General features: G+C 39.9%; 3 protein-coding genes and 2 pseudogenes across 4 annotated transcripts in view; 1 reads left to right on the plus strand and 4 right to left on the minus strand.

Moving 5' to 3' along the window:
• Nucleotides 1–8,896, plus strand: part of MGST3 (microsomal glutathione S-transferase 3) — a 21,485-nt gene extending 12,589 nt beyond the window's left edge. Inside the window, exons 2-6 of the mRNA XM_045546604.1 lie at nt 4,436–4,559; nt 5,611–5,684; nt 6,268–6,325; nt 7,833–7,905; nt 8,643–8,896. Coding sequence (XP_045402560.1) covers nt 4,443–4,559; nt 5,611–5,684; nt 6,268–6,325; nt 7,833–7,905; nt 8,643–8,779 — 459 coding nt within the window. The 5' untranslated portion in view covers nt 4,436–4,442 and the 3' untranslated portion in view covers nt 8,780–8,896. The remainder of the gene's footprint in view (nt 1–4,435; nt 4,560–5,610; nt 5,685–6,267; nt 6,326–7,832; nt 7,906–8,642) is intronic.
• Nucleotides 8,897–15,738: 6,842 nt separating this feature from the next.
• On the minus strand, nt 15,739–42,839 carry ALDH9A1 (aldehyde dehydrogenase 9 family member A1). 2 transcript variants are annotated; one of them, XM_045546605.1, is made up of 11 exons: nt 42,585–42,839; nt 40,417–40,562; nt 32,909–33,038; nt 32,110–32,244; nt 30,922–31,118; nt 30,124–30,264; nt 26,404–26,592; nt 26,054–26,141; nt 22,617–22,758; nt 19,666–19,778; nt 15,739–17,839 (listed from the first exon to the last, which is right to left on the minus strand). In XM_045546605.1, exons 1-11 carry the CDS (start codon nt 42,763–42,765, stop codon nt 17,745–17,747), a joined length of 1,557 nt encoding a protein of 518 aa, XP_045402561.1. In that variant the 5' UTR covers nt 42,766–42,839; the 3' UTR covers nt 15,739–17,744. The 2 variants fall into 2 exon arrangements, 1 of the variants encoding a protein (XP_045402561.1); XR_006734013.1 differs by lacking the exons at nt 15,739–17,839; nt 19,666–19,778 and having other exon boundaries at nt 22,671–22,758; nt 25,778–26,141; nt 42,585–42,809.
• Nucleotides 42,840–71,283: 28,444 nt separating this feature from the next.
• TMCO1 (transmembrane and coiled-coil domains 1) lies at nt 71,284–104,895 on the minus strand. Its single transcript, XM_045546606.1, has 7 exons — nt 104,656–104,895; nt 104,166–104,243; nt 98,843–98,902; nt 93,707–93,753; nt 92,813–92,880; nt 86,887–87,031; nt 71,284–71,855 (listed from the first exon to the last, which is right to left on the minus strand). The coding sequence occupies exons 1-7, from the start codon at nt 104,723–104,725 to the stop codon at nt 71,757–71,759; spliced, it is 567 nt and encodes a 188-aa protein (XP_045402562.1). The 5' UTR covers nt 104,726–104,895; the 3' UTR covers nt 71,284–71,756.
• LOC123634929 lies at nt 74,890–75,754 on the minus strand (annotated as a pseudogene).
• Nucleotides 104,896–111,533: 6,638 nt separating the features above from the next.
• On the minus strand, nt 111,534–111,658 carry LOC123636288 (annotated as a pseudogene).
• Between the last annotated feature and the right edge of the window lie 11,572 nt (nt 111,659–123,230).

The raw sequence follows: 123,230 nt of genomic DNA on the forward strand, positions 1-123,230 counted from the left end.
TACCTGTTTTGGAAGATCAGCTCAGGAAGGACTTTTGAACTGTGTGCTATGTGTCTGACACCGTGTGGAAAACAAAGTTTAGAGCAAAGTTCTCACTCTCACAAACCTTATCTTGATGGGTCCACGAAAGGGTTGCTGGAGACACAGAGCAGGATATAATCAATAAAATGTGGTGTAGAGTTCAAATTGAGTGCTCGTGCCAGAGAGCGGCTACATGCCAGCTATCAGCTCCTTCAGCCTGACCTTGAAAGCTATCGGCTACCCCTGGGGCTGGCACAACCCAGGGTGCGGCTGTGGCTGCCTGGGTGTGATCCCTGTAGACTGAGCTGCCATTCCTTCCCAGTGCACACCCACACACACAAAGGCCACTCTCAAAGGCCTTCTATCTCTTGTGCTGGATGGGTGAGAAATGCATTAGACGATTTTGTACTTATACAAACCTTGATGGTAGAGCCTACTACACACCTAGGCTGTGTGGGGTAGCCTGTTGCTGCTAGGCTACAAACCTTACAACATGTTACTGTACTGAATACAGTAGGCAACTGTAACACAATGGTAAGTATTTGTGTATCTAAACATGTCTAAACAAGTTATGGTAAAAATACAGTATGAAAGATCTTAAAAATGGTACACCTTTATAGGACACTTTTCATGACTGGAGCTTACAGGCCTGGAAGTTGCCCTGGGTGAGTCAGTGAGTGGTGATTGAATAAGAAAGCCTCAGAAAATAAGGGCTTAGCAAATGATAAAGTTTTTTTAAATTAAGCTGATTCTTTCCTTAAGGGACAAGGAAAGAATGTCACATTTTTCACTCCCTATTGGATTTAGCAGCTATGATGATAGGTTTTCTCTGTGTTCTGAACTCCTCTTTCCCTAAGTAATTAATACAGCCAGTTTCTTCCATGGTTTCAACAGATACTTTTGGAGGAAGCAAAGGAAACTCAAATTGGTTGGGTGCATCCCTTATACCAGACACTGTGCCAGACGGTGGACATTAGCTCAGGGGTGCGTGGCAGCCACCTGGAGTTGCAGCCTGAATCATTTATTCCGCAAGCATCTGTGAGCATGCACCCTGCTTGGCACGGAAGATGCCAGACAGACAGGGTCCCTCCCTCGTGGGAGCTTAGCAGCTGTTACAATTGGCTGCTCTTTCCGTTTTAAGTACAGGCTGTTCCGGCGTATGAAGCAGGACTCCTCACTTGGTAGGAGTGGAGGGAGGTGTCAGGGAGGGTTATCCTCCCAGGCAGCTTTCCAGTCACTGCGTCCCCACCTGCTGCAGGGAGAGCAGGCACGCTGTTGCCCTGGGCCCTCCCACTGTCCCTGTGACTGATTGTGTGTCCTCTGCAAACCACCCTCTAGAGTCAGTCTCTGGGTCCCTCTTACTGTGAATTTCCCCTTCGAAGGTCCTTAGTGTTCTGGCTCTGCTTGTGCCGGTCCAGATTCGTACTCAGTACATAGCACCTTAACAAAGCACCAGGAGGGTAACTTCCACTAAGGTGTGAAGGCCTAACAGGTTTAACCTTGTAGACTGCACGTATACTTTAAAAGAGGAGCTCAGTAGTAAATATCAATTTCTAATTGTAGATTCTAATTGTGGAGTATAGATCAGTTGCTTTCCAGAGTGTTTCTGGCCTGCAACAGAGACATCTGCTCAAGAGGCACTTCTCTGTCCTGCCAGCTCCCAACCGCAGCCCCTAACAAATCAGAAACACAGATCAATAATGAAGCTACCAAGTTCTAATGTGTTGCCTGGGCTAGCTGGAGTGTTTGTAAGAGGAATTCTTTTTTTTTTTTTTTTGAGACAGGGTCTCACTCTGTTGCCCAGGCTGGAGTGCAGTAGCCTCATTGTAGCTCACTGGACCCTCAAACTCCTGGGCTCAAGTAATCCTGCCTCAGCCTCCTGAGTAGCTGGGACTACAGGCCCATACCATCACACCTAGCTAATTTTTCTATTTTTTTGTAAAGATGAGGGCTTGCTGTGTTGCTCAGGCTGGTCTTGAACTCCTGGCTTCAAGTGATCCTCCCACCTTGGCCTCCCAGAGTGCTAGGATTACAGGCGTGAACCACTGTGCCCGACCTGTTTTGGGAAAGAATTCTAAAGCCTGCTTTGTTCTTAGCTCTGCCTTCATCCCCTTGAGCCTTCATTTCCTTTTCTGTAAAATGGAGCTAATAGAATTTTTGTGAAGTATAAAAGGGAGCTGAAAAGTGCTGCAGCAAGACAAGGCCGTCCGCACCCAGCCAGGGAGCCCACGGTCCCGTCCAAAGGTTAGGGTCTTGGCTGGCAACTTTGGCCTAATGCAAACATGCTTCATTTTACTGTCCTTGAACAGGCAACTCTAACAGAGTTAGAGGCAGCTGCATTTTAAGTGGCCTGTTTGGCCCAAATGTGGGTTAAATCAAGGATAAATAAATCAAGGATAGGCTAGAAAGCTCAGTCATTTTTATTTTAAAGAGGTGTTCAGAATTCACACTAAATTTTTGTTTTAATAACTACTGTAGCTTCCTCCTCATGCTGATTTTCTAAATATAGGAAGAGAGTGAGGGCAGGGAAGCTTGGAGGGCAGCCAAAGACTCTGCTCTCTGCGGCTACACGGACAGGCGGGGCAGAACTGCTGACCGGGGCAGTTCCGTGCTGAGCCAGGGGCCAGCCCTCCCCAGTGTGTGTCCCCTCCCCCCTGAGTAGGGCCATGGGTGCACTCAGAGCAGCTGGGGGTGGCGAACTTAGAGGGGGAAAACTGATGAAAATTATTGTGAAAGCTGGTGGGAAGGGGGAGCTTTTAGGATTTAGGCCCCAAATGTTATTTTTCTGAGCTAAGAGAAACTTACTTTTAAGGAGCTGAGCTGCTTGCCCATCCCAAATTGCATTTTGAGAAAGGCGCTCTGATACCCCGTTAGTTTGGCTCTAAATATTCAAGTGGGACTGAAAGGGGACGTTGGAACTAAGTGAATCTGAATCTGAATCCCAGCTCTGATACTTTGTGGTATAGACCTTGGGGACAGTGCGTAACCTCCGGGCATTCTTTGGAAATAGGGATGTGACCATCTTGTTGGTTGGTCTGTAAAGATGACTAGGCACATTTTGGAGCAGGGTAACCCTCCGAGGTTTACCGGAGGACTGGAGCCAGACAGTTACCAGGGATGGTAATTTTAACGCTGAAAGCAGAACACGCACTGCAGCTGCTGACGTGCAGTGACCTTCACATGACAGGCGGTCTGTGAGAGGCCTCTCGAAGCATCGTAGCTGCTCCTTCGGGTCCTGCCGTGCCCTGACCCTGCTTCCCTCTGCTGGTCAAAGCTCAGAGGTCAGAGGGCGGCACTGTGGTGCTCGTGATCTCACTGGGCCTCCCCCCCACCCCCCCAAGTGTGGCTCCCTTTGATGCCTGGTCTCTTTGCTTCCTTCCCTCCTCTCCCCTCCTGGGGGTCAGGACGGTAGCTTAAACAGCAGAAATTACCGAATTCTTGAAAATGAGCAGGGATTAGCTTTTTCTCCAAACATGTCATTATGAAAATTTTCAAACCTACACAAAAGTTGAACGAATTGTACATTGAACATCCATATTGCTACCACCTAGCATCTGTGATTAACATTTTGCTATATTTGCATATATCATTTCTGGGGGGAGAGATGCATAAGATCTATATATTTGGATCAAAATAAGTCCTAGGTATCAGAACACTTCATGGGGCTAATTTCGAAGTGATGATTTGATGAGCAACCTGAGTTCCCAGGCGCTGCCCAAAGCGTCCTAAGGCCGGGAGCCACGCTCCGCTTTCAGAGCACTCAAGCAGGGCCCGGCCCTACCTGGCTGAGATTTCTGCAGCTGTTCCAGCACATGCCCAGGACCAAAGGGAGGCCCTAAGGTTCCTGCTTTTATAGCGTCCCCCGTGTCTCAGGCAGGAAACTTGGAATCACTGTGTATATGCTGTTTGGGATCCTGTTTCTTTCTCTTTCCTCTCCCCTACCTCTTCTTCCTCCTCCTCCTCTATGTTTCCCTCCTCCCACCCTCCCTCTCTTTCTTTCTCCATGTAACAATGTATACTTTAGCACTTTGCCATGTTAAATATTTTTTCAAAAATGTGATTTTTAGGGGCCAGATCGCTCTACAGCAACGACTCCTGCAATGGTGTAGATAAATCTCATAAATACAATGTTGATCAAAATAACTCAGGCACAAAAGAGGAAATACAATATATGATTACATACTTTTCTGTGTGTATCCTGCATACTCAAGTCATTTTTAAATTCTGTTGCATGATACATGGTAATATTTCTAAGGACCTCTTAGAAACATCAGACTGACTCACACCTCTTTTTGATCTGCATGTGTGTGTTTGATCTGTTTGTAATAAAGCGTCACGTTCCCTGAGACCTCGTACCACGTGATGCCCGCAGTCCTGGGGACAGTGTCCCAGTGTGGTGTTCTTCCTTCCACAGAGCCAAGATGACCGTCCTCTCCAAGGAATACGGCTTCGTGCTTCTCACCGGTGCCGCCAGCTTTGTCATGGTGGGTCACCTCGCCATCAATGTCGCCAAGGCCCGCAAGAAGTACAAGGTGGAGGTAAGTGGGAACACAAACTGGTGCTTTTGTAGGCTTGTCCGGGGGCTTATCCGAGAACCTTTCAGTCGGGGAGGGAGAGGTGAGGAGCTAGTGGGGGGAGGTGGCAGTCTCAGGACTGTGTCTATTAGAAATTCGGCTCCTTTCTGGAAGGGGAGAGGCAAGGACTATGGGCCCCTGCTGGGGAGTAGTTTCCATCTGGTCTGACTTCATCTCTTCCGTAGAAAGACTAGGTATGCCGGGATTAGAACAGCGTGTTTTTGGCCGGAGCTATTTGCTGGGAAGCTTTGCTACTGTATTTTCTACAGAGGATTAAATGGTAACATTGTTTCCTGGTGTGCCACTTTAAAAATGATGTCTTAAGGTGATTTTCCTGTTTTCCAAGTAGAAAAGAAGTATGTGGTGCTGAGGTTAGCCTGGACTTAGACATAGGAAAGTGGTCTATTAAATACTTCCTTCAGTTCTAGCTGATCTAGAAGGGATAATGACTAAAGTTGTCCCTGGTGAGCAATTTTAAATGTCTATTTCTGTTTAGCAACTTATAATTAAACTCCCTCACTAGAGAGAGCTTCTTTTAAGTTTTCATATCTAGTTTCTTCCTTTTTTTTTTTTTTTCTTCCTTCTAATGGATGCTTCCATTAAAATTCTCACACAGTCAATTTCTGTTCTTCCATTAGGGAAATCTTAAAAGAATGTGGTATTTGATGACCCTTGGGAAAGAGCTGTTTCCCTACGGTGTCTTTGTGATACATCTGAAACCTACCATTGATACATAACATCAATGAAAAGCCCTGAGTTTGGCACAAGCTGCCTCTACCTTGTGCAACTACAACACAGACAGACACTCTTATTACTGGATATTTTCTAGAAACACTGAATCTGCTTCTGAGAATTGAGACCTTTGTCAACTGTAAATATTTAAGCAGAAATAGAATGATCATCTGTTAAGAGTATTAAGTGATACTTTGGGATATACTATTTTTAAGGTTAATTTTAATTTTCAAAACTGAATGCCAGTCTTGATCATTTAATCAACATGCCCCTTGTTTGACAGTACCCTACCATGTACAGCACAGACCCTGAAAATGGACACATCTTCAACTGCATTCAGCGAGCCCACCAGAATACGTGAGTGTCTGCCCTGCCGGGCACCAAAGACATCTGCAGAGTGGGTGTTTGCTGTCCAACACCTCGTCCCTTAGTGCTCTCTATTTCCTGAGTAATAGTGATGTTGACAACTTATGAACCTCATTAAAAATTATGTATGGGAACAGGTTGAATATTAACCAAACTTACGAGTTGATAGAATGGTGGGATTTCTGGATAATCTTTCTAAAAATATCTTTAATGTTGCATTACCCTCTACAGTGTTTGAAGCATGTCCCATTTAAACTAATGTTGAATCTCCCAGCCCTGGGGAGTGAAGAAGTTTTGAATTCTGTAAGGAAATCCACTGTAATTCACCAAGATCTTCCTCTTCAGTTTGTTAGATGTGAGGTCCTTTCACTCAGCATGTTCTGAGCTACCTCTAATCCCGTGCAAAGCAGAAGAAGGTGGATATTAGTGACCAGGTCTTCTCCCTCCACCGATATTTATTTTTGCTCTCAAGTTTCTAACTTGGCAAGTGAGAATGTAAAGGAAGGACTCTTAGTTCTACATAGGCATACTTAAATGGGGCACTTTTTAAAAAGTTTCTTTCTGTCTGTTCCAGGTTGGAAGTGTATCCCGCATTCTTATTTTTTCTAGCTGTTGGAGGGGTTTACCACCCGGTAAGTTTTTCCACAGTGTTCGTCTATTTGGATTTAGTTCACTGAGCTATCATCAGGGAAGGAAGAAGGAAATAAACATTTAATGAACATCGGTGTCTAAGCACCATGTATTTAACAGGATTTTATTCAATTATTTCTTACAAAGTTCTTTAAAGTAGCTGGGATTTCCCTCCTCCCCCCTTTTTTTTTTTGCAGATAAGGAAAAGTCTCTTGGATACTATTTAACCTTCACAAGGTCAAATAGGTACAGAGTAGAAGAATCAGAATTTGAACCCAGGTCTGTCTGATGCTAAAGGTTTCATATCCATGAGAGTTTTAATTTGCCATATTCATTCATTCATGCAACAGACATGTCCGCACCACCTAGGGTTCCAACAGTGGACGGGACAGGCAAGGACACCTGGTTTCCTAGCGCTTACCTTTTAGTTGGGGTCACAGATAAAGGCAACATGGGTAAAGCACGTAGTGCGTTAGAAGCTGGTGAGTGCTTGGCAGAAAACAGCAGGGAAGGTGCAAAGGGAGCGTGGAGCGGGGACAGTTCTGAATGGGCTCGCCCGGGAGGAGGGCCTTGCCTGGGAGGTGACAGGTAAGCAGAGGAGGTGAGAGAACAGGTGCTGGGCAGAAGCAGCCAGGAGCGAGCAGGTGCCTGCCGGTCTGTGTGGTGAGCAGTGGGAAGGCCACTGCTCCTGTTGATATTTAACTTTACCCCAAATCAGCTCCAGCAAACCCCTGACGCAGTAGCCTACCCAGCGTAGCACTGCTAAACAGGACAGGCACTGGGAAAGGTGGCCTCGCACACTCTCTCCTCTGTTCGCCCCTTGCTCCTGTGGCCCGAAGGGGTTACCCCAGCATGGTGCCCAGCAGGAAGGATTTTTCACCTTACATGAGCTTTGACTCTCTCAAGGGTGTTGGGAACAGGGAGACTTTTCCCTGCAAGACCCCACATTCTGGGGCTCACAACTTGACACACTGTCCCGCTCTGTCCCGTGGAGCCCACCCTCGGTGCAGGCTGCAGTGCCGCCTGCTCCCAGCCCTGCCGGCGGGGACCTCACCGGAGAGGGAGATGCTACGTGCCCAGCAGCTGGAGTTGCTAGTCAGTCTCGTGCTCCGAGGCCCATTGGAGCCAGTGGGGCTCTTCCTCTGGCCGTGCCTGGGGGACAGTTTCCTCTTCTGGCTCACCCGGAGACCCCAGGCCTGCCTGTCCTCCTCTGTGCTCCACCACAAGTTCCCCAGGATGCCCGGGCGAGCCCGGGGCTCCCCCGTCCCACTTCTCTAGGGAGCCAGTACTCTTCTCACGGCTGCACGAGCTGCTCACAGAAGAACCACGGATCTTCGATTTCCTTGACTGAAACAAATAACTTAATTCTACCTAATTTTGGTGGGGAGTAGTTTAGCAAATCCATGAAATTGTTACCTTTTGCTAACATGCTGTGTAATCAACCCTAGGTGTTAACGAAGGTTTGCCTGTTTCTTTCATGCAAATACTAACGGAGCCCTTTTATCTTAGCGCATAGTTTCTGGCTTGGGCTTGGCCTGGATTGTCGGACGAGTTCTTTATGCTTACGGCTATTACACGGGAGGTAAGTACATACCGACATCTGCCAAGGAAACACACTTAAAATTCAAATCTTATGCTACTAGATTTTTCTTCCTGGGGCTTTAAGAAAAGGGGAAATAGCTTGATATTTAGGTGAAAGATCTGTTATCTTCTTTTTTTTTTTAACTAACATTTGAATAGTAATAAAACTCATTTTCATTAAACATTTTCTTTGTGCCAATTGCTATTCTAAGAACTTTGCATATGCTATTTAACCTCACAACAATTCTGTGATATCCCATTTTATAGATGAGGAAACCGAGGCATAGAAACATTAATGGTCTAGGTCATACACCTACTAAGTATAAACTAGTAAACCAGGGTTCAAACTCACAGTCTGACGCCAGAGCCTAATTGCTACTGCAAATTGGTGTACCTGAGAAAGAAGGAAAAAAAGACATTTTTGGCTATATTTGCTTCTTTGAAAAAGAGGGAAATACTGCTAAAGATCCTGGAGCAAAGCCAATGTAGTTATTATCCTATAATTTTCTAAGGTCCAACCAATACTACTGGGACACATTAGTTAGTGTCCCTTACTGACAGCTTTAGTATCTGAAGTTGTCAGTCAGTACGTGACTTCAGGCTAAGAGTTGGTTAACCTCACGAAGTCAGGTTGTCGAATGTACAACCCCTGATGCCATGATGGAATAGCTCATGAATGTTGACAGCGTCATAATTCTGGACCGTTCCTGGTAACTCCTGCTCTTTCTTACTTTTCAGAACCCCGCAAGCGGAATCGAGGAGCCCTCGGGTCCATCGCTCTCATGGGCTTGATGGGCACGACCGTGTGCTCTGCCTTCCAGCATCTTGGTTGGGTCAAAACTGGCCTGCGTGGTGGGTCCAAACCCTGCCATTAAAGAATTATAGGGGTTTAAAAACTCTAATTCATTTTGAAAGACTTACCTTTATTTCCAGTTACATTTTTTTTTTCTAAACGTAATAAAGACTTATCTGGCATCAGCCTCATACCTAAACCACCTGATTCTTATCATTTATTTCTTTTTGGGTCTCCGTCTAAAATCAGTAGCCTGTTCCTGCTAGGTAAGAGAGGAGGCACAAATATTAAGCACCTCCCCTCACCCTGCCAGGGGATGCTTATGTAGTATGTGAAGACGAGAAAGTGTCTGATTGTGGTAATATGTTCATGATCTTGCCACAGTGGTAAAAAAATTAAGCAAAATCTTTTAGCTCTCGTTAGGATATAATAGTATCACTTGCAACTAATACTTAGGATAACTGTAAGCATTTTTTTAAAAACTCTCCATTAGAGATTGTTTCTGTTGCTTAAAAACTGAATAGACTAAATTTAGGAAGATGAAACTTAACATTTGGATACAAAGATTTGATTGTATATATAAAAATGAGGAAGACTTAGAAGGTTTTAGTTGATTTTGAAAACAGTGCAAGTTGGCAGAGTGAGATAGTAGCTCCAAAAACTAATGTGGGCCAGGTGCAGTGGCTCACACCTGTAATCCTAGCACTTTAGGAGGCCAAAGTGGGAGGGTTGCTTGAGGCCAGGGGTTCAAGAGCAGCCTGAGCAAGAGTGAGGCCCCGATTCTACAAAATATGGAAAAATTAGCCGGGTGTGGTGGTGCACACCTATAGTTCCAGCTGCTCGGGAGGCTGAGGCAGGAGGATCATTTGAGCCCAGGAGTTTGAGGTTGCTGTGAGCTATGGTGATGCCACTGTACTCTAGCTGGGGTGACAGAGTGAGACTCTGTCTCAAAAAAACAAAAACTAAACAAAAAAAAAAACCCCTAATGTGGCCATAAACTGCCTTAACAGAAATACAGTGACTAGACCTGTGCTGTATGATATGGTGGCCACTGGCCCCATGCGACGATTTAAATTTTAATTAATACAAATTAAATAAAACCAAAAAAGTCAGTTCCTTGGTTGCACTGGCCACATTTCAAGTGCTCAATAGCCTATGAGGATGAGAGATAGGATTTGAATCCAGGCCTGACTAAACTCCATGCATTTTCCACTGTACCACTCTGTCGCGTAAGCCTAAAGATGAAGCATGTGAGGACAGAGTGCTATTATGGCCAGCCACGAAAGATGGTCATCCGTGGCCAAGTGGCCTGGAGCTCTCGGGGCACTGGACTAGATCAGCGTGCACTCCGGTGTTAGTTTAGGAGAAATTTTCACGAGTGGAGAGAAAAGCATGGAAAATGAGGACAGTTTCCATAAAACTTTACACCTGGTATTCTTTTTTACATTAAAATGTTCCTTTATGAAATGATTGTGATTTTGAACGGTAGGGGCTTTTTTGGTCCTGACTTGAAAAAAATGGTATGATGAAGAATTTATAATAAGCTAGGTTTTTCTTTTTTTTTTTTTTCTTCTGAGACAGAGTCTCACTCTGTTGCCCGGGCTAGAGTGAGTGCCGTGGCGTCAGCCTAGCTCACAGGAACCTCAAACTCCTGGGCTCAAGCGATCCTCCTGCCTCAGCCTCCCGAGTAGCTGGGACTACAGGCATGTGCCACCATGCCTGGCTAATTTTTTTCTATATTTGTAGTTGTCCAGTTAATTTCTTTCTATTTTTTTAGTAGAGATGGGGGGGGGTCTCACTCTTGCTCAGGCTGGTCTCGAACTCCTGACCTCGAGCGATCTTCCCGCCTCAGCCTCCCAGAGGGCTAGGATTAACAGTCATGAGCCACCACGCCCGGCCTTGTTTTTTGCTTTATAAGAAATGCACCTAAAGAGGCTGGAGAACTTGCTGCGGTCTCCTTCCTCATTGCCCAGGTAACAGGCAGCAGTGAAGCAGGCCAGGGCAGACCTGCAGAGGAAGCTGGCTCCCCACCTTTGTTTGAAGTCTTAACATACTTTTCAAAGGACAGACGCTCCCCACCTTTTAATAGTTTGACTCACAATTTTTCAACTTCACAACAGTGTGAAAGCAATGCACACTAGGTGGAAACTGTACTTTGAGTACCTATTCTGTTTTTCACTTTCAGTATTCAATAAATTACATGAGATATCCAATGCTTTATTATAAAATAGGCTTTGTGTTAGGACAGTGATTCTGCTCAACTGTAGGCTAGTGTAAGTGTTCTGAGCACATTTCAGGTAGGCTAGGCTGCGCTATGATGCTTAGTAAGTTGGGTGTATTAAATGCATTTTCAATTTACGATGGGTTTATCAGGATGTGGCCCCACGGTAAGTCGAGGAGCATCTCTAATATGATCCATATTTGTCATTTTGCTATGGCACACTGGGCTCAGATGGAGTTTTATAAGGAACCCCAGTATGTAACGGGTGCCATGGTGGAAGGGCAGAACCCAGAGCTCCGTCTTTTCAACCCCCTAGTTCCCACTAACAGCACTTCCAGGGGACCCTGGGCCTTGGCTGCATCCCGTTGGAAGATGGCTGCTGTAGAGACTAACACTCTGGCAAGCGAGTTTCTGTTAAATTCTCTTATCTTGTGGAGAAAAAACTGGCATAAATACTGCTACCATTAGCTACTACTCTATTGGCAGTGTACGTTCCAAAGAGTTGATTTACTTCTATAGGGAAACACATTCAGAGTTTTGTTATAGGTGGAAATTAGAGAACCCTACAAGCCAATAAATACCTAATTGATCCACACTGAACCTTAAGTATCCCCAGCTGCAGGTAACCATGTGCCCTTGGGCAAGGTTATCAGCCTCCCTAAGCCTCAGCGTGCCCAGCTGCAAGTTGGGGATAATGAAAGTACTTGCATGACGTTTGTGAGGATCAAATGATAACATGTGCACAGTGCCTACCACGGGCTCTTGTCACCAAAGCCTGGGCTCAGGCGCTATCACAAGCTGTGGTTGGAAGCACGGGAGCCACCTGCTGGTGTGACTCATTTGACAAAAGTCAGCAACCGGGTTATCTTTATGTTCTCAGGACCCCACAGTTGGCCCCACTTCCCATTTCGTACCTAACAGCACTTGCCTCCAAAGATGCTCCCCTTACTCACAAACGGAGAGGCTCTCAATTCCTTCCCTCTTAAGCAACACTGTCCAGTAGAACTTTCTGACACGATGGAAATATTCCCCATCTGCATTGCCCAACAAGGTAACCCCTGCCCTCATGTGGCTATTAAATACGTGAAATGTGGCTACAGCAACTGATGGCTGAGTGTTTAATTTTAATTAATTTAAATTTAAGTAGCTACATATGGCTTGGGCTGGCGTACCCAGATAGCACGGCTGTTAAAGCAGAGGTTCTCAACCGTGGCTGCCCATTAAATTCACCTGGGGACCTCTTGGGACTCCAGGTGCCTGGATCAATTAAATTAGAATCTTAGTACTATCGAAGGTGTCTTTGGGCACCTTTAATAGTTGAAACTTGAAAACCATTGCTCCAAAAGCAGCGCTTGGCAGACTCTCGTATTCATGATCACCTGAGAATCTTGTTAAAATGCAGATTCAAATTCACAGGTCTGAGGTGGGAACTGAGAGTCTGCATTTTTTTTTTTTCTTCTGTTTTGAGACAGGGTCTCTCTCTGTTGCCCAGGCTGGAGTGCAGTGACCTGGGCTCAAGTGATCCTCCTGCCTCGGCCTCCCAAAGTGCTGGGATTACAGGTGTGAGGCACCGTGCCCAGCCCCTGCATCTCTAACATGCAGATGCTGCTGGTCCCTGGACCACACGGAGAAGCAAGGCTCGAACTCAGCTTTTCTACTCACTTATTCAAACCTTGAGCACTTCCTGTGAGCCCAGTGACACGGTATTTCTTGCTTACTGGTTTACATTCTAGTTGGGGAAGATATAATTACCATGCAAACAATTTCGAATAGCAGTAAATACTCTGAAGTAAATAAAATAGGGTAGTGAGACAAGGGGTGTATACGGTTACTTTAGCTTTAAGGAGACTGAAAGGGGAAGATGTGGGGAAAACATGCTCTGAGAGGAAGAGGGAACAGCAGGTGTGAGGTCCCTGAGGCAAGAGTAAGCATAGCCGAGTAATCAACAGGTGAACGGGGAGAGTAATCAGAGAGTGATATACAATGAAATCGATGGCCCGGGCGCAGTGGCACATGCCCCTAATCCTCGCTGCTCGGGAGGGCGAGCCAGGAGTTCGAGGCTGCAGTGTGCTATGATCACACCTGTGAATAGCCACTGCACTCTACAAGGTGTCGCCGTATGTAAGGAAATAGGAAATTGTAGCTAAATGTACCTTTACCTACAAAATATTCATTACAAAAGTTTTCCTTTGCATGGAAACTACAAAGGAAAAAATTTGTAAAAAAGTTTCCTATTTTCCCTATGGATGGAGACTTTTGGGACAACCTCTAGTCTGTCACAGTAAGGAGTTTGGATCTTATACTAACTGCAATTTTGTTTTGTTTTGTTTTGTTGAGACAGGGTCTCACTCTTGCCTGGGCTAGAGTACAGTGGCGTCATCACAGCTCACAGCAACCTCAAACTCCTGGGCTCATGCAATCCTCTCGCCTCAGCCCCCTAGTAGCTGGGACTACAGGTGCATGTCACCACACCCAGCTAATTTTTTAATATTTTGTAGAGAGGGGGGTCTTGCTCTTGCTCAGGCTGGTCACAAACTCCTGGACTCGAGTGATCTTCCCACCTCGGCCTCCCAGAGTGCTAGGATTACAGGCATGAGCGGTGCCCAGCCTACTAACTGCAGCTAAAAGCCATAGTAGGGTCTAAAGTAAGAAGAGTGATGTAGTCTGATTTACTTTGAAAAGATGGCTCGTTACTGATCTGATTTTTTGATAGTTCTTCACAGCATCATGTAACTGCCGAGTGGTCTCCTTAATTCCCTTCGCCAACTTATTACACCTCAGACCCTGAAACAAAGGACAGGCCTTTAGGCGTAAGAAAAACCAAGGATTCATCTTTACTGCAGAGGAGCGCCCAATCAGACCTAGGCATTTCAGAGAAGTTGGGGTGCAGACCCTCACTCTGTAAAAAGCAGGCAAGGTCTCAGGGGTGCTCCCGCCCTAGAAGTTTTTGACGGATGGCTCAGAGGGGTGGGGTTAGGAAACTTTAACCAACTTTCATTCTGCCACATTCTTCCCTCAGGCAGCAATAGGCTCTCTGGTGTGAGAAATAAAGTGCAGCAGAGAAGGGGCTCAGTGGCTACCTTTTATACATAAAAGACCTGCCCGAGTCAGGGACTGCTTCTCCACGGGGTCACTAAAAAGCAAAGTCAGAGATCAGGATTCTGAGCTACTGCAAAGAAGCAAACCAACAGGAGACTTCTTTGCATTTTTCTTCTTCTTTCTTACATTAAAACAATTCCAAACCAGGTGTGCTGGTCCACATCTGTAGTCCCAACTACTTGGAAGGCTGAGGCTAGAGGATCACTTGAGCCCAGGAGTTCATGGCCAAGCCTGAACAACATAGCGACAGAAAAAAAAAATCCCCAGAAACTTCTATCAGTATGTTTAGCACAGGAATATATCAAAGAAATCATAAATGCATATAAAAGAATACGAGTTGGGGACCCATTTACATGCAGCCTCATCAGGAGCCAAGTATAGCAGTTATTCCCTTTAAGAAAATCCTAGGAAAAATGTGCACCCAGGCATTAACAGCAGTTACTTCTAGGTGATAAAATCAGATGGGGAAGGGAGCGAGAAAGGTACCTTCTGCTCCTTAATTCTCAAAAGTATACCAAAATAGTGGTGGAGAAAAAAGGAAGACCCCAGGAAAATTTAACTCAATGACACAACTTCCAAATCAGAGGAAGGCCTTGGCCTCTCGATTAAGTCAATGTTTCTCTAAGTATGTTCTGTGATATTATTACTCTCATTAAGATGCTTCACTGATTTTTTTTTTTTCAGGTAAAAAAAATTTTGTTCAAATCTTTGTTCAGGTAAATTTGAGAAACACAATAGCTAACGACATCCTGGAACATGCTTCGGACCATGCTGGGTGTGGTTGGAATAATGCCGGCACCCCCCCCCATGTCCAAGTCCTAATTCCCAGGACCTGTGCATGTTCCCTTATTTGGCAACAAAAGAGACTTTGCAGACATGACTGAGTTAAGGAACTTGAGACGGGAAGTTATCGTGGACTATGAGTGGGCTCTGAATGCAATCACCAGTGTCCTTATGAGCGTGTGACAGAGGGAAATCTGACTACACAGAAAGCACGAAAGCAATGGGGGCAGAGGGAGATTTGAAGATGCTAAGCTGCTGGCTTTAAAGATAGAGGAGGGCGCTATGAGCCAAGGAATGCAGCTCTAGAAACTGAAAAAGGCCAAGGAAAGGATTCTCTCCCAGAGCCTCTGGAGGGAGTGTGGCCCTGACAACTCCTTGCTTTTGGCCAAGTGAAATCATTTTGGACTTCTGACCTTCAGAGCTGTAAGATGATGAATTTGTCTTGTTTTAAGCCGTGAAATTGCTGATAGTTCGTTACAGCAGGCATAGGAAACTAATACACTGGGTTAAGTTCTAGGAACCAGGGAAGGGTAGGCAGAAATTGACGGCCCACACCTGCTTTGAACCTGCTCTTCAACTTGTAGACTTGCTGAATGTGGAAAAACTCACACTGTGTGTTTCCTCTGCTCTCACACAACAATCAAGAGTTCTGTGACCATTAAATGTGGGAAGGTTTCTCCCTACACACCAAGCAAGTTGTCAGTTCTGCAGTGACACCAGCTGATTGTCCTCCAGTTCAATTCTGACTCTATCTATTAATACCTGGAGAGAGCGTCAGATGCCATGGGCTGAGGGCTCTGCCCCACAAGCCTCCCCCTCCCCCACCACTCGTTAAGTTTGGGCCTCTGAAACTTAGGACCAACAGGCTTCAAGTTGGGGTTCCCGTGATCCCCTCTTTGGGTTTAATTTGCTAGAGTGGCTCATGGAATTCAGGCAAATACGTTTACTGGTTTATTACAAAGGGTATTTTAAAGGATACAAATAAACAGCCAGAGGAAGGGATACACAGGGTGAGGTCCCAAGCACAGGAGCTTCTGTCCCCATGGAGTCAGGGAGGCCACCCTCCCAGCACATGGATGAGTTCTTGTTCACCTTCTTGTAAGCTTCATGCGTTCAGCAATCCAGAAGCCCCCAAACCCTGTCCTCTTGGGCCTTGTACAGAGACGTCGCTGATAGGCACGATTAACCATGAAGGACCATGGTGGATGTGACTAGACAAAGGGTATGATCTAATACAAACAGACTGAGTGGGGAAACCCAGCAAGGCCCGTCTGTTCAGATTCTTTTTGGCCCCTCTGTGCAGCGTCCCTTCCTCCAGGGGTATGGGGCCTTAACACTCTCTGGAATGAGTGTATCAGGACCATAACCAGAAAGGTGGGCGAAGATTGGAGTCCTGCCTTGGGCAGGTGAAAGGAAGGTAGAAGGTCCAAGAGAGAGATTCTGTTTTCTGAGGCCTAAAGCACCCCAACCTTATAACAAAGACTGTAACAAGGGTGATGGCCGTTATGAGCCAGGAACTGTGGATGAAAACCAATGTATGTACATCATCACACTTGCGTAGGACCAAGACTCCAAACCTCAGTTTCTTCATTTGAACATCAGGGATAATACCAACCTTAGGCTTAGCGTGAGTACTAAATGAAAAGGAATGTAGGAGCACGGTGAGTACTCAAATGTCGGTTTCCTTTCCCCTGCTGTTTTCTCTTTAGAAGGACGATCAGAAACCTGCCTTCTCCCAGGCGGTGCCCGCTGGTAGGTTGCACAAGGCCCCCCTGAGACACGGGGTAGGAGACGTCTGTTGCCTGGTTCAGGACCACGTGTGTCTTCTATGCAAGTGAACACCAAGAAAGGCTGATTCAATCGTTCTCATGCTCTGAAACTATAGTATTTGCCCATCATGATACATAATTAGACTCAGGCCCAGCAACGATTGTCCCTTACCTCTGACTACTAAATTAGCTATTATTTATAAACTATTCCCCTGAAAGAGAAGGGGCAGAGTGAGGCATCACTGTAGCAATCTGCACAGTCACACTGATCTGACAGCTCTCCAAAGACAGCACTGCTTATCGAGGTGGGGACAAACATGGGGCTTAAATGCTTACGTGAGCTATAAAAAGCTCATTACAGCAACTAAACCTGCCCTTTGGACTCACTACAAAGATCAAATCCCTCTGCCCGTGCTTTTAACTTTAGCCCTCCTCTGTCCTACTATAACCTTCAGGCGTGTTTAGTTTCAAAACGTGAATGTCAAAGAAAGCGAAAGTAGTTTTAAAAGTGATGTGGCTGAATTTCACTGTACTACATTGGCACACAAATAACTGGTACATTTAAAAGGTAACTCTTCTGGTGTAGGAGAGCCGGCTGTGGTTCAAGAACCCGAGACAGGTTTTCTCTGTCACAGCATCAAATGGAAACAAAAGTGCCGACTACAGCACGTCGACATCGCACAGAATTTGACCTATTATCTAATCCCTTCCCTGTCCTGGTTGTCAGTTTTCGTAATGGAATGACAAGGGGACATGGCTCTAAAAATGTCAATGAGCAGAAATCATGTCTACTGATTCTACCAGGAACCTATGACGGAACAAGTTCTCTAAAATAAGCCAGAGCATTAGCACGGTCAGTGGGCCAAAGGTGTGGAAAACATACAATCCTGGTCCTGCTCCCTTTCTCTGGAAGTGTTATTGGCTCTTCAAGACTGCACAGAAATTTGCTTTGAAGAAAATCACAACTTTCTTGATGAGTATCTAGAAGGCACTCAGGCACATTTTCAATTAGGAAAGTGATTGAGAGAAGAAGAATAACCCTGAACCACCCACGCTCTTATCCGGAATGACCCAACTCCTGGATTTCACATGGGATCAGCGGCCGAGCCTCTGCCAAGCGGGTGGATCCTCATTATTCCACAGCCTGGCACGGCTGCGGGTGTCACTGCGGGTTTTCAAAAAGCAGATTCCACGTCTCCCATCTCCACACACACGGTCTTTAGTTGTGAATAGTATTCAATCGTCACACGGCCGTTCTCTCTGCCAAATCCTGAAAGGAAGACAAGGGATCAGCATGAGCCATGACTGCGGGTCCGGGAAGTCTCAGTGACCTCCCAGACGGCAGGGCTTAGGGCTGCGGGAGAGCACTGCCCCAGACGTCTGCAGTGACGTCCTCAGCCCATAGGAGCTGTGGAGCTAGGCACGGGGAAAAGACCCTCTGGCCAGCCTTTGGGGACAGGGACAGGGAAATACACAGTCTCATTTCTTACCAAGAGGAACCTAACTTGAGGCATCTGCTATTCTGGGTTCAGGTCTGAAAATGTTCAGATTTCCGACCATGTGTTAAAGCCGTCTCTCCAGCAACCAACCTGACACCTTTGAAAGTTGGTGCTAATTTAAAACTTAACTCTACATAATAGGTTTATTAACTATTTCTTATATTAAATCTGTAGGAGTGACCTAGTATTTACACCCTCCCCATCATGGGAGCAAAGGGGATACCTTATGTCGCCTCTGGTTACTCCGAGTCCAAGGCACTGCCCAACTGCTGGCAGGTGAGGTTACTGTGCCAGGAGGACAGCGTCCCCCACTAGACCTGGGTAGGCTCTGCCTTCTAGGGGCGAGGCCCAGGCCGCCAAAGACGCACGTTTCCAGGGCCACCACTCAGAAGGTAACATACGCAAGGGTCCTGGCAAGACCTAGCTCTGCCTCTCGGTCCTTTCAAATCCTCGAAGTGCACAACCAAGGCGAGGCTGCCAGGCCAGGCGCTGCCCTGCAGGTCTGGCCATCTCTCTCTCTCTCAGCCCATACAGACAGGTAGGCCCGGTCCGAAGGGAAGGGAAGGCCGACTCTGAAGGCCCCCCGAAGGCCTATGGTGCGGATTCCCGGCACTGAAGTGACTAATAAAACAGTGCGTTTGCGTCTGCGTGTACAGCTCCTCTGCGTACCCCACAGGGCAAAGATGATTAGTGAGTACGATTAGGGAATGCAAGGGTAATACCAACCTAAATACCAAACAAGACTGATGAATTAACACCCATCACCTCATCAGCATTCATCAGAGTTTATATATTCACTAACACTGCAATGGCTGTAAACAACTGCCATAGAGACTAGAGGTCAGATTCTTAGAATGGTGCCTCTATGAAATCCAAACCAGTTTGCAGTCTAGAAGATCAGTGTGGGAAGTTAATGAATGTTTACAGGCAACAAACTCAAAGAAAGAACCTCAAAGTTATAGCTGTATTCCTGATGCTTCAAACCTAATGCGCGAGCAGTGGCTTTGGGAAAACATTCCCATATGCTATCAAGTGTAATGATCATGACTGTAAGTGACTGTTAAATGATATAAATTAAAATATTTTGTTAATTTGGCATAATAAAGAAAACTAATATAAGCTTTCTGAGATATTACTTTATTTTTTTGTTTTGTTTTGTTTTGAGACAGAGTCTCACTTTGCTGCCCGGGCTAGAGTGCCCATGGGGTCAGCCTAGCTCACAGCAACCTCAAACTCCTGGGCTCAAGTGATCCTCCCGCCTCAGCCTCCCGAGTAGCTGGGACTACAGGCATGTACCACCATGCCCGGCTAGTTTTTTCTATATATATTTTTAGCTGTCCAGATAATTTCTTTCTATTTTTAGTAGAGATGGGGTCTCGCTCTTGCTCAGGTTGGTCTCGAACTCCTGAGCTCCAGCGATCCTCCCGCCTTGGCCTCCCAGAGTGCTGGGATTACAGGCGTGAGCCACCGCGCCCAGCCTGAGATATTACTTTAGAGACACTTTACCTAAACTGTATCTAAAAACTCCACAGTGGATGACAAATTATGACAGTATCCCTAGAGACCTGGTTTGCTCTCACACTTCCCAGCTCCTCACCTGACTTCTTATATCCCCCAAAGGGCAACTCCACGGGACTGACGTTGTAGTTGTTAATGAAGCACATTCCAGCCTGAAGCTCAGCCACCACCCTGTGAGCCCGCTGGAGGTCCCTGCAAAGGAAAGAATGTGTTGGTTATTCATGGTTATTCATGGTTCCTCATGCTACCACTTTAACAGGAAAAATGAGACGGCCAGTTCTGGGGGTCTCAATCTTACTAAATTCTTATTTCCCAAAATGTTTTAAAATCTTTTGTCATCCAGGCAAAACAGACATAGATTGGGTTTCATAGTCTCATCCAAAAGGCATCTACACAATAAGTTGCAGCAACAAAGGTGCCAAAACAATTCAATGGGGGAAAAAAACAGTTTTTCCAACAAATAGGGCTGGAACAAATGGAGAGCTATGTACAAAAAGATAAAGGGGGATCCCTTTCTTACACCACACACAAAAATCAACTCAAATGGATCACAGACCCAAAGTGTCACAGTGAAAACTATAAAACTCTTTGAAGAAAACATAGGAATAAATCTTCATGATCTTGGATTACACAAAGACTTCTTAGATATGACACTAAAAGATAAAAAACAGAATAATTGGACTTGTTCAAAATTTTAAATTTTGTGCTGCAAATAATACTATCAAGAAAGTGAAAAGAAAACCCACAGAAATGCAAATCAAAACTACAATGAAGGCCAGGCTTGGTGCCTCACGCCTGTAATCCTAGTACTTTGAGAGGCAGAGATGGGAGTATCGCTTGAGGTCAGGAGTTCAAGACCAGCTTGAGCAACATAGCAAGACCCTGTCTCTACAAAAAATAGAAAAATTAGCTGAGCGTGGTGGCATGCACCTGTAATCCCAGCTACTCAAGAGGCAAATGCAGGAGGATGGTTTGAGCCCAGGAGTTTTAAGGTTGCTGTGAACCATGATGATGCCACTGCACTCTAGCCTGGCAACAAAGTGGGACCTTGTCTCAAAACAACAACAAAAAAAAACAACAAAAAAAACCCAACAACAACCTACAATAAGATACCATGTCACATCCACGAGGATGGTTAAAATCAACAGGACTGACAGTAACAAGGGCTGGCAAGGATGTGGAGAAATTGGAACCTTTATACATTGTTGGTGGGGATATATTTAATAAAATGGTGCTACCACTTTGTAAAGCAGTCTAGCAGTTCCTCAAAATGTTAAACATAAAGTGACCATGTGACCCAGCAACTTCACCACTAGATATATACCCAACAGAAATGAAAATATATGTCTACACAAAGACTCATATATGTATATTCATAGCAGCATTATTCATAATAGTCAAAAAGTGGAAATGACCCAAATATCCATCAACAGATGAATGGATAAACAAAAAGTAGTATATATAGTAGTGCAGTGGCTCACACCTGTAGTCCTAGCACTCTGGGAGGCCGAAGCGGGAGGATCACTTCAGCTCAGGAGTTCAAGACCAGCCTGAGCAAGAGTGAGACCCCGTCTCTATTAAAAATATAAAAAATTAGCTGGGCATGGTGGCGCATGCCTGTAGATCCAGCTATTTGGGAGGCTGAGGCAGGAGGATCGCTTGAGCCCCGATGTTTGAGGTTGCTGTGAGCTAGGCTGACGCCACGGCACTCTAGCCTGGGTGACAGAGCAAGACTCTGTCTCAAAAAAAAAAAAAAAAAAAAAGTGGTATATATCCATACAATAGAATATTATTCGGGAATAAAGTACTGATACGTGCTACAACATAAATGAACCTTGAAAACATTATGCTAAGTGAAAGGACACATAGTATATGATTTCATTTATATAAAATGTTCAGAATAGACAAATCCATGGAGACAGAAAGTAGATTAGTGGTGCCCAGGGGCCGGGGCGGGAGTCGGAATGGAGAGTGACAGTTAATGTGCAGTTTCTTCTTAGGATGATGAAATGTCCTAAAAATAGATTACTGTGATGGTTGCACGATATTGTAAATATACTAATAACCACTGAATTGTACAATTTAAATGAGTGAATCGTATAGTGTGTGAATTATCCCAGTAAAGCTATTAAAAAAAAAAAGCATATTGGAGTTATCCTCCTTTGTCATTGGACTTTGTCTGCATTGGGTGGCAAAGCAAAGTAAGAGCACTTAACCTACTCTATCCCCACATCAAAAAGCAGCTCTTCAATCTCGTCTTCAGAGCTCAATGAGAAGAGAACACCAGGTTGTCAGGGTAGACTCTGACCTTCCTTCCCAGGTTCCTGACCACCAAGCTACAAAAAAATTTAACTTTGCACATCACCCAAGAAACAGCAGAATCCTAAGTGTAAGAAGCAGCCTTAGAAAACTGCCTGCTACTGCTAAAGACTAATCAAAATTTGTATAAAACCAAGCAATCTGCAATCGTTTTCAAAGACCTTGCCTTCCCAAATCATTTTTACTTCTACTAGTAGCTGTTAAAATTTATGCACAGAGATATCAATCACAACATTACTTACAATAGTTAAAACTGGAAACAACATACTAAACACCCAACAACAGAAAAATGCCTACATGGGTCTCAATGCATTCCAATTAGGAACTACTACAAAGCTATTAAAAATCATGTTTTTAAGAATACTGCACACTAGTTATATGCTTACAGGTTTCTAAATTTCTTGACACGTATGTTTTCAATAGACACCTAACTCAGCGCTTTACACAGATCAAACCTTAAGTATTTATTCAATGAATGAATGAAAAAGGACAGAATTTTCATCAACAGTTTATAGCACAATTTAATCTCAATAGCAGGTTTCTCCGGCCATTCAGGGCAAACTACAAGGATGCTTTGGCATCTTCAAACTCAACCTGCAGCAAACAGGCTCCCATGAGGGCGAACTCCAGCAAGGGAGGAAGATCAACACATATCTAAGCAGACGCTGCAGCCCCTTCCTCCAAACTGCTCTGGGATGTCCCCCCATGTACCTGGTAAAGACGCCAGCCGCTAGTCCAAAAGTGGTGTCATTGGCTCTTTCCAGAACCTCAGCTTCGGTGTCAAATGATAAAATGGACATGACAGGCCCAAAGATCTCTTCCTTCACACAGGCCATGTCATCTCTGCAATCAGCTGCAAGCATTAAAATGAAACCAAACGTCAGTGAAGAGATTATTATTCCTGACGCTTGATAATGTCTTCTTATCCAAAGTAAACAGGAAAATGTTATACACAGCTCAAAAAAATTCAGTGTGACACTGACAGTATGAATATAATTGAAACATCATTTCTTTGTGGCAATTTAACATGTATTAAAGAGTCATAGCTTTTGTGCAATTCTAAATCCATTTTTTAAAATTCATCATAAGGAAATAGCTAATGAGGTGAATAAAGATTTATAAGGATATTCATCCAACATTATTTATACTAGTGAAACTGGGAGCAAAAAATTAAACATCCAAAACAGATGAAATGGTCACATGAAATATACACATCCTAGTGATGAATTATTTATTTTTTAGAGATGGGGTCTTGCTATGTTGCCCAGGCTATCAAGCTCCTAGGCTCAAGTGATCCTCCCACCTCAGCCTGTCAAGTAATGTTTTTGAAGAAAATTTAATATGTAAATGTTCATGATAAAACATTCACTGATAATGATACAAAAGTGTATATGATATTGTCCCAATTTCTGTTAAAATGTTACATATATGTTTTCTTATAGTTTTTAATATTTTTTAATGACTGTGATACAATTAGAATTATAAATGATGTTATAAAAAAGAAAATCCAATATAGAAACATGAACTTAGAAATAAATAATTAAGGCTACTCACTTTATACTTTAAAGCTTCATTCCCTAAAATGATTTAATTCATACTTGACATGTTTAAATATGCCTATCTAAAGGTCTTCTAGCCAGACATCCAACACTGAACCCTCGGGACTCCCGAGTGGAGGTGTGCATTCACCTGCACTGTACCTGAAGGACAGTCACCACGACAGTCACTGCGTGGCGTGAGAAATGTTGCCTGCAAAGTTGTGTTTACATGGAAATGATGTTGGGCAGAAAAGAGCTTGAGAGCCTTGCTATAAACACCAGCTTTTTTTTTTAACCAAAGTCTAAAACCAACTATTCACATATCTACAAATATGGCAGTTCTAAAATCTCTTAAGAGATGGATTAGAGTTTGTGCACACAAAGAACAGCATGCTGATCACTTGTGGGTTGCATTGTACTTTGGAAACACCTAAACTATCTTCAAAGACGCAGTAAGCAATACTTAGGTGTGTTTAAGGATAGTTTATTATGTTCTGATTCTTTGAAAACTAGTAACCTACATATAATTTTTGGGAGGAAATCATTAGCCAGAATAATTACTCAAGACAATTTATCACCCAGTAGTCCCAGAAAATATTTTATTATCTTATGTAGATTGACAATACAATACGGGTCTATGTGCAGTGAGTTCTATGTTGGAAAGTCAAAAGAGATGAAATGAAAGTATGAAGTAGTAGATGACATATAAGAAAAGGAAAGGTTCCTGCCTGAAACATATCACATACTATATATGTCAGTCCCCAAACTGTTTTTTGTTTGTTTTTGTTTTCCAAACTCCTGGGCTCAAGGGATTCTCCTGTCTCAGCCTCCCAAGTACCCGGGACTACAGGCCCCAAATCTTAAGTAAATAAATTTAATAAGTTACACTCTGGAATCAGTCCCAAATTTTAATGTGCATAAAAATGAACTGTGAGCTTATTAAAATGCAGATCTCTAAGCCCCAACCTGAGAGTTACATTCAGGGATTAGGGGCAGGGACCAGGAACCTGCCTTTCGAACAAGTTTTCCAAGCAATATTGCAGTGGACCACAAACTGGCTTTCAGAATCACTAGAATAAAGTTAAGATAGTCAGGTCCCTCTTCTTTGCCTAGGTTCACAGCTTGTTTAAAAATAACTTTTTTTCTTCCAGGCGTGGTAGCTCATGCCTGTAATCTCAGTAATTTGGGAGGTGCGAGGACTGTTTGAGGCTAAGAGTTCAAGACCGACCTGGACAACATAGCAAGACCCCATCTCTACAAAAAATAGAAAAATTAGCTGGGTGTGGTAGCAGGCACCTGTGGTCCCAGCTACTCGGGAGGCTGGCAAGAGGATCACTTGAGCCCAGGAGTTGGAAGCTGCAGTGAATTATTCTGACACCGCTGCACTCTAGCCTGGGCAACAAGCAAGACTCTGTCTTAAAAAAAAAAACAAAGAAACGAAACTTTTTTTCTAATTGTCAAATACAAGTTCTCTGTAGTAAGTCTGTAATATTCAGAAATGCACACAGTATGATAAAAATCACCTTTAACCCTAGCATCCAAAGAAATGTATTATTAATATTAGGATGCACACTCCATTCCTTCTTTTTCCCATGCACATATTTGATTTTTAATAGATTTGGGATAATACCATATACACTATTATATAAGCAATATTTTTATTTAATATATTATAAGCTTTTCCTATTCATTAAATATTCATTTAATAACTGCAAGGTAATCCACGGCGTGGACATTAGGTTCTCAGCTTTTAAGCATCAGTGGATCTGTAGGCAAGGCTTGAAGGTTAAACTGCATCAAATAGCAAGTGTTAAAAACTAATACCACTATCAACCTCAGAAACAAAAATTAGCTTAGTTTATCTTCAAGATAAAAGTTAAGGAATTATACATGATTCAACATATGTAATTTTTTAAAGCCTACAAAACTATTTTTATAGGGCATATTAACATACATTGTAAAGTGATAGACAAAAGCATGAGAATGATAAAAATAAAATTTGTAACAGTGCTTAGCTCTGAGCTAGGAGGGAATTACTGATAGATGGGTGTGAGTCGGACGACCACATATACTTGATTGTCCAAACTAAGAGACTTTTTAAGACTGAAAGTGCTAAAAATTATGAAATTACATTGTTTTGAAAACATTACTATGTTATCTAATAAATTGGTCTTATTATATTAAAGACTAATAGTTCTAATGAAAAAAATTCTTCATTTTCTTGAGGAATTAAATTCATTACTCAGCCCCCTGTGCACTTAACCCTCTTGCTGCAGGACACACATGTGCGGCTGCAAAAAAAATAAGTAAAATTTTAAAAAATGCATTACTTACTTCTTTATCAAACACGCATTTTCATTGTTTTCAGTTCCTTACTTCCAGAACGACAGGTGTTGTCCCAGGTAAACTAATACATATGGTTGCCCTAGAGGAGGGGCACATAAAAGGCTTCGAAGGGAATAAAGTACTTCTACTTCTTAAACCTGGGTAGTAGGATCACATAGTTTGCCAACCCTTGCTTTACGTCATATACATATTTTATAAATATTCATGTCTATCCTTTCAATATTTAATTCAAGTCACTTAAAAGCAAACAAGGGGAGGACATACTTAATACACAAGGTCGCATGTAATATCCATCCTTTAATTTGGGATCGTCAGGTACATAGATATCTCCACCACATAACACTTTAGCACCCTGCCAAAAAGAAAAAAAAAAAAAAAAAAAAAAACCTACATATTTTGTATCAAACATACAACCCCAAGAACATTCCTAAAATGCCAAGTGACTCCTGAACAAATGCACCTTAGTCTCCCCACTGCAAGTACAAAAAGTACAAAGCAGAACATTGCTAGGGGCACTGACAGATGAATATTAACATACAAAAGGGCACACGGCAAGTACTTTAGGAGTAACACAGCCCTCCCCCAATCCCACTCCCCCAGTACTTATTTCTTACCTGCTCCTTTGCCAGTTTAACAAACCCAAGAACTCGCTCCAGGTGTGGTCGGTTGATGAGTGGACCCATCCTTGTATCTTCCAGAAGAGGATCCCCAATTTTTATTTTCTGGGTCTGTTTCACCACTTCCTCTGTAAATTTATCAAGAATTTCTTTTTGCACAAATACTCTTGTGCCATTACAGCAAACCTAAAAGATAGACACAAGACATAAATTTATATGTGTGTAAGGGGAAAAAAGGCTGTGTGTAAGGGAAAAAGATAAATAATCTAATAGCTTTAAACTTAAAAGAGGCACTACACATTTTTTTAAAGGACAGTTCCACTTCTGAAAATTGTCCCCATACTGAATAGAAAGGATCACACACGTAATTGTAGACATACTACCCCCCACTTACAATCTGACCTTTGAGATAAAAGTTAGTTCTTATTGCTGGTTTAAATTTTCTTAAGGCCATTACTGGATCTGCATGACCCACAGGACTGTTCCTACTTCCTCAGCTGCACAATCTGACTGTATATTTTAAGAATGGGAGGTGAGAGTGGTGGGAACTGAAGAGTAAAAATAGATTAATAACTGTAGTCTTAAACTTAATTTTTCAATTGAGCATTTAAATCAATGTCTCTAAAAATACAAATAATCACTATTTAGACCCTCCTAAAGACATGAACATAAACACCGTTCAAATGCTGTAAGAACAATAAAATAGAAAAGAAAGTCCAAAAATAGATCCAAGTGCTCATGGAAATTTAGTTTATGACAAAGGTGAAATCTCAAACCCCTGGGACACAGATGGACTAAATGGTGCTAGAACAAATGGTTAGCCATGTGGAAAAGATAAAATAAGATACATATCTCACATCATTCACAAAAGTAAACTCCAAATGTGTCAGAAATCAAAATATAAAATATGAAACTATACAATAACTAGGAGAAAATACAGATCATTCCTCTGTAACCTAAGTATAAGAAAAGGTTTGCTAACTATTATACAAAATCTAGATACAATGAAAGAAAAAAACAATAAATTTGACTACATAAAAATAAAAATCTTTTGCAGGGCAAATATGCTAAACTAAGCCAAGACAATTGAAAAACTGGAAGAAAATATTTCCAACATTTATTTCAGATAAAAGGCTAATATCACTAATATTTAAAGAACTCTTAAAAATTAAGGGAAAATCAAATCTCATAGTACAATACACCAAAAAATGTGAATTTTACTGGATGTAAATAGGAAAAAAAGATGTTCAATCTCATTCATAATTAGAGACTTGAAATTAAAACTACCCGGAAATGCTGTTTGTCACCTGCCTAGTGAAAATTTAATACACTGTACATCAATGTTCACAGCAGCATTATTCAGAATAGGAAAAGAAGTGAAAACACCCAAGTGTCCATAAACAATGTATAAACAAAATGTGGTATATGTGTGTATATATGTATAGTACACACACACACACACCATGGAATATTACTCAGCTTTAAAAAGGGAAGAAATTCTGACACATGCTACAACATGGATGAACTCTGAAGACATTACACTAAGTGAAACAACCTAAACATAAGCAAATATTAAATATTATATGATTCCACTTATAAGGGGCACGTAAAATAGTCAAATTCATAGAGTTAGAAAGTAGAATAGTGGTCCCAGAGCATGAGGAGAGAAAGAAATAGGGAGTTATTATTTAATGGGTACAGGGTTTCAGTGTGGGGTGAAGAAAAAGTTCTAGCGATAGACAATGGTGACGGCTGCACAGCAATGTGAATTGTACTGAGTACCACTGAACTGGATACTTAAAAGCGGTTAAAATGGGAAATTCTATGTCATGTATGTTTTACCACACATACACAAATAATCACCGTATATAAGGAACTCACACAACTCAGTATTAAAAAAAACCTGATTAAAAAATGGGCAAAAGGCCTGAATAGACAGTTTCCCAAAGACATACAAATGGCCAAGAGATACATGAAAAGATGCTCAACATCATTAATCATCAGGAAAATACAAATTAAAGTCACAATGAGATATCATCTCACACCTGTTAGGACAACTACTATCACAAAGATAAAGGTAAGTGTAGGCAAGGATGTGGAGAAAAGGGAATCCTTGTATGTTGCCAGTGGGAATATAAATTAGCACAGCCATTATGAAAAACAATATGGAGGCACCTCAAAAAATTAAAAATGGAACTATAATATGGGCTGGGCACAGTGGCTCACGCTTGTAATCCTAGCACTCTGGGAGGCCAAGGCGGGAGGATTACTCCATGTCAGGAGTTAGAGACCAGCCTCAGCAAGAGTGACACCCAATCTCTACTAAAAATAGAAAGAAATTAGCTGGGCAACTAAAAAAAATAGAAAAATTAGCTCGTGCCTGTAGTCCCAGCTACTCGGGAGGCTGAGGCAGGAGGATCGCTTGAGCCCAGGAGTTTGAGGTTGCTGTGAGCTAGGCTGATGCCACGGCACTCACTCTAGCCCGGGCAACAAAGCGAGACTCTGTCTCAAAAAAAAAAAAAAAAAAAAGGCCGGGCGCGGTGGCTTACACCTATAATCCTAGCCCTCTGGGAGGCCAAGGCGGGTGGATTGCTCGAGGTCAGGAGTTCGAGACCAGCCTGAGCGAGACCCCGTCTCTACTAAAAATAGAAATAAATTATCTGGACAACTAAAAATATATAAAGAAAAAATTAGCCGGGCATGGTGGTGCATGCCTGTAGTCCCAGCTACTCGGGAGGCTGAGGGAGGAGGATCGCTTGGGCCCAGGAGTTTGAGGTTGCTGTGAGCTGGGCTGATGCCACGGCACTCACTCTAGCCAGGGCAACAAAGCGAGGCTCTGTCTCCAAAAAAAAAAAAAAAAAAAAGAATCATCAGCAGACGATAAAACTATTTTGGGTGAAAGTTCGATGAGGAACTGGATAGTCTCAAAATACCTTCTACAAGATACTTATTAACCACACAGGAAAACAACAGTGACTTTACAGCGAAGACTCGCTTTAAGCAAATGATCAAAGTTAAACCACCACGGAGAAGGATACAACATCATGTTTGTGGTAATTTTTTTTTTTTTGCCAAAAATGCACAATATGCATCTGACAGGAAGTATCAGATAGACCCAAAATAAGGAATATTCTACAAAATAAATGGCCTGTACGCTTCAAAAATGTCAAGATCCAGAAAGATACAAATAACTAGAGAACTGTTCCTTTTTAAAGGAGATTAAAGACAAGACAACTAAAGGCAATGCATTATCACTGACTGGATCCTGGACCAGGAAAAAAAATGCTTATCTTCTTTTGCTAAGAGGACATTGGTCAAGCAAATGGCAAAATTTGAATAAGGGCTCTATCTACATTAATAGTACTATATCAATGTTAATTTTTTTATTTTAGTCAAGTGTATTGCGCTTATCTTAAAAGCACACACTTGTTTCTAGGAACATTGGAGTATTTAAAGGTTAGGGGCCTTGTGTTTAAAACTTACTCTTAAAAGTTCAGAAAAACTTAGTAATATGCATATGTATGTACAGACAAAGAGAATGAGAAAGTAAATGTGTTAAAATGTTAATATTTGAGAAATCTGGCTCAAGGGTACATGAGAATTCTTTGCACTATTTGTGCAACCGTGAGTCTGAAAGTATTTCAAAATAAAAAGCTTTAACACACGCTGCTGGATGAAGGGGTGGAGATTCCTCCTTTCGCAGGGTCAGGTGCGTACCTCGCCTTGGGTGAGGAAGTTGGCCATGAGTGCCCCCTTCACAGCATTGCCCATGTCACAGTCTGCGAAGATGATGAGTGGAGACTTGCCTCCAAGTTCCAGTGTAACAGGTTTGATTCCTTTAGCCGACATCTCCATGATCTTACAGAACAAGAACAAAGCATTCAGAAGAAGTTTAACACAAATTGGATTGTGAGCTAGGTCCACAAAACCCCGACCCTACAAAGTCATCTTGAACTGTGTGTGACCTGCGGCCTTACTCTTGTCAACGCACTTTGCCCTCCATCTATTAAAATACTCTCGTCCAGAAGACTGAAGAGGACCCGCAGATCTGCACCTGACATTCTGAAGAGGGAATTCATTTTAAAAATACTGTCAATTCACAGGATTATCATAGCCAGAAATTCCTCTGTAACTGTGTTTAAGGCTGACAGAGCTCAGAGCACAAATTAAGGTTAAAATAATGAATCTGAAATAACCTGAGAAAATACCCTTCTTTCGTACAAGAAATTAAGTCACCGAACAACACAAGTGGCAGCCCAGGCCCCTGCCCACTCAAACCCATCACCTCCTCAGGCAGGAGACGCTAACTTCCACCCCCTGGACTAACAGGAATCACACCAGGTGTGCTCTCCTCCCCCTTCACACTTTTATAGGAAACCTCAGACCTTTGTCTAGTAAAATCTCCTACCCCGTTCCCTATACAAGCTGGGTAAAATCGGAAGGAAAGACTCCAAAATGCACCCAGGGTAGGACTGGCTTGGCCACATCCAGACGCAGCACTGGTTCCATCCTCACCTTCGTGCCGGTGGGCACGCTCCCTGTGAAGGAGACCTTGGCCACATCGTGATGCAGACACAGGAACCGGCCTGTGGCAGCCCCTCCCTGCACCACATTGAAGAGCCCGGGAGGCACACCAGCCTCCGTGTAGACCTCCGCCAGCAGCAACGCAGAAACAGGTGTGAAGGGAGAAGGTTTGAAGACCATGGCGTTCCCTGCATAAAGCCAAGACACAAACACAAAAACACTTTTTAAGCTGGAGATCCTCTGAGGACGGGACCAGAGGACGATTCAAGAATGATTTCGATTACGTCCTGTTCTCCCATCACATGCTAGATCAAAAATGTTATTAATAAGTAAACGTATCTTATCCTTTCCACCTTGGTTTCTCTCATTAAACAGACCCCAAACCATAAACCTGCCCAGTCTCAAATGGTAATACCTTACACTCACATACCTAGGCCTTTTCACGTATATTATCTCATTTAACACTTGTAACAGCAGTATGGAGTACGACTAGCCCCATTTTATAAACATTTAAATTGAAGGCCAGAAAGCTTCATTTGATGAGAGTCCCCAAAGCTAATGACTTGATTCTAAGACCATCAGTCCTCTCTCACAGCTGTCTCTCAAACAGAAATGTGCTAGAACAAGAATGTGCAATGGTAGCAGGACAGAAGCTGCATTTCAATATAATGTCCTAACAGTAATGCTTTTTTAACGTGTAAGTCTTCTTTTCCCCCAGATTCTTCCCTTAAATAGTATACTAAAACTGTTTCTAAGTCAATCACCCAAAGCTCCTCTAATGGAAGCCTTGTTTATCATTTCTCTTAAGACACAAATGAAGAAGGGAGTTCACCTTCTGCTTCCTAAATGAAGTCAAACTCCTATGTAAAAATTCTTGTCCAAAAAGGAAGAGAACTTATGAGTAACACAAATCTAATTCAATTTTACAGGAAAAATTAACTTTCCTTCCATATGCAAAAATCAATTAGATAAATAAAAAACGGAAATACCTAGGCCTGATCTGTGTGTAGGACCCAGTCTGGGAGCTCTCTGAGGGGAAGGACGGGGCAGGAATACAGCACGCCCTGGGAGGCTCTGAATGCTCCAGAGCAGCAGGCCCTTCTGACTGCAAGGGTGTGTTTGTGGAGGCGGAGGGGGAGAGAATGGTGGCTCAGGAGGGGAGGAGTAATTCATCCTTACCGCAAGCTAGAGCTGGCGCTGACTTCCAGCAGGCGATCTGAAAGGGGTAGTTCCAGGCCCCTATTCCCACGCACACCCCCAGTGGTTCCCTTCTGGTATAACCAAAGGAGCCACCTGGCAGCTGAATATGCTCACCTGCGGGAAAACAGAGGCAGAGGCGTAAGGCAGAATGCTGGTCTGCGCTCCCAGGATTCCCCAACGCCTGTGCCAGCCCCGCCAGCCTCCACTCTCCCAGCACGGCGGGCTCCCCTCTCCCTCCCTGTGTCTGTTCCAGTCGTTCTTACACCGGCTTCTGCATATTCTCTCCACAGAGAGAACCCTGCCTATCCTTCAAGCACATGTTCATCCAACTTGATTTAATTCTCCAAAAATTTACTGAACCTCTACTAGGCAACTCAGATGAAATGAAATGGAAAGGAGAGCAAGACTCAGCAGCAGGGGAAGATTCTGAGGACCCTAAAACTTCAGACTCCTGGCTCCCCACAGCCCCCCTGGGCCCTGCCAACCACCAATATCAATTGTTGTAAACTTTTTGCTGACTAGGAAAAACTGGCAAATACCGAACCAGTTTGGCAGCAACTCGGTCTGAAGCTCAGGTGCTTACACGCATTATCAAGAAGGGAGGGAGTATTATCTCCAGTTTAGATAAGGAAAGATAAAGTGGAAAGTGGTGAAGTGCAAAGTGGAAAGTGATGAAGCCAGGACTTTAACCCAAGTCTGTCTCAATTCCAACAGCTTTGCCCTTCACCACTGGGCTCTGCTCCTGTCAGCTGGTCACAGCGGCCGGGCGAGGACGTACCAGCCATGGAGCCAGCCAAGCCTGCATAGTACTCCAGGCACTGCCAGGAGGTGTCAACGTCCAGGCGGGCCTCAAAGACGGACTTGCCATTGTTGATGGTCTCCATGGTGGCAATTTCATCCCTCCGTTCCTTGGGGTAAAACAGGAGACTAGATTTAAGACACATTATGATATGTCTTGATAATAGTCAACGCTTAAATAGAATGCATCGGTTGATTTTTAAAAATAGAAACGGCCTGCACTTTAAATGAAAATAAAGAAATGGCAATGTTACATTTGAAATAAAGATAAAAGCTTACGCTCAATAGCAGCACTGTTCTTCCCCACAAGTTAACTGACAAAGATTTAAGATCACAACTCATTTCAAGATCAGTTAGTAAAAGAACATTTTGAGAAATGAATGTTATATGTACACATGTACAAATATGTATATGTTTATGCATATATAATAAGAAAGAATAGTCCTTAGGGAAATTATAAAAAAATATCCTAACACGCAATTGCATTGAAGAGGTTATAACACACATTACTTTAATTCACTCAAAGAAATGCAGCATGTTCTTTTCTGTTTTTCTTTTGAGACAGGGCCTTAGTCTGTCACCCAAGCTGGAGTGCAGTGGGCATCATCATAACTCACGGCAACCTCCAACTCCTGGGTTTAACCAATTCTCCTGCCTCAGCCTCCCGAGTAGCTGGGACTACAGGCATGCGCCACCACACCCAGCTAAGTTTTTTATTTTTTGTAGAGATGAAGTCCCGCTATTGCCCAGGCTGGTTTCAAACTCCTGACCTCAAGGGATCTTCCCCACTTGGGCTCCCAAAGTGCTAGGATTATAGGTGTGAGCCACTACGCCCAGCCCTTTTATCTAATACTTTCTAATACTCAGCACTCATCAATACTGTTTTCAAATACTGTTTCTAGTTCTGGCCTCTACAACTTACTGAGGATAAAAAGATTCTAGAGGCTGGTCTGATGGTATTGGGTTAGCAGAACTCATTAACATTAGTGTCACCAAAGTTGATTTACACCCCCCACTGCTAAATGGACTGGCTTAAAAAAAAAAAAAAAAGAAAGATTCTAGAGATGGTCCAGGGATGAGCGTAAAGGTTTAGGAAATTAGACCAAAAAAGGAAAGACAAATAATGCTTTTCTTTGGCCTAAAGAAGATAAAAGAATTAAGTATGTAAGAAATATCAGTAGGTATTATGGATCCAATTTAAAGTAAACAATAGGATAAATATCAAAATGTATATAAAAAATGGATCAAGTAATTGATAAGAGGGAGCATTCTCTTACTGAAACTGATAGGCAGTAAGGCTGACCAGAAGCAAAATGGAATGCAACTGAAACTAACACAAACATCTACCCACAGTACAAAGCTCAAGAGATGGAAGCAGGAACATGGAATCAATATGAAATACGGGGAAGGACCGTGTGACGGTAGAGCCTGGACATGTATTTCTATAAAGACCAGAGGTATCAAGTGTTTTGGTTCATTCATTTTCACATTCATTACTAGGAAAAAGAATATTGATCCTCTTTGCGTTCAAGAGCTTACTTCTAACAGGGGAAGTTAGTAAATTCTAAATAAATATTGCAATTTCTGAATAGACATGTTCCTTCAAAACAGATAATTTTTTCACATTCAAACATGGTCTACATTAAACTCTCTTAACCAGTAATTCACCTTTTCCTTCCCTGATCCTATACTCACCAAAACAAGCGTTTAACAATTGACTTGTTTCCTAGTATACTAATACTAGAAAGAGGGTACAGAGAGGACCACAAGCATTAAGTCTTAAACTGGGTATAAATTATTCCCCACTCTTGAATTTGTAGAGTATGATTAAGATGAAGCAGTTTTCCAAAGGTATAATCAACTATGAGTAGCTTAAATTCTGTTTCCAGAATGCAAAAGGGAAACTAGAGAGCAAGAAAGTACTAGCTCATTAATCAGCTGAATAAAGTGATTAATCAGTACAGAACATTTCAGATACATAAAGAGGTACTACACTGGCAACAGTGAAGCACTTCTGTTTCCACTTTAGGATAAGAGTGAACAAACAGGAAGTAATCTATGACTATCACTGCTAAGCTTCGGAATGTTTACTAACAGAGTAGAAAGTTTTACTCTCAAGATTTTTTCTTTTTTAAAACAATGGATAAGCAAGTAGCTCTGGGGACTGTTTCAAGGTTTCAATTCTCAGAGGAAATTCAATTTTCTAGCTGGCCTTGGGAAATTTTTCCTGTCTTATTTTATTATTCTCCATCCTATAAAAAAGGTTATGTACTGAAGATCATCATGAGATCTTCTGATATACCATGCAATGATCATCAAGAAATGTCCCTTACAAAAATTACCAAGGAAGCAAGTGCAGTGTTGCGCGTCTGTAACCCCAGCTACTCGGGAGGCTGAGATGGGAGGATCACTTCAGCCCAAGAGTTTGAGACCAGCGTGGGCAACACAGCAAGACTCTGACTCAAAAAAAGAAAAAATTACCAGGGAGTCCAAATGGCTCTTTACTGAGAGGTAACATCGGTTTAGGGGAAATGGGATTCCTTTATCCTCCTGAAGCAAAGAGGACAGAAGGAGAAGGGGAAAACAGCACAAATTTTCTTCCTGCTACTATTGCAGGAACCACCACAAGTTAAAACTTTCCACCATAACAACATACTGCCATAAGTGCTTCTCGGGAAACGCATGCTTCGTGTCTAACCCTGTTCATCCTCTGTCCTACCCTGCTTCACAACAGGACTAGACCAGGGGCCCACTGGGATGAAGGGGCAGGTCCCTCGTCTTTCCCTTTCACCTCAAACCCCTCAGCAGGCCTTAAAGTCTAGCTTCTATGAGAGCCACTCCAGGAGACATAATGCATTAAAATCCTAACAAGCCTTGAGCCTCTCTTTCCTTCAACGGGTAGGGTGAGTACAAAAGTCACAAGCTTTGCAGTCCAACAGACTAGCTCTAACCCTTGATAGTTATACGACCTCAGACAAGCTATTTAACCTTTCTGAGTGTACTGTCTCATTTGTCAAATAGGTAAAATAACAGCTATGGTTTAAGATGTTTTGGATAGTTAAATACAATTATGTATAAACAGCACCTTGCACAGAAGGAAAAAAGGGATGAAGGCAAGGATGAATTATAGCACAGCCCATTAAATGCTAAGGATGTAAGTACAAGAGGCAAGAAAAACAAAGGAATAGCATCAAACTCCGCGTCACAGCACGGGCAGAAGTACGGGTGTGACAGTGCACGCATGGCCAAGGAGGAAGGGCCAGCAGGGCAGGGGAGCTGGGGTTACAGCGCGTGAACAGAGAAAATGAGGCTGGCCTGAGGGCCACGTTACGGAGGGGCCACTGGCAGTTTTACCCCAGCGGGTACCACGGTCAAATGTGCGCTTGCAGGAGGGCCACGCTGGGGCCAACGTGCAAGACAAATGGACCAGGGCCCAGGCTGGAGGCAAGCAGATAATCTACACACACAATCTTTATTTAAACAGTGTTGTCATCATTTTAAACAACATCCTCCCTCTCCTTTTAAGCCAAATGATCGTTACTTTCATAAGGAGACTCCAACTGAAAAATGGTCGGGTCCCACAGACAAGATCTTTATAATCTGTTAAAAGTACCAGAGGATTCGAAGTAAAAATGAGAACATATGACTAATAAACATATGGAAAAAACGTTCATTTCCACTGGGAATCAGTGGGCTTCCAGCCAAGAGGGAGTAACAGGAACCAGATTTACTCTGCCACCTTAAATCACTAAAAATACCAGATAAAACACACGAACAGTAATTTTCAGACATCAGACATCAGGCGGCTCAGGGCAGTGACCCGAGAGAGGGAAACCGATGAGGTGAGCCCTACAGCTGTGCAGCTCACCACCTGGAGAGAGCTTCCAGGCCACAGAGCAGGGAGGAGAAGCCCTGAGTTTCTCCTCAGGGTTGGGGCTGGCAGATACCCTGAGTTAAGGAGACAGGCTGGGAATTCAGGGAACACGCAGTGGCTACAGGCTTCACAGCTAAGTATGGAAGAGAAGACAGCTGCACAGAAAGAAAACCTCAGAAATCTGCAGAGAGTCTCTTGTGAGTACCAGTGTGAGGAAACTACCCAAGGCTGGGAAAAGAACTACCAAAGAAGAAAAGGTGAAAAAAATACCCAGAACTCACACAGGGCTGGGTATCGTTCATGTTCCCACCAGCCACGGTGAGCAAAACGTCACTGATGCACAGAGCACAGAGTTAAGCAGTCAGAGAGCATTCAGAAATGGGGCAAAATTAGCTGATCTAAAGCAAGGCTTGCAAGGTTCAAAACTGATTCCAAGTAACTTCTCTGCACCCTAGAACAAAACTCAAGGGTATTTTTTAAAGTACAAGAATATTTATCACCCAACAACATAATATGCTCTAATGATTCACTAGAGATCAAATACCTAGTGATTGAAAATTACCAGGCATGCAAATAGTAGGAAAAAAACCAACATTTAACCAGGAGGCAAAACTCATCAATAGAAACAGATCCAGAAACAACAGATGATAGAATTAGCAGACAAGGACATTAAGTTACTAAAACTATACTCCATATGTTCAAGAAGGCACAAGAAAACAGGAGCATGTTAAGGACAGACATGGAGCACATCCCAAAAAAGACCCAAATTAAACTTCTAGAGATGAAAAATACACTGGGTGAGATTAACAGCAGATTAGACAATACAAAAGATTGGTGAACTTGAGTCATAATAATACAAATGATTTGAAATAAAACACACACACAAGGGGCGGGAGAAAGGGCTGAGGGGGAAAAAAACCACATACACACACAAACTAGGGGAAAAATGAACTGAGCATCCGCGACTTGTGGAATAGCTTCTAGCAGCCAAAAATATTTGTAGTTCAAGGTGAAGAAGAAGAGATAGAAGAAGGGGCAGAAAAAATATCTGGAGAAGTGATAGCCAAAATTTTTCCAAATTTAATGAAATTATAAATTTACAGATTCAAGAAAATCAATAAACCCAAGCAAAAGAAATAAGAAAACTGCATCCACGGCCAGGCGCGGTGGCTCACACCTGTAATCCTAGCACTCTGGGAGGCCAAGGCAGCCATTTGAGCTCAGGAGTTTGAGACCAGCCTGAGCAAGAGCAAGACCCCGTCGCTACTAAAAAAATAGACATTAGAAATTAGCTGGACAACTAAAAATATATGGAAAAAATCAGCTGGGCATGGTGGCGCATGCCTGTAGTCCCAGCTACTCGGGAGGCTGAGGCAGGAGGATCGCTTGAGCCCAGGAGTTTGAGGTTGCTGTGAGCTAGGCTGACGCCACGGCACTCTAGCCCAGGCAACAGAGCGAGACTCTGTCTCAAAAAAAAAAAAAAAAAGCACCCAAAGACATAATCAAATTGCTTAAAACCAGTGATAAAGAAGAAAAATCTTAAAACAGCCAGTGTGTGGGAAAAACACTATACAGAGAAGAACAAAAAAATAAGAATAACAACAAATTTCTCTGCAGAAACAATGTAAACCGGAAGACAGTGGAGCAACAACTTTAAGGTACTGAAAGAAAAAGCTGTCAACTTAGAATTCTTTCAAAAATGAAAGCAAAATAAAGACTTTTTTGAAGAAACAAAATCTGAAAGAATACCAGCAGACCTGCACTAATACGAAATGCTAAAGAAATTCCTTCAAGCTAAAGAAAAATGACAGAAAATAGAAATCTGGGTCTATACAAACAAATGAAGAGCACCAGAAATGGTAAATATAAAACATTTTTACCTTATTTTAAAAATCTTTTAAAAAGATAATTGACTGTTTATAATTTAAAAATGGAAGGAGCAAATAATTGCAGATTGATTAACCAGAAAAATCACTACAAGAAATAACTGAGAGCTAATATAATTGCAGGTTGTGGTAAGGGATTTTATCACTTATGAAATCATTTTGGGTAAATGCAGATCCAGAGTATAGTTATCAGACCAGAGCTCTAAAGAAAGGTAGTAATATCTTTTTGATGAATAAAATACATAGGTATCAAAGGCAATGGGAGGAAGACAGGAAAGGAAAAAGAAAAGAAAGTTAATATCAGATTAGATTTCAGATCAAAACATATTAGATATTATTCGGGATTAATAAAAGTCATCTCATAACAATAAAGGAACTAATTCTTAACAACCCTACATGCTCGTGCATTAGGAAAAAATGAAGGAGAAGTTAAAATAATAAATTATGAGTTTTGTGTTATCATCTTTGGTCTATCAAATTAAAAATAAATTTTTAACAATAGGGAAAAATGCTTTGTTGGGAAAGTCTCTATGAATGTTTTGATATTTCTGCACAGTCCAGGTTTTCTGAGCAAAGAATACCGGGAAGCTGACTGAACAGCAAAAGCCTTGGAAAGCAGAAATGGTGTCTCCCTGAAGATACAGACCTCCGGAGAGATTTGGAATTGTTAAAACTCTCTAATTCCTGTCCCTGGAAACACCTGCTTACATTCCAGGGTAATAAACATCTTCCCTCTCAACCCTGGAGAGGGTTAACAAGCAGTCTTTCCTCTCTCTCCAGAGGAAAGGATGGCTTGATGTGCCAGCAGCCCCGATCTGAGTCTCACAATTTTAGAATTCCTCTCCCGTGGTGCAACCCACCGCATGCACAGCGCAATGCCTGGCTCTTCCCACCTCGCCCAGTGGAGATGGGAGCTCAGAAACCTAGTGCTAAGGTGTTGGTCTGGCTGCTGCACTTGGCTGTGTACATAAGCCATCTTTTTCTGTGATTCAAAAAGCCCCATGCCTCTTTTCAGAATATGTACATATATACACACATATATGGAGTACGGATATATACATATACAGAATATATACATGTGTATATACGTACATATTCCACCCTCGCAAGTAGAGTAACCCTCAGATCCTTAACAGTTTCTGACTTAACATACATATGACAAAAAGTCACCATAGTCCTACCACTCAAAAGATATCCATGATTCATATTTTGATTCATATATTCTTCTGAATTTTCTAAATTTCTGTAATGAGCATCTAGTACTTTTTATTTTTAAGACTATAAAAAGTTTAATTTTTTTTTTTAAAAAAGGGAACATATATGAATCTATGAAATATTCCTAGGCAATTAAGGTAACAAAACCATATCTGAAACTTTATCTGAAAACAAATCTGAAAGAGAAAGGTAGACTTGAGAGTCATCAAAGGACTGAGTAAAACGGAAATAAGTACACAAACATGATTTAAAAAACAATAGAGGAGTACATTACAACTCAAAACAAAGACAGAAAAGAAAACCTGCCAAGGGAGATGTCCAAGCGGCAATCCAGGTGGGAATCATTGAATGAAAGCTTGTTTTATATACCAAGGTGAGCATGTGGAAATGGTTTCCTATTTCATAAAAACGTTATAACCTAACATTGCATCAAAGTCTAACTGCAAATCATCACCAAGAATCCTCAGAGCAATGTATGAGGAGTTTTCTGGAAGAGAGTAAATTACAACCTACCCTTATTATCCTGGCAGCCTCCAAAAGGATTCGGCAACGCTCCATGCCAGATTTTTGACTCCATATTTTAAAGGCAGCCTTTGCATTTTCAACAGCCAAATTTACTTCCTTTTCTCCTGAACATGTGAAAGTAGCTATCACACGGCCTACAAAGAAGGGAAAAGTCAGTGTTATTTCAAATTATTGCCACACATTTAAATAAAATATTATGCGTCAACATTCTTTTCCATATCCCATTCCTGTTTTTAAGTATGGTTTAGATTTAGTGACCACCTCTACAGACTTCTTAACTATATTTTGTGCTCACTAACCCCTTTTAAGAGTCTGATAAAAACTGCAGACCTCCCTCCAGAAAAATGTACTTAACCACATCACAGAATTAGAGATCACGTCCCCTAAACTCACCATTGATTAAGGGTTAAGAATCATTGCCCTCCACTATAGCTTGATTTACTAATATTAACGCCCTATAAATCATTTTGCAACATTCTATAACATTGTCCCAGAATCTCAGGGGTCTTGCAAAATCAAATTGGAAAGTAATCAGTCTACTGGGTTATGAACTGATTTTAATATAGAATAAATCCCTTGTCTATGTTCTATGTAGCGTATATCATACTACTGATACTTGGCAAATACAGTTAATAAGCAATAATATCAGGATAAGATAACCCCAAAAGAAAATTTTTTTCTCAAATAAAAAAATCTAGGCTCTCCTTTTTTTACTCCAACTTTAAATTGCATGTCCCTATTTTGGGGCAAAATATGAAACAGTCAATTTTTCCAGACCCATATCCCAAGAATTGTGCTGATGCTACCAACAAGAATTCTTTTAAGTATGCCAAGTCAACAGTTCCTTTTCACAAGAACTCCTGGGATTATGCTTTTTCCAGAGAGATTTCACAAATCTGCAATTTCTCTTACACTTGAATAGCCAGTTAGTTGGTAAAGGCAATGACTGAAGATCAAATACATTGTAGGTAATTAAAATAAAGAGCAATTTTTCTTCCTTTTGTATCAACATTGGGGGAGGGCTGAGTTGTTTCTTCATATGCAAAAGAGAGCTGTGATGATGTCTATGGCCCCTTTCAGTTCTGACAAGTCATTGCTCTGTGGTTTTAGTGTGGATGGTCAATCCTAAATTCTCCAGTCACTTGCAATCCAGTTTTATTGCTCTGGCTGCATTCTACAAAAAATATTTACATTTTCCTCCCCACAAATATTGCATAAAACCCAGCAAAATAAACACAAGAGAAAACCAAAGCAAAAGGCAAAAAACAAACAAAAATCCTCTTCCTCCTTAGCTTGGTGATCTTTGCAGTTCCCAGAATAAATCCAGTGCCTAGCACAGTGCTTGACACACATTAGGCCCTAGATTAAAAAGTCTGGATTAAGCAAGATGAAAAAATTGTGGAGATCTCATATACAGTATGGTGCCTATATACTACTGCACTATATATTTATATATATAATTATATAGTATACATATAATGCTGTATTGTATACCTGAAATTTGCTAAGAGAGTAAATCCTAAGTGTTCTACCAAAAAAAGTGGTAACTATGCAGACGTTGTGTTAAGTAGCCTGATTGTGGTAATCATTTCGCAATGTATACATATATTAAACCATCACGTTTTACATCTTAAATATATACAATTTTTACTTGTCAATTACGTTTCATTAACCCCGGGGGGGGGGGGGTGAGTACTGGATAAAGGTGGGGCTTTTTCCTTTCCCAACTGTGATTCTTGTACGGAAAACACTAGAAGATGGCGACAAAGTCCTCATTCTTGCTTATTTCCCCCCAGCGTTCTTCTGGAAGTCCTCTCCCGGGCACACAGTTGAAGACATTACGTAACAGTCCCAACTTTAAAAATTAACAAACACAGGCACAACCTCCCGCGCCGGGACTTCGCGGACTCCGCTCCGGCCGCTGCGAAGCTACGCACGACGCCCCCGCGCCGCGCACCGGCTCCTCCTTCGCCTGCCCTCCCGTCCCTGCCCAGACACGCCCGCGTCTCCGGAGTCGCGAGCTGCCTGCTCCCACGCTCTGTGCAGTGACTCGGCCGTCACCGTCCGTGCTCAGCAAGCCCCTGCTGAACCCGCGAGCCCACGGCTGGCGGGGAAGTCCGCGCCCCGCCCTCCCGCCGCCCTCTCCGCGCGGTTACCGGTCGCGGGCTCGAACGCCTTCTCCGTGCCGGAGGCGTCCACCGGCTCCGCACGGGCCCCGCCGCGGTAATTGAGCGGCTGCGACACGACGAAGGTGCCAGTGCTCATGGCGGCGACAGGGGCGGCCCAAAGGGTGCGGAGGAACGCAGACAGTGCGACCCCGCCGGCTCTGGGGAACATGGGGGCGCGCGCGGCTCCGGGGCGGAGGTTCGAGGGCCGCGTGGGAAGGCGGGGCCGGCGGGGAGGGGCGGGGCCGCGCGGGAGAGCGGGGCCGGCGGGTTCCAGGCCTCGGAGAAGGCGGGGCCGCGTGGGAAGGCCGGGTCGCGTGGGAAGGCGGGGCCGGCGGGGAGGTGAGGGGCGGGGCCGCGTGGGAAGGCGGGGCCGGCGGGGAGGTGAGGGGCGGGGCCGCGTGGGAAGGCGGGGCCGGCGGGGAGGGACGGGGCCGCGTGGGGAGGCGGGGCCGCGTGGGGAGGCGGGGCCGCGTGGGGAGGCGGGGCCGCGTGGGGAGGCGGGGCCGCGTGGGGAGGCGGGGCCGCGTGGGGAGGCGGGGCCGCGTGGGGAGGCGGGGCCGCGTGGGGAGGCGGGGCCGCGTGGGGAGGCGGGGCCGCGTGGGGAGGCGGGGGGAGGCGGGGCCGCGTGGGGAGGCGGGGCGCACTGCGACCCGGGTGTAGAAGCCACAAAGCAACGTTGGGGCTTCCGGGAAGCGGGTCTAGGAGATTCCGGGGGCGGCTACTCGGTTTCCCTCGCGGTCCAAGTCAGGCCCTCCGCCTAGCCGGGGTGGAGCCACATAGCAGTGTCCCCTCTCCCCTCCCTCCCCCACCCCCACCATCTCCGAGGGGCGCAGGGAGGGCGAAAGGGCTTCCTTTGTCCTGGGGGTGTTTGCGAGATGCTCTGCAAGCGTTTTCCTGTGGGTCGCTGCACGTTATCGTCCTAGGACCCCGTTCTGACCCTCACCGCCTGCGGAAGGCGGAGGATGGGAGTGCCCAGAATTTTACTTCGGTGGTTACTTCGCTGTGCAGGCACCGTTTATCTGTATAATAATACTTTTCAAAGGGTTACTGTAAAAACCAAGGGGCGGAGCCGCGGGGAAGGACTGGGAAGGAGACAGACATTGTGACGAGAAACTGCTTTTTAAATTCTAAAAGTGCAATATAAATGCTATGAATGACAAACCGGGGGCATACGTACAGACACGTGGCGCAAAAGCCACCACGGGGGCGCGGGGGCGGCCTTCCGCGAGACCGTCTGCCGCCGGGAGGCGCCCCCAGGTCCCGGCCGGGGGTCGTACACAAGGGCCGGCTTGCCCCTGCGCTTAGTAGACTCCGGCGCGTCTCCAGGAGAGACTGAGGAACGGAAATTAATTGGCAATTTGGACGTTTCCTCTGGGCTTGTTTCTCTTCTAGGGGCTGCAGTCTTAATGTTTTTCCCTTTACCTACCAGCACAGCAGCAAAATATTAGTGTTAGGTTTGTTCCAGGTGGGAACTCGAAAAGTAAGTGCGGGACAGAATGCGGTTAATGGAAAACCAAGGTTTGTGGATCAGTAGCCGCAGGGGCCTGGAGAGTCCCAGGAGGTTGTAAGCAGCCAGCATTCTTATCCCCTCCCTTATCTCTACAGGATGAGGCTGATCCAGGGGTCCCAGAAATTGGTGGTTTGAAAAAAAAAATTTATTGCAGCAGCTGTTCTGGCCCAGGTACTCACTCCCGGCTAAGAAACCCTCTATAAAACTCAAGGCTTTCCCTTCCCTCAGTGTGGATGCTCTTTGGCCTCTGCCCATCTGCACCCAGATGCCCAAAATAAACGGCATTTTGCTACACATGAGACTTCGTCTCTGGGTCTCTGTCGCTGCCTCTCTCTCTCTCCCTCCCTCTCTCTTCCTGACCTAACAATTAGGACGTGTGGTTTCCAGGTTTAGGGTAAATGTAAACTATTCTGGTCCATTTTTCCTGCCCTCTATACCAATTTGTTAACCCTTTCAATGCTACTGAGATGTGTAGGTACTGGTCCTCAAATTGTTACAGCAAGTGTTACAGCAAGTGTACAGCACATGGTCCTGAGCACAAACCGAGCAGCACACGGAGATTTGGAGAATCAAGGTTTATTCGCCATTCGCCGGCAGGCTCAGAGGGGTCTCGCCACCAAATTCTGAGCCCTGTCTACCTGATTTTTCCCACTTTTATTAAGTTGGGGTGGTCCGAGGGATGGGGTCTCGGGTGGCTAAGGTAATAGATTAGTTGATGCGCCAGGTAATATGTTAGCATTATGTTGATCAGCCAGGTAGTAAGTTAGTATTATGCTGACAGGCCAGGTAATAAATTAGTTGATGGGCCAGGTAATAGGTTAGTATTATGCTGATGCGGGTCTTCCATGAGGGGTGGGGGTCTCAGGTGGCTGATGGGGGGTTTCCTTATCAACAAGTTCAGGATGAAAATTCAAAGAGACAAAGAGGGCCACAGGGTGTGGAAGGAATGCAAAGAAGCAGTGCCCCTTAGACGGATGTGTGCTGGAGGGCAGACGTGGGGGTAGAAAGATATAGAGAAGGAATAGAATCATTCCAGAAGGGGGAGGAGAGCTAAGGATAAACTTACAATCTGCTTACAGTCAAGCCTGGGTGTAAGTAAAGCCCGGTCGTCTCCGCATTTCCTGTCACAGACAGCTGTAGGTAGGGAAGAGAAGCAACTGCATTCCCCTCCCCCTCTCCAGGCCTCCCAAAGGAGGGAGTCCTTGGGAACCGGTACTGTGACCCAGGGTCCTTCACTTCCCTGTGCCCACGTCATCAGCTGCCAGCTCTGGCTTAGTTCCACCATGAGTAATACTCGATTCTTGCATACAACCTCCAGAATAAAAGAAAAGAGCTTTAGGGAGTAGCCAGGTCTTAGTCTGTGTAAGGTTTTAAGACCCGAGTCCACGGGAGGGGCGGCCCAGCTGAAAGTCAAAGTACCCTCCCGGGTTTCGGCACCAAATGTAAGGTTTTTAGGATTGGCCAAAGCCAGAGAAAGAAAGACAAGCAGAGTTGAAAGGGATAAGTAAAGAGGCTTTATTGGGGCGCTCCTGGGTGGGGGTAACGAGTCCCAAGAGAGGGACCCGTGCGAGCTTCACAGGACCACGGAGTGGGACCAGAGAAGTCGCCCTGCCCAGAAGTCTGGGTGGGCTTATATACAATTTTTTTTAGGGCTAGGGGATTGGAGTTTTTCTGGAGGGAAGGTTTTGGCGGGAAGAGTGAGGAATTTCTTTGTTCAGCTTTAGGGCGGGTATTGAGGAATAGGAGGGGCTTCTTCTTTTTCATTAGGGAAGGGAGGGGTGCCCACCACCAGCCTTACAGTCTGTCCTCTAGAACTATATATTAAAAATACACACATGCACACACATTTTTATTTCCTGAACAATGTGTCTTTCACTCTTATAATTCCTTCAGTGAGGAGCCAGAAAACCATCCACACAAAAAGAGAGAGGAAAAAAATATTCAAAATCCTGTTCCAGTCCATTTTAATGCGGCCTTTCTCTTACAATGGTTCACAGATTGAATTCCATTGTAAGCCTGAGTGTCGTCACATTCTTCATATATAGAGTATAATTTTCTCACTGAAAAAACTAACAGGTTTCATGATCCAGGCAGCGTGACATTAGGATTAGGACCTTAAGGAGTATTTGCTGAACAAACAAATGAACAGTAATTCAAGTCAGAGGTTTTACAAACCTGGACTTTGAAATCACCACGCTGATAAGGATGTCCCCTGAAGCTAGTTAGGTATCTCTACTTGGAGAATCCAATCTTTTTCATTTGCAACAGTTTTTTCAGGATATAATAGTCATTGTCAAAAATAGGTTTAATTTACAAATTCCAGATAATATGAAACACAGTATGTGAAAGTGGTATAAAACTTGGAAAGCATTATGCAATCATTATAATACTAATGTTCATAGTTTGCAGTGCCTTCCTGTTTTTTCCAATGAAATTCAGGGCCTTGACTTGGAATTTGTTCTTGGAGCTAATAGCTGGAAACTGAAGACTACTATCCTTACAGTACATTTAGAACCTGTTTTTTGCATGTTTGTTTGTTTTATTATTTTTAAATATTAAGGGGTATAAGTGTTTCTGTTATGTATCTTGTCTAATGCTTAACTCAGGGCTTTTTGTGTGCCCATCACCAGAATAGTGTTCGTTGTACCCAACAGGTAAGTTTTTATCCCACACCTACCTACCCCCCAGAACCTGTTATCTAAGAGAGCAGAGTTACATAGGAATTATTCCAACTCTTTTAAATGTATAAGATATATCAGTGGTTGTGTCGGTAGTTTTTGGGGGGTGGGGAGGGGAGTTGAGACAGAGTCTCACTCTGTTGCCCGGGCTAGAGTGCCGTGGCATCAGCCTAGCTCACAGCAACCTCAAACTCCTGGGCTCAAACGATCCTCCTGCCTCAGTCTCCCGAGTAGCTGAGACTATAGGTGTGCACCACAAATCCTGGCTAATTTTTTCTATTTTTAGTAGAGACGGGTGTAAGGCTGGTGGCGGGCACCCCTCCCCTCTCTAATGGAAAAAGAAGAAGCCCACGAGACCTGTCAAGGACAATGCCTGCAAGGCCCAGCTAAGTTAAAGGATGACCACACCTGGATGGTTACCCTGAGTTTCGGTTCCTGGAGTCCACACATACCACCAGCCCCTCCTATTTCTCAATACTCGCCCTAAAACTAACTGCAACAGAAAATTCCTTGCTCTCCCCACCATAAATCTTCCTCCCAACGAAACCCCTACCCCCAGCCCTAAAAACATATATAAACCCACTCAGACTTCTGGGCGGGGTGACTTCTCTGGTCCCACTCCATGAGACTGTGAGGCTCACCCGGGTCCCTCTCTTGGGACTCGTTACCCCCACCCGGGAGCGCTCCAATAAAGCCTCTTTACTTATCCCTTTCAACTCTGCTCGTCTTTCTTTCTCTGGTGCCGGCCAATCCAAAAAACCTTACAACGGGATCTTGCTCTTGCTCAGGCTGGTCTCCAACTCTTGAGTTCAATCGATCCTCCTGCCTCGGCCTCCCAGAATGCTAGGATTACTGGTGTGAGCCTCCATGCCCAGCCTGTGTCAATGTTTTTTCTAGAACCTAGTGGAAATTTGATTATTAATATTTGCATGTATATAATATGTAGTTAAAGACAAACTTTAAAAACTTAAACAAGGACCTCTATGTACTATTTTTTGTAACTTCTTGAGAGTCTATAGTATTCAAAATAAGTAGTTTGAAAAATTAAACAAGGAGCTGAGCATGGTGGCTCACACCTGTAATCCCAATTACTCAGGATACCAAGTAGGGAGGATGGCTTAAGCCCAGGAATTTGAGACCAGCCTGGGCAACATAGCAAGACCCCATCTCTAAAAGGAAAGAAAGGAAAAGAAAAACTAAACAAGGAACACATGCTCATTATATAAAAATACTAAAAGTAGAGATTTTTTAAAAGAAAATGAAAATAATTATTTCACCACCCAGAAATAATGTTAATAGCTAACACCTACTGGATACTGTCTTAGTCCATTTGGGCTGCTATAACAAAATTCCTTAGATTGAGTAATTTATAAACAACAGAAATTAATTCCCTGCAGTTCCAGATGCTAGGAAGTCCAAGGTCACAGTGCCATCGGATTTGGTATGTAGGGGCAAAAGGAAAGCTTCCCCTTTGCCCTTTAATGGTTCACTGAAAATCAACTGACAAAAGGTAGATTAATAGGAGAAAAGGCATATAAATTTATCTGATCATAATTTTATGTGACTTGGGAGCCTGCATCATGAAGACCAAAGATACAGGGGAAACTGTACATTTTTATGTTTAGGTTTAACAAAGTTTGGACAGCTGTGTAGACATGATTGCTCTAACGTTAATGGACTTAGTGGGGAAACGCAGCAAGATCTGTCTTTCTAGATTTTTCTTGGCCTTTCTGTGCAGGATTCGTTCCTTCTGAGTGTGGGGCAGGGTCCTCTGTGGAATGGGGTCTTATGACCTATAATCAAACAAGATAGGTCAGATAACTTCTTTATCTGGCCAATTTTTACACACAAAGGAAGGGGTAAGTTAGAATAATATTTTTGGGTTTTATGGCTGGCTTTGGGGAAGGGGGGTTCTGGTTTCTATGAGGCATCTTGGGGAAGAGGGATTTTAGTTTCGATGGCTAGCCTAGGGGAGAAGGGGGGTCAGAGATAGAAGGGCAGGAGAAGGACAGAGAAAAACGTTAGCTTCCGAGGTTGCTTCTGAGGCCTTCATTTTGCGATATCGCTTTCTGAGCCCCGGTAGGTGTCTGATGAGGGCTTGCCCTGCTTCATGAAGGCACCATCTTGCTGTGTCCTCACATGGCAGAAGGGGACAAGGGAGCCCCCTCACACTTCACACTTGCTTTATAAGGTCACTACTCCCATTCATGACAGCTCTGCCCTCATGACTTAATCACCTCCTAAAGGCTCCACCTAGTGGTACTGTCACATTGGGGATTAAGTTTCAACATATGAATTTGGGAGGGACACCTTCACACACAGCACTAACTACATTATGTTTTACATTCTATTATCTCATTTATTCCTCAAAAGGACACTATGGGTGCTACGGTCTGAATGTGTCTTCTCCAAAATTCATGTGCTGGAAACTTAATCCAGCAACACTGCTAGGAGGTGGGGCCTTTGGGGAGATGTTTAGGTCAAGAGGGCTTCACCCTCACAAGTGGATTAATGCCATCGTAAGAGGGCTTGACAGAAGGAATTCATTTCCTTTTTGGCCTTCTGCCTTCTGCCCCGTGAGGATGCAGTAAGAAGGTCCTCATCAGATCAGATGCCAGAGCCCTAATCCTGGACTTCCCAGCCCCCAGAACTGTAAGAAAATAAATTTCTGTGCTTTATAAATCTCAGCTATTTGTTTGTAGCAGCACAAAACTAAGACAATGAGGCAGGCACTATTATCCTCATTTTATGTTGAGGAAACTGAGGTTTGACAAGACTGAGTCATTTGCCAGAGGTTAGACAGTAAGACACGGAGCTTAATGGAGTTAAAAATAGGCCATTCTAAAAAAAAAAAAAAAAAATAGGGCATTCTGTCATACTGACTAGTTAAAGGCACTTGAAAAACAGCAGGTAGAAAAAGATCTCCCTAACTTTTGTGCTGTTTCTTAAAAGAAAAAGATGAAATTCCCAAGTGAAAGAAGTGACATCTTTATCCTTAAGGACAAGAAGGCGAGAGCAAGACAATTCTGTGCACAGCTTGTTAAAATAACTCTTCTTTAAAGTCTTCTCCCCTGGAGACACCTGTATCGAGTCTTCCGACCTCCACGTCTACTCGGGACTGACTGTCCTCTCCACCAGCTGCCCAAGCCCTCGCTGTCACCATAAGCTTTGCCCTTGTCTCACTCTGTGGTGTCTTCTGTCTCCGGTCTTCCGTGTCTTCCTCTTTCTTGGTAGCCTCTCTCATTTTAACAGAGGCATCTTCCAGTAGTAGCTTCCTGAGACAGGATGCAAGGAAAGTAAATTTTTTTAAACTGCCTAACTGAAAAATGTCCATTCTCTCCTCACACGTGGTTGATGATCTGGGTGGGTACAGGTAAGTGTAGAATTCCAAGTTGAAAGTAACTTTCTTTTGGAATCTTGAATGTCATATCCTGTTGTGTTCCAGTGCACAATGGTGCCATTGGGAATTCTCGTGTGCAGGCAGTTTTCATCAGCCCTCCCAGAAAACAGTATTTTTTTGAGAACCTGTTCTGTGCCAGGCACTGAGTGAGATGTTAGGAGTATGCAAAGCTAAATAGGCTGGCACATAGTAAGAATTTTTTTAGCTGGCACATAGTAAGAACCTAATAAATAACTGCTGTGTAGCCAGTCTACTTATTTATTTATTTTATTTTTTTATCCTGAATAGCAGGAAAACACAATAGAGAAATCAGAAGTTCAATGAAAGTGCTTTGGACAATTTCTAACATAAATCACAATTCAGAACTTTTTTTTAATCGCATCCTATCCAACTTCTAAATGCCCCATATCCAATCCGTTATCAAGTTCTACCAAATACATTTCTACCCTTAAAATATATCTTGAATTCATCTCCTCTACTTCTCTGTAGAAGAAAAATAAGAAACCAGACTGAAATTCCAAAGACAAAATTGCAGTGAAATTTTTAAAATGTTGGAGAACAGATTAATTCTAATGGAAAATATTTCTTAAATATAATTCACTTCAAGTTCAGTTCTTTCTGAAGTGATTTTTATGAATTACCAATATCTCTTACCTGTCTATGTTATGATTTTCTTCAATGACTACATCGCCCAAACCTTGATCTCCAAACAGATAATGAGACTTACATTTCAGATGGGTAAAACAGACTGCAGTGAAGCCCTTTGGGAAGAGATTCCTTATCTTTTTACCTTGAATAGTAGGAAAACACCACAGAGAAATTCATGCTTTATGATAAAGAACAGGGATCACTTAAATTCATCTCACCATGATTAGTCAGAAAGTAGGTTCTCTGTTTATCTCTAAATTGATTAGGTTTCACATCAGTTGCATTACCAAAGGCAAAAATAGCAGTGGCTTATTCAAGAAAGAAATTTATTTCTCTATTATGTAACAGTCCGTGCTAAGCAGTCCAGGGATAATATGGTGGCGGCTAAAGTGTTAGAGACCCAGGCACTGGTCTCACTGTTCTTACGCCCTCACCTGTTAACTTCTCCATATTCCTTGAAAGGCTGTTCTCATTTAGCTTCTTATAGAAAAGCTTCTGACATACCAATACATGGCTATGATCTTTTATATCAAAAACAAGCATCCAGAGTGATTCTGATGCAGGTGCCCACATCTTTGGACCACACTGAAAACAAGTAAGCATTGTTTCCCGTATTATGCCTCTCAGAACACTAATTTTGCAAGATGCTCCATACGAAAAAGATTCTGTTGACAAATAAGTTTGGGAAACAGAACATATTAATACTATATCCTCCTCTTGGAAATCATAATGATTATTAGCATATTTAGAGCTTAAATAAATGCAGAAGTAAAGAAATCTGTCCAGTGTTATACAACCCAGTGTTTCCCGAAATTATCTGAGCTCAGCGCTACTTTTCCAGGTGACATTCATTAAACCCTCTAGGAAATGCTGTTTTAGAATCAGGGGTAAGATTGAGAAGAGACCGTTAATGTTAGCAAGTGAGGGCTCTTTAGTCTCTTTAAATAGGGCAATTTCAGTCGATGGTGAGAAGAAGCCAGACTACAATAAGTTATGGAATGAACCAGAGGCGAAATGCATACAATGAGTATACGACTATACTTTCAAAAAGTACAGTGGAAGGAAGAAAAGTGCAATACCATTTCCAGGAGAAAAAAAGAGACCGGAAGAGGGAGAGCTTGCAAACCCAAGAGAAGGAAGGAATAAGAGATGCAAAGTCCCAAAGGGGGCAGAAGGAGTGGAGTCAAGAGGGCGAGTAGAGATGGGAACAGAAGTGATGCTGTTTCTTTCCTCAAAAAAGTGAAAAGGTAAAATGCAGGTATAGATACACGCATGTTTGGAAGTGAAGGAACATGGCTAAAAGAGAGCTGTTTTTCTCCAGGAGGTAGGAAAGAAAATCACCTGCTGAAAATGAGAAGAAAAGAAAAAGGTTGTAAGCTTCAGATGGGAGATAAAGTTTGGGAACAGCATGTATGGGAAATAAGAAACATGGCTAACTAAGAATTAGTAAAAAGATTGTTGGGCAGAATTCAATTCGGAGTTGAATATTGAATAGATTTTTCTCCATCTTCACTCAGAAGTACTTATTTAAGCTCTAAAGATGCTAATCATCATTATGATTTCCAAGAGGAGGATACAGTAAGTTCTGTTTCCCAAACATCTATATCAATAGAATCCTTTTTGTACGGTGCATCTTGCAAAGTTAGTGTTCTGAGAGTCATAAAAATGGGACTCTCAGAAGAGGGGAACAAGCATGTGTTTGGATTTGTGTAGGGTTAAGGATTAACGGGGCAGGTAAAGAGGAGCAAGGGAACCAAAGTTCCTTGTGAGAGTGCTATTGAGCAATAACTTTGTGAGAAAAGAAAACTAGAAAAAGAGAAGAATAGAGGAAAGTTAAAGTTGTGGAAGTTTCTAGGACATGGAAGAACAGGTTTGGTGGCGGGGGACATAGAGATGGAAGAGTTGGAAGGATAACAGGGTGTGTTCAAAGAGATTTCTGTGTTCACTATTTCAGAAATTTTAGGCGGTGATTAGATCAATTCATGGGAATGAGTTGCTGGAGTGAACTGGAGGGAAGGTTGCTGCAGTGAAGGATGCTTAGGAATTGGAACGCTGGCTGACAAGGTATACGATGAGCAATGGCTACCTTTAAATCTTGGCTCTTTAAATCTTGGCTCCCTTAACAACAAATGAATTTGAACAAATTGCTTAACTCCATCAGCCACTGTTTTTTTATTTTTTAAAAAAGGAGAAAATGATAACTTATTGGTAGGAGCAATGTATAAAGATAATGTATATAAAATATCTGGCACAGTAGGCTCAATAAGTAACAGCTATTATTATTGTATTGATCAATATGAGGATGTTATAGATGCCTGAATATTGGAGAAAAAAGGATAGAAAGCAGCTGGGTGCAGTGGCTCACACCTGTAGTACCAGCTGGACGGGAGGGTGAGGCAGGAGGATCACTTGAGCCCGGGAGTTGAGGCTGCAGTGAGCTGTGACAATGCCAGTGCACACCAGCCTGGACAATAGAGTAAGACACCATCTCAAAAAAAAAAAAAAAAAAAGATAGGAAAAGATTAAGCTGTGTGATTAAGTCCTCAGCAAATCTGGGGGACTGACTTGTAGGTGGCTGAAGGAGAGTGTCAAGATCTGCGAACACCCAGACAATGTTAAGTCCCTGCCAGTGTCTTCTGGGAGGTACTTTCTTTTTTTTTTTTGAGACAGAGTCTCGCTCTGTTGCCCGGGCTAGAGTGAGTGCCGTGGCGTCAGCCTAGCTCACAGCAACCTCAAACTCCTGGGCTTAAGCGATCCTCCTGCCTCAGCCTCCCGAGTAGCTGGGACTACAGGCATGCGCCACCATGCCTGGCTAATTTTTTTCTCTATATATTTTTAGTTGGCCAGATAATTTCTATTTTTTAGTAGAGATAGGGTCTCATCCTTGCTCAGGCTGATCTCGAACTCCTGACCTTGAGCGATCCTCCCGACTCGGCCTCCCAGAGTGCTTAGGATTACAGGCGTGAGCCACCGCGCCCGGCAAGTGTTTCAGTTTTTTAAGAGCATATTTCATTTGACTCATCTGTTTTCTCATGATTTTCATGAGTGTGTTTATTATAATAAGTTAACTGTCATGTATAAAACCTTGGACCTCACATCTTTTAATACCACACTACTTAGGAAAACCAGCATTGCGTTATTGCCTATTTATTGTAGGTAACCTGTGTTAATTCTCATTTTATTAGGACTGCTGAAAAAATTAGTATTGATTATGTCACTTGCTGTGAATTTTGCCACAGAGATTTGTAACAGATAATACTTTGGATGCCTCAATACTTGTATGTTTCTTTTAAATATATATTTGTATAACTTTGAAAGAGTTTTAAATATATTATTTTTAGGTCCATGTTAAGTGTGAGAAAGAACCGGTAGTGTGTTTTTCACAGTTGTATCCACAATGCATAGCACATAATTAATGCAATACTATTATCAAAAGCAGTTAAACCCTATTCATATTTTGATTAAATTCACAAGAGAGTGTCAAGAAGATTTGGTTAGTTCTATGGCTTTCTCTTCCTGGGGGTGGGGGGAACTAAGCTTTAGCTCATTCTGGTCAGCAATGACTTTCTGGCTCCAGCCAAGTGTTGCTCATTAGTGTTCATCTTACCACATAACTTTCAGTAGCTATAGAAACGCCTCCATGGTTTAAGTCAACACTGACGTCCTGGTTTCTCTTTAGCCCCCTTTGCCCTTCCTTTTAGTCCCTTTTTTGGGTTCAAATCCAAAATTTTAAATGACCCTATGTTAAGATTTGGTATCTGTTCCTGACCTTACCCCAGCTCAGAGTTTCAAGTTTCTCTTGGGTTTTGTCCTATCTTCACCCAGAACTCCTCCTACATCTCTTGAGTTTCTCTTCTCAGCTGCTTATATTAAACTTGTCTGCTGAAAAATGTAATACTGCCTTCCCCAACAAAAATAAGACCAAACAAAAGTTCCAACAATAAAAACCGACAAGAAAAAAATGTCCCCTCGCATTCTGTATCAGCAAAATATTCCACTAAGTGCTCATGGACAAACTGACATGTGGTTCTTTTGTTTTTCACTTTCATGAGTCTCTCAATCCCATTACCTTTTCTCCACCTTTTCTTCCATGACTTTTAACAGCCATGGACACTAAACAAACACAGTGAAATGCTGGTAGGAAGTTAAACTGGACATGCTTTTTTCTAAAATATTTTAGTATTTTGTACCAAGCATCTTTTTCACCCAGGCGTCTACCTTTTGGGATCAGTCCCATAGGAAAACTTAGAGGTGGATGGAGAGTTACATATAGACAGGTTCATTTTGTCAATAATAGTGACTCAGTAAATAGTATAAATCTCAAAATATAAAAGTGGGCAAGTAAACTATGAGCTTTAGTTCAAAGTGGCAAATATTAATATTTGGGAACTTAGTATTATACTGTTCTAGTGAGAGAATAGACATGTTGTCAAGTAAATCCCCACATAAAATAGTGCTACTTTTAAAACATTTAAATTATGTGAGAAAATGTTCATATGTATGATGTTAAAGTATGTGTATTAAATGATGTGTGTTTATATACATGTATACATATATGTACACACACACACACACATGCAGTATCTTAACTTTGTAACAGTTATATATTCACTAATTCAACAAATACTGAGTTCTTAACATTTGGGTGACATTTCTCACCCCAATCAAGAACATTGCCTTATTTTGTCTCTTGGTGACTGTAGTAGCTGACATATTAGTGTCACAGAGAAAGACAGTTTGTTTAAGGAGACCCGTCTGCAGAGAAATGGGGCCCTCTGCTCTGCAGGTCCAAAATCTAGGTGGTGATTAGGGAACCTAAAGGTATTGAGATTCTTAGAGATAACTTACAAGTACTAAAAATATGACAAGTGCTAATGGCTCCTACACTTTTCCAGCGAAATACTTCATGGGGTCTATTGTGGTCCCAGTGTTTATGGTTTAGGGCAACAGATCACCCTGATTGGGAGACAGAGAGCTGCATGTTCATCGTGGAGTCGGAGCCAAGGCACGAGAGAGTCTCACGCGAGCAGCCCCTGCTGCCCAGCAGACGCTACACCACTCGTGATGAGACTGCTCCTGCCGAACTCCACTGTCCTTTGTGTCATCGGTAAGGCCTCACAGATTCTGTTTTCGGGGTGACAGTTTAGTTTGTTTTTTGGTATTTTGTTTTCGTATGTTTTGGTTTGTTTTCTGATTTGGGTACATGCTGTCTCAAGCTGGTTAATGTATTTTTTCTCTAATTTTTACAATTGATTTTTTCATATCCATAGGACTATCCACATAATTTATGGGGCCCAATACAAAATGAAAATACAGAACATATTTACAAATTATAAAGCATTGAATTATGGAAATACTGGGAATCTAGATTGGGCTTAGATGAGAAACCACCATGGTCCATGAAGCCACTGTGAATGCACATATACATAACCCCCAAACACAATCCCCACACCCAACCTTCCCCAGAGATGAGGGCAGCAGTGGTCACTGGACAAGGGAAGGCCTTTTAGGGACAGCTCACAGAGGAGCCAGTGGCCAAGACCCATCCCAGGGAGGCAGTGAGAGATCAAAATTTAATAAGAATTTTAAGAAAGCAGCCACAGAACATTAAGCCCCACATATGAGACCCTCTTCTTAGCATGGGGCCCAGTAAAATTTTTCTGGCCATACACCCATGAAGCTGGCCCTACATCTTTATTTCAATAGATTGGTCAGGTTAATTTACAACCACCTATGATATATGCGTTCCTACATGAGCACACCATGGATATTTGAAAAATAAAAACTAGTTCAACTCCTTGTTGGGAAAAATGGTATTTTATTTCAATTTAAGTGTTCGTTTTTCTTGTTCTTGTTACCTGCACATCCTTTTATAAATTAATGGGATACTTCCTATTTTTTTGATTTTCATTTTGGGGGAGATTCTAATTTGCTGCATGGATATTATCTTCTTAGCTCTTACATATTCACTCCATGGGCTGCCATCCATCTTTTAACTTTTTGAAATACAAAATATTTTGTATGTAAACTAGTCAGATATGTGAATGCTTTAAAAATTATTTTTGTTCCATGAAAGCTTCCCAATCCTCAGGATATAAGTCTAGTTTCATAGATTTATTTTTAACATAACCTATTTTTTGCTTATTTTATTTTTCATGCTTTTCTTAGTATAACTGACATAATTGTACATATTCAAGGTGTACAACTTAATGTTTTAATATACTTACATACTATGAAACAATTAGTACAATCAAGCTAATTAACATATCCGTCACCTGACATAGTTAGCTTTTGTGTGTGTGAGTGGTGAGAATACTTAAGATCTACTCTCTTAACAAATTGCAAATATGCAATACAGTATTGGTAACTATGGTCATCATGCTGTATATCCATTTTCAGAACTTAATTTATGTTATAACTGCAAGTTTGTACTGTTTGACTAACATCTCCTCATTTCCATTACCCCCAGCCTCTAACAAGCACTATTCTACATTCTACTTATATGAATTTGACTTTTAAACATATTTTACATATAATTGAGATCATATGGTATTTATCTTTCTGTGTCAGGTTTATTTCACTTAGCATAATGTTTTCGAGGTCTATCCTTTTAGATCCATGTCATCACAAATGGCAGGATATCCTTTTTAAAGACTGAGTTGTATTAACATTGTGCGTGTGGATCACATTTTCTTTATCCATCAGCCAATGTACACTTGTTTCCATAACTTGCTATTTTTTGAAATGAACATGGGAATGCAGATATCTCTTCCAGAGAGTAATTTCATTTCCTTTGGATATATATCCACAAGGGAGATTTCTGGATCATATGGTAGTTCTATTTTTAATTTTAGTTGAGGAACATCCATACTGTTTTCATTAATACCTCTGCCAATGGCAGCAGCTGGTCTATCCTACAGAAATGTTCCATGTGCATTTGGAAACAGTATATATTCTGATGTTGGGTGGAGTTATAAATATATATACACACACACATATAATTTCATATTTAATGTTGGTGTATATATTTGAATTTACATCTGCTGTTTTACTTTTTGTTTTCTATATGTCTTATTTTTTTGTTCCTTATTTTGCCTTTATTCTTTTCTTTTGCATTAAGTCAATATTTACCCTGTGTTATTTTAGTTTGTAAAATGACTTTTCTCTATATTCTTTTTTTGGTTTTAGTTTTGATTGATGTATAATACTTGTACCTGCTAATTAGCATGATTTGATTATTACACAATATATACATGTATTGAAACAACATTGAACCTCTATATTCTTCTGATAGAAGTGTTACCCTTATATAGCTTTATTCTCCCTTTCCCCCCTTTTGTGCTATGAATGTTATATTTGTTACATCTAGATGGTTATAAACGTGACAATATGTTCTTTTAGTTATTTCTTTATATAATTAATTGTTTTAAATAAGCTGATAGAAGGAATAGAGCAATTATGTATCTGTAACTTTGTGATGTTAAACTTCTTATTTTCCATTTTTGGTTCTCTTCATTCATGGATTGAAGTTATTTTCCACGAAACTTTCCTTAGCCCCATATGGCTTCTCTCCCAGCCACCTCTTCTGTGCTGTCATTGGCAAATACATTAAATTTCAATTTGTTACGGTCCCAAGGATACAGTTACAAACACATTTATAAAGCTCATTGTACTTTTAAAAATCAGTTAAGAAAATAAATATTCACTTCTGCTATCTTATAATTATGTAATTACCTTAATTAGTGTTATTTTTCTTACACATTCAAATTATTGTCTGGGCTCATTTTTATTCAGTCCGAAGAACTTCTTTCAGTATTTTTCATAAGGTCTGTCTGCTAGCAACAATTTTTCTCAGTTTTTACTTCTCTGAAATGTTTTTATTTCACCTTTATTTTTAATTTTTTAAAAAAAATTTAATTATGGGTACATAATAGTTGTGATGTTTTGATACAGGGATGCAATGTGAATTCATCAAATCAGAGTAATTAGGGTATCCATCACTCTTTTTTTTTAATATATAGTTTTCTTGGGTATACAATACTTGCCGGACAGTTTTTCTTTTTGAGAATAGAAAAAATAATTTATAAATAAGAACTTGAAAATCTTCCAAGAAGGCAAAGAAATCAAGACCGAAGAATGCTTATTGGATAGAGCAATGAGGTCAGAATGATGGCAGCTGATGATAGATTGGACTGGTTTGGAGATGGCAGAATTGGAAGACAACAGAAGTCTGGTGATCAGGTAGTCTTAACTGTATCCAAGTAGAAAATTATTTGTTACAGCATCAAAGATGGCACATGAGGGGTACAGCAGGCTGAAACCAAATGTGCTTAGATCTGGTGCTTTAGGGCAATATCTATAGGTTAAGTGGGAGAAAAGTTACCATTCTACCATCAGATTATATTTGAATAAGGAAGTGTACCATGAACATGGCAGTCACAATCAAGGTTAAGTTTAATGTTGGAGTTCGTTACAATAAAGGTGTGGTGGATGGGTGTCAGACAAGCAAATAAAATTGTCAGTTGCTACAGCTGCTGTAATCATTTTATTAACCACACTCTAATGTTGAGTGTGTGAATAGAAACAACAGAGGGAACTGAGGCACAGGGAGGCAGAACCCACCACATGAGAGCTTGGATGCCCGTGTTGAAATGAGATATTTCAGTAAGGACACGGCATAATCCAACCCTCCATTCTCCCTCACTGGGAGTTTCATTTTTGTCCTCCAAAACTCACCTTCCCAAACTGGTTAGGTCAAAGCAGTAAAAAGATATTTGCATTCTGCTTCCTACGCCAGGTTCTCTGACTTGACCTCTGGAAGAAAGAGACTTTCACTTACATAGGTCTGGTGAACAGGGCATTTTCTTCTTTCCTGAAAAAGCAGTGCATAGACTACTGTGTCTCTGAAACCTAGGGCCCACTGGGTAGTGTGTGTGAAGGCCACCACGTGTCTCTTGAGTAAGCAAGGATACACTGGGTAAGCTGACATGATAATAAAAAAAAGTTGGAAGTTAGAGTTATTTTTTGACTTCTGTTTTGTTGACAAGGACTGAGACCAGACAACCCACTTGGGAAAGGCTACCTAAGAAACTGAGCTCACACATCAGAAAGTTTGGAACCCAGCTGTTGCTACTCCATTATTTTCCAGGGATTAGCCCCTTTGGTGGCTCCTCTTTCCAATAATTCCAGGGCCACAGCTGTGCTTATTCTACAGGTGATATGACAATTACGAGCCTGAAGAGAGATGAACTGACAGCATCTCTTCTTCATAACCATGTCTTAGGGACCGCAGTCCACGTACACACAATAGCTCCAAGACTCAGCTGTGTGTCTGTTTCTCAGCTTTAATAACAGCGCGAGCTCAAGCCTCAGGTGGGTAATGGGAGGAGGAAGGATTTCCTCAGTGATGTCAGTAAGTCTCCCATATTTTATTTTTATATCTTACTGAATTATAACCAATTAGGTGTTTTCAGATAAAGTATAAATATTTTTAACACACAACAATATAACAATGTAATAATAAATGTATGCTTTTTAGAATGGAAGTTGGTAATTTCGTGAAGTTATATTTGAATTGGAATTTTATTTGATTATTTAGTGTTTCTCATTTTAATAAATTAGTACAACAAATTATCTTATGCATTTATGAAAAATTTCCCCTTTAAGGCACAACAGATCTGAGCAAATTCAGAATGATTAAATCATACTCATTTTTTTGTTTGGAGATATTTTTGTATGTTTCTAATACTTCAAGACTATCCAAGTAATGAAGTCATAAAGTAATGTTTTACAAACTTGAATGACAAGAGTATTCCTTTATCGTAAAAATCCTCTAAATTTACTACTCTTATTTTTTCTCTGAAAGTTTCACATTGTACTTAGCTCAGGAAAACATAGCAACAAGTAAATTTCAATGTAGTTGTTGAAAGTCACAAGTTAATATTATCTGAACTAAGGAAGGTTAGTGTTTATTTTTTAAATGGAAAAGAGAGAGGATGGACACTGTTCAAAACAGAAAGAAATCGAATGATGGTGACAGAAATTATACATTTGTTGCTCATGGGAGCATGAAAACCTCAAAAATCTGGATCAGTAGAAAAACTTTTCTGTTCCTGAACATTAGAGAACTTTGTTTGCCTTAAAATATTTCTTGATAAAAGCCCCTGACTTTCACATGGAGGAGGGAGGGTGTCTGAGCAGCATTCCTGAGCACACAGGACTTGCCGTCCATTTCTTTCCTAGTACAACATCTGACGCAGTTCAGAAGACTTTTTGTAATTATGTGTTCATTTATTTGTTTGACATCTATTTGTTTGACATTTATTTCCCCCACCAGATTGGAACTCCATGAAAGTGTAACTATGTATACTTTGGGGTACCACAGTATCCCCTGGCACACAGTAGGCGCTTGATAAACATTTGATGAATGGCCTCCTGCCCTATCCAAAGGCTTGCCTTTTTCTAACCGATGTCCACCCTGCCACCAGGGTCTCACGTGTAAATCTGATCCTGCCACTTCCCTGCTTGCAGCTGATGGCTTCTCAGACATCTGAAACTAAATCCTTTAGCTCAGCAGCCCCCAGCCTTTTTGGCACCAGGGACTGTTTTCATGGAAGACAATTCTTCCACATACTGGGGGTGGGGGGTGGGGGTGGGGATGGTTTCAGGATGATTCAAGCACATTACATTTATTGTGCACTTTATTTCTATTATTACATTGTAATATATGATGAAATAATTATACAACTCGCCGTAGGTTGGGGACCCTGCTTTAGCCTATCACAAAGTGTTCTCACTACCTGCCACCTCCCCGGGTATCCCTAATGCTCCAGCCACCCTAAACGACTGTTTCTTGCCTCTTTACTTTGGTGTACATTATTCTTTCTGGTCTCAAATGTTTTTCCTCCAACTTTTTCACCAGCCAACTCCTAAATCCTTCAGAACTTGACTCTTCCAGGACCCTTCCTGGATCTATGTTAGATATTCTCCTCTACGCTCCTATAACACAGTGTTCATCTCTATTTCCCACACTTTGTTGGTTCATTCAAATGCCATCCCGTCTATGCTCTAAACCCCTTGAAAAACGGGTTTTGTCTTACTAACTTTTACTGACACAGTGCCCCAAATCCTCCCCAAACAGAATCAGTTATTTTCTCCTCTGTACCTACCTCTGTGGCAGTATACATAACAATCACTAATGTCTATCCCCCTTGCTCGAAGAGGATACTGACCCTGTGTTATTAACCCCTGCACCTAGCCTGGGGCCGTCGCGTTGCTCGGACACGGCTGAGAGGAATCATGATGGGGATGTGATACTCATATTGCTAGAACTTTAAGGATTGCATCATATCAGAGTCACTGAGATTATGACCTCTGCATCTGGAGTCACGTCATTTTTTGAGTAGACATAAGAGTACTTCATGTTATCTGAAGTCTTCTGGGTGTGGTAATCCTTATTTTGCATCAATAAATCCTATCTACTGAGATAAGCAGGTAATGAGTTTTATTATTTATTTTTTATTGGAGGAGATAAGGTTTTTAATTAAATGGTGTACCTTAAATTATCCAGTGAACGTGGGGTGCCCAACCAAGACTAGAAGGAAATGAAATTTGTTCCTCCACAAGTCTAGCACTTTATCAGCAAGATATTACTTGATAAAGCTAAAGCTTTCAGACAAATGAAAATAACTTCTAGAAAAATAATCTAACTCCAAGCTAGAGTCATTATAAATTGATGATTAAAGGGGGGAAAAAAGAAAAATGAATTGTTAGATGGCTGCCTAGAGTATATAGAAAGGATATGAGTGAAATCTTCATAAATTTTTTTTAACACTTCACTGTTCAACTATTTTTAGTAATGTCCCCTTATCTACAAAGAATTCTTACGTATATTATTCTTACTTCATCTTTGTAACAATTTTATGAGTTTGCAGGTCACTACAGGAATTCTTGTTTTATTAGATGAGAAACTGATGTTCTCACAGTAGCCACTAGTTGATAGATTCTTGAACACAGATTTCTACTCACCTTTGTGTCCACAATGCCCCTGGCACAGGGTCTTGCACAAAAGGGGTGCTGTAAATGTGCTTGCTGAGCAGGTGAGTGAATGTATGCAATTGTATCCTGATACAAACATCAGGTTCTTTGTACTTTCTGGTCTTCCAGAAAGTATGTTCCAGAATATTTGAAAAAAGAAGTCACTCCTGGCTGCCTTTCTAGAAAACTGGTTGTTCTTTATTTTTTCACTGAGTTACCCATTAATATAACATAGTCATTATAAATCCACCACATCTAATTTAAATAGTGTTCTACAGTGCTCCGAACTTGATTTTAGTCAAATTTCCTTAATTATTCAAGTGCCAAAGAGATCTCTTACTCTCCTTCTCTAGAATAGTTTGTTTTTTGAAAAAAATCAAACTACCTGGTGCAGCCCATTAATAGGTGGTAAAATTAGTGGAATATGACCAAACTTTTTGAAAAATGAAGTAAAATAATAAAACATATTCTTTACCTTGGGGTTGTGGTCAAAAACGTTTGAAAGCCACTGCACTAAAGTATTGCCCCATTTTACTTAAAAATATAAAATTTTTTCTAGAATGGAACAATCCGTCACCAGATCAAGCAGGTTTCAAACTTTTTAACTTTCTTAATGTGACCTCTGTTTGAGATCAAATAGCTGTAAGCCTAAAAATCAATTCTGCGTAAAAAAAAAAAAAAAAGGCCTTGATTATGTTCAAGGATTTCTTAAGCAGCCAGCTGAACTTTGGATACAAATATAAATATCTGGATTAGAAATGTGTTTAGCCTCCATCTGCAGAAGGCCGTGTGAAATACCGTCTCCCAGTAGACAGTGTTTATCCTCTTCCTTACCCATCTGGTGATAGCTGGAAACATTTCAAATTCCTTCTAAGATTCAAAAAGTCCTTTTAAAATATACTATTTAGACAGTGAGACAGGAATGTGAGAAAGGTTTTTTTAAAAATGGAACAGAGGCCAGGCGCAGCGGTGTGTGCTGTAATCCCAGCTCCTAGAGAAGCTGAAGCAGGGGGATGGTTTCAGGCCAAGAGTTTGAGACCAGCCTGAGCAACGTAGCAAGATCCCTGTCTCTTTAAAAAAAAAATAAAATAAAAAAGGAATAGAGACAGTGATAACCATTTAAATGATACTCTTTGTTTGCAGACCCCAACTTATCTCATATGAAGACATTTTGCACACAGAGGAACTGGTCGAATGAGATTCTTCAAGTTCAGCAGCTTTACAGGGTAGGCCCGATGGAGTCAGCTTTACCAGGTGCTATAGTGAGCAGAAAGAGCGTGGACCCTCAAACCTAAGGATCCGGCTTCTTCCCAGTTGTGTCACTTACTAGTGCATGATCTTGGATAAGTCCCTTAAAATCTCTGAACCTGATTTGTCATTCGTAAATTGAGGATAATAAAAAGATATCCTATCTCCCTCATAGGATTGCTGTTTGAAGAGTAAATGCTTTGAATATGCCAGGTATAATATCAATTGCTTTATATAATTCATCAAAAACACCATGAGGTTAAAACCTATTTATTTGATGTGACCAGAACCAGTAATTTGTAGGTAAATCTAAAAAGTCAATAACAGGGTGGGATTGCAAAAAAACAAACAAACATATTTTAGATATGTTTATTTTAACCTAAAACATGCAAATATATGCCTATTCACTTTTGATGTAGGGCCAAGGCTTTTTCCTTGAGTGTGAATTTATTAAGTGGAGTGCCATTGCATTTTTCTGCATAAACCAAACCTAAAATGTATTTCCTCTGATTTCCCACTTTGGGTTTCTTTAGAGTATGAACTAGAACACTAAGAAAAGATATGATGCTGAATCTTTCTAAATTTTTTGTTACTTTTCTAGTCTCAGTTATTTCACCCACAGGTAAGTAAACAGCAATTATTTTTAACAACTTGCTTTTTTATTAAGTCGTTCCAAATCATTCAGCTTAGTTTCCATAGAAGCAAGCCTTTTTTTGTATTCATATTTCATTTAATTAAAATAACAAATAAAATATGTTTTAAAATTCACTGGTGGGAGCTGAAGTACACAGCATGGTTGAAAGCATTCAGCGTGACGTAGGCATCGGACAGCAAGCTTTTCAGAGAGAACTGAGTGAGAGGATCCATCTGAAATCTCAGATAAGTGGAATCTGGACAAGGGAGTTTTGGGTTATTAACTCCATTTTCCAGATGAGGCTACTGAGGCTTAGAAAGTTAATTGCCCTTTTTTTTTTTCTGAGACAGAGTCTCACTCTGTTGCCCGGACTAGAGTGCCATGGAGTCAGCCCAGCTCACAGCAACCTCAAACTCCTGGGCTCAAGCAATCCTCCTGCCTCAGCCTCCCCAGTAGATGGGACTACAGGCATGCGCCACCATGCCCGGCTAATTTTTTCTATATATATTTTTAGCTGTCCAAATCATTTCTTTCTATTTTTTAGTAGAGATGGGGGTCTCGCCCTTGCTCAGGCTGGTCTTGAACTCCTGACCTCGAGTGATCCTCCCGCCTCGGCCTCCCAGAGTGCTGGGATAACAGGCGTGAGCCACCATGCCCGGCCTAATTGCCCATTTTTAAATGCATGTCTCAAATATGAAGAGCTCGAACAGAAATACAGAAAGGGGAAATCTAATACAACTATGTAAAGGTCATAGAAAACTTTCACAAGGGGGTGATACTAAGTCAGAAAGGTTGTAGGAGGAACTCAGGCAAATAAGAGAAAGAACATTCGAGACAGAGAAAACAATGGTAGTAAAGTCCAAAAAGAACATGAAAATACAGAATTTATTTAATAAATCTGCTTGATTACAGCCTAAGAGGTGGAGGGGTAAAGGAGTGGGGAGAGGCTGGAGACCCACGTTGGGATGATTTTGTGTGTTCACCAATTTAAATTTACTGAAAGGCTACTGGCAGCGATTGCACAACTTTCCTTAGAGAAGCAACACAACCACATTTGTATTTCACAAATATCATTGCCATGGCAGGACAGAGGATGAACTTGAGCCAGGAGAGACCAGAATAAAGGAGAATCCCTGGGAGGCTATTGCAGGGAAATCAAGGGGATGGTGATGAGGATCTGAATGAGTTAATGTTGGTGATACCCCCACATGATAGTCTCTTCCCACTAGGTCTCCTCCCTTTAGCCAACAAGTATGCCAACCAACAAGAAGGGGCAATGTCACTGCAGGTAGCGTTCTGTCAGCCCCACCGATGGCTTAAAATTAGATAAAAATGCTTCTGCTAATAATCTGTACCTGCCCATCTTTCCACACAGGATGGGGTTACACCCATAAAGGAAGAGTGGTAATGGGTGATTAGGTGCCCATCTGTATGTAGGTTAAATATGCTTCTGTGAGCTAGCCTCGAAACCCATCAAAACATTATATAATTATAAAGTAAAATTAAAGAGTAATCTCTAAAAATTGAAAATCAAATCAAACAAATAAATGTAATTGTATATTCTGTTGGCATAACCTCAAAGAAACCATTCCAGATTACTTGAAATCTCAGTAATTAAGACTGTGAACCCATAGTGAGATGTATTTTACACAATCCTCGCTGCCCCCCACAAAAAAAAAAACCCAAAAAACAATTTTAAGTAATCATATTGTTGGTAGTAATATTTATATTGCTATTCTGAGACTTCTGGGTGTATACTGTGGGATTATGTTAATGAGTAATTATGTGACATTCTACTTGTCATTCTTAGTGCTGAAAATTGGAATTTTTAGCATGGTTTGATAAAGGAGACACAGACCAAAGAAATGAAGTAAAAATTCTGTGGCTCTGGATATCAGTATAAATTCATGATGTCTTTTCTATTAAAACAATCACAGATATTCCCTTAGTCCACAGAAAGGCCGAGAAACCTAGTGACTTAGTCTCAATGAACATTCCTCGTGCTCTGATTACAATCTCCGAACACCATTTCCCAGCAAAAAGGAACCAGGCCTCTTTGGAGAGACTGTTGCTTTCAAGTCTGGCAGGAAATACACAAGATAAGCCTGGAACATCTTGTCATATCACTTAGCAAGGATGCTACCAGTGACAGAGTCATGCAAATGGACTCAGGAGCCAAATTAAAGAGGCTGTCACTGGCCAAAAATGGGACAATCTGAGCATCCACAAGAGTAATAATTTCAGCAGATTAAATCACATCAATGGGGCAAAGGATGAAAAATTACCTGTAGGGCACAGTGTACACTACTTGGATGACAGGGACACTACAAACCCAGACTTCACCACTATGCAATATATACATGCAATGGAATTCAGCTTGTACCCCCTAAATCCATCACAATTTTTTTTTTTTTTTTTGAGACAGAGTGTCGCTTTGTTGCCCTGGCTAGAGTGAGTGCCGTGGCATCAGCCTAGCTCACAGCAACCTCAAACTCCTGGGCTTCAGCGATCCTCCTGCCTCAGCCTCCCGAGTAGCCGGGACTACAGGCATGCGCCACCATGCCCGGCTAATTTTTTCTATATATATTTTTAGTTGTCCAGATAATTTTTATTTCTATTTTTAGTAGAGACGGGGTCTCGCTCGGGCTGGTCTTGAACTCCTGACCTCGAGCGATCCACCCGCCTCGGCCTCCCAGAGTGCTAGGATTACAGGTATGAGCCACCATGCCCGGCTCTATCACAATTTTTTTAAAAAGGAAAAAAAATATATCAAGTATGTTTAAATCCATGAACTGCTAATGACACACACACATTAACTGTTCAGCACTGGAGGATCTTGGTAAACAACTCTATTTTGAAGACCAGGGAATCAAGCATTTATTCTGCCTTTCCTAAAAAACTTGACCACTTTTCCCCAAACAGTAGATGAAGGGAAGTTTCTATCTATAGAGGTATTTTAGCTAATAAATGAAGAAATACTAGAATTAAAATACCATCTTTTTAATACCTCGTTAATTAATGGATCAAAAGCTGCTATGTAAAACAGGCATATGAAATTCAAACTAAGAAAAACTTTGCAGGGTAAACAACACAATTTTTTCAACAAATAAACTGGGGAGACAGATTGCAGGGAGCCAATAGGTAAGGGGACCCCAAACCAGAAGTATCAGCATCACCTGAGAATTTGTTAGAGACACAAGCTCTCAGGCTCGACCTCAGACATACAGAATCAAGAACTCTGGGCTGGGTCCTAGCATGTTTTAACAAGTTGATTCTGATGCACTCTAGTTTGAGGACCACTACAATAGTTCAGAAGAGATTTAGGATGCGTATCAAGCAACTGCAATATGGGTACCTTATTTGGTTCCTAATTCCAAAAAACTGTTACAAATTTTGACATCTGTAGACAACTTATGATATCAAGGAATTATTGTCAATTTTCTTAGGTATAAAGATGGTATTATAACTACACATTTTTGAAATTTATTTACTAATTTTTAATATTTTTTGGCAGAGATGGGGTCTCACTATGTTGCCCAGGCTAGACTTGAACTCCTGGGTTCATATGATCCTCTTGCCTCAGCCTCCCAAGTAGCTGGGATAACAGGCACTTGCCACTGGACCCAGCTTATGCATATTTTTAAAATAGGCCCTGAAGTATTTACAGATAAATGATAGGATGCCTGGGATTTGCTTCAAAATAATAACAGAAAGAACAGAAGCAGGTAGGGGTACAGATGACACCAGATTGGGTAGGAGCTGATAACCGCTGAAGTTGGATGATGGGTACCTGGGTATTCTTTATACTTTTTTTTATTTTAGTATATTTTTGAGATTTTTCCATTTTAGAAAGATTTTTTAAAAACTCAAATAAGAATAAATTAAAATAAGAGACTGTAACTTAAGCAGAATTAATCCAAAAAATGAAAAAGTATATGGTACTTTTACTTGAAGAGCAGGACTGAAATACATAAAATAAGTGACAAAAATTTTGGAAAAAATCGATACACTAGTATGTGGCAAAATGCTTTTGCTTTGGATGTGTGGGGAATCTGGATGCTCTGTCATTCCTCTGATGTCATTTCAAGTCACTGACCCCATGGAAGAGGATGAGTTACCTGGGAGAGGGACCACAGTCTGGTCAAGGGTATATGAACACCTACACACATCTGCTTTCTAATTTCCAAACTAGCTTAGCTTTTGCGATGCAATCTGTTAGTAAACTCTGGTTTATCTGCATTTTTAAAAGGTTACTACTTTAGCATATTATGAATGCAACCTGAGTAACTTAATGTAGATATTAATGATGGCTGATTATTTTTTCCCTAGAAAGGGGATAATCTATCTTATTTGTCACATAGGGAAAATAGCCAAACTGTGTTTGAGAGATGTCTGGCGGCCTCTATGCCTTGAAACGTCATCTCCAATGATTCACTGATGCTCTGGATCTAGAGTGTCATCCAAACAACTAGTCTTGAAATTTTTTCGGGATAAAGCATTTTTAAAAAGTAATAAGACTGCAGTAGCCCTTAATAAGTCCTTGAATTTAATCCTTGTGATGTGATAGCTTTATTTTCCCTTTAATACATCTTGTTATTGTGCTTTTAAGAATAGGGTGATTAGATATTATGTCTCCTTTTTCACTTTCCCTTATTTATTCTTTACCATGGAAACAATCTGTATACGAAAACCTGGTCCATAAGAAGTCTGATTAGAAAGCACCAGCTGCAAAGCCTCAGGGTAGGAGTGGTACAGTGGGCTACACATGCTCATGTACAACAGTGATGACAGAAATTTTGCAGGTGTTGCTTTCACTTTTTACGCCTTATTTTAAATATTCCATCATATTTGTCATCATCGTTATCATGAGCATCATTTTCTTCTTCTTTTTTTTTTTTTTTTTGAGACAGAGTCTTGTTCTGTCACCAGGGCTAGAGTGTAGTGGCGTCAGCCTAGCTCACAGCAACCTCAAACTCCTGGGCTCAAGCCATCCTCCTGCCTCAGCCTCCCGGGTAGCTGGGACGACAGGTGTGCACCATCACACCCGGCTAGTTTTTCTATTTTTAGTAGAGACGGGGTCTCGCTCTTGCTCAGGCTGGTCTCAAACTCCTGACCTCAGGCTATCCTCCTGCTTTGGCCTCCCAGAGTGCTAGAATTCTTCATTATTCTTTCAATTATTACTTTACTTGGACTACTTATGGAGAAAAGACCACTAGAAGTCATCACCATCCAGCATCAGACATCATCCTGATGAAAATAACTTCAAACTATGGATTTTTCCTTTTCATCTGCTTTTATTGAGTTTGTGCTGTGCTTCCACTCATGTTGACTACTTTGTGGAAAAGGACAACCAAAAAAAAAAAGACAAAGCCCAACTTCAGAGAGTTCACACGCTATAGCTGCAGAGATGAGGGCAGGTGACGAGAAGAGCATCACCACACACCTACGGGGCGGCTGTAACACAGGGCCTGACAGCCTGGACTAGCTGGCTTTACACTGCTTGGGTTCAAATCCTAACTCAGCCACTCAACAGCTCTGTGATGTTGAGTAAGTTACTTCACCTCTTCTGCCCAGTTTCCTCATCTGTTAAATGAGGGTAAGAACAGTAATTACCTTATAGGGTTGTCTTGAGATAATCCTTCAATTAGATAATCCATAAACCCATATATTTTATCAATTTCTGTGTTGACCATTGTTTCTGATATCCTATACCTCCCCTTTGGGTGGGTCCTTTTTGTTTATGAAATACATCCTTTAATAATTTGATTATCTTGGTTTTGTATGTCTGAAAATCCGACCCCCCCATCTTATGATTTAGCTGTGCATAAAATTCTAAGTTGATCTGAAGCTAGGGTGGCCTCAAAAAAAAATTTCTAAGTTGATACTTATTTTCCTCAGCACTTTAAAGATATTTTTCCACTGTTTTCTGGACTCTATGGTGCTGGTGAGAAGTTTGCTGTTGGCTTAAGTTATTACTTGGCAAATTATATCTATTTTTTCAATGTTAGAATACTCACATCTAAGGAGACTATTGATGAATGTATGTATTTATTGACAGAGTTATTACTCCACATACGATTCCTAATTCCATGCATTATGGGAGAGGATCACGGTACAAGCATCCCACTCCCTCATGGAGGAACATGGCAGAACCTGAAGTCCATTGTTACCATAATAAAAGGAAGCTCTGCAAGATTAACTGCATAGAATTAAGACCTTGCTTCCAAGGAAGGTCTAAGAGTGCCCTCACCAGAATCCAACAGACTGTAACAGGGTATGAAGAGAACTGCTGAGGACCCTCAGTTTAAACTCCCATGAGTCATTACTTTCCTTTCCACTCTTGCTTTCCAATTCCTGTACTAAGACAACTCCATATTTTGAGCATATGAGGCAAGTATGGCAAAAAGTATAGTATATTAAAAAACTTTTATTTTAGCCCTTCCTGGCCAATACTTATCTTTATGTTCAAATTACTAAAAACTTCTATCTAGAAATATGGCAAAACAAAACAAAACAGATCTCTCCTTGTAGACAAAATAGCTAAAAATTTGGCCACTTTATTGATCTCAAGTCATTATTTGGCTTAAAAAAAAAAAAACACAATAGTTCCAATTAAGAGTTACACAAACAAAATTTTTCTTGTAGCTATCGAAATGTTTATAGAAAACCAGCTTCCATGGTACATACAACAGCCTTGAGAGTCGGTCCCACAGAAAATATTTATCTAAGTAAAACAAGAAAGATGCTATTTGCTTCTCATTACAGAAACATCACCTGAACTTAACTAATCAACCCATTTATTTAAAAAAAATTCATCTAAGACCAAAAGCACTATTATATTTGTTGGGTGCCATTTTCATTCTAATCATATTCAAAAGGCCTAGAAATAACTCAAAACTAGAAAGTGGCCCAAGTGCTAAGGCTGCCTATGGCTCTTGCTGCAAAATAGTTGCCAGTCTGATGTGAGTATCTGAAAGAACAGGAATTAAAGAGTTCTTGCTTGAGTTCAAGAGAACTTCCCAGAAGGAGGTGGGGGGCCAAGAAATCCACCTGCCTGCTTGGTGGCAGCTCGTGAAGGGGCAAGGCCAAGAATCTTCTGAATGTTCTGTAAAGAAAACATAGTAAGAATTGGGTTTTAATGTGAGACACACCGAGGACGTGTCTTATGTAGGTCTTAGGCAAAGAGAACTCACAGAAGTTAAATGTATCATTATGACCTGCAACAGTATGATTATCGTTATGATATTTTTTTAAAAGGCCTACAACGTAAGAAAGATCATAGAACAACAAAAGTCCTCTTTACCTGATGGGGACCTTGGTCTAACTAATCAAAGAAGAGGATTTTTTTTAAGTGGAGAATCATAAAAAGAGACAATCTTTTATTTTGAGCATGAAGCATATAAAGTACATTCGTTAGCTATTTCTTGTGGCAGGGCCTTTTGTTTGAGTGTGGGTCTTCTGGCTGGATTTGGTTATTACTGCACTGTCTGCGCTTTTCAGTTTCAATTTCATTAAAGTGGTGAAAGAACTCAGAGACTTGCAGAGCAATCTGAGTTCAGAATCCTCCTACATTTTCAGCACCCCCCATTTTTCAGTTATTTCACTCATATCTAATGCAACAGTATTTTTTTTAGAAACTCACCTTTATTCAGTTTTTCAAAACTTATTTAGTTCTCATAAAAACAATCTTTTTAATTGATACATAATTGTACATATTTATGGTTGTATGTGTTTATGGGATCCATGGGATATTTTGATACATGCATACAATGTATAATAATCAAATCTGGGTAACTGGGATATCCATCACCTCAAACATTTATCATTTGTTTGGTCTTGGGAATATTCTAAATCTTCTCTTCTAGCTATTCTGAAATGTACAATAAATCTTACTAACTTATATCACCCTACTGTGATATTGAACACTAGACCTTATTCCCTCTAACTGTATTTTTGTACCCATTAACCAACCTCTCTTCATCCCCCCAACGACTATTTTTATACTCAGATTTCATTGGTTAATATAACATTTAATTAAATTATATAAGTATAATAGCAAGTAAAACCAGCATAAACAAGTTTGGGATAAACACAACTGACTCTCTGAAGCAAATGACTCAACTGGTGACAGTGGACGAGTGTAGGGGTACTACAGAGCACTCATAAGTGGCCGGGGTGATACAGGGACCAATACTCTAAAGAGGGAAGGAAGAGGATTTTTGAATGTGTAAAGGTTAAGTAAAGGCCAGTTGTTAAAAGTTTATATAGCATTTTAGAAGAGGGAAAAACCTTAGAGATCATTTGATTATTCTTGCCCAATTCCTTCATTTTATATTTGAGGAAATGAAAACTTGGAAAGGTATGATGGCTTGTCCAAAATCACAAAGCTAAAATAAAGAGCAGAGTGAGATTTTAAACCAATGTGTTTTGATTCTTAGTCCAGTGGGTTCTCTTATAAGACTTATACAGTGCTTTCTATGTGAAAGATCTGATCATTAGAACAAATTTCCCCCTGAGGTAGGCAGGTCTGCATGCACTGAACCATTCATTCGGCAGTTACTGAGCACCTACTGGCCATAATGCACTGTGAGAATACCCATAGCCAGGCTTCTCTGGAAATACACATTCCCTCAATCCTTCATCGTAAGGAATGATGACTGTTACAGACAAGACTGTATGTATTTCTGAGGTAACGCTGTCAGAATATAATGGAATATTTAAATATGATGAATACAATTTTAAGAACTCATCTAAATTATATTTAACATAAAATATTTCAATATATATATTCCACAATACTATAGCTTATACTTTAAGAAGAAATCTGAAAACAGGTTAAGAAGAAAAATCAATCACTCATAAATCAGCATACTTCTTAGTAAAGCTAGAGTTTGTATTACTTTTATAATAAAAATATTAATAGCTCCACCTCTAAAAAACCCATTGTACAAAGCAATAAAAAGGCCAAATATGTTAAGTCTCCAATATCTTTTATTTAATCAGTAAGTATTTCTTGAGCATCTATAATGTATTTAGCACTGAGCTAGGCATTATGAGAAATTAAAGATAAAATTTGAAATAGTAAGACATTACAGAATTAGCTATTGATAAACACATTTGTCCAGTACACAAATACAGTAACACAGTCTGGACAAAATACACAAGGGATCCTTGTTCAGTTGTTCTGCAGAAATAGGGGTCAATTAAATGAGTCCCTATCATTTTAGAGATAAAAACCAATGTAAAAATCTTGGATGCCCTTTACATCACAGTTTACTGTGATTTAAAGACAGCTGAAAGGAAAATAAATTAAAAATAGTTTGAAGAAATCAGACACTGAACCAGTAGACTGCTGACAGTTTCATTTACTAACTCAAAATATAAAAATGACTACTAAGTGCAAGCCACTGCTCTAGATGGGAATAGCTCCAACAGCAACAATAAAAAATGTTAAAAATGAGACACTTTAACAGCTATAACCGAAGTACATGGAAATCCAGGCAGCTCTATAGTTTGTTTTCCTTGTGGTTCTTAGCACAAACCCTCTTTGGGAACACTAAATTAAACGTATCAATTTTATATTACTCAAATATTTATATTTTAATACAATCACTCTGCATTTACTGCATTCAATCTTATCCCTTAGTGAAATTCTAAACCAATCTGTTCAAATTCCTATAGTCTCACAAATGAAACCGAGGTCTTCTGACCATTTTTCTTAGATAAAATTTCCCCTGCTTCCTCGTCACAGTGAAATCTTTTCCACTAAAACAAATGTAGGATGGACTAACTACAAATGAAGGAGACTAACTGATGGTTTCAAGATGCAAAAGCCGGCCGGGCGTAGTGGCTCACGCCTGTAATCCTAGCACTCTGGGAGGCCGAGGTGGGTGGATTGCTTGAGCTCAGGAGTTTGAGACCAGCCTGAGCAAGAGTGAGACCCCATTTCTACTAAAAATAGAAAGAAATTATCTGACCAACTAAGATATATATATAGAAAAAATTAGCTGGGCATGGTGGTGCAAGCCTGTAGTCCCAGCTACTTGGGAGGCTGAGGCAGTAGGATCGCTTAAGCCCAGGAGTTTGAGGCTGCTGTGAGCTAGGCTGATGCCACGGCACTCACTCTAGCCCAGGCAACAAAGCAAGACTCTGTCTCAAAAAAAAAGATGCAAAAGCCCTGGGTAAAAAGACTAGAAGTCAATAATATCTCCACAGTAGCAGTAACATTCTACATTTCTATGCACTTTAAAGTTTGCAAATAGTTCTAAGGACCAAATAACCGTCCTTAGTTGTCCTTTTATTTTTTTTTCCATCCGTGCTCATTTACTGCATCATTTTGACAATATCTCGTATTTCCACAGGGCTTTTACATAATCCATAAATAGGGACAGAAAAGTGAGGAACAGAGAGAACAGGGACAAAGTTTGGACTCCCATGTTGTCACTTCCTTCATGTTCCATTAAAGGGTGAGGCTGAAAGGTAGCATTTTAAGAAGATTGTGTTAAAAGACATTAATAATCGACACAGCAAGAGGAAAGCTGTGAAAAACTGCTCACTCTTCCAAAGGATGAGTGTAATTAAGTCATAATGAAGGCTCTTTAATGTTCCTCTCCCAAATCTTTTTTGATGAGGAAAGCCTGGAATCTGATTACCTTCTTTTAAAAAATATCCCTTTTCTATGACCTTATCAAAAAACCTGCTGAGCTTGACAGCATTGGAAGAACCTGCAACTAAGTGTTGTGGATTTGTGCAATCCCACTTGTCACCAAGACTCCAGCTGGCACCAAACCCCTGTTGAGAGCTTCCAATGACCAACGACACAAGTTTTGAGATGACTTATGATTAAGTCGTGTACTAAAACAACACTCTGACATCCACCGGGCAGCCCACAGCCCATGATGAATTCCCCAGCACCTGACTTTGGCATAGTGGGTGGACTGGGGACAATTTCCCAACACCTGAATCTCCTAACACCAATGCCTTCATCCAATCCAGGGATGCCATCTTGCCACTGCCTTCCTGGGGTTAATGCCTTTTCCTGTCCCTGCTTTTGAGATGAGAAAGCTGAAGCAGAGAAAAGTTGTCAGCAAGTGAACTGACACACATAACGCAAAGTACAATTTCCCTTTTTTGTTTTTTAATGTTTATTACCTACGGTTGGGGATTTTTTTTGAGACAGGATCTCTGTATGTTCTAGTCTCAAACTCCTGGGCTCAAGAGAGCCTGCTGCCTTAGCCTTCTGCGTGGCCGGGACTGCAGACTGGAACCACTATGTCCAACCAGTTTTCCTTTATTAAACTAACTCTCTGTAATGCATTTTTATCTCTGGAGTAAAAAATCATGTAGCAGGCCTATAAAAAAAAAAATCACAATTATGAAGACCATGTATGAATACACCATAGAAAATATGTATGTTATGTGGTTAGATGAATAAATGCTCTGTCTGTCCATTTATATATCTACATATAAAATATAAATGCTATGTCATAACTATGCAGAAACTCCAAAGAATGTACAACACCAAGAAGGAAGCCTACTGTAAACTATGGATCTGGGGTAATAATGACATGTTAATGTAGGTTCACCAACTGGTAGGGAATGTCCATAGTGGGGTAGGCTGTGCGTATGTGGGAGTACGGCACATACAAGAAATCTCTGTACCTTCCATTCAATCTTGCTGTGAATCTAAAAGTGTTCTAAAAAATAAAGTCTATAAAAATGAATATAAAGAATATTTAAGAATATATAGCAAAATAATAGTTGTATACCTTTTTCTCATACCTCAACTTCCCCAACTTTTTGAAATAAACCCCAACAGGATAATTTAAAATAAAAAAAAATATTTCTGTGAGTGCTATCTCAAAGTGAAGGTCATAACATGAAGCTGAAAGAAGAATAACAATGATAATAATGGTTAACAGTTACTGAGTACTTACACTATGCTAGACATTGTTCTAAGCACTTTACACATACTTCTCATTTAAATCTTCACAACGACTCAATGAAACAGGCATTATTGTTATCCTTCTATACAGAGAAGGAAAAGAAGACAACTTTCTGGCTGTAATTCAATAAATACTCATGAACACCACATTGTACAGCAGGCACTTTTGTATATATTATCTCCTTTACATCTTTCAGCAACCTCATCCGTTAAACTTGACCTGACTGCTTTCCTTATAGTCTCTCAATCCTCCTCCTTGAGGTCAATATTTCAGGCCTTATAAATTAGCAAGGTTTAGCTGAGAAAAAATGCATTTTGCTAAAATATGGGAGTTTTAATATATAATAAAGATGTTATGGAAGAAAATACAAATGCAAAATACAGTAAGATGTGATGTGATCAGGTTTTGGGAAACTATAAAACAATTATTTTGAATTTCTGTCCAGTCCTGTGTAATAAATAGGGTAACAGCTGAAAAGTGTATGTCAGAAGGAAAAAACAAAGGAAAAACATTTTCCCATAATCATGTCTTCTACAGGCAGGACATCCACAGAAATACCACTACAGTATTTGTGTTCCTTCTTTGCAAAGGTTAAGAACCAGTGATCAAGAAAAGGAAGTTGTTGGTTGCTAACCGGATATTTTGCGAAGACCCAGCTCAATGGCAATGAACACATTCCGCTAAATTTTATTCCTTAGTCATTTAGCTAAGATAAATCAGCTATGGCAATCCTCAGTTCACTCTCTGTTTCTCCAGCATCTTGTAACCAGCCTTTGCTTACAATTAATCACAATTTCTCGTTAGTTCCCATAACACAGTCTTTACTATGCCCACAAAGCGATGTGTAAAAGCCAATCACTTCAAATGGTCCCTTCCAACATTCCCAGGACCCTTACATTATATCTGAATAGACTATTGGGAAAATGATGTAGAGATTAAACATTTCCTGAAAAAACTGACAGTACTTGCTTGGTATAGCTGAAATATTATTGGGTTAGCAGTCAAAAATTTGGGTTCTAATACTGCTAAATTAGACAAACAATAGGTAATATCTTTTTACTTTACCAAATCTCAATTTCCTTACCCTTAAAAAAAGAGAGTTGACTAGATCAATAGTTTTCAGACCCTTTATGTCACAAAACCTTTTTAAAAATAAAATGTGATGTAAAAGCTCAATACAGAAAACAAATAAAATAGGATTAAAGTCCTGAAGCTCCCTGCTGGGTCCCCCTTTTTTTTTTTTGAACCCTCCTTCCTCACCAAGCACCTTCAAGTAGAGTCATAGTTCCCTCTGGCTCTAACATTCTAGAAAGTGTCTATATTATTACAAATAATATTGCAGAACCTCACAACTAATTTGCAAAGAGGAAATCAAAATCCCGAAAGAAGGATGAGCACATCAAATCCATGCTAGAGTAAGGCCACTTCCTTTGTAATGAAGGTCTTTTTCTGCTGGGGTCAGAGGATCAAGCAATAATCTCTTTCTCTTCCTTTTCCTCCCCGCTCCTTCCCTATCTCTCTCTTCCACTGTTTCCAATGAAAATGTCTCTAGATCTCTTTTAATCCCTTCTTTGAGGATAAGTCAAGGAGAATATTCTCAATTTTAGTGCAGAAAGACAAGATGTTTTATCTTTTGAAAATCTAATAATGGAGAGCAGGACCCAGCTGGCACTGTGTGGAGAGTCTAAAACTCAGTGAAACTGTAGTCTTGCTGTTTTGCACAACCAAAAAACAGAGTTCAGGAAAACCACATCAACTGAAAATTGAGAGAAAGAATCCTGGAAAATAAAGAGCCAACAAAAAGGGAGCCCCAAATTTTGCATATAAACTCCGCCCAAATCTCTGCTTGAGTCTTGAACTATGCATGTGTAAAGCACCCTCCAAGCAGCCCAGCTAAGACTAAAACAACTGATCTTTCAGCTGCTGATTACCACAAAGGAGACAGTTTGGAGTTTGGTCTACTATGGTCTGAATGTTTGTGCTGCCCCATCAAAATTCGTGTGTTGAATCCCAGCTATCAAGGTGGTGGTACTAGAAGGCGGGACCTTTGGAAGGTGATTAGGTCACCAGGGCTGTGCCCTCACGAATGGGATTAGCACCCTTATAAAAGAGGCCCCAAAGAGCTGCCCTGCACTTTCCACCAAGTGCGGATGCAGTGAGAAGGTTCTCCGAGCAAACCAGGCAGGCAACGGACCCCCACCAGACACTGCATCTATCCACGCCTTGATTTTGGACATCTCAGCCTCTGGAACTGACAGGAATAAATTCCTGTTGTTTATAAGCTGTCCAACTTATGGTATTTTGTTATAGCAGCCCTAATGGACTAGGACAAGTGCCGAGTTACTGCTGCTTAAACAAAAATATCAACACTCTTCCAAAGAATGAAAGAATCCAGAGTCTCCACAACCTATCATTCGTACACACTGTCCAGGAAATGATCCAAAATTACTAAACATATTAAGAAACAGGAAAACATGACCCATATTTAAGAGAATAGGAAACAGAGTCCAAATTCCAAATGTTGGAATTAGCAGACAAGGTTTTTAGAGCAGCTAAATAATTGTGCCTATGGGCATAAAAGAAAATATGCTCAAAATAAATGAACAAACAGGAGCTCTCAGCAGATAAAAAGGATACAAAAAAAGTGAAAATTCTGAAGCTAAAAAATATATCTAAAATTTTAAAACCATTAAATGGGCTTATGGTTAACAGATTAGGAAGAAGGGTCTATGAACTTGAAGACAGACGAATAGAATTAACCTATCTAAAGAACACAGAGGAAAAGATTTTAAAAAATTGTACAAAGCCTCAGTGTCCTGTTGGGCAATACCAAAAAAAGACTAAGATATAAGCAACTGGAATTCCAGAAGAACAAGAGCAAAAAAATAAAGCAGAAAATAGTTGAAGAAATACTGGTTGAAATTTCCCCCAATTTAATGATATCCATAAACCTTAATGGGATATATGTTTTTTAAAATACCCTAAGTACATCATAGTCAAATTTCTGAGAAGCAATCTTAAAGAAAAAAATCTGAAAGTAGCTAGAAAAAAGTGACACATTACCCACAGGGATACAAAGATATGAAGAACTTTTCAGAGACAACGGAGGCCAGAAGACAGCAGAAAGGCATTTAAAATGCTTAAAGGATTAAAACAAACAAACAAAAAACTCAAACCAGGATTCTATATCCAGTGAAAATATCCTTCAAGAATGTGGATAAACTATTTTCAGATAAATGAACATTAAGAAAATTCATCACCAACAGACTTGCACCATAAGCAACACAAAAAAGAAAAAAGAAATCACTTAGGCCGGGCGCGGTGGCTCACGCCTGTAATCCTAGCACTCTGGGAGGCCGAGGCAGGAGGATCGCTGGAGGTCAGGAGTTTGAGACCAGACTGAGCAAGAGCGAGACCCCGTCTCTACTAAAAATAGAAAGAAATTATCTGGCCAACTAAAAAATATATATATATATATATATAAAAAAAAATTAGCCGGGCATGGTGGCGCATGCCTGTAGTCCCAGCTACCCGGGAGGCTGAGGCAGAAGGATCGCTTAAGCCCAGGAGTTTGAGGCTGCTGTGAGCTAGGCTGATGCCACGGCACTCACTCTAGCCTGGGCAACACAGTGAGACTCTGTCTCAAAAAAAAAATAAAATACAATACAATAAAATAAAATAAATAAAAAGAAATCACTTAATGGTGTGCTGTGAGGCACAGACATCTAAGGCAGTCCTCAGTGACATGCTTCACCTCCTGTTACATCCCATTGGCAGGTCTAGACTCAGCAGTCCCTACATCCACTACACACTTGCATGGCTCCATGCTTCCTGTGCCAAGAACACAGTTAAGACTGGAAAGCCCCTACTCATCCTTCAAGACACAATTCAAATGGCCCTCTTATATAAAATCTTAGTGTCACAGAATAATCCCTGTGGCTATTATGCTTCCATTGCATGTTTTTTTCCCTCTTACAGCAATTTGTACACATATATACAAACACAATGGACATCAACCACTTTACTATTACTTATGGGTATGTTTTCCCACCTAGAATGTAAGTTCCATGGGATAGAGATCATCACTTTTCACCCATCTAAAAATTTTCTGCATCAGAGAAGAATTCCTGGCATAGTATAAAGACTGGAATCAATCTTCAACAATGACAGGAAATCAGTCATCAGTGCCTTGAACCCAGGCACTTAATTCATAGAGATCAGACTAATATGACACCTGAATCTGTTCTTCTTAATTAGTAGTTTGCTATCATTTTCTGAACCACATGCATTCTCTAACTGGTTTGAAGTTATAAATGAAAATACCCTGCTTGTAGATGAGCTACACTGGTACTACTCTTTGAATGTGTTCCCCAAAGTTCATGTGTTAGAAACTTGATCTCCCAGGCAAGTGTTGGGAGGTAGGTCCAGTGAGAGGCGATTATGCCATAGGGGCAGAACGAATGGATTATTGCCATTATCACTGAAGTGGGTTACTTATTCCAGGAGTGGGTTTATTATAAGAGTGGGGGTAGGCCCCTCCTCTTTCTCTCCTGCAACTTCTCTTATCCTTCCACCTTCTGCCATGGGAGGATGCAGCAAAAGGCCCTTGCAAGATGCCAGTCCCTCGATCTTGGACTTCCCAGCCTCCCTAACTGTGAGCCAATAAATTTCTGTTCGTTCTAAATTGCCCAGGCTCAGGTATTCTGTCATAGCAGCATAAGACGGACCGAGACAACTAGTATTAACAAATTAAGTTCTATGCCTTAAATAATGTGACATGAATTAATGATGATGGACAGGAAGGTGGCAGATATCTGGTCTTTCTATCATTTTGCTGACTTTAAGATACGCTGACACTGACAGAATCAGTTTTTATATAAACAAATGGCCTATCAAACATCTTTTAAAATTTTTTTAATTTTTATTTTTTTTCAGGTTTACTGAGGTATAATCGGCAAATTAAAATTGCATGTATTTAAGGTGTACAACGTGACGTTTTAATATATGCATACACTGTGAAATGACTGCCACACTCAAGCTAATTAACATATCCATCACCTCACATAATTACATCTTTTGTGGTGAGAACACTTTAAGATCTACCATCTTAGCAAATTTGGAGTACACAACATTAGCGCTCCAGAATTTATTCATCCCACGTAACCGAAACTTTGTACCCTTTGACATCATCTTCCAATTTCCCCTACCCCCACACCAGTTCCCCTGCAACTACCATTCTACTGTCTGCTTTTATGACTTTAATTCTTTTAGATTTCCCAAAATTCTTTGCACTAGGAAGCCAAAAGTGTGAGAAAAAGTAAAACTATTTTTATCACTGTCCTGAGCACACATACTTAGTGAAGGAGACAATGACAAACCTCTCACTGATATTTTTTTAGATTATAATCATACATACAGTTATATATTTCCTCAGAACCACTAATCCTTGCTTTTAAAGAAAAGTATGTTCATAACTTTTTTTTTTTGGAGACAAGGTCTCACTCTGATGCCCAGACTACAGTGCAGTGGCGTCATCACAGCTCACTCACAACCTCAAATTCCTGGGCTCAAGCTCTCCTCCTGCCTCATCCTTCCAAAGTGCTAGGATTATAGGTGTGAGCCACTGTACCCGGATAACTTTTCTAATCATATAAACTTATAAGAATAGATTAGTTTTCCTTTAGCTGTTTACCCGGTAACTTTGCTTAGAATTTTGCTGAGGTTTGAGCATTTTACATAGAGGAGATCACAATTTACTCAATCCACTATTGACTCATAATAAAAAAAAAAGTCTCTTAATTTTAGGAGTTAAAGAAATTTCTTTTTATTCTTGAATTCTATCACTGCCTTGAACTAAGTTACACCTCTGGTGGAAGCTGGCAAACCTACCATTTTTGCTGCTACAAATTCACACAAAGGAAACAGTTGTGATGTGAGGGTCAAGGCAGCTAATCACTAAACATTAAGGAAGTAAACAAAAGTTAAGAAAGATAAAATGAGAAAAAGTATATTAGATTTATTTTCAGTTGATATGACATATTATCATATTTTAACCTATAAAAAGAAACTTGATCCTATTTGGGGCTGGAAAACAAATTCTAATTTTAAAAATACTCCAAAAGGGGGCAGTTGATTTTTTTAAAAAAGTATTGACTTTAAGAACAATTACTAACATTTCTGTATCATTATCATCTGATTATCAAAACATGGCGAGGAAGTACACCAAATCCCATTTCACCTTTGTAAACACTGAGACTCAGAGAGGTTGTATGACTCTCCCCAAAACACTCAGCCAGTAAGCTGCAGTAAGACTCAAACCTACATGTTTTATCTTCAGATACTGTACTTCTTCAACCTTATAACCTATTCCTCCTCTCTCCCATCTTAAGGTTTCTGAAGTAGGAATGCATCTTAAAATCTATTATATAATCAGTATAGTATTATTTCTGCTTTTCCTTGAAAGATCTTAAGTCAATGGTGACTCATATAATCAGTAACATCCTAGAATTAGGAAAAATACATAGTAGATGAAAACCAGACTCACAAATACTTCCATGAATTAGTAATATGTCATAAAATTGCTTTAGTTTAGGTTTAAATTTAATCTTATCTCTTCTACACTGAATGATTAGTAAATAGAAATAATTATAAATGTACTTCAACACCCTCATATTTGATAATGATTTTCAAAAAGTGAAGGTATAGGTAGAAAACTAATCTTTAAAACAAAACCGAAGTTCCATAAGGACAAGGGCCATCATGTCAGTTTTGTTTACAACTATATAGCAAGCTCCCAGCACAATGTTTGAAACATATATGCAACCCAATTTTATTGAACGAATAAATGAATAGACAGCCAAGTCTATCAAGGAATTATTACTAACGTGATGGAATGTTCCATTCTTAAGAATGGAAAAAAATGTGGTTGAAACAGATGAATACCTTTAATTCAACCTGTTATACCTCCATCACAATAAAAGGACATTACTGTCTTGAAGGAACTAGTGCTGGTTGGTTTAATTACACTGTAGCTCACACTTAGTAAAAGAAGTAGATCCTGGTTAATATTATAAGGATTTTATTAACTCACATATGTAAACGTAGTCATAATCTTTTTTTTTTTTTTTTTTTTTTTGAGTCAGAGTCTCACTCTGTTGCCTGGGCTAGAGTGAGTGCCGTGGCGTCAGCCTAGCTCACAGCAACCTCAAACTCCTGGGCTTAAGTGATCCTACTGCCTCAGCCTCCCGAGTAGCTGGGACTACAGGCATGTGCCACCATGCCCGGCTAATTTTTTCTATATATATTTTTAGTTGGCCAGATAATTTCTTTCTATTTTTTTTAGTAGAGACAGGGTCTCGCTCAGGCTGGTCTCGAACTCCTGACCTTGAGCAATCCACCCGCCTCGGCCTCCCAGAGTGCTAGGATTACAGGCGTGAGCCACCGCGCCCGGCCCGTAGTCATAATCTTTTACAGCAGCAGGGTGCTGCAACAAGTAGTTAAAACTCAACCTTCATCTTGGGGAAAATAACCGTACTGTATGGAAAGAATAAATCCTTCAAATATAACAGCTTTACATGAGGCATGTAATACTATAGTGCTTATATATCCTTTTCTCATTAATATCAGTGCATAAAACTGGATAAGTGGAAATAAAAAGTACTGGGATACAACAGTACTTTTCTTGGGTGAAAACAAACACATTAAATTTTTTTGTTTTTTGCTGCATCTCCCACCCCCATTTTTGTAGTCAACAAGCATTTGTTTCACTAGGTTGTACCAGTCTAGGTTCTGCAGACTTTCCTATTTTAACTTAATACTACATATTGCATACTTTGGTTCTCAGGGGTTAGCAAACCGTGGCCAGACTGCTCCCTGTACAAAGCTTTACTGGACCACAGCCACATTCATCTATATACTGTCTATGGCTGCTTTTATACTGTAATGGTGGAGTTAGAGTTGTGACAAAGACTCTATGGCTCACAAAGCCTAAAATATTTACTACCTAGACCTTTACAGAAAAAGTTTGTCAATCCCATTGTAACGAGCATTTCATTCCTGATAAAATCAACTGCTACATATACTCGTACGACTCATCATACTTTCTGAAATAACTAAAAGGAGTATAAAGACCAGCTAGAGTTAAGTTTCCTAAATGATAATCTTTAACATTTATTTCATTTTCAAAGCTCTACAGTTTCAGATGACTTCTTAGCAGCAACATGAATGGCACATCTAAATGACTTTTTAAATATTAAAATTTCAGACCGAAACAATCAAATGAAAGAGCAATATCCTATTGCAATCAAAGGACCTCTGCTAAACCAACAAAGATATCTTGTGTTGTCACTGCCTTGGCTTTGGATAAGCTCCTGCTATTTGAATAATGTGTCCCCCAAAAGTTCATATGCTAGAAACTTAATCCCTCTGCCCTCATGAAGGGATTAATGTCACTATCACAGGAGTAGGTCCATTACCACAATGGTGGCTTTGTTATAACAGTGAGCTCTCTCTGGCTCTCTTGCTCTTGTCCTCTCACCATGTGACACCCCTATCATGTTATGACGCAGCAAGAGAGCCCTCACCAGATGCCAGCGCCATGCTCTTAGACTTCCCAGCCTCCAAAACCATGAGCTACATAAAACTTTTCTTTATAAATTACCCAATCTGTGGTATTCTGTTGTAGCAACAGAAAACAGATTAAGACAACTCCATTAGAGAGAAAGTTACACAAGAGTACAACTTCTTGGTAGACATAGCCACTTAGCTACTCCATAAACACCTGAAACTCAGGGTGTCTCCTAACCAACTTCCTCCTCTTTATTCTATTCCCAACTTCTTAGTGAAATTACCCCCCATTGGTCACCAAAACCAGAAACCTGTGAGTCACCTTAGTGCCTCCTTTCTCCCTCACATTAAGTCAATCATTAAGTTCTAATGGGTTTTTTTTATGTATTTCTCAATCTTGTCCCCTCCTTTTCATACCTTTCATCACTCTTATAGTTGATAACAACGGATTTTTGCTAGACTATTGTGATATTCTTCTTCTGTATTAGGTCCTGCTCCTCTTGTATCTATCCTTTACAATGCAGTAAGTATCAGAAAATCATTCAAGCCTTGAAACTTGATTGCATTTAATAGGAAGAAGAGGTAGGCATTCAGAGAGAAGGAAAAATACAAGCAAAAAGTACATTTGGGTAAGCATAATACTGAAACTGTTAAGAAAGTCAGTAGATGCAAGAGATTGAAATGGCTAAAAAAGAAAGAACAATGAAAGTCAGAATGGCCAAAATGCTGTATTTGTGGGGATGTGATAAAAGATGAGTTGTGAAAAAATATTAAGCAATATAATCACAAAGACCTTGATGAGCCATAAACTATAATTCCATTTCCTACTGATTCTCATATGCTGGACAACCAAAACTCTACTGCCACAGACAGTATTCAGAAGGGAGATATAAAGACAACTCTAAAAGAATCACTTATGCAACAAATATTGAAAGAATTATGCCTATATTTGATGCATGTGCAAACCTCTCCACTAATGCCTGCTGAATGGCAGTATGTTCAGATACTGAATGATGTCCTGAAATACACAGAATTCTTGGGCCAGAGACTTTAATTGTTCCTTCTACTTTTAAAGTTCCATCTGAAAAGCCACTTCATTTTCTAGGGGGCCCTCATAATCCTTTTATTTCCCTTTTATCTCTCACTGGTTTTCACTATGATGTCTAATCATCAAGTTGGCCAAATGTAAATTCTGTAACACAGACTTTATCTTAACTGTGAATAACCTAAAATCACCAAATTATTACACTTACCTGTGCCCCTGAACTGCCAAAAGTGCTGGAGTATAATGAAGAAACGATAATGGGGAAGACCAAACCCACTCTTTACTTTTTGTAGCTTTATACAAATAGCTGTAAGGAAGAAGGAACCCGAGAGCTCTAAGAATGGGATGTGGAATCCATGTTTGCTTTTACCACTACTTCTCATCCCTAAGGATCAGTAACCTAGACCCTATGGGTATATAAAATGGCTTTAGGATGAAATACACTGGAATTCTAAAATGAGCAACTGAAAGAACTCAGCAGCAACAGGTAAAACATTTCCAGTATTACAGAAGTAAGAACCAATTTACGGTACGAGAGCAAGGAAGACCATGCATATTAAATGGCAGATGGGATCACTCACCTGTCGAATTGACATAGTGCAGAGGATATACAGAAAGATGAAGGAACAGTCTGTGGTGTCATCTCCCAGCAGGTTTCGATGAGACAGTCCTTGGATGTAAGAAAGAGGGGTGAAAGGAAGCTTTGCCACCACTCTACCATCAAATCTAAAAAGGAACAAACAAAGAATTGTTATTTTTGGAAAATCGACAAGCTTCTTGCTTCCAGAGAAGAATCTGGGACAGAAATGCAACTTTAAGTCTCTTGATCTCTGAAAAACAAAGAAAAGGTGACATGCTAAAAAGAGACATGAACCTGAAGCACACTGACGAAAGGAAGGGCCTAGATTATCCCCACATGGCTTTTTCTAAACTAGTGGGTCTCAATTCTTTTGGAATCAGGACCTCCTTTACATACTCACAAATTATGATGACCCTAAAAAGGTCTTGTTTGTGTAGGTTATAGCTACTGATGTTGATATCTGTATTAGAAATTGAAACTGTCTTCAGGCTGTCGCAGTATCATGTATCATGAAGCCTCTGGGAAACTCCACTGAACACTTATGAGAGAATGAGAGTAAAAAAGGCAAATAACATCTCAGAATTATTGTAAAAATAGTTTTGATTTCAAGGACTTCCTGAAAGGGTCTCAGAAACTTCCAGAGATCCCCAGACCACAGTTTGAGAGCCACTATTTTAAACCATAACACCAATAAGATCTTTTTCAAGACCCAAAGATACCTGATACACACATGAAATAGGATAAACATTTCTGAATAGGTGTTTATAGAAGATACAGTGGTGAATGCCAAAAGCAGATTACTAAACTGGATACACAACATTCTAGCTATTCGGGTTTGGAAGAAATTCCTTTTACTTTTTCTGAAATAGAAAAGAGAAGTGTTTCTAAAAGAGAAAAGCATAGGAAAATAGCTAGAAGCAAATACATATCAGTATTTATGTTAAGGTGCTAGGGATATGAGCTTCTTTTATATTTTTCTACTAATAAGCCGTATAATGAGACAATAATGAAACTTATAAAAATTAATGTGATTAAGGATAGTGATACCTATTTAAACTATAACATTAACAAAAAAATGACAGTATCAGCCAAATTACCGTAATAGTCTTTAATTCCAGTTAAAATGGCTAGAAAATCCTCTTTTAGAAAAACACTTGGTATTTAGACTGTTTCTGTTGGGGAAGAAAGAGGTAGTAACATATCTTTTTCTTTGGGGAAAAAACCCTAAATATCTAGATCAACTATTGTGTGGTTCCCTAAGAGGCTCGTACAACTATACTGCAAAGAATACAGAATAAATATGACATCTTCTATATGTATGATTATCTACTTAATACTGTATTTCCAGCTGCCTTCCTAGTATATATTAAACAGAGATAGGGCTCAATGATGAGGTGACTATACTTGTATCTGACAAAAATAGTTAAAGATCTGCTTGAAGTAATTATTTTCATTCTTTTCTACTAACCTCACAAAAGCAAAACAAAAGTAATAATTTTTCCAAGAGGACACATCCCCATCCCTCACAAGAAGTACTAAATACAATTACCCTATCATTTTCTGACTATACGCTGTATACAGTGTGCCGTTCTAGGTGTGCCACTTTGGTTATCCTTCTGTAGAGTTAAACTGTGAAATGAAGGAATGGAACAGATATGATATTTATCCTTGTTATTGCTAACATACACACCCAACAAATTCATCTCATGTAGTCATTTTATGTTATTTTCAATTTGAAAACCTTTATGTCCTGTAAATTAGTCAAAGTGTGTGAAGCTGAACATCTACTATGCATGAGACCATAAACCAGCAAAAATATGAAAGAAACTTTCAAGAACTCTTACTTTTAATGAACTAATTTTTTTCAGGGGACTAGAAGGAACAGCTAAATGAACTGGTGTCTAGCCTAATCAAAAAGTTGGGGAGAGAAGTGGGGAAGGTGCAAAGAGAGAAATGAGTTACAAGAGATACATTATTTCTTTAAGTACACTTACTCTCTGCAACTCTAGAGCGCAGGACCACTACTCATGAGCACAGGTACAAGAAGGCACATTTTGGCCAGTAAAAGGAATTATTTTCAAACCCTAAAAACTACTCAATAAAAGTATATCTCAGAAAAAAACCAAGCTCCTCATTGTCAGAAATAACTTTTAAAAGGATGAAAAATTATCCACAAGAGACATTACTGATGGGATTTCTGTACTGTTAAATGACCTTTAAGATCTTTTCCAATTCCAAAATCCTATTATTTCAGCTTTATAGAAATGATTCAGGAAGAGAAGCCAAAGAAAAGTAAGTAGCTACTTCTAGTGCCTTCTATGGCTTCTCTGGCAGGAGGATTGTTTGAGCTCAGGAGTTCGAGAACAGCCTGAGCAAGAGCGAGATCCCATCTCTACTAAAAAAAACAGAAAGAAATTAGCTGGACAACTAAAACTATATAGAAAAAATTAGCCGGACATGGTGGCGCATGCCTGTAGTCCCAGCTACTCGGGAGGCTGAGGCAGGAGGATCGCTTGAGCCCAGGAGTTTGAGGTTGCTGTGAGCTAGGCTGACGCCATGGCACTCTAGCCCGGGCAACAGAGTGAGACTCTGTCTCTCAAAAAAAAAAAAAAACCACAATGCTATAAAAATAAAAATGTAGAATAATATGAATTTGAGAGCTCTTTTGATAAGAAAAGTGATTTCATTCCCCACGTGTTTTGCACACAGCATTTTTGATAAAATAAATATTAAAGAAGCATATGGCTTTGAAAACCTCAGTCTATCTGTCTGAGACAAGGGTCTCGCTCTGCTGCCCATGCTAGAACACAGTAGTGTGATTATACTTCACTGCAGCCTCCAGCTCCTGGCCTCAAGCAATCCTCCTGCCTCAGCCTCCCGAGCTGGGACCACAGGTGCACTGCTCAGGCTGGTCTTGAACTCCTGGCCTCAAGTGATCCTCCCACCTTGCCCTCCCAAAGTGCCAGGATTACAGGTGTGAGCCACCAGGCCCAACTCCAAGTTCTGGCAATTTTCAATAAAACTGCTATAAACATCTCTATGCAGCTTTTTGTATGGACCTAAGTTTTCAACTGATTTTGGTTCGTTTCCGCTTTTTATTCTATGTAATTCTACATTGTTTGATTATGGAGAAAGATTCAGAAGTACTGTTGGGAATAATCTAAAAATATAAATTAATAAAACCTTTCTAGAGAACAACTTTTCTCAAAATTTAACTGAAGCAATACTTCTAGGATATACCCTAAGAAAATAATAAGTATACACCAGTATAGATACTACCTGAAAATATTCTGTATGAAGATTAATAGAAAGTTAGGTAAATTAGGGTACATCCATTCGGTGGAATACTATAACATACTCTTTTCAAAAAGAGTATGTTAGAGCTATAAGAATAGTATTTTAAAAATTGTCACAGGTTTTTATATATATAAAAATTACAGCAGGTTACAAAACAATCATTCTTATGTATAAAAATTTATCTATACAAATACCTAAATATCTGTCTATATATATAAAAAAGTACAAATCTTGAAGGATATATACTACATTTGGAGGAAGCAGAGTGGTTTTTTACTTTATATTTTATACATTTATGTATTATTAGAATTTTCTAATGAGAATATATTACTTTAATAATTAGAGAAAAAAGGTAATAAAGGAAGTTCCACCTTAGGGAAAACACATGGCATTAGGATAAAAAATTATATTTTAAAGCAGATGCCCTTCCCATAAAGCAGTCTTTCACAGAAATAGTGTGTGTCAGTGGAGATTTAAAAGACTGTTTACCATAATATGTTCACGAATAATATTAAGAAAAAAGAAATCACATGGGCCGGGCGCAGTGGCTCACGCCTGTAATCCTAGCACTCTGGGAGGCTGAGGCAGGAGGATCGCTCCAGGTCAGGAGTTTGAGACCAGCCTGAGCAAGAGCAAGACCCCGTCTCTACTAAAAATAGAAAGAAATTATATGGACAGCTAAAAATATATATAGAAAAAATTAGCCGGGCATGGTGGTGCATGCCTGTAGTCCCAGCTACTCGGGAGGCTGAGGCAGGAGGATCGCTTGAGCCCAGGAGTTCAGGAGTTTGAGGTTGCTGTGAGCTAGGCTGATGCCACGGCACTCTAGCCTGGGCAACAGAGTGAGACTGTGTATCAAAAAAAAAAAAGAAAGAAATCACATGAATGCAAAGCAGCATTACTACTAGTCAAAACTATCACAGTTATTTCTTACCCATGCTATTTCATTAGAACTCATCTGTACCCAGGACTAAGGAATAAAACTTAATGCTGAACTTCAAGCTGAGGAGGCTCAAATCTGTTGCAGTAATCACACAGTAAAGCCAAGGCCAATAAGAATAGCTATACACACACACACACACACACACACACTAACCTACACAAATATTATTAAGCAAATCAGAAGTATGAGAAAAACAAGAAGTTAAGCATTGAATAGAATATAAAAGAAAATTAAGCCAGCTCTATACTGTCCAGAATGTAACAAATTTAAGAAGAGTACCTGAGTGGGTAGTTTGAGTAGTACCGATGAAGCTTACTAGTTAACTATCAAACCTTTCAGTGTTTGGTTTGCCTGGTAATTCAGTGATAGGTACCCAAGAAATGAGAGAAAGCACGACAGAGTCAGAGCACTGGATTTAGCATGAAGATAGAGATCACAGGACTTTTAGAGCCTTGGGCAAGTCATTTCATCTTCCAAAGGCCCCTTTCAGCTCTAAAGGTCTGTGAATTCTAGTAAGGGTTAGTTAAGTGAAAATTTTGTGTTAAAATCATTTCGAACAACCTCTCTAATCTCTCATCCAGATAAAAATGACCACTCTCATCTTTCTCCCTTACTGTACCTCACTTATATTTCTATTATTATAACACCCATCAATGTACTCATTTGTTTATCTGACTTTTCTTCCTATAAAATTTTGATTCTTTACAGGCATATACAAGCTTGCTTAAAGAAAAATTAATCTACTGAGAGGAGGAGTCACATCTTCTTTGTTATATTCCAATACCTAGCACAGTGCTGGCACAAGGCACACAGTTAATAGGGAAGGATATGCTTGGGGAGAAGATGCAAGGAGAAGGAGAGACAGACAGAAAGGAAGCAGAGGACAAAGAGTTAAGAGAAAGGGAAGAAAAAGAAGGAGTGAGGGAAATTCTAATATATATGGTATAATTCAGATGAGCTTTGGAAGGGTAATAAGTGACTGTCATTCTTTGGATATTTTCCTAACTTTTGTCAAAAGCAGTTACACAACTACTCAGGTCTGCTATATGTTAGTTTAGACAATAGTAACCTATCTTATCATTAAACAAGATTATAGTTCTTAAGACTCTACTTTAAGAGTCAAAACATCTTTATATGACTACCTTCATTTTGAAGCAGCAATTTAAAAACAGAGGGAACACATTAAATTCTTTTTAGAGACCTCATAATGCCAAACTTTTGCCTTGTACATAAAACATCCTCAGTATTAAGAGGATAAAAATGTTATTGTGTATTTATATTTTATCAAAATTAAATTTCCTATATTTTGATAATTGTCTTGAAATTATATTAAAAAATGTTCTTGTTAAAAAAAAAAAAATCCAGAAGTTCTCATAAACATAAATGAAAAATTGTCCCTGTTCTTAGGAAATACATACTATGAGTAAAGGGGTGAGAAGCCTACAACATACTCTCAAATGATTAAGAAAAATAAATAATGTATGTATGAATATACATATGATATATATAGAGAGAGAAAAGAAAAGAACTAACAATTGTGAATCTGGATAAAGGATATACTATTCTTGCAACTCTTCTGTAAGTTTGACATTATATCAAAATAAAATATTACCAAAAAAGTACATGTTAACATACATACAAATACAGAGTAATAGTTATTAGGCAAAACCATATAAAAGATACTCACATGGAATTGAACATTCCCATTAGGGCAGTAAAACAAAAACCAATCGCAAACATGGATTTCATTCGAACCTGTAATGAGATCAATAAACTGTCATTTGACACTAAAGAAAACCCCACCTCTAAAGCATATCCCAAAAGTTTTGGCTTCGTATCATTTTTTTAAAAAAGCACTCCTCAGCAAAAAGCTGTTTGTTGGCTAACCTGCCCTCCATCTCCAATTCCTCTTCGTGCTACCTCGTGATGAATAACGCTGGGATGGCCATGTGACCCCATTCTAGCCAACGAGTTATCAGCACAAGTAAAAGGTCTCTCAGTAAGTTCCATGTTAAATATACAGAAGTAGAAAAACTAGTCAAGCCACATAATTAGCCTATCTATGCCTTAAGAAAACATGCTTGAACAAAGACTATTCTTTATAAATAATGAGTAAATAGGTAATGAAATCACTTTTCCTTACAATTCATGGTATGCCTGACACTCAGAACAAAAGGCCTCCTAAAGAACAAAATAAAAGCCAACTATAATGTTCCAACTCCTACACTGGGATTATACAAGTCACCATAAAACCGAAGATGCAGCACTAACATAAGGAAGAAAAAGAAAATAAACCACCTCATTTGAAAACATAAGAGGGAAACTATGTAAGAGCTGTGTGAAGAGGACAAATTATGACCTCCAAGACAGCCTTTAAAAGTTACTTATATTATTAAAATGAAGTTTTAGAACAGTAGCATATTTTCACTTCCATTTGGTCCAGAAACACCCATGATACTATTTATAGCCTTCCCAGGTGATAACTTTCTGAAAAGGTAAGTGCAATGCACTTGATGCAAATCAGGATCTTTTGCTAAAAACATTATGTGGTTTAGCAAGAAGTTATATTTAAGATTCTTACCATTGATAGATCTCTGTTGTTATTCTTCAGTTTCTCTTCTTGCCTCTCTGAAAAGAATTAATGAAATGGTTAATACATACAGTGCTGAGCACAAAGCAGTTGTTAAACTGTCACTGATTGGTAATTAAAAAAGCACTCTGTCTCAGTATCATTTAATAAGATGAAATAATTACTACATATGGAATATGGCATATTTTGTACTAACAGAAAATTCAAATGTAGTACAGCACCAAAATATTTCAATTTAAATAAATAAAAATCTTTAGAGTTTAATTTTTTTAATTACCTTTCATATTAAAAGTCTTAAGTCTGTACATTAAGATATACTCTTATATTAAATCTATGGAAACTGCCAATTGGTTAATTCATAAGTGTAACATAATGATTGTACTTAGGTGTCTCAAATATTAAATATCCACTCTTATATTTTCTTCTCTTTTTCAATTTCTCTGAAAGAGCATATAGTCTAAAAATTATAAGCCAGTTGATAACTTTAGAATTCAGGTTCTTTCACACTACAGTCTAATCCATCCAAAAATAAACAGTCTTATAGTTAAGTCATTTATAAAACTAGGAAATGTGGCATATATTTCAACAAAATTGTTATATACATAGAAACTGCTAAAAAACCCAAACTACTAAAGAAGCCTCAAATGTACATTTTTATGTATTTACTGTATGCCATCAACATAAAAGACTCTGTTGTCGTACCTATGAAAAAACTAAAGCCCAGCAAACGGGCAGTAACTCGTCAGAGACCACAGAGGTATTTTATGGCAAAGCCAGGACTGGAATCCAAGTTTCCTAACTCCCAACCCAATGATGTCTATATTCACTATGTTACTGCTTTCTTTGACCATGTATTTTATCACCAGGATTAATTCATTCTATAAATACTTATAGATGATTACCAACTAACTATACGCAAGGCACTCTTCTGAGCACTGAGGATACATAAACAAAACATAAAAATTCCCATCCTCATACAAAGATTATGAAGTAAAAATATATTAATAATAACAGGAAAATGTCCTCTGAAACAAAAAATATACTATTAGGCTATATTAAACTGGTGTGAGAGCTGGAAAACTCATGCAAGTAAAAGAAAGGAACAAGAACAGGCCTACAGAAAGATCAACCTGCAGACTAGACTGAAGTTTCTAAACCGTAAATGGCAGACGAACATAAGATTCCTTGTCCTTAACTGTTTCTACCCAGTTTCTTCTTCCTGGAAGGAGAGCACACAGGCGGGAGAGTGGGGATGCTGAACACATACGGAAGAAAGTAAACAAAAAGGAATGCAGTTATAGTCCATCCTAGGGGCTGGAGCTCCTTTCATGCCTAAGTAGTCCTCTCACAATGTAACTAGTCTTTTTTAAATGGGGGCGGGGAGGTTTGAGGACTGGGATAACGGATGACTACAAGTGGGGAAAAGGGACTATTACAAAGAAATAAAAAGTACAGAAAACTATCTATGCTAGAAATCCTGGAATATCCTTAACTCTATTCTCTCATCCAAATCAAACATCAAGGCCAATTAATTATATTAGGTCATTAAATACAAAATGTCTAATTTCAAATCAGAAGTGTAGTTTATTAAATCTGAAACAAGAAACACTTCTCTGAAACACTGAATATCGCTGGGACTTCCCTCTTACTGAAAACTCCCTTCTTTCAGTGCAGTAGCATCACTCTTACCCCCCTCTACTCCCCAAATACTATATATATTTTTGTAAATAAGCTCAAGTGGGGAATCCGAGCAAAGGAAAAATAAGGGTTGGATAACAAAACTATAGATAGGATCAGTACATAAAAATACATTTAATTGGTCCTATAAAGTTGCTGGACATGAATAGCAAATCTGACTCTAGGCTTATTAGTAGCCAATTCAAAGGAAAAAAAAAATCAGTCCAAGCACAGTGTCCATAAGATAAAAAAAAAAAATCAATTATTTATGAGAGTCACTGTTTTTCCTGACATTGAAAACCAATAGAAACGATTTTCACAATCTGTCATCAGAAGACAATCGTGTAAGTTGTGGATAATGTTCTCGTAAATATTCCATAGTAGTACTACAACAAATTCTACCTGGTTGGGTTTTTCATAATGTGCCTAACAATGTAAATGTCAAGGTGTCATAGAGTAAAAGTAATTTTATGAAGTTCAAAATAATGCAGTTTAAGTTTATAGATTTCTAATAGTCTGGCTTAATCTAAGAGTAAGATTTACAAGTCTAGAGAATGGATAGGCTGTCTTTTAAGCCACTCTTCATAGATATTATTTCTTATAACTTCTGATGAGCTATTTTGGGTAAGCAAACAATTCAAGGCTGCATTCCATATTGAATCATTTAAGTTCAGATACTTTGTGTTGTCAATTTAAAGGCAGATGGTAATCTGCCTTCCATTTTCATATCTTTCCTATTTTTTATAGCAAAGGTACTTGAAAGAGTTGTCCATGTTCAGTATCTTCATTTCCTCACTATACATCATCTCCTTAATCTACACAATCTGGATTCTGTCCCCCATCATGCCAATGAAATCATTCTTAATAAAATCACTAATAACTTCCATTTCTTAAACATTTAACACGTATCCTCAGACCCTTCTTTCTCCCTGAAATTCTCTCAACTTCTGTGACACTAACTCCTTTCCAACTTATCTGATAACACTTTTTCAGAGCTCTACTTCTGCTACCCCTTAAATTTTTGTTTCCTCAAGATACTCTCCACCCTCAGCCCTCTGCTCTTCTTGCCCTACCTTCCATCCCTGTCTGGTCCCATTTACCTTATGGACTCAATTACTACTTACAAGCATATGGCTCTAAAATCTGTTTGTAGCCCTATCTCTCTGCCAGCTCCCAAACCGTATACACAACTGTGTACCAAACATTCCCACCCTGTCACACAGGCTCTTCAAATCCAACATATTCAAACCTGAAATCATCTTTTTTATCTTCCCCATCCCCATCTGCTATTCCTCCAATATTTCCTATCCATATCAGAAATCTGGGCATCTTCCTAGACTCATACCTCTCTCCGTGCCCTATATCTAAATTGTCACTGGGCTGGGAGCGGTGGCTCACGCCTATAATCCCAGCACTCTGGGAGGCCAAGGCAGGAGGATCACTTGAGGCCAAGAGCTCAAAACTAGCCTGGGCAACATAGCAAGACCCCGTCCCTCCAAAAAATTTTTTTAAAAATTAGTCAGGTGTGGTGGTGTGCACCTGCAGTCCTAGCTACTTGGGAAGCTGAGGCAGGAGGATCACTTGAGCCCAGGAGCTCAAGGCTTCATTGAGCTATGATCATGCCACTGCACTCCAGCCTGAGTGACAGAGGAAGACTTCATCTCTTAAAAAAGAAAAAAAAAAAAAAACAGTCAGAGTCCTGTTGCTTCTACCTTCTCTAGACTGTTAATTTGTACCATCTACTCCATTCCCACTGCCTCTGCAAGTCCAGGTTCTTACCATTTTTATGCCTGGGATACTTAGAAAGCCTCATGATTTCCCTACCTCCAAAATGATCTCCTCTCCAACTTATCCTCTCCAAACTATTACCAGAGTTGTCTTCCTTAAACAAAATCTGATATCAATCCTCTGTTTAAATCCCTTAATGATTGTCTAAAGTCTTCTAGATACAAACTAAATTCCTTACCTTAGTTTAATTTATAAAGCCCTTTATGGACTAGGCCCTGCTTATTTGTCTAGCCTCACGTGCCTGTACTTTACACATATCTTTTATTTGTTACAGTAAACAATTTGTAGCTCCAGGTATATACCTTGCTATTTTAGCCCTCCATGCTTTTGCATATGCCTGTCTTCTGCCTAGAACGTACATGGTTTTAAAATGTACAGGTGGATTCTAAAGGTAGAAATGACCAGGTTCAAACCCCTTCTCTAACACTCAAATCCCATCATACCACTGAAAGACCTAGTGCAAGATATTTAACTTAAGTCTCAATTTTCTCATCTATAAAAATAAGATAACACTGTTCCCTACCACATACATGGTTATGAGAATTTTAAAATGTGTAAAGTTACCACAGTGTGTTGCAGAAGTGCTCAATACACACAAATAGTGTAATATATTTATATTTATTTCGCTAACTCATATTAAAGCTTTAAAATTCAGCTAAATTATTGTATCTTCAAGAAAACCTGACCCTCTAGGTTGACCTGGATATCCCTTCTCTTTAATTTTTATAACACTGAAAATATAGCTCTATGAAAAATACTTACCATACTGCACAGTAATCATTTATTTTCTTGTCTGTTTTCCTTAACAGAATTTATAAAGATAGAACCTTTTTCTACTTTGTTTCTCCAATGCCTAATAGAGCCACTGACAGAGAGTGGATATACATAGTATCTTGCCATGGAATTCAAAGAGTAGGCCATTTGAAAAATGTCTGGTAGCCCTACATTACATTGAAAAACTTTAATCAGAACAGGATACTGGCATAGTCCGCCCGGTAGAATTCTCCCCTGGGACCCTAAGAGCGGTGACCCAGGTATGGAGACATAGTTTCTGAACCAAATACACAGTTTGGCAATAATTTTTTCCTGATTTCAGAATCAGGAAGCATCATAAAGTATAGACACAAATCACATATATTAATTTATGAATTGACCTCTGGGAACAGAATTACTTAAATTCTAAATTACACTAAAATGCCAAAACCCACTATTTCTGAGTAGATAAAAATTACTCAGCAGAAAATTTCCTACCCCTTAGTGGATTTCCATTACTAGTCAATTCTCAGTAAGGAAGCCATGGAAACAATAAACACAAGTAACTCAGAATTCACTGTAAATAATCATCTCAGATATGAAAAACAATACACTTTTACAACCTATGCCAATAGCCCTCAGCCAAGTTCAAAAGCCACAACTGTCGTTTTACGAAAACTCAAATTTTAAAACTAGCAGCAAAAAAGAGCAACTGCTTGAATTTGTCCAATTTACTTCACAAAATGGTTAAGAATCAAGTAAGGCATGCAAGTGTTTTAAAAATCATAAAATCATATAAACTTGAGTAACATGAGTTACCATTATTAATGACTTTATTATATTTTCAATCATCTAAGAATTTTTTTCCAAGAAAATCCAAATTTTGTTTAAACTAATATCTCATCTTACCTATTTTCTTTTTCTGTTGTCGACCAGCTGACTCTGTTATTGTTTCCTTCTTCTTTTCCACTGTAAAGAACATAGTAACACAGTAAAAATTAATTATGCAATAATATTCTAAAGAAACAAAGGATAATTTATCACAGCCAAACCAATGGAAGCAGCTTACAAGAAAGTTACACACTGACTTTGATTATGGTTGTGACTGGCCCATTCACACAACTACTGACAGTAAAAGGTAGACACAATGTTCTAAAGACTAAAACAATAATTATCATCATTATTACTCAAATATGCCCATAAAGGATTGTATTAAGACACAATCAGAATCAAAACTGAGATGATTTTCAGATCATCAGGTGAGGATGATTATCTTAGCTGGCATCAAAGAAGAGTTTTCAAATTCTACTCTCTCAGATACCTATGGTTAATTGTAGCTCCATTCTCCTACTTACCACAAAAGTAGAAATTCATTCATTCAATTATTAGCTGCCTAAGTAACAGGTACTATTCTAGGTAGATGAGAAAATATAATCCTTGCCTTCTAAAGAATAATGGGAGGCGGGGATTATCAAATGACAATTATAGTAGGGTGGTAATACAGACATATGCACAGTGTATGAAAATCAGCAGTCAAAAAAGCTAAAACTGAATTTTTTGATGCATTTCAATTAATATGACAGAATAACAGTAAGCTTTTAAAAAAGGAATAGTGTAATATATTACTTTATATTTACTATCTTTAATCACCTGTAAACGGACTAGTATTAGATACGTCAAAGATTACCTTTACTTAGTTTATGTGCATTATCTGTTCCCCATGTTATCTTAGTACACTAATAATGAACAGTACTGTATAGGTTGGATCATTCTTAAAAGCTGCATTACTCTGGGAGGCCAAGGCAGGAGGATCGCTTGATTGAGCTCAGAAGTTCGAGACCAGCCTGAGCAAGAGCAAGACCCCGTTGCTACTAAAAATAGAAAAATTAGCTAGGTGTCATGGCATGTGCCTGTAGTCCCAGCTACTGGGGAGGCTGAGGCAGGAGGATCACTTGAGCCCAGGAATTTGAGCTTGTTGTGAGCTAAGCTAATGCCACAGCACTCTACTCAGGGCAACAGAGTGAGACTCTGTCTCAAAAAAAAAAAGAAAAAAAGCTGCATTAAAGAGAATTAGCAAGTAGAACTCTTTCTGTTAGTACACTGCTTACTCCTGAATTCTAAAAGCAAATTCGTGAGGCAGGAGGATCATTTGAGCCCAGGTTTTCACGGCTGTAGTAAGCTTAGAGTGCACCACTGCACCCCAACCTGACTGAGAGTGTCAGACCCTACCTCTAAGAAATAAATGCAAAATTGGTACTGCTCTATCAAAGAGATATAAAATTCAATTTGACTCCAATATTGCAGAAAAAATTTAAAGTGCTGACCAAAATAAAGTATGTATGAGGTGGGTGGGTGTGTGCGTGGGGGTTGGGTATGTACATTCTGGGAACCTAATATATATAAGGTAATGCTATATAACATACATAAGATAAAATATATACATGGAAAGAAAGATTTAGAATGAACTAGTGTGAGATCATAAAAGGAAATTTAGTCAAAGTCCACAAGATGTTATAGAAATAACATTTTAAAAGACAAAATGGTCAGAAAACATCAAATGTTTTATTCCCTATCATTACTATTAAACAAACAAACAAAATATTTCTTTCCCACTCCAGAAAGACTATAACACAACGACTTGGCATTTAACCATGACTGCATAAAAACAAGAGGGGAAAAAAAAAAGAAGGCTAGAGAACAGAAACATAAGATGATATTATAAACATTAACCTAGTCTTCTAGCAGACCAGATTGAGACTACACAAATCTTTCTTAGGAATAAATTAACCTAATGTTTTTCAAACTTCATAAGGTCGTAAAGATATCTTTGTACGTTGCTCTTTATTCACCAGAATCTTACTCCATAACAAGAAGTGGAAATGTCAGAGTTGACAAAAATAAAAGATGTCTACGATGAAATACATTTTTGTCCATGACCTGGTATTCCTGCATTCTGCATTCCAGAGTTCTGTCAAACAGATGATAAATTATTCTAAAAGCTTTATCCTATTTCACTGTAAACAGAAATATCTCATACTTCACAATAATTTATACTTAATAAATGCTCGCAAATAAACAATTCTGTTACAAGAATCAAATTATATACACTGGACTGTAATTTTTCCCATTACTTTATTAGCCTATATTACAACAGTAACACAATGAAGGGAGACCTACTGATATTTAGGGTAACTCTATAAACCCAGAGACCATCTGAATCAACCAATTCACTACCTTTAAGAAAACATATCTTTTGTCAATGGCCTCACATCAGTAGGTCTGCTTTTTGGATATTACCAGTATTCTCCAAATAATGCCAAGGATCAGATCAGCACAGGAAAAGAAATCTACATCTAATTCTAACTCAAACCTATTGATAATTTTTTCATATTCTTCAAAAACCCTACAAACTTCTTTTGCCTAGACCCATACCAAATTCTGAATACAAAATGTCAAAAGGGATTATATATTTGCAATTAAGGCATCTGTTCAAAGAGGGAATTTACCTTACATTCTTCCTTTTAAATATCCCTCATGCTAAATATAATAGTTGTGCATTTGATTATAAATTCCATAAGACAGAATCTATGCCCATTCATTTCATATTCTACTTACTGTGGTAAACTCAACATATAGCAAGCAATCAAATATGTCAATTGATGATATAAATGAAAATGATACATGTTAACTGAGTTTTGATAGATTATCCAAAGTAGAGGACTTAAGACCACAAGAAATGCCAAGAGTCATTCCAATTACTGACCTACCTCATACTTATCTTCAATGCAAGCATATGAAAGAATTACATCAAAATCACAACTACGGAAGTATAGCCTGGCAACTATATTACACTTTGAATTTAAGCGTAAGGTGACAGAGACTTTTTATTTATTTTTACAATGCAAATAATTAAAGACAACGCAATACTGTAGACACCAATGCAGCACAAAATCTACAGGACAAATCCATATTACATTAAGAATTTAAGGTATGAGAATACCTTAAACGAAGAATCCTGCCCTAGTGGAGCTTTACTCTAGCAGGTAGAAATAAACAATATGCAACAACACGATAAATAAGTAAATCATATACTATATTACAAAGTGATAAGAGCCATGGGAAAAAGATAGAGAAGGGGAAGGGAAATTAGTAGTAGTAGTGGTAGAGGAGGGGGACAAGTTGCAGTTTTAAATAAGGTGGTCAAGTTAAGACTCGGAGGTGAGATTTGAACAAAGATTTGAAGAAGGTAAGAGGATTAGCCAAGCAGATATTACAGGGAAGAACATTTCCAAGCACAAGGAACAACCACTAGAAAGAGCTCAGCACAAGAGTGTGGCTAGTGTCTGTGAGGAACAGCAAGCAGCCAGTGGAGACAAGAGTCAGATGGAAAGAAACCAGAGTGGTAACAGGGAAGCTCCGTGGGCCACTACAAAGACACTGGCCTTTCCATTCCTCTGAATGGAAAAGAAATACCATCACAGGGTTGCAAAGAAGGGACATGACCTGATGGACTTTTAAAAAAATTATTGTGGGCCGGGCGCGGTGGCTCACGCCTGTGATCCCAGCCCTCTGGGAGGCCAAGGCAGGTGGATCGCTCAAGGCCAGGAGTTCGAGACCAGCCTGAGTGAGACCCCGTCTCTACTAAAAATAGAAATAAATTATCTGGACGACTAAAAAAATATATAGAAAAAATTAGCCGGGCATGGTGGCGCATGCCTGTAGTCCCAGCTACTCGGGAGGCTACAGGTTGCAAGAAGAGTCAAAGATAACTACACAAGGATTATGGCCTGAGTAACTAGGACAGACTTGCCATTGACCAAGATAAAGGCTACAAATAAAGCAGGCTTAGAAGTGAGACGTAAGTATTTAATTTTGGATATTTTGGGATTGAGATGTCTGTTAATCATTCAGGCAGAGATGACAAATTGATAGTTGGATATATGAATCTTGCACTAAGCTTTCCTAGAGGGCTGGAGACATAAACCTAGAGGTCATTGGAAAATACAGCACAAAAATGAGCTCACCAAAGAGGTGAATGTAAATAAAAAAAAATAAATTTTGTGTCACCTCCCAACAATAGCACATCAAGAAATGAAACTGCAAACGGATGAACAGTAAGATAAGAGCAAAACCAAGAAAGTATGGTGTCCTGGAAGCCACATACATAAAATGTAAGGTTTCTGGCTTGTACTCGGGAAGCATGGAGGTACCAGTCACCAAGACAGGGAAATCCTGAAAGAGGATCGTGTTTGTGAATGTAAAGATAATGAGTTTGGTTTTAAATATGTGGAGGTGCATTATCAACATTGAGTAAGTGAGGGAATAGTAAACTGTAATTTCAAAAGCCTGAGTTTGGTCTCTAATTCTCTGTTCTGTGATGTAAATTCCTTTACCTTTCTAAGTCTCAATCCCCTTTCCTATAATGTGAAGGTAATATTTTTACAACTGACCACAAATGGTTGCTGTGTGGAGTAAGTGAGATAATTTAAGGGGGAAAAAAAAACCGTCACACTCTTATGAAGACATAATAAAAAGTCACAAAATACAAAAAGTTATAGGAATTCTAAGAAGCAAAAGTTATATTTAATGCTTATAAGGAAGAAAAGAACACTGAAAGCTGAATCAGCCCTCTGAGGAACCATTCACATTGTACCCTTAGCTGTGTCCCATGGAAACGCTGCTTTATTTCAAAGACAACAAACTCTACTTGTTTTCAATCTTTTCCTCAAACACTTCTTCAACTTCCTCACCCCACTGAAACTTGGGTTATCCCTGAAGACACCACTTACTGTGGCACCAGTCATAAGGATGTCATTCTCCAAACCGCCTCACATGTTAAAATTTACATATTTTTGTTCATATGCTATTTCTTTTACCTGGAATTTCCTTCCTCCAACTCATTCTCTATCCAAATTCTAACTACCCATAAGGGACCGCAAGGCCATCTGCATCATGAAAGCTTTCATGGTCCCTCGCAACTGAACAGGACCTCTTCTTTAGACCCACCACAGCACCTAACATGTACCTGCACGCCCCTCACTCCCCTCTAGCTGGTAGTATACATTTTGCACAAAAGTCTTCTATTTCTAAATAGACTTCAATTCAAGTCGAATTCATCTTTGTATTCCTATTAAGTTTTTGTATCAGGCGGCGCTCCTGCAATATTTACTGTGAACTTGCACTCAGTGAGCTTGAGGTGTTGCAACTATTTCTCCTGCGCTGCCATACTTACATTTCTTACTCTGTTTTTCCACTTCCGCCTTCAGTCTCTTGTATTTGTCTGTCCTGTAAACCAGGACCCAGGTTATACCTAGAACATTAAAAGCAACATGCTAATAGAGAAGTCTGGAAAGAGAACAACAAACTGTGAGTAGTGGTTACTGCAGAAGGAGGAATCTAACTTCTTGCTTTGCATTTACCTGTAGTTAACTTTTTTCAGATGTTAACACAACTGACTCTTCAGCCAAACTAACTGTAACAGGACGTGAAGGCGTCTCCACATACACCCAAGTGAATGAAAACGACCCTAGACCACAGAAAACTCGGCAATCGATTCCACACGCCCCCTCCCGCCTGTTCACGAGCTGCCCAGCGATTTCCTGAAACACAGTAAACAAGACCCCGAAGCAGGTAAGGCTCGCGATCGTTCCCCCGGGGCGCGAGGGGCCTGCGACCCTGCGTCGCGGGGACCGACCAAACGTCTGAGAAGCAGCGGCGCTCACCCTCGGCCAGCAGCGCCGTGCACACAGAGATGAACACGATGAGCAGAGTGTCCGCGAACATGGTGCTCATCGCGCCCCTTCGTCCCCGCACTCCCACCCGCCGGGGAGGACGCGCTCTGGAGCCAGCAAAAGCGAAGCGAAAACGACTTCCCCAGCCTCCGTGACCACCGAGGGACACACCGACGCCGACGGACTACAGGCCGCACTTCCGCTTCCGGGGCACGGCGCCGGAAAGGCTCGGGCCGGAGGCTGAGTGGGCGCACGCCTAGTCTCGGGGGCCGACTGGCTGGTTCTCGGGCCAAATCTCGCGAGAGGGAATCGCAGCGGCAGGGGCGGCGGGCTGTCCCCGGTGGCGTTTACCTGCTCTGTGCCGGCGGGCGCCTTGGCCTTGGCCGGGGCCTTGTCTGGGTTTCCGCCCCGCTTCTGTGGCCGTAATAGTGGATAGTTGAGCCTAGGTTTGCGGTAGAGTAAGAAGACTGGCTTCCGCCAACACGACCCGAACGCCAGGGTTTAGGTGCCGGGCCGTGGCCGTGGAGCTGGGGACACGAAGGTCACTTAGTCGGGGGCCGCTGGCTTCGCGGAGCTGCCGCCAGGGCGAAGGGGAGAACCTGGGACAGGCCGCGCGATTAGGGTTTGACCGGAGACGTGGCCAGAGTGCCGCGGCCACACGGTCGGAGGGGGTCGGAGAAAGCTGGTGAAGGGCACCGAGGCGGTGACTCGGGGGAGCGGGAGCGCGTGGGGAGAAGGCGAGGGACCTCCCCGGCAGAGTGAGGGCGAAGACGCGGATGCTTCCAACTGCCGAGCGTGCAGTGGAGAAGGAGGTGTGTGTCGGAGAAGGGGTCGTAAAGCCAGATGCCCGCAGCGATGAGAAAACGTAAATTATACAAGCAGAGCCCAAGAAATCGGTGGCAGGTGCTGAGATGGACAAGGGCGCGTGAACTTCACCCGAAAGGCGCATTTGATACTCAGATCCAACCAACTTCTCTGGGAGAATGAGTACCTCGTTTTTGAGATCGCTCCATTTTTCAGTAAAATCCAGAAATCCTGATTTGTATGTGAAAATTCAACCTACAAATGCTGGTAACTCATTAAAATCTAAAAGTTTAAAAATAGGTCAAAGAAACTGGCTCAGTAGCTTGGTTTTGGGCTGAGTACAGGTATTCAGACTGCCTGTGTGTGTGTGCGAAAGCTGGCTGAGCTGTCTGCCCTTGACTTTCGTTTTCTTTTTTCTTTTCTTTTTGGAAGTTAAACGTGGTCAAGTCTTTTATTTTATTTTTTTAAAGAAGTGGGATCTTGCTCTGTCGCCTGGGCTGGAGTGTAGTGGCATGATCATAGCTCACTGCCGGTTTGAATTTCTGGACTCAAACGATCTTTCTGCCTCAGCCTTCTAAGTAGCTAGAACTACAGGCATGCGCCACCATGCCCGATTGATTTTTTTTAATTTTTTGTAGAGGCAGGGTCTGGTTATGTTGCCTAGGCTGGTCTTAAACTTCTGGGCTCAAGTGATCCTCCCATCTCAGCCTCCCAGAGTAGTGTGATTACAGGCCTGAGCCTCTGTGCTCAGCTGACGTATACTTTCTATCATTGGTTCTTTTCTCTTAAACTCCACTGCATTTAATTTGTATTAATAGTTCTCCTATAGCACTACTTTTGACATTTTTTAGTTATATGTGCATTTCTTGTCCCCTCTCCTAGACTTAGCAGGAGAGACTCTGCCTCCTTTTAAAAGACATCACTGAGTTTCTACTACGTGTCACAAACAGTAGCGTTCACTGTAGGGTCAAAACAATGATTAAGACAATATTCCTGACTTCCAAGTTTCCCCAGGGAAATTATACATTATAATAAGGTGTGACAGAGGTATTCTTAAAATGTCATGGGAGCACAGGTGAGAACAAGATTGGTTCTTCCTGGAGAGTTGGAAAGGCTTCAAAAAGATCGCATTTGGTGGGGGGGCAAGGGCAATATACGTAACCTAAACTTTTGTACCCTCACAATATGCTGAAATAATAATAAAAAAAAAAGATCGCATTTGAGCTAATTGTTCAGACGAGTAGGCTTTTACTCAACTTTGTATCACCCAAGGTAAATGTTAAGATACAATAAAAGCATGACCTTTGTTTTTGTTTGTTTTGTTTTTTCTAGTTTTAATTTTTTCTATTTTAAGTAGAGACAGGGTCTCGCTGTTGCTTAGGCTGGTCTTGAACTCCTGACCTCAAGCAATCCTCCTGTCTCGGCCTCCCAGAGTGCTAGGATTACAGGCGTGAGCCACCGCACCCAGCCAAAACCATGACCTTTGAAGTCAGAACTTTTCATTCTGTCTCTGCCACTTACTTGTCAGCAGTCTTAGAACACACTGTTTAACATCTTTGAGCTCAGTTTCCTTATTTGTAAAATGATGATGATAATACCAGCTGCATAAAACTGTTAAAGAGGATTGAATGAGGAAGAGTATATTTAAAGTATTTCAAGCTGTGCTTGGCACACACAGTTTATCAAATCAAACAGTCCATTTGAAGATGTGACCATTTTATATATTACTAAAAAAGAAAAAAACCTGTTAATTAAACCATGACACACCATTGATCGTAAGATGAATCCCATTCAGAGATGTTAAGATGTGAAAAAATAAATCTCAGAATCAATGAAGTACATTAATAAGCATTTCAATTATTCCTATGTAAATGTTTATTATACAGTCATGGACTGCTAGGGTAACACTTCCTTTTCTAGGGCAATGATATTATGACACTATGCCCCTTGTTGAAGAACGGTGCTAGAGACAAGTTCAGGTAACATCTTTTCTATATACCAGTTTTCTATAACAGTCCCAAATTCTCTAAGCTCTCGACTCTACTAATTTTTAGATTTCAAAGTTTTCCCTGTGATGACCACTCTCCTAAAGCTCACTGTCCTACTCCAATCTCCAGGATTACAGCCAAGGCTTCTGTCATGGGTTTTCCTTTTACTATTCTCTTGGGTGCGATTCCCTATTTCCTGGACCTACGTTTTCCTCGTAGTTTATACTTCATGTTGTGGTACATCTTCAAGTTAACTTCCTGTGAAAGGTGAATGGGAACTAAGCCTTCAATATGTTCTTATGTTAGTAGTAGAATTAGTAATAACAATACTGTTCTTTAAATAAACACTTAGTACGAGGCTAGGCATTATAAAAGATTATGAGGGAATTACAAATCCCTGCCTACATCTGAGGTATGAAACAATATGAGCTTTAGGTTTCAATGCTAGCCCCATCATAGGTAAGCTATATTACGTTAGCAAGTTATTTAATTTCTCTGAGCCTCATTTTTTTTTAAATCTGTAAAGTAAAGGTAAAAATACCTACTATTCAATATTACTGTGAGGTTTATATAGGGTAGAGAGCAAGGTTCTATAGTCAGACAACCTGTCCTCAAATCATGGCGTCACCACTAAACTATGTGTACAGTTTTAGGCAAGTTACTTCACATTGTGTCTTGGTTTTTTGAATGTAAAATGATTAAGAATAATAGTACGTAAGTTTAAAGGTTTTTTTTTTTAAGAATATGTGAGTAAAGTGTTTAGAAATGTACCTGGTCCATAGTAACGGAAAATAAATGTTAGTATTATTGTTACTGGCTCTATTCAACTCCTGAGCACATAATCCTTGAACTAATTTTCTTACTCTGTTCATCTTCCCTGTGATCTTGTTCTCTTCAATCTATCCACTGATGATTCATAAAATGGTATCTGTAGCCCAAGCTTCTTTCCTGGGTTTCAGACCTAGTATTGAACTGCCCACTAGACATTTCCATTTGGATATCCCAGACTGAGCCCCCCATGCTCTTTTCCCCAAACTCCAATCTTCTCTTCCCTTATTCTCTTAACAAGTAGCCCCACCGTCTAACGTATTTTTCAAGCCAAAATTAGGGGAAGTGTCCTCAATAACTCTCTCTTTATCCCACATGTCTACCTACCAAGTTTGATAAATTCTCCCTTCTTCATATCTCTTTTTTCCACATCTTTCAATGTCCTCTACTACACTTTAGTTGAAGTCACTATTGTCTTCATTTATATTACAGCCTCTAACTGTTCTCCAGTTTCATAACCACGTTTGTCCTCCCCAGGCCATTCTTCTCATGTAGGCGATAGTGATCTTTCCCAAAAACAGAGATGACTGGATGTGGAGAATTAGGAAGGGGAAGGAATTGAGAACAGCTCCCAGACTTTTTTTCTTTTTCTTTTTTTTTTTTTGGAGGAGTGGCGGGGGCACCTGAATAGATACACAACAGAGAAGACAGGAGAGGAATCAACTTTTTAGGAAAAGATGATTTTCCCACTTGGCTAGCAGGACTAGATGAAGATCTTCAGAAACCCTGGCACTGAAAAGATCATGAGATCTCTTCCCGAATATAATTCAAAGTAAAATATGATCTTAATTATTATTTTGAATTTTTTTTTCTTTCTTTCTTTCTTTTTCTTTTTTTTTTTTGAAACAGAGACTTTCTGTGTCACCCTAGCTAGAGTACAATGGCATCAGGTTGTAACCTCACTGCAACCTCAAACTCCTGGGCTCAAGTGATCCTCCTGCCTCAGCCTCCTGAGTAGCTGGGACTACAGGCACATGCCACTTCACCTGGCTAATTTTTCTGTTTTTTGTAAAAACAGGATCTTGCTCTTGCTCAGGCTGGTCTTGAACTCCTGATCTTAAGTGATCCTTCTGTCTGGGCCTCCCAGAGTGCTAGGATTAGAGGTGTGAGCCACCATGCCTGTCCTGAAATATTTTTTTCAAATAATTTTCTCTCTGTGAGTCTGTGTATGTGTCTACATGTGTGTTTGTGTATGCCCTAAGTACATGTTTAATCTCCTTGTTGGATAATCCAGCACTTTTTAAAGACAGAGACTATCTTGTTCATTGTTGTATCCCCAGCTTTTGGAACATGGCCTGGGACAGAGAAGCTGCTTGATATATATTTATTGAATGAACGAATGATATTTGTGGCAGAGAGGACAATGGGTTGGAGAAATATCTTGGAAGGATAGGGAATTCTAGGTGGACCTTAAAAAAAGGATAAAATTAGGGCACAAGAGAAGCAGTGATCAGAAGAATCAAGTTGGAAACAAGAAAGTGGCAAGATATGGGAGCGAGTGTGTAGTAGAAACAACTACAATGTTGAAAGAGGATACGTATTCAGTAGAAATAGGATTGATTAAGTAAGGTGAATCTGGATTATATCTGCAAGAGGTCCATGATTGAACCTCAGAAGATCATAAATCTCCTGATATTGTATGCAAAACTTTGTATGTGCATTTTTTTCTGGGGACTCATAGTTTTCATCAAATTCTCAAAGACATTTATAAACCAATGAAGGTTGTTCATTTGAACAACTGATAGAAAGGCTTAAGCTTGATGCTGTAGCTAGTTGGTCCTCAAAATTTTCCTACTATAACGCTCATTAGGAGTGCAGAGAGGGAATGAAAGCCTAAGATCTGGAGATAGAGCCTGAAGCTTAGCACTTTGCATTTATCCTAACATTATATGTGAATTTTATAGTAAGGGACTGGTATTAATGCTTCCATATAAAAAGATATTCAATCTCATTAGTGATGAGGGAACTGTATTCAGGACCAATCTGTTCAGTTGGCAAAAATTAAAAGTTGGGCCATCAAATTGGAAAGGAAGAAATAAAATTATCTGTTTGCAGATGACATGCTCATTTATGTAGAAAACCCTCAGGATTCCATCTAAAAAAAAAAAACAACTTTGTTAGAACTAAAAAAAAAAAAATTCAGTATAGTACTGGCATAAAGACAGACATAGAATAGAAAAGCCAGAAATAAACCGTAAAACCTAACATACATGGTCAAATGTTTTTCAACAAGCATGTCAAGGCCAATCAATGGAGAAAGGACAATCTTTTTTTTTTTTTTTTGAGACAGAGTCTCACTCTGTTGCCCGGGCTAGACTGCCGTGGCATCAGCCTAGCTCACAGCAACTTCAAACTCCTGGGCTTAAGCGATCCTACTACCTTAGTCTCCCGAGTAGCTGGGACTACAGGCATGTGCCACCATGCCCAGCTAATTTTTTTCTTTGTATATTTTTAGCTGTCCAGATCATTTCTTTCTGTTTTTAGTAGAGATGGGGTCTCTGCTCTTTCTCAGGCTGGCCTCGAACACCTGACCTTAAGCAATCCACCCACCTCCACCTCCCAGAGTGCTAGGATTACAGGCGTGAGCCACCACACCTGGCCAGAAAAGCCAATCTTTTCAGTAAATGGAAAACTGAACATCCATAGGAAAAAATCAATTCAAAATGGATCAAAGACTTGAATGGAAGTATTTAATACTAAACTATAAAACTCTTGGATTAAAACAGGAGAAAAGCTTCATGGATTTGGCAATGACATTGAATATGACACCAAAAGCACAGGCAACAAAAAATAAATTGGACTTCATTGAAATTAAAAATTTTTATTCATCAAAGGATACAACAAGCAGAAAAGGCAACCTATGGAATGGGAGAAATATTTACAAAGCATATGTCTGATAAGGGATTACAATCCAAAATATATACTTAAAAAAAAAAAACTCAGCCAGCCTGGGTGGCTCACGCCTGTAATCCCAACATTTTGGGAAGCTGAGACGGGAGGATTGCCTGAGGCCAGGAGTTTGAGACCAGCCTAGGTAACATAGTGAGACTCCTGTCTCTACAAAAAATTTAAAAAAGAAAACTAGCTGGGTGTGGTGGCACACACCCGTAGCCCCGGCTACTCGGGAGGATCACTGGAGCCCAGGAGTTTGAGACTGTAGTAAGCTATGATCATGGCACTGTACTCCAGCCTGAACAACAGAGTGAGACCATCTCTATTCTTTTCTTTTTTTTTTTTTCTTTTCTTTTTCCATGTTCCCCCATTCACAATACAGACCAGGCACAGGGCTTGGGCTGGGGTGTACATGGGGTAGCTTTACTCTGCCTCCTCTTTCTATACAGGCAGTGTAAGAACACAGTAAGCACTGGGAGGCCGAGACCATCTCTAAAACAAACAAAAACTCTCACAACTCAACAACAACAAAAAACCCCAATTCAAAAATGGGCAATGGACTTGAATAACATTTCTCCAAAGAAGATATACAAATGGCCAGTAAGCACATGAAAAGATGGACAACATAATTAATCATTAGGGAAATGCAAATCAAAACCACAAGGAGGTACAACTTCACACCTGTCACTATAGCAATTATTTTAAAAAAAATAGAGAACAAGTGTTGGTAAGGAGGTTGAAAAACTGAAACCCTTGTGCATTGTGCATTGCTGGGGTGAATATAAAATGGTGCAGCCGCTATGGAAAACAGTATGATTGTTCCTCAAAAAAGTAAACATAGAATTACCATATGATCCAGCAATTCCACTTCTAGGTACATACTGAAAAGAATTGAAAGCAGGGCCTCCAACAGATATTTGTATACCCACATTCATAGCAGCATTATGCACAGTGGCCAAAAGATGGAAGTAATCCAAATATTCATTGATGGATGAATGGATAAGCAAAATATGGTATATACATACAAGGGAATATTATTCAGCCTTAAAAAAGAAGGAAATTCTGGCACATGCTACAACATGGCTGAACCTTGAAGACATTATGCAAAGTGAAATAGGCCAGCCACAAAAGGACAAATATTGTATGATTTCACTTACATCAGGTATCGAGGGTAGTCGTATCCATAGAGACAAAAAGTGGAATGGTGGTTGCTAAGGGCTAGGGGAGGGGAAAATGAAGAGTTATCTTTGTTTAATGGGTACAGAATTTCAGTTTCAGAAGAAAAACAAGTGCTAGAGATGAACAGTGATAAAAGTGGCACAAGAATGTGCATGTACTTAATGCCACTGAACTGTACACTTAAAAATGTTTAAAATGGTAAACCTCAGGTTATGTACATACTATCACAATTTTTTAAAAAAAAATTTAAAGTTGAACCATATCTAAAGGATGTAGATCAGCAGAATCTCTTAATCATTCTTGGTGGGAGTTTAAATTGGTGCAGCCCCTATGGAATAGTTTGGCATTATCCTTTACAGATAAACACTTGCATGCCCTTTAACCTGCCATTTTGCTACTAGGTATATACTCAAAAAACTTTTGAACAAGTACTGGGGCATGCACATAAGAGTGTTTCATGTAAGCATGCTATTTAATACCAAAACCTAAAAACACCCCGAATGCCCATGAACAGACAGGGGAATAGATAAATAAATTAGGGTATATTTATACAGCAGTCTAAATGAACGTACTCCAATTATATGCCACAATCTGGATTAAATCTAGCAATATAATATTAAGTGAAAAGTGTCTTAAGGATTACATACAGCATGCGGTAGACTTTTAATAAAGTTAATAACATCTAATCCCCTAAAAAACAATATTTTCAATATATTTACACATGATGTTAAAAGGAAAAGCAAGAGAATGATGATTTCAACAGTGTTACTTTGATTGGGAAGAGGCTGGATGATGCAACAGAAGATCAAGGAGAGAAATGTAAATGAAAATTCATGTTCTGGTTTTCATGTTGGCGGTGATTTCGTAGGTATATGTTGTATTATTTTGAATGAATGAATGCTTGAGGGCCTTGAATACACCAATGATGAGAATGTGTCATAATCCAAGAATAATAATGTATCTATTTCTATGCATCTGAACTCAAAAGAAATTTCTTCTTACATTGAACTCTACATCTGCTTGATATAAGTAAGGGGAAAGTTGGGGGGAAGTTATATTTTAAATTACTCCCAATCAAGTAAAATTGATACTTCGCAAAAATGTATCACATTTCCCCTGTGGCTTCAAGTACCCTCGGATTCATTGCCACTTTTTGCATGGGCATTTAAGCATCCCTATTTTATTGTATATTTTATTGCCATATGCTATCAAATGGTTCTGAAGCATCCCAATTTTAGAAGATCAGTGATAGTAGAAAGTCATTGAAACATTTTGAGCTCGGATGGGAATTTTCAAAATAAGCAGTGTTTCTTTAGAAAAAATTAGCCTGGAAACCTCATATCAGATAGATTCATTTGGGAAGCATGATTGCCATCAGGAAAACCAACTATCAGGGTGTCACCATGTAAGTAAGTGGTATTAGCAGAAATTAAGAGGAAAGCAAATGCAAGAGAACATTTTCAAGGATGAAATAGTAGGTTTTTTTTTTTTTTTAGAGACAGTGTTTCACTTTGTCACCTGGGCTGGAGAGCGGTGGAATGATCATAGCTCACTGCAACCTCAAACTCCTAGGCTCAAGCAATCCTCTTGCTGCAGCCTTCTGAGTAGCTGGGACTACAGACACATGCCACCATGCTTGGGCTAATTTTTAAAAAATTTTTTTGTAGAGACAAGGTCCCCCTATGTTGCCCAGGCTAGTCTAGAACTCCTGGCCTCGAGCAATCGATCCTCCCCAAAGTGCTGGCCTTTCAGGTGTGAGCTACCACTCCTGGCCCCCTGAAATAGTAGTTCTTAGAATTGAATAAGATGTTATGTATCAATTATAAACAAATTTTAAAAAAGAAGTAAGATGAGGTGAATAAGAATACATCAACAATTCTAAGATTTCTATCAGGGGTATTGCAAAGTCTTATGGGACCTGAAGCTTATACAATCCTCTTTACGAAAAAGAATACAAAATTGTAAGTCAATTTCATAAAAATGTGAAGATTCATTTAAAAGGGACCAGTATAAATGAGGAGCCCAGAAATCGAAGTTTTGTTAACTTCCTGGTAAATTTGTCTCTGGATTTTTTTTTTTTTTTTTTTTTTTTTGAGACAGAGTCTCACTCTGTCACCCCAGCTTGAGTGCAGTGGCATCATTGTAGCTCACTGCAACCTCAAACTCCTGGGCTCCAGTGATCCTCCTGCCTCAGCCCCCTGTGTAGCTGGGATAACAGGTGCCACCACACCTCGCTAATTTTTTTCTATTTTTGGTAGAGAGAGGGTCTCGCTGTTGCTCAGGCTGGTGTCTTTGGATTTGAACCTGATACAGTGACAAGTCTGCCACAGAGAGTTGAGAAGGCCGTTTTTATCGGGAGAGGAAAATATAAAAACTTCAGTTTGACAGTAAACTTTTATGACATTAGAGTTGGAAGAGGCCTTAGAAAATACTTTAAATACCTAAACAAATTCACGTTCCTTTCTTCTTGTGTGAGTCTGAGCTGTTTTAATAAAAGCCTAAAATCTGATGTGACTTTGCCCATTGCAAACATATATTGTCACGCTTAGTATTCCAATGTTATATTTTTGGCCAATAATCCACTTTTACTCATGATTTAGACTCTCACCCTTCACCTTAGTGATTCACTGTGCTGCCTAACAAACACTGATCTTATTCACACAGAGACATGAATACCATAAGCAATACTGTTGAATGGCCACAGCTTCAGGTCCCTGATTCTAAGCCTTTTCAGAATCTCAGTCTCAAACGGACTTACACGTCTAGCATAGGCCTGTTCTATGGCAGATACTCAAAAATATTTGTGAAAAAGATGCAATGCATGTTTTACATCCAAAAGCACAGGGAATTTTTCCCTTTCCATTAGTGTGGTACAGATCGCTTGTGCTTTCCCAGGTAGAGGGAAAGTGCTCTCTACAGGGCTAGCCAGACTTATTTCATTCACTTCAATAAGATTTTCTTATTTCTCTGGGGTCTATTCTCAGTGTACTCTCTCGAATCCCCTGGAAGTAATTCATTCCATGGGTTTTGAACACGAAGAGATGCCAATTGGCTATTTCAGGTAAAACCTCCTGAAGTGACTATACCATGATGATCTTACCTCTACCTGAGAGCTGATTTTCAACTTGGAAAGTTTAGAAAATTGATTTACATGGGTTCATATGACAGTGATCAACCTCCATGAAATGTGATTGAAAGAAAGAGACTTTATCACTGGCATTTAGACTAATATTACATGGTAGGTGCTCAGTTAAGTATTTGTTAAGTTAATGACTAAAGTAAGAGGCAATTAAATGAAACTTAGTTGGGGGTAATGGATAATTTAGTATAGATATAGGACTTTTGAAAAGCTAGAAAAATAGGTCAAACTTTGCATTGCAGATAAACAGAAATCCATACTTTATTCAGAAGACAGTGGGAGTGGAGACTTTGAAGATTTTAGAGCCAAAAAGAGTGAAATGATCAAAGCGGTACCTTAGGAAAATTAATTTAGCATTACAATTCAGGAAGGCTGGTGGGTTAGCAGAGTATTTTTAAGTATAGGTATACAGAAAAAAGAGCCAGAACTGGGTGTTATTATTGAAAAGAAGGACAAATATGAGAAGCCAGGAGAGTAACTCACAGGACTAATTTGACATGGTTCGGAGAATAGAAAAAGGAGAAAAACTATGAAAATATAATAATTCTGATGTTTCTAGAGTGGTGGATAGGAGAATGTATCCCTAACAAAAACCATATTATAGGCTGGGCGCGGTGGCTCACACCTGTAATCCTAGCATTCTGGGAGGCTGAAGCAGGAAGATAGTTTGAGCTCAGGAGTTCGAGACCAGCCTGAGCAAGAATGAGACACTTTCTCTACTAGAAATAGAAAAATTAGCCAGGCATTGTGGTGGGCACCTGTAGCCCCAGCTACTTGGAAGGCAGAGGCAAGAGGATTGCTTGAGCCCAGGAGTTTGAGGTTGATGTGAGCTAGGCTGACGCCATGGTACTCACCCGGGCAACACAGTGAGACTCTGTCTAAAAAAAAAAAAATATATATATATATATATATATATAAACTCACCTTGGTTTTGTATTCTCTTTGCCAATCTTTTCATTTATCCCCTTTGTTAAGTCTCTTTCCCCTTCCCCTTTTGGAACACTTCCCACTTCTCTTGCATCTTTTACCACATTGGAGCTCATCTCATTTTTATTCAGTAACCTCACCTCTTTCTTCTCAGCAATGTAAGCTACTCTGTGGCAAATTTTCTCTCTTCCCTTTGTGTTTTATTTTGGATGGTTTCTAGTGCTTTGTCTTCAGTAATTCACAAATTCACTAACATATTGTTCTATCCAGTTTTTTTTTTTGTCACCTAAGACATTTTAGTTTTCATTTCTGGGAGTTCAATTTGGGACATTTTTATATCTTCCATGTCTCTACTTAACATATGCAGTCTTTCCTCTAGCTTTTTGACCATATGGAATACAGTTATTATAGTGTTTTATACTGTTTTTAACTACCTCCGTCGATCCAAGAATCTCAACTAACTGCAAGCAGGATAAATGTAAAAAGAAAACCACATCAAGTTACATTATAATCACATGCTGGAAACCACTAATAAAGAGAAAATTGATTTGTCTCTCTATAACTGAGCTACATCAAACAGTCTCGAGCTCCTTTTTATATTTAAGGTAACACTGCTTGGGTTCCTGGTTTGAGAAAGGATTATTCTAAAGGTAAGTTTAATATTGCAACTTTCACCATAGGACCTCTGTCTAAATTGCATTTCAAGCAGAAGGAAAGGAGTGTGAGAAAGGAAATCAAATTTTGCTGCACCCAGGTTCTAGGAATTGGGGTATCTTTTACACTAAGATTTTTCTGAGGTAACTCCTTTTATTGTTTGTTGATAACATTAATAAAGGTCATTTAAGGGTGCAAGTTTTAAGGACTCTCAAAGTGAGACTTAAACATTTTGGGGATTATTAATTGCATATATCAGTTTATATTGTGTGCTAAATTACTATGCTGTGTGCTATTTTAGTGTTTTGGGAAAATGAAAAATAAAATTTGTTCTTTAGTATAATAAATACATCTTATTTAAAAAAGAGAGAGAAAATTGAACAGCAATCAGAAGACATAAAGATTAAAATGACAGCAGCTTTCTCATTAGAACTTATGCAAGTCAGAGAAGATAGCAAAACCACATCTTTAATGTTCTGAAAAAAATGTCTGAATTCTTAATGCAGTAAAAATATTTGAAATTATGGCAAATAAATATATTTTCAGCCATATCTGAGAGAGTTTGTTGCTAAAAGATTTGTGCTATACTACAAGAAACATTAAAGGAATTTCTCCAGACTGAAAGAAAATGATATAAGGTAAAAACTTGGACTTACAGGAAGGAATGAAGATCCCAGAAATAACAAACATAGTAAATATAATTGTCCTCATAAAAAACCATAATTTCTTTCAAAAATAACTAAAGAAAAATAATAGTAGTGTATTGTTAATATTTATACATAGGTTTTTAACATATGTTGAAGTGAAATGTATGACTATAGCACTTGTTTGATAAAGACAAAGTATGGCCCAGACGTGGTGGCTCATGGCTGTAATCCTAGCACTTTGGGAGGCTGAGTCAGGAGGATCCCTCGCTTGAGTCCAGAAGATTGAAACCAGCCTGAGCAACATAGCGAGATACAGGTTCTGTAGAAATAGGAAAAAAAAATTAGCAGGGCATGGTGGCACACACTTGCAGTCCCAGCTACTTGGGAGGCTGAGGCAGAAGGATCACTTGAGCCTACGAGTTGGAGGCTGCAGTGAGCTATGATCATGTCATTGTACTCCAGCAAGGTAGTAGTTGTAAACTCAACCACATAGATTAATACATTAAATGCAAATGGTCTACACTACAATTAAAAGGCAGAATTTTTATACTGAGTAAGAAACCCAATTATATATTATATAAATACACAAATGTAAATTTATGTGATAATAAAATATATTCTTAAATACTAAGACACAGATAAGTCAAAAGATCCACCATACAAACAATAGGTATAAGAAAGCTGAAAGACTATATTGGTATCAGACAAAATAAACTTCAAGACAAATATATCATCAAGAATAAAGAGGAGATTTCAAAACAATAAAAGTGTTAGTTCAACATAAGACATGACAATATTAAATATATACGCACCCAGTTAAGAGTTTCAAACTACATGAAGTAAAAACTGACCGATCTGAAGGAAAAATAGATATATTTACAATTATAGTTAGGTTACAAGTAGACAAAAAATTAGTAAGGATGTGAAAGACTTGGAAAACATTATTAGCAAAATAGATTTGAGATCTAAATGTAAAAAAATGAAACCATCCAAGCTCCAGAAATAAAAAAGGAATGAATTCCTTTGGAACTAGGAGAGGGAAAATCTTTTCTTAACTATTACTCAAAACCAGAAGAAATGATAATAAAGACTGACAATTTTAAGTACTTAACTATTAAAGTAAAAAATATTTGCATGGAAAACATAACCATAGGCATAGCAAAAGACAAATGAAAAATGGAGAGAAAATAATTGCAGCTTATACCACAGACAAAAGCTGATTTGCCTTAAAAACTGAGAAGATGAGACCAAAAGCATGAAAGGACAATGGACAAAATTTGCAAATAGTTCACACAAAAAAGAGTAAAATGTTCCTTAAACATATGAAAAAAAAACTGAGCTCGCACATAGTAAGACGAAGTCCATTTAAAACAACACAAATTCTCTTCTGAATTTTCTTGTGGCAAATAAACTAAAAAATAAATAAGAAAAAACCCATTAAGACACCACTTCTCAGCTGTCTTTTTATCTCAACTACCAAATTGTCAGAAGTCCAAAAATTCGAGAACACACTCTCTTAGCATGGCTGTGAATTATTAAACACTCTCATATATTACTAGTGACAATGCAAAATTGTACAGCCCCACACAAGGGAATGCAGCATTATCTAAACTAAATATGCAAATCAACTTTCAGGAAACCACCTTGAAGAGACATTTCCACATATAAAAATATACTTCAAAGGTAACTCATTGCAACATAATTTGGAACAGCAATAGATTAGAAACCACCTATATGTCAATCTGTAAGGGATTATTGAATAAACTATGGTATCTACTATTTAATTAAGAGCTTGAATTTAGCACCACTAAACCTGACATTATGTGCTTCTGATAAGATGTATTATGAAATGCATAGCATTACCTATAAAAAATTCTTGGCCGGGCACGGTGGCTCACGCCTCTAATCCTAGCACTCTGAGAGGCCGAGGTGGGTGGATCGTTTGAGCTCAGGAGTTTGAGACTAGCCTGAGCAAGAGCGAGACCCCGTCTCTACTAAAAATAGAAAGAAATTATATGGACAACCAAAAAAATATATAGAAAAAGTTAGCCAGGCATGGTGGCGCATGTCTGTAATCCCAGCTACTCGGGAGGCTGAGGCAGGAGGATCGCTTGAGCCCAGGAGTTTGAGGTTGCTGTGAGCTAGGCTGACGCCACGGCACTCTAGCCTGGGCAACAGAGTGAGACTCGTCTCAAAAATAAATAAATAAATAAATAAATTGCAGACATCAAACTTTACCCCAAATACTATAATATGCATGTTCCAAGGATAAGGACATTCTCCTACATAACCATAATAACAGTATCATTCCTGAAAAATTAAGATTCTCTAATATCATCTAATTTTCAGTGTGTATTCAAATTTCCCCAACTGTCCCCAAAATGTCGTTTATACCTGCTTAATATAAACAAGACCTAATGAAGTTTCTCCAGTTGCATTTTGCTGCCTTTTCAGACATTTAAAATCTAGAATATATCCCCACATTTTTTCTTCATAATATTGACTTTTCCAAGAGAGTAGGCCTATTTTCTTAAGTATATACCACATTCTGGATTTGTCTAATTATTTCTACATGGTGTCATTAATTAATTAGTTCCTATATCTTCAGCAATTTATTTTAAAATGATTCCCCAAAGTGAGAAAAAGCAGATATTGCAAAAAATGGTAATACTTGTTGAAGCTAGTAATATACAGGTCATTGTACTGCTCTCTCAATTTCTCTATTTGTTTGAATGTTTTTGTAAAAATATTGAAAAATTTTCACTATAATTTGTCCAAGTAGAGGTTTTTTCCTTCTCTACCCTATTGGTAGTTTGTGAGCCCTTTCAAACTGAGGACTGTCACTTTCCATCAGTTCTGTGATATTCTTGTTGTCACTTCTCCAGATATTCCCTCCCCTCCATTTTTTTTTCTTTTTGGATTCATGTTACTATATACGGATTTCAACATTGAAATTTCTTGTGTCCATATGGTTTAAATTTTCTTATATTTTTCTCTTTTTAAATTTTTTTTTAACTTTCTCAAAGATGTCTTCTTAGCGAGTTCCTGAACTCATCTTCTAGCTCACTAGGTTATTCTTTGGCACTCTCTCTTCACATTAATCCTTTCATTGAGTTTCTTTCTTTCAGTCTCATTATATTTTTGATTCCTAGCGTAATTTTCTTGCTCTTGCTTCCTTTTTCCAATATCCTCTCTTATCTCTTTTAGGATATTTAATATGTTTATTTTAAATTCTTGTTCTGGTTGATCTATTAATTCTCTGGAGTAAGATGTTCTGTTCCATTTTGTCTTTCCTACACAGTGCCTGCATTCCTCAGATGTCTGGATTGGACCATCTCCTTTTATCTGCCCATCACTCCCACTTCATTGCCAATCAGGGAACTCTGCCTCTCATGGAAGCTTGTATCTCTGCTCTGCTCTTTCCTAAGAGCTGCTTTAAAAAAAAAAGATTCAAAATATTAAGGGGGTGCAAATCTTTTTGGTTACATGGTTAGCTTTTGTGATGCTTGAGTCATGGCTATACGTGTGCCCATCACCCAAACAGTGTTCACTGTACCCATTAGGTCGGTTTTTGCCTCTCCCCTCCTCCCCGCGCCCCCAACCCCCACGCTTGATTTCCACAGAGTTGAACTTCCCTCTGTGCACAGAGCTGCTTTCTTGGAGACACTGGAGGTGAGGGGAGGTGGGGAGGGATCCGAAGGAAACAGTTGGAGCCAAGTAGTCTGCCTGCACCTGAAATTACCTCCTCCAAGTTCTAACACTGCCCCAGTATTGCTCTGGCACTAGCCTGATGCTGTGTTGTTGATGTTTTTCACCCCACAGGAGAAAAGGAGAAAGCAGTGATGTGCCCAGTCCAATGTGGGAGAGAAAGAAAAAGACACAACTAAGTTCTCATCCGGAATATCTCTTTTCATGATATTAGCTCTCTTTCTTATCCAGACTGCCATTTCCTTCAGGTTCAGACACTAATACACTCTTTTTCACTCCCAGGGATTTCTTACAGTAATTATGTGAAGTTTGGGTATCTGTCAACATCCTTCTTGCTTCTGTGGCATCTTCACGGTTGAGTTGAAGGAGAAAGACGTTAGTTTGCCGTCTTGTCTCCAAAGGGTTGTTTTTGAAAGATGTTAATATTTTACTTTTGAATCCTTTTCCTTTCAAATCATTTTCTTGTGAAGTATCAGTTTATGCCAACACCCTTATTAATTTTCTCTTCTTCAATTATTAACTAGTCTACTTCCACGACATCCTTATTTTTGTCAGTGGCTTTGCTTGTGATCTGAGCAGCTGTCTGCTACTGTTTTCCATGCCTTTCTATGAAGGTCCTACATCTTTGGTGAGAGATTTGGAATGAATTCGCAAATATGTGAATGGGGACAAAAAGACATGTTAAATGAGGAGGGATGTTTGAGAACTAATTTTGTAAATGATTGGCTCACTGGCAAACATATTAGGGCAACTTTTGCTTCTTTGTGCAATCTCTTCACTGTGGGGACTTGCCTAATGAGATCTTGACTAATAAGGACCCCCTACGGGCACCTAATAGGGCTGTGCTGAGTCTTACCTGAGCTGGCGCTCGTGATTTGCTTAGCATTTGTTCCTAGCACAGGTACAGTTGATTACTCAATCCTCTGTGTCCCTGCTGTGCACCATGATACCGTAGCATGCAGTGTTACAAATGCTTAATTGCTTACGACTACATTTCCTAAGAGTCTGTGACTCCTAACGTAGAAATGGCTTCTAACTAATCTCTGTTATTCCTAATACCTATACAGTGCCTCATATATGCTAAACATTCGAAACACGTGAAGGAATACGTGAAGGACTGAACGAATAGATACTGCCCTCATCTTTTTTTTCATTACAATAATGTCTCTCAGAATATCTACTTAACCTTCCTCAGAAGCAATTTCTTCTAGGCCTTGAAACCCTGTTGTTTTGTGCTTTTAATTTAAGAGTTATTTTTTTAATGAGGCAAATAACTCTGTACTGATATGGAATATCCTCCAATATACAGTGATTTTAAAAAATAAACAGTAGTCTATAGCATATGCTACTATTTTTTTAAAAAGTAGGAGAACACACATACTCTGTGTGTGTGTCTGTGTGTGTGTTCTATGCATAACTATTTTAAGGATACGTGAGAAACCAGTAAGAGTGACTACCTTTGGGGAGGAATATTGGAAACACATGGGAAAGATCTACTTTTTTACTGTATACTCTTTAGTACTATGTAATCTGTCTTACCTTGTGCACATATTACCTATTCTGTCTCTATGTAGGTGTATATTTTTAAATTTTACTTAAATTTTTTTTTTTTTTTTTACCATTCTTGAAACCTAAAATCACTGCAAAACAGGAGGCCTGGGTATGGCCACATATATAGAAATGTGAGAGTTTAAAACTATTTTTTCTATTCTTCATCTACCTAAAGGCTTACATATTGCACATTTCAAATAGGCCTAAGGGTTACAGAGAAAAAAATTATGTTGGATTTAATAGTTACAT

The sequence above is a fragment of the Lemur catta genome, chromosome 3 (assembly GCF_020740605.2).
Source record: "Lemur catta isolate mLemCat1 chromosome 3, mLemCat1.pri, whole genome shotgun sequence".
NCBI classification, from domain to species: Eukaryota; Metazoa; Chordata; class Mammalia; order Primates; family Lemuridae; genus Lemur; species Lemur catta.

Excerpts from the sequence above, each read along its gene's own strand:
- TMCO1 (XM_045546606.1), bottom strand. The coding sequence starts at position 104,725 with ATGAGCACCATGTTCGCGGACACTCTGCTCATCGTGTTCATCTCTGTG. Across the intron at positions 93,754-98,842 it reads ACAACAGAAAAAGAAAATAG|AGAGGCAAGAAGAGAAACTG; the intron begins GTAAGATGAGAT and ends AATTCTTTTCAG. Across the intron at positions 87,032-92,812 it reads ATGGGAATGTTCAATTCCAT|ATTTGATGGTAGAGTGGTGG; the intron begins GTGAGTATCTTT and ends GTTCCTTTTTAG.
- ALDH9A1 (XM_045546605.1), bottom strand. The coding sequence starts at position 42,765 with ATGTTCCCCAGAGCCGGCGGGGTCGCACTGTCTGCGTTCCTCCGCACC. Across the intron at positions 33,039-40,416 it reads AGGCTGCCAGGATAATAAGG|GAACGGAGGGATGAAATTGC; the intron begins GTAGGTTGTAAT and ends TTTTACCCCAAG. Across the intron at positions 22,759-26,053 it reads CATGCGACCTTGTGTATTAA|CTGATTGCAGAGATGACATG; the intron begins GTATGTCCTCCC and ends TAATGCTTGCAG.